The sequence below is a fragment of the Hevea brasiliensis genome, chromosome 9, assembly GCF_030052815.1.
Source record: "Hevea brasiliensis isolate MT/VB/25A 57/8 chromosome 9, ASM3005281v1, whole genome shotgun sequence".
Classification (NCBI taxonomy): domain Eukaryota; kingdom Viridiplantae; phylum Streptophyta; class Magnoliopsida; order Malpighiales; family Euphorbiaceae; genus Hevea; species Hevea brasiliensis.
The window spans coordinates 92085063-92217595 of NC_079501.1; the positions used below are offsets into that span (position 1 = coordinate 92085063).

At 35.0% G+C, this 132533-nt stretch overlaps 4 protein-coding genes, 2 non-coding genes and 3 pseudogenes across 8 annotated transcripts; 2 read left to right on the plus strand and 7 right to left on the minus strand.

Annotated features, from left to right (window-relative positions):
- Positions 1–10125: 10125 nt before the first annotated feature.
- Positions 10126–11603, minus strand: LOC131182971 (cytochrome P450 CYP749A22-like; annotated as a pseudogene).
- Positions 11604–33779: 22176 nt separating this feature from the next.
- LOC110637277 (cytochrome P450 CYP749A22-like) lies at positions 33780–36602 on the minus strand. Of its 2 annotated transcripts, XM_058153956.1 has the most exons (6): positions 36005–36593; positions 35734–35864; positions 35390–35613; positions 35046–35278; positions 34488–34869; positions 33780–34401 (listed from the first exon to the last, which is right to left on the minus strand). In XM_058153956.1, exons 3-6 carry the CDS (start codon positions 35609–35611, stop codon positions 33964–33966), a joined length of 1275 nt encoding a protein of 424 aa, XP_058009939.1. In that variant the 5' UTR covers positions 35612–35613; positions 35734–35864; positions 36005–36593; the 3' UTR covers positions 33780–33963. The 2 variants fall into 2 exon arrangements, with proteins under 2 accessions (XP_058009939.1, XP_021643009.2); XM_021787317.2 differs by having other exon boundaries at positions 35734–36602.
- Positions 36603–37013: 411 nt separating this feature from the next.
- On the minus strand, positions 37014–48340 carry LOC110637287 (uncharacterized; annotated as a pseudogene).
- Positions 48341–50247: 1907 nt separating this feature from the next.
- On the minus strand, positions 50248–52115 carry LOC110637471 (cytochrome P450 CYP749A22-like; annotated as a pseudogene).
- Positions 52116–56040: 3925 nt separating this feature from the next.
- LOC110658251 (universal stress protein PHOS32) lies at positions 56041–57567 on the minus strand. The gene is made up of 3 exons (XM_021815784.2): positions 57078–57567; positions 56898–56989; positions 56041–56493 (listed from the first exon to the last, which is right to left on the minus strand). The coding sequence occupies exons 1-3, from the start codon at positions 57394–57396 to the stop codon at positions 56206–56208; spliced, it is 699 nt and encodes a 232-aa protein (XP_021671476.2). The 5' UTR covers positions 57397–57567; the 3' UTR covers positions 56041–56205.
- A 10908-nt stretch (positions 57568–68475) lies between these two features.
- LOC131183743 (small nucleolar RNA R71) lies at positions 68476–68582 on the minus strand. Its single transcript, XR_009151768.1, has one exon. It is a non-coding gene; the product is annotated as a small nucleolar RNA R71 (small nucleolar RNA).
- Positions 68583–74669: 6087 nt separating this feature from the next.
- Positions 74670–75392, plus strand: LOC131182972 (vegetative cell wall protein gp1-like). The gene has a single exon (XM_058152530.1). The coding sequence runs from the start codon at positions 74670–74672 to the stop codon at positions 75390–75392; it is 723 nt and encodes a 240-aa protein (XP_058008513.1).
- Positions 75393–86984: 11592 nt separating this feature from the next.
- Positions 86985–92305, minus strand: LOC110648813 (agamous-like MADS-box protein AP1). Of its 2 annotated transcripts, none has more exons than XM_021803170.2 (8): positions 91875–92305; positions 89897–89972; positions 89219–89283; positions 89017–89116; positions 88870–88911; positions 88649–88690; positions 88146–88261; positions 86985–87280 (listed from the first exon to the last, which is right to left on the minus strand). In XM_021803170.2, exons 1-8 carry the CDS (start codon positions 92057–92059, stop codon positions 87181–87183), a joined length of 726 nt encoding a protein of 241 aa, XP_021658862.1. In that variant the 5' UTR covers positions 92060–92305; the 3' UTR covers positions 86985–87180. The 2 variants fall into 2 exon arrangements, with proteins under 2 accessions (XP_021658862.1, XP_021658863.1); XM_021803171.2 differs by lacking the exon at positions 91875–92305 and adding an exon at positions 91021–91864.
- A 12016-nt stretch (positions 92306–104321) lies between these two features.
- On the plus strand, positions 104322–104425 carry LOC131183695 (U6 spliceosomal RNA). Its single transcript, XR_009151732.1, has one exon. It is a non-coding gene; the product is annotated as a U6 spliceosomal RNA (small nuclear RNA).
- The last annotated feature ends 28108 nt before the right edge of the window (positions 104426–132533 follow it).

The window sequence follows — 132533 nt, forward strand, 5'->3', positions numbered from 1 at the left end:
TATTTATTAATAAAAAGAAATCGTAGTAATTTAATTGTTTCAAAATAAAATTTAAGAGAATTTTGATAATTTAATTAATAATTAATAGTAAAAAAGCGATTAATTTATGACAAAATAAAAACTAAGAAACTCAATTGATTCAAAAATTCAAAATAGATAGACTAAATTGTGGGTTTTGATAAATATTGAGGTCTAGTTTATAATTTACCCTTATATAATATTTCTATAGTCATAGTCATGATATAATTCAGACTCTAAAATAGACTTGTCTAATCTGAATTTAGAATTAGACCAAAATCTACCTTATTTCAATTAATCTTAAATTGGATTGTAACAATTCAGTTCAATTTTAAATCAGAGTTTTTTCTTTGAAAAAAAAATTAGTAGTCAAATTTAATCAAAATAAAATTAAAATGGAGACTGAAAGAAGCTCAGACTGGATCGCTGACGTCCCTAACTAATTTGATTATCAAATGTTAATGACAAAGACAATTGATAATAAGTCCATTTCTTCGAGTTTCCGGTCACTCAATTCTCCTGTTTACTTACTTTCTCATAATTTAGTGATTCATCAATTTATGAAGAGTATTAGTCCTGTTTCATGCAATAACTTCACAATGTACTGTCGCAAAACTTTAATGAGAAAACTATTTTATACGTTAATTAGATAGTCTAACTTAGGGGTGCATTCGAGCCGAGCCGAGCTCAAACCTGTCAAGCTTGAAGCTCGACTTGATTGAGTTTTGCTCGGCTCAATGGTTTGACATGCTCGAGCTCGGCCCGAGGCTCAAATCAAATCAAGGCTCGAACTCGAGCTCGAGCTTGACCCAAACCTGCTTATTTAACATGTTTTTAATAAATTCATTCTAATTAAAAAAAAAACTCAATTTTAATTTTAAACGATGCAGATCCATTATAAGTTCAAAACTAAATGAATACAAATAAAAATAAAATAAAATGAGTAACAATCTCCCAAACTAACAAATCCAACAATACAACAACATTTAAATATATCATAATATGTATGATATAGATCAAATGATCGATAGATAAATTTCCTTAGGCTTTTCTTCTCCTCTTTGCTGATTTGTAAATATTAAAAAATGAATAAACAAAAAGGAAAAATCAAGTTAGTGACTATTATTTAATAAGTAAAATTACCTTATTCTTCATTTTAACCCCATGAAGAACACGACACCAATCTCCACCACACAATAATATTTGTATTGTTTCAGGAGCTGAAGATGCATGATATGAATCAATCATTCTACCCCCTGCACTAAAAGTTGCCTTTGATGGTACCGTGGTGATAGAAACAGCTAAGATATTAGCAGCCAACCTAGATAAAACACGATACTTCAAATTTGCTTCCTTCCACCAATCCAATGCACTAAATTTTTGAGAGATTCTAGTGGCAATAACACACCCTTCCTCTAAATAAACATCCAAGTTTGATTTTTTAGGTTGAAAAGTATTTTCGCTTCTCATATATTATAATATCTGATCAGCTTCAACGTGAAATGTCAGCTCCTCATTCCTATGAACACCACTAGATATCGTTTCCCTAATTTGCTCATGATTAGAAGCATTATACTCATTCACATACTCATTGTAAATTTCATATAATGCTTCCTTGACTTTCATAACATTTTGTTGAGCTTCAAAATCAGGGAATATTTTGCTAAAAATAATTTCAACAGCTTTCATTTTCCATCTAGGATCCAACACAGAAGCTATGCCATCAACAAGTTACATTCACCCCAATATTTATCAAACCTCTCCTTCATTTTCCTAACCAAACCCTTAATAAAAGGGTCAACAGATTCAGACTCTTTATCTAACACCATCTTCACCCTATATACCTTAGTAAGAAACAAATTTGAAGTTGGATAATCTGAACCGGAGATGACATTTGTAACATCTCTAAAAACTTTCAACATATCACACACTTTTTCTATCTTTTCCCAATCTTCAAAGCTAGGGCAGCATGTAAAACTAAGATCCCTATCTGCAAGCCTAGGAAACACTTCTTTAAAGTTTAATGCACAAGCCAACATATCATAGGTTGAATTCCATCTGGTTTTGCAATCAAGTACCTATTTTTTTTATAAGGTATTTGCAATTATTGAACAATTTTAGCAAACATTTTAAGCCTAGCCTCACTTCCATTTATGTGGTCTAAACTATCATGAACATCATCAATTATGTCCTTCACCTCTTTAAGGCCATGTTGAACCATGATGTTCAATATATGACCACATCTTCCAACATGAAATAATTTTCCTTGGCAAACCAACCTGTTTGTCCTTGAGAAAGTGTCCTTTAAAATTCTAATGCATGAATCATTGGCACTTGCATTGTCCACAGAAATGGTGAAGATCTACAAAAACAACAACATGAAATTAAAGGACACTTTCTAAATAATAAACACAAATCAATACAAAAAAATTCAATCATCTCCAGTCTCCATAATTTAAATAAGAAGCTCGATAAGGCTTGACGAGCTTTTGAGCCGAACATTATGAGGCTCGAGCTCGACTCGGGGCCGAGCTGTTTCAAGCTCGCGAGCATACTCGGCTTATTTGCACCCCTAAGTCTGACAATGAAATTGCATATATAAAGATTAATTATTCTATCAAACAAATGATCAATCAAAGAAATCCATCCATGCACGTTTCATATAGTTGTTGGGTTCATTTGGCCATATTCAACTGATATATTCTAAGATGTTGATTTGTGAATGAGCTTAGGCGGAATTTGAAAATTTTTATTTTCCCCAATATATATATATATATATATATATAAGTAATTTTATACTTTAATTTAAATTATATTAAATAAATTATAAATTACTAAAAATCAATAAAAGTTTTAAAGTGACTAATTAATGAAAAAATAAAATTTATTGTACGTATTAAAACTTCTTTTAAATATTTGAAGAGACCAATAAAAAATTTAAGAGATCAATTAATAAAAAATCAAAATTTTTTATGCTCATTAAAAAATTTTATAAAATGTTTAGGGGCAATGCCTCCCTTACACGCCTCTGAGTGAGCTTATTCCTAAAACATTAGGAAAAATCTATGTGCATACTTGCCAAAAATCGATATCATGTTTGTTTCTTGCAAGTAATATATTATATTTGTTGTGGGTATGAGTAATTTTTATAATTTAATTATAAAATTATAATCCTATCATTTTGTCTAATTCGGTCTGTGACAATAATTAATTAATGAGTATAATATAAATAAAGGTAACTTGACATTTAAGAATAATTAAAATTAAAATTATAAAATTGAGTCGATTAAATAAGGTAATAATATAATTTACCTATAATAATTTAGATTTCTCACTTACATGTGATACCATTTACACCTTATATTTTGCTTCAGTTAAAATGTTTAATCTCTTCATCAAATTATTTTTTGTTAGTCAAAAGATTTAATGCCAGTCAAATTACTATTTAATTTTTTTATTTTAATGAAAATAATTAGTTGATTCCTATATTTTGACAAATACTATTATTTAGTCATTATATTTTAGTAAAACTAATTAGTTAGTCTCTGTATTTTGAAAAATACAATGTTTTGAAAAACATATCTTGAATAAAAATAGAAATTTTGCTTAAAAAAGACTAAATCTGAATTTGCATTTACAAAAAATTGTTCTTAAGTATTTTCATTTAATTTCTTGGGCAATATTTTTGTATTTTCTATATTGAAAAACAAATTTTCTTGACATCGCCTTGATTACTTAGAAATTTAGGAGAATTGATTAATCCTTTTATGTAGACAGTTTGTACCATTTTTTATCAAAAAATGAAAATAGAAAGAGAATGAGAAGAAGAAGGGTGTGGGTGCATAGGGAAGAAACACGAGTAGAGAGAAATAAGGGAGGGTAAGAAAAAAAATAAAGGACAAGAATCAAGACAGTTTGGGTATAAAAAAAAAAAAAGTAATTGAATGGACTAAAGAGTTAAAAAAGAAAACAAATTACGATAACTAACTAATGTGTTTTTCAAACATTATAACAAATATTAGAATTAGTAGTAAAAAATTTATAGCAACATTAATTTTGCTCCCTAAAAGGCTAACAAACAACAATATGAACAATTATTGTTAATAATACATAAAAAAATATGGTGGTAATTATTGTTATCATTAATATTTTCTTAATAATAATTGTCACTACCAATAACTTATTTTTTTTTATACCACCCACAATTTTATTATAAAATACCTACTATCACAATTTTATAGCAACAAGCAACAACTTATATATATATTGTTGCCATAAACTTATGGCAGCAAATTTAATATATTTGGTAGTAAAAATCATTATTGCTAAAATCTAATATTTTTAATAGTGAAATATATGGACCAACTAATTAATTTCATTAAAATAGAGGGACTAAATAGTAGTTTAACTGATAATAAAATCCATTGACCGATTGAAAAATTAATGAAGGAACTAAACAATTTAATGACCTAAAAATAGGAGACTAAATAGTGTATTTTTCAAAACATAGGAACTAAGTAGTTAGTTAGTTTCATTAAAATGTAAAAGATAAATAGTAATTTTTCAAAAACTTTTCTATCTTTTCATGCTTATGTACCTTTAAAACTAATCAGAGGTAGCCTGATTGATTTCCCTTTATCTCTTTAAAATATAGGAAGTAAGGTAATTTCAAATTTGACTTTATCTATCTACTTATTCTAAGATTATTCACTTTTATATTGAAAAAAAGAAGACAGACATCTAATTGGTTGTTGTCTGGCCCATTTTATCTTGATTGAATAAAAAGAAGTTTAGCTAGGGCTTTCATATATATAGGCACACACAGTGCTTAGTGCTTTCACAAGGTATTTATGATGCTTATTTAGTTATTTAAAAAATTAATAATATGAAACCTCAACCTCTATTAATAATTTAGACTTAATTGTTAAACTTTGAACAAAATATAGGACGGGAATTGTATTATGAACTTCAGGGATGAGAATGAAGTTGATCAATAACATCATAAAACACTAGTACATTCATTTCTAGCTTAATGGATCAACATTCATTAGCTATACTTAACAATCTTCTTTTGTGCTAAGCCATAAACATCAAGGGCATCAAGGACTTCTTACTGATAGGTATATGCTCTGTTATTTTTTGTGGCTTAAATTTTGAATATATTTTTTAATGGACTCAAATTGTGACCCGATCTGAAAGTTTGGCGCTGCGACTCGATTGGGATAAAAAGTGAGATCTATGGTGGTAGCAGAGGGCGTGGGCCGATAGGCTCGAGCCCAGAGCCCACCATTGATCTCTTTAGGGTTGCGGAGGCAACACCTCCGTGGTATGGACCACTATAAATATTGTAATATTCTACCCTCTGTAATAGAGTTGTAAGATATTTGAGAAACATACTGGGGTTAGGGTTTGAGAGTTCTGAGTAATTGTATCTTGCTCTTTTCATTATAATGGAACTTTTTTCTCTTGTCTTGCTTATGGACGTAGACTTTATGGTTGAATCATATTAAATTCTGTGTTATTCTTTCTCTCTTTTCTATACTGTGTGATTGTACGATTTATGTGTGTGCCTTAGATTTACATGCCTATCATAAAAAACTAGTATCAGAGTTTTATGCATAAAACCTAGGATTTACAAATGGCATTGTCTTCAATAAAGTATGAGACGGAGATGTTTGATGATGGATCGAGTTTCAGTCTATAGAAGATTAAAATCAAATCTTCTTTGATCCTACAAGGTCTATGGAAGGATAACTTTTCAGAACGTATGAAATAGGTGGAGAAGGTTGATTTGAAGGAGAGAGCCTTGAGTGCAATTTTCATGAGCGTAACTAATAATGTCCTATGCGAGATTGCAAGTGAAAACTCAATGTCTGTGGCATGGAAGAAATTGGAAGAGTTATACTCTACCAAATAACTGACCAACTACCTGTATTTGAAGAAAAAACTTTATAATCTGAGAATGAACGAAAGGTACGCCCATTAAAGAATATCTGAATGAATTTAATTCAATCATTATGGACCTAAAGAATATTGATATTGATATTGATATTGATAGTGAGGATTAGGCCCTTATTATGTTATGTTCTTTGCCACCCTCTTATGAGACTTTTGTTGATACTCTGTTGTATGGGAAAGACAGTATTTCACTAGACGATGTTAGTAATTCTCTAAAATGGAAGGAGTTGAAGAAGAATTTTCCAGATAATAGAGAAAGGTTTGACGGAGAAGGTTTGATGAGCAGGGAAAGAACACATTCAAGTGAGGGTTCTTCCAGCAGGAAGAAATCTAAAGCCAGATCTAAGTTAAGAATTAAAAAGGCCAACTATTTTGAGTGAAGGGAGCAAGGTAACTACAGGAGAGACTGTCCCAAGTTGAAAAATAAAAAGGAAAAACAACCAAAAAGTTCTGCGAATGTGGTTGACAATTTTATCAATTCTGATGGTGTTGACAATGCTGAGAAAATTTCATCTATGAGTTCAGATCATAAACAAAATTCCTAGATTCTTGATACTGGTGCTACTTATAACATGTGTCCACACAAAAACTGATTTATTTCTTACAAACAGATGAGTGGTAAGATGTTTCTGGGCAATGATCATGCATTATTTGTGGAAGGAATTAGTGACATCAGATTGAGGATGTTTGATGGTGTTGCCAAAACTATAAAGTACTGGCATATTCCAGGACTAAAGAGGAGCCTGATTTCTCTTAGGACACTTGACTCTCATGGATTCAGATACCATGCAGAGAATGGAGCTCTCAAAGTGTGCAAGGGCTCTATGGTACTCATGAAGAGCAGTTTAGTTTCAAGATTATATTTTCTTCAGAGCAGCACAGTTTCAGGAGACACTGCAGTAACATTCGGAAGTAATAATCAAATTCAGACTCAATTGTGGCATTTGTGTCTTGGTTATATGAGTCAAAGAGGATTATCTGTGTTGAGCAAGCGAGATTTGTTGAACGGGCAGAAAATAAAATTTATGGACTTTTGTGAACACTGTGTGTTTAGCAAATAGACCAAGGTGAAGTTTAATAAAAAGGTAGCGCGCAAGACTAGAGGAATAGTGGATTATGTCCATTCAGATATATGGGGTCCTAGCAGAATAGCTTCCAAGAGCGGTGCTAGATACTTCATGACTTTAATTGATGATTACTCTCAGATGGTGTGGATGTATTTTCTGAAAACAAAAGATGAGGCATTTTCAACCTTTGTAAAATGGAAGATGATGATTGAGAAGCAGATAAAAAGAAGGTCAAGCATCTTAAAACTGATAACAGGTTAGAATTTTACAATCGTGAGTTCGATGCATTCTGCAGCAATAAAGGTATAGTGAGACACCACACTTGTACAAGGACACCACAATAGAATGGTATTGTAGAACGCATGAACATAACGCATTGTGACAAAGCACGAACCATGCTCTCACATTCAGGATTAGGAAATGATTTCTAGGCTAAAGCAATTAATACAGCCTGTTTCTTAGTTAATAGATCTCCATCTACGGCTATTGAGTGCAAAACTCCTTTTGAGATCTAGTCCAGTTCACTTGCTAATTACACTCAGCTGAGAGTGTTTGGTTGCCTTGCGTATGCTCATGTGAGAGATGGTAAGCTTGAGACGAGGGTAAGAAAATGCATATTTCTAGGTATGCATATGGAGTGAAAGGCTACATGTTGTGGTGCAATGATCTAAAGTCTTCAGGATTAATTATTAGTGGGGATGTGACATTTAATGAGTCTGCTTCATTGGATGGTCGGAGAGAGAAGTCAATAGCAGAATCAGATTATGGTGTTAGAGAACAGGTGAAGCTTGATATTGATACTTCAGCAGTTCAGTCTAGTGATTCAGAGGATGAGGTTTAAGATCTTGATCAACAAGAGAATGCACCTGAGCAACAGCAACAGGAACCATATAGCATTACAACTGGTAGAGAGAGAAGATAGATTAGACCCTCACAGAGATATGTATATGCAGATCTAGTTGCATTTGACTTGTCAGTTGCTGAGACAGTTGATGTGCATGAACCCAGCAATTATAGAGAAGCTATTTCTTGTTTAGATGCAGATCAGTTGATTGATGCTATGGGTGAACAAATTGAATCTCTTCATAAGAATTAGACTTGGGAGCTTGTAACATTACCTAAGGGACAAAAAGTGATAGGTTACAAATGCATGTTCAAGAAAAAAGAAAGCACTCCAAGGGTTGAAGCACCTCGATATAAGGTACGATTGATAGCAAAAGGCTTTACTCAGAGGGACGGGATTGACTTTAATGAAGTTTTTTCTCCAGTTTTGAAGAACAGTTCTATCAGAGTCTTACTTGCTATGGTTACTCTTCATGATCTAGAGCTTGAAAAACTAGATGTGAAGATAACATTTTTGCATGATGAGTTAGAGGCGCAAATTTATGATTCAGCTTGAGGGATTTGTCATTCCAGGTATGGAAAATCATGTTTGCTCGATTAAGAAATCTTTATATAGTTTGAAATAGTCCCTTAGGCAATGGTACAAAAGATTTGATACATTCATAGTTCATAATAGCTTTATTCATAGTTCATATGACAGTTGTGTGTATCATAAGAAGCTTTCAGATGATTCCTTTGCCCATTTGCTGTTGTATATGGGTGACATGCTTATTGCTACTAAAAGCATGTCACAAATTAATATTCTGAAAAAGTAGTTGAGTGATGAGTTTGAGATGAAGGTTTTGGGTATTGCAAAGAAGATTTTGGGAATGCAAATTAATAGGCGTAGAAGTGTTGGGAAGCTTTTCTTATCTTAGCAAGCCTATATTGAGAAAGTGCGTAATCATTTCAATATGAATAATGCTAAGCCTGTGGCATTCCATTTGCTGCCCATTTCAAGTTATCTGCAGACATGTCACCAAAAACAGATGAGGAGATAGAGCATATGTCCAATGTTCCTTATTCTAGTGCTGTTAGTAGCATCATGTATTCTATGGTTTGCACCCAACCTGACATTTCACATGCAGTTAGTGTTGTGAGTAGATACATGGCATGTCCTGGGAAAGAGCATTGGCAGGTAGTAAAATGGATTCTAAGGTATTTGAAGGGAACTACAGATGTTGATCTGACATTTGACAAAGCCAAGATGAGTGATTCAGTTGTTAGCTATGTGGATTCAGATTTTGCAGGGAACTTAGACAAGACGAGATCTTTGACAGGCTATTTGTTTACTCTCTCTGGAAGTACTATCAGTTGAAAGGCAACACTGCAAGCTACAATTGCTTTGTCTATCACAGAGGCTAAATATATGGCTTTAGCAGAGGCAGTAAAGGAAGTCTTATGGTTACAGGGTTTGGTAGGTGATCTTGGATCGATACAGAATAAGTCAATAGTGTTTTGTGACAATCAGAGTGCAATAAATCTCACAAAGAATCAAATGTACTATGAGCAAACTAAGCACAATAATGTAAGATATTACTTCATTCGGGACATTATATCTCAAGGGACTATAGTTATGCAGAAAGTCTCTACACATGATAATCCAGTAGATATGATGACCAAGAGAGTCCCAGTCAGCAAGTTTAGGCATTGCCTAGACTTGGTTGGTATTTGTAATGCTCAATAGTGCCCTTGCGAGGGCACATGGCAAGACAAAGTGTTTGTGATTTTTTTTTTGTTGATGATGGAGGGAATTCAAGCCAAGGGGAAGAATTGTTATTTTTTGTGGCTTGAATTTTGGATATATTTTTTCATAAATTCGAATTATGATCTGATCTGAAAGTTTCGCGTGAGAGTTGATTGAAATAAAAAGTGAGATCTGTGGTGGTAACGGAGGACACGTGTTGATGTGCCTGGGCCTGAAGCCCACCACTGATCTCAGTATGAAACAGCATAATGTAATATTCTACCATATTCGGGAAACATACTGCAGTTAGAGTTTGAGAGTTCTGAGTGATTGTATCTTGCTCTTTTCATCATAGTAGAACTTTTTTCTCTTGTCTTGGCCGTAGACGTAGACTTTACGGTTGAACCACGTTAAATCAAATTCTGTGTTATTATTCTTCTTCTCTTTTCTATACTTTGTGACTGTGTGATTTTTGTGCTTGTGTCTTAGATTTGCGTGCCTTTCATAACATGCTCATCCAAGGTGTAATGGCTGAAGCGTGATTTGCAGTCCATGTTGAGGACACAGTGCGATGAGGGTAAGGGTGAGTGGACATATGTTGGTGAAGGGTTAAACTGATAACGCTGCAGAATCATTGGCAGTGCAATCTTTGTCTCTGTAATTGCAAAGTTAGAGTCCACACAACTTCTAGGTCCCAATCATATTGAAGATGGGCAGCGACATTGTTATTGGTAGCTTTAGCCACACCTTCTGCGAATCTGTCTGGTTTGAAAAGGTGAACATCTTCTCCCCATATTTGAGGATTGTGATGAATTGCAGGAACTGGGATTTCGATTACCATATATTCAGGAAAGATTAATTTCCCAATCTGACTTGCCTTTGGACTTGCCTTGTGACACTAACACCTGGGGGATATAGGCGCAGAGCTTCATTGATAATCATGTTCATCTACAGCAGAGAAAATTGGATCTTGAAATGAAAAAGTTGATAAATATTAATAAAAGAATTTGATTAGTGAGTAAGTTTTGCCAAATAATTCAAGGACTTCCTTTCTGGCTTTATCTTGCCAATCTGTGTGAATAGCTAGAAGAAAAAGAGTCCAGGTGATTGAACTCGCAGTTGTTTCATGTCCAGCAAAATAAAACGTCTTGCATTCATCAATCACGTCTTCAACTGATTCTCCTATCAGAATCATCATCATGATGTGCCTTCAAAGGTAATCCAAGAAAATCACTTCCAAAGCCATCTGATGACTGGCCCATAATTGCTGCTTCCACTCTTCTCTTCATCATATTTATGATGGAATTTCTTATCCCTTGTTCTAGTTTGTCTGATTCAACATCATCTGCTGTTTTCACAAGGTTGCTGCAACAACAGAAACAACTATTAACTTCGTATCTTTGTCTCTGTAAATGCAAAATTGAAGCCCACGCAACTTCTAGGTCCCAAACCAAATGGAAGATATTAAGGTTGTGGACAGCTCCTGAGATTTCAAACTAAACTAAAGAATTGTACTAAAATTAAAAAAGAACCGTTATTATAAGGACTAAACTTATATTTATTGTTTGGGTTTAATTTTAATTTTTCATTAAGAATTGAATCAAAATCATAACAAACTGAAATCGAACTAAAGAATCAATTTTGTATATATGTTCTTTTTATATATTTTATAATTTTAATAAAATTATATATAAATATATGTAATTAAGATTGTAATATATATATATATATATATATATATATATATATATATATATATATATATATATAACTTTATTTATCTTTAATTATAAGTGGAAGACATTAGTCATAATAAGAGCAAAAACAAACAGGAAGAGGAGATTGAAGATTTGTATTTGTCATCTGAGTCAAACTTGAATTCTGATTCCTGAAGACAGAGAAGTAGTGCTGCAACAATGCCATTAAGGGATGACTAAAACACAATCTGCGTTTTCAGGCTAATACAGTTCCATTAAAGCCTCCAAGGCCATCTGGAAATCTAGGGTTTAAATAAGCTGTTTGGGAATTTGGGAGATTTGGGAATTAGGGCTTTTTTTTTTTTCGCATATGGGACCCACCAATACAGGTCAGATTGAAAAAAAAAAATCTGGCTCCTTTCAATAAAATGCATAGATATCAAGTACCTAAATATACTTTTCCCTTTATGATGTGCCCATTCTAACCCTAAACAAGACTTTTCTAATCTAAATTTAGAACTAGACCAAAATTTACCTTATTTGAATTTATCTGAAATTGTATTGTAGAAATTTAGTACAATTTTAAATCAGGGTTTTTTTCTTTAAAAAAATAATAATTTAATTTAATCAAAATTTAATTTTCAATTACATTTCAATTTTTTCATTGTTATGGTTTTTTAAGAGGAAAAGCAAAGCGAGAGAAGTGGCATATTGGGCTAATTATCCCACTCGATTATTTAATTTTATAAGTATTTTTATAAAAATTTTTAAATTTTAATTTCTTTTATAAAATTTACTAAATTTTAATTTGATTTAATAAAAGTTATTATGATAAAAAATTAAAGATTTTCATATTAACATACTAAGCTGTTAATTATTTTATAAATAAAATTAAATTATAAAATGTCACGATCCAAAATTCTGAACCGTGACCGGCGCATAATTTAAGTATTCTTAAATCATGCAAGCCTTATCAGAGTATCTTGAATGAATATATTGTCACTTACTAATCCTAAAAACAAACAAAATCCAAATAAATAAAATGCTGAATAAACATCATAAATATCCCATACGTAAACTGCGGAGTCTCTACAGATTTCAATAAAAACTTAAACTGTTCAATAAACTAAATTAATTATTAGCCCGAGAAAATATGAATTCGGGCATACCATGAGAACAAATCAAAGTTGTCCTTCTCCAGAAAATGGACTGAATATTTGGATCAGCTGCAGAATTCTACTGATCTGAAACAGATAACAAACAGAGAAAACGTGGTTTGAGCTAGATACTCAGTGAATGATAATTATAGCACACAACGGAATAGGAACATGCAGACGCTTGATTAATTTCACAATAAATTTTCCATTCAATAAAATTATGCTCATGCTGTTAAAATCATTAATAAAATAATTTCATACAACATATATATAAAATAAATTCATTCAATAAAAATTTTATGGTATAGTGCACCAAGGTGATGATACCCCCCATCACCAAAGGTCAGATGGTAAGCGCGCTACCAGATATTAGATACCTTCCTCCTCCTTCGCATATATCAATGCATATGATACTAATGCAAACCATAAATTGCAATAATGCATGACTCGACAATGCAATCTATTACCGTGATAGTCCACACGGCGGAGCCAGATAATAGAAACAGATACTAGGCATAAGTACCAATTCAAAATAGAAAATCAATTTGTACAAATCAATCAAAATCAATAAAAATTTCAGATAGCAAATAATAACTGATAGTGCAATTTTAATAGTGTATTTCAATAGTTTCAGAGAGTCAATAAGATCAAATCAATCTCAAATCAATTCAGTAACACATCGGTAAATTTTACAGTCAAATATCGATCAATATAAATACATTAAAGGCCTGTTCCTGGAATCCTAAATGGTCTAATGCAGAGATAGTTGACAAAATTAATTATTTAATCAAAATCGAAATAAAATTCAATAATAAAATAAAACTCTAGAAAATCACATGTAAAACAATTGTTAAAATATTGATTTAAAATTTCATTTAATAACAAACTTAATGCTAAGAAATTTTAAAAAGGACTAAAACAGTGCCATGTACTATAATTAACACTCACCTGGAACCTCCAAGACAATAGTTATTTTCAATGGAAGAGAGACAATTTCAATTGACTGATTGAATATTCAAATCTCCTACATACCCAAAATATTAAAAAAAAATCAAATAATAATAAAATAAAATAAAATAACATATATATATATATATATACATATATATATGTATATGTATATATATATATACATGTATATATGTAAATATACATGTATATATATATATACATATACATATATATATATATATATACATATATATATATATATATATATATATATATATATATATATATATATACATATATATAATCTAAATTCAAAGTTATCGTTTCACAGTAATTATGATCAACCCAATTCAATACCAATGATCAAAGAAAAAAAAAATTTCTAGGGTAATTGTAACAAATCAATGAAAGAAAATAAAATCAAATTCACCCATTATTGAATAAAGAATGATAATTTTTACCTTAAAAACAGAATCGAATGTGATGAATAGAGAAGTAAAAATTTAGGGATTCTCTGTTGAGAGTATTTGATTGAAAAAGGAGGTGACAAATAGGTTTTGAGAGCAAAGTTTAGCAGAAGAGATGATTAGGGTATATATATTTCAAGAGTTCTATTAGGTATAGAATGGGATAAGAGTTATTATTGAACTGGGTTGTTCAGATTGCAGATATATATTTAATTTCAAAAATAATATATATATCTAAAAATAAATAAGCAGATCATCCAATAAAATATATATATATATATTTATAAATATATTAAATTATTGTTAGCTAGTTAAAATAAAATAATAATAAATAATAAATATATATGGGTTTCCACATACTTCCCCCCTTAAAAAAAATTCGGTTCCCAAATTTGAATAGACAAAATTCTAACTTGAAGGATCAAATAAGTGAGGATATTTGGCTCGCATTTCAGATTCTGCCTCCCATGTGGCCTCACTACTTGAGTGATTATGCCACAAGACTTTGATCAAAGCCACTTCCTTAGACTGGAGTTTCCTAATTTGTCGATCTAAAATCTTTACTAGTTGCTCCTCATATGACATATCATCCCTAAATTGCTTGGTTTGAGGTTGTAAAACATGAGATGGATCTGATACATACTTCCTAAGCATAGAAATATGGAAAACTGGATGTACATGTGCAAAACCAGGTGGAAGGGCTAAACTGTAAGCAACTACTCCAATTCTCTCCAAAATTTCAAATGGACCAACAAAACGAGGGCTAAGCTTCCCTTTCTTCCCAAACCTCATGATTCCTTTCATAGGGGAAACTCTCATAAATACATGATCAACAATCATAAATTCTACATATTTACGCTTAGGGTCAGCATAACTTCTCTGTCGACTTTGAGCAGTCAAAAGTCGATCACGAATTAGTCGAACCTTCTCTGAAGTTAATTGTATCAACTCTGGTCTAGTAAGCCTTCTTTCTCCAACTTCATCCCAACAAACCGGTGACCTACACTTTCGACCATATAATGCCTCATATGGAGCCATCTCTATACTTGCCTGATAACAGTTATTATAAGCAAACTCCACTAAAGGCAAATTATGATCCCAACAGCCACCAAAATCCATAACGCATGCACGAAGCATGTCCTCTAATGTCTGTATGGTCCTTTCTGACTGTCCATCCGTCTGAGGGTAAAAAGCAGTACTAAAGTCTACTCGTGTTCCTAAAGCTTCTTGGAATTTCTTCCAAAATTGAGAAGTAAACTGAGTACCACGATCCTAGAAAATGGAAATTGGAACTCCATGAAGACTAACAATCTTGTTTATATACAACTGTGCAAGTTTAGCAAAGTCATATGTAGTCTTCACAGGAAGGAAATGAGCAGATTTTGTCAATCTATCCACTATCACCCAGATTGCATTGTAACCACCTCGTGTACTAGGTAAACCCACAACAAAGTCCATGGCAATATGCTCCCACTTCCACTCAGGGATAGGCAATGGCTGAAGTAACCCAGATGGTCTTTGATGTTCTCGCTTTAACTCACGACAAGTCAAACATTTAGCAACAAAGTCTGCAATATCCCTCTTCATGCCACCTCACCAATAATGCTCCCTTAAATCACGGTACATCTTAGCTGAACCTGGGTGTACTGTGTAAGCAGAATGGTGTGCCTCCTCCATGATTTCTCTTCTCAACTCATCAACATTGGGGACACAAAGTCTAGTGCCATAACTAAGAACTCCATCATCATTCAACATGAACCCTTGAGCTTGGCCTTGATGAATACTATCTATAATCACACACAACTGAGAATCCCTCTTCTGAGCAGCCTTAATTCGATCAATCAAGATAGGCTTAACTCGAAAATGTGCTAAGAATGATCCAGCTATGATTTTAAACTCTACTCCTTGATCTAGCAACTCATGTAATTCACCAATCAAAGGCCTCATCTTGGTAGATATATGGGCTAAACTACCAGAAGACTTCCTGCTTAGAGCATCAGCCACCACATTAGCTTTTCCAGGGTGATACTGTATGGTGCAATCATAATCCTTCAGCAATTCTACCCATCTCCTTTGCCTAAGATTAAGATCACGTTGGTCAAAGATGTATTTGAGACTTTTGTGGTCAGTGAAGATTTCACATCACCATACAGATAGTGCCTCCAGATTTTCAAAGCAAAAATTACTGCTGCCATTTCCAAATCATGAGTTGAATAATTCTGCTCGTGCCTTTTCAACTAACGATAAGCATATGCAATAACCTGTCCATGCTGCATCAAAACACATCCTAAACCAATCCTAGAAGCATCACAATATACTACATAAGCCCCTGATCCAGATGGAAGGGCTAACACTGGTGCTGTAGTTAAACGAGTCTTAAGCTCCTGAAAACTTTTTTCACAAGCCTCAGACCACTGAAATTTCACATTCTTCTGTGTCAACTTAGTTAAAGGTGCTGCAATACGAGAAAAGTCTTGAACAAATCGTCTATAATACCCTGCTAAACCCAAGAAACTACGAATCTTTGACACAGTTGTGAGTCTAGGCCAATGAAGCACTGCCTCAACTTTCTTCTTATCAATGCACACCCCATCCTTAGATACTGTATGGCCTAGGAAAGCCACTCACATTTTGAGAACTTGGCATATAGCTTGTGTTCTCGTAAGGTCTGAAGGACAATTCTCAAATGCTGCTCATGCTCCTCCTTACTCTTTGAGTACACTAGAATGTCATCAATGAATACTATAACAAATTGATCTAAGAAAGGCTTGAAAACTCTATTCATGAGATCCATAAATGCAGCCGGAGCATTGGTAAGACCAAAAGACATTATAAGAAATTCATAGTGTCCATACCTAGTCCTAAAGGCCGTCTTGAGTATGTATTCTTTCTTGACCCTCAATTGATGATGTCGACACCATATTTTGGCCGATCCCCCGAAATCAATAAACTTTGAAACCGATCCCTAGCCCCAAGCCTCCACGTTATTCAATTCATTTCCGATCTCTCTTCATAGGGATCAAACCGACGCCAAGCCTCTTTTCCAGCTAATCACACTTCCGATCTCTCTTTACAAGAAATTAAACCAGTACCAAGTCTCAATCCTATCCGATCTCTTAAATCAATTACCAAGTTTTTTGCCAGTCAATCACATTTCTGATCTCTCTTGTCAAACGAAATTGAACCAACATTAGGCCTTCATGCCATCCGATCCCCCATTCATAAATATTGTAGATAGTTGTTCAATAAAGTTAAGATTTTAATCTGGCTTAATGGTGTTTCAGATCTTAAGTGTTCAGATCAGGTTTCCAATTTTAATAATCTTAAGTTTCGTTCAATGTTTGTTTTCGGTTTAGGTCTATCTCATGTTTACAAAGTTTTACCGATCACTCATATATAGGTTAATAATTGCTTTCAAGTTGTTCTAATATGTTCAGACAATCAGGCGCTCATGCAACTTAGATACTTTCCGATCTCATCCAGTCATTGAACTATAAAAAAGAACTTCATTTCATTTCAAATTAAAAATTTATACAAGTCATTCGGTTGGAGGATCACCCCCAGCCTGTTCTATATTTTGTTCACCTTCTCTCTTACCTTCAGCCTCCTCCTCGCTATCCTCTTCGTCTTGGGGACCCAGATCCACCATCCAGGAAAAGTCCTCCTCGGGATAACGCTTCTTGAGTTCGGCCAAAAGGTCCCCATGGGCGTTCACATAAGCACCGGCCTCCCTTGTCACTACCTCTTTTTCTTTTGCTTTGAGTTCGTCAGTGAGGAGAGTGACATCAGCGGCTCGGAGCGCCTGAACCTCTTCAAGAACATGAGCTTGCTCGGCCAGTTTATCCTCGTAGAATTTCATCCGCCCCTCAATTTCAGCTATATAGTTTTGGGCGGATGAAAGTTGGGATCAAAGGGAAGCTGCTTCATGACCCACCTTCTTGATCTCCTACCTCATACGGTGAGCCTTCTCCCGGACAATGTCGTTCACCAAACTCTCCACGCTCAGGCTCATAGTTCGGGTCAGGATGTCATCGAGACTGTTCGGGGACAGCCTATCCTTATCCTCCTAAAGGCATATGGAGGCCCCCAAGACCTTAGCCAAGCCCAGATTCTCTCGAGCTGTGCGGTTCTTCTCTAGTGAGTGGATTAGGACTTGAGTGCCTCGGGAAAGGGTCCTCACAGGAGGTTGGGAGGGACCCCCCTTCCGCACTCGAAGTAACGAGTGGAGGTAGCGGCGACTCTTCATGTCACGGAGGAGACCGAACCACTTCTACTTTAGGGATCGGTGGTCCCGAGGGTCGGGACGAGCCTCCCTGTGTCTCCCCAGGATCGTGCCTTGGTGTCTAAGAGGCCTCGGCATACTTCATCTCCCGCACCTTCCTGGAGACCTCCCTCTCCGCTTTCGGCTCTCCTTGGAAGCCTCGCTGCCCGCCATGCCTGCACGGAGAAAAAGTCAGTGAGTTCGCTAAGGCCCAAAGATCAGAGATATAGAAAGTACCGAGGCCGAGGTCAGAGAGCTGAAGCCCGCGTTCTTTGCTGGTAATCAGCTGCATTGTCCAATGATGCAGTTCGGCCGTCATCGCATCTAAACAGGAGAACTTCTGAGTGGCCGCCTGATCTTTCAACTCCATCACCATTATGCCTTCTTCTCTATTCAGGGTGATGCGCTTCGGAATTAACGGGCCTTGATGCAGCCAGCTACGCGGGAAACCCTCAAAACCGCTTGGAACCTTGCTCCTCAGAATGAAAAAGCGATTCTTTCAATTCTTCAAGGAGGAGGGCAGCTCGGTAAAAAGCCCGTAATGTGGCTTCGCCTGAAAGAACCAATACTCGTCGTCCTTTCGACGAGTTAGCCTGTGTAGCTCGGCGAACACCTTCGCCGTTGGTCTAAGCCCCTTAGCTCGGCAGAGGCCTCTGAAGGCTACTAGGATCCGCCATGAGTTTGGGTGAACTTGGGCTATGCATACTTGATGGAATTTCAGAACTTCCTTAAAGAAGTTGTTAAGAGGGAACCGCAGCCCAGCTTTTAATTGCTCTTCGTATACCTTAATCATGTCATTTTCTTCGAAGAAGTGATCAGCTCGGAGATCGCTATGACACCTGATAAGTTCGTATGAATCACCCCGAATGTTATACTCTTCGTTAAACGACTGCAGGTTGGTTTCTTGAAGGATTGATGGCAGCTCATCCACGGGAAGGTTTTCTCTCCCTGAAGAATGCGTTCGTCTTGAGGGTCCCACTTGACCATGGGCTGGAACGGAGGATGTAGGAGGTTCAGATTGCCTGCTCGGTCCGACCACCTTAACTTCATCTGACGACCACGAGACGTGAACGGAAGGGGGGCTCGCCGCTCTCTAACCCTCGGCGCCGCTCATTTTCAAAGAAAAGAGAAAATTTAAACTAAAAGAAATATCAAAACCCTTACCGGAGTGTGATCGATGTTAGAAGAACTTTAAAAAATGAGAGGATTTTGGAATCGCTCGTGAGAGGTTGAAAATGACATAAGGGAGCAACTGGCGGACCCATCCCCTATTTATACCCGTCTGAGCATTTCATGCTCACGGTGTCCCAAGCGGCGCATCGGTTAGCGGGATTCGCCAGCTTTTTCTGACACGTCTCATGAATATTTAGGAAATTCCATAATTAAATAAGGAGAGATCGGCTGGTTAAAAGACCGGCAGATTAAGGTGGTTGTTTGGAATTACAGATAGGCTAAGGGCTATTCAGTTAGGAATCGGATCGGATGAACAAATCAGAGATCGGAAAATAACCAATGTAACAATAATAGAATGATAATTGTCAAAATAAAATTTTATTTCCAAAAGGTCAGATTACATCATCTAGGCGATCTCAAGAGATCGGATTACATTAAAGGTCAGATGACATCATTTGGGTGATCTTTAGAGATCGGATTACATTAAAGGTTAGATTACATCATTTGGGCGATCTCTAGAGATCGGCAATACATCCTATCTAGTAAAGGCCTATGTCAAAGCCTAGTCTCATGGCTGAATCAAAAGATGTGTTTGATTAGGAGACCGGCCGCCGACATCGGATAGATGTACAGCTCAGATGGGGAGACTATGACTCTCATGAGAATAAGAGAGATCGTCATCAATGTTATCGCTCGGAACCGAGCCGCTGTCGGGACACCCAATGTGGTGAGAAGCCAAATGAACTTCGAAGGGCAGTCACCAAAGATCGGAGGGAAATTAGCAGTCTTCTCGCCCGAAATCGGTTCGCCGATTACATCGGTCGACCGATTCGAAGTCAACACAATCGATATTTTCAATTTGGGTTGGTAAATTAGTCCAGTTCTCTCACTGTCATCAGAGGTGGCCATAGTAATTTTCTGATCACCGGGATCGTAAATTTTCAGTTGATAAACAAGGTGAATAGCCGGAAAAAGATCAAAAGCAGCTATCATGGCCGGGATTGTTGCCGGAGCGGCTAAAACAGGAAAAGCAAGAAGGAAAGAGGAGAAAATCAAATGCGGAGGGGTTTCCTGTTGGAGGTATATATATAGAGAAGGTCTGAGCATTTATTGCTAGCAGAAAACGAAGCGAACGCCTCGGAAATCGAAGGAATAAATGCTTTGACTGAACTGGACCAGATGAAGGAGAAGACCGGAGTGGGAGAGATCAGAAGAGGGGGGCCCAACATGAAAGATCGGAAAAGGAGTGTGTTAGAAAGATCGGAAAGGAGGGGAGGTCGGAAAGCAAAGAGAATAAGACAACTTTCACTAACTGTCGTCATAATCAGAGCCGAGGTAGTTAAAGCATTGCAGACGAGATCTCCACCGCACGCCTCATTTGCAGAATCTCCCACATTACTGACAGGTGCCAGAGTATGTCATGACAGTCCTGTACATCCCAATCTCCACCATTGATCTTACTTGTAAGGACAAGTCCGGAGCCCTTGGATCAAAGAGGAAGACGATAAGACCGGCGCTTTTTATTCCCAGCCTTCGGATCGCCCTTCACAAGAAGATTCTGATCCATCAGATTAGAAAGGAGAAAGGACAAATATTCAGAAAAGGATCTCAGTCGTTCATTTTGATTCTCTTTAATTCCCAACCATCAGATCATGTCCTTTAAAATCCAAACCTTCCATTTCCCTTAAAGGAAATCATGACCCTTCATTAGGAACATCCGTTCCCTATAAATACTTGTATAGAAACTATTGAAGGGGAGGACGAAAAAAAGGGTGGTGATTATAGTGGAAAGGCTCTGAAAATTGATTCAGTTTTGCTACTCTGCTATTTTTAAGATAGAAAGACTTTAGAAACTAGTTTTCTAAAGTATTTTCTTTGAAGAAGTGTTGGACACTGGAACTTTTGATTTTCAGTTCGTTCATTGCTCTGCGATACCCTTTCTTAAGTTTCAGTTCTGTTTTCATCACCTTTATATCCACTTTTATTTTCTGAGCTCAATCTCATTCATTGTCATTCCAGCTCGATTACATGCCAATTAGGCATTCGTTATTTCAAGGCGAGCATTAGTCCCCAGACTATTAGCATGTAACTCTGCAACATTCGCAACTCCATAGTTAGTTCAATAGGTTCAACTCCCTGCAGGTGAGTGTCTGAACGGTTGCCCTATCCAGTGTTCATCTTTATTTTCTTTTTACGCTCGTGATTTTCGTTAAAGTTTATCTTATGTTAGAAGGTCCCACGTGGGTAGTTATTCTCTTGAGTTTATCTTTGATATATCAGTTCGTGTTATTTATTTGTTCTTGGTCTTTTATTATCTCCTAATGTAGGTGTTCTGGTTACGGGTAACGTATAGGTAGTTTGATAAAATGTTGGTAGCAGTATCTTAATATAAGAGTTTTTTTTTTTTTTTAAATAAACGTTCAGATAATAAATCAGAGAATTATGAAGTCGAACCAATAGACTAAGCTCAAGAAGATGACTGGGTAAGGTGGAGATTTGGAGTAAAATTGAATTTCAGACTAGCAAATGAAATAGAGCAAATGTTGCTTGTCGAAAGGTACTGGTAAGCAGATCACATAGGAGATCGGTAAAAAATCAGTCCGATATCCCTTATCTAGTCACAAGGTACCAACGAGTTAAAAGAAGCCTAATCCGGGTTCCCAGTGTCCTCGGATGCCAGAACCCTTAGCTTAAGGTCCTTGCGCGATACGATCGTAATTAAATTTCAAGAGGTCGGGGGAGATTTCTTACCTGATCCCCATCCAAACCAAATAGGAGATCGGAGGAGAGTTCTTATCCGATCTTCAATCAAGATTTTCAATAATCATTTAAAGAGATCGGAGGAGAGTTCTTATCCGATTCTCAATCCAAATTTTAAATATTAAAAGAGATCGGAGGAGAGTTCTTATCCGATTCTCAATCCAAATTTTAAATATTAAAAGGGATCGGAGGAGAGTTCTTTTCCGATTCTCAATCCAAATTTTAAATATTAAAAAGAGATCGGAGGAGAATTCTTATCCGATTCTCAATCCAAATTTTAAATATTAAAAAGAGATCGGAGGAGAGTTCTTATCCGATTCTCAAATCAAACCAAATAAATATACAGAGATCGGAGGAGAGTTCTTATCCAATTTTCAAATCAAATTTTACTAAATGTATAGAGAACGGAGGAGAGTTCTTATCCGATTCTCAAAATCAAATTTTAATAAGCACGCAAAGTAAATCCCATAAACGAAAACCGCAACACAACATCAATTCACTAAGGTCGTCTCATTTACTTATGTATCTGGGTAACCCGAACACTAGTGAAAAATTAAATATTCTCTTTTGTCAAAGGGATTAACATCTTCATTCTAGCCTAACCTTCCTAGCTATCGATTTTAATTTATAAAGGGCATAATGTTAAATCTGCTGACCCTCATAGAGGGACGAGGCGGGGTGCCTAATACCTTTCCCGCCCGTATACGGACCCCCAACCTAGAATCTCTGTTTTCGAAGTGGTTTTATGTTAGTTTGTTTTCATAAATGGTTTCCTTTAATTTCCCTCAAAATTAAAGTGGCGACTCCTCACTCTTTCCCATTTCGGTGAGTGTTCGTCCAGGCGACCGCAAAATACCTTGCGACAGATGATACCCAGATCGAAGATCAATCTTGGAAAAATACTTTGCACCTTGAAGTTTGTCAAATAGGTCATCTATGCGTGGAAGAGGATACTTATTACGCACATTTACCTTATTCAATTGCCTATAATCAATGCACATTCTCAAAGACCCATCCTTCTTCCGTACAAATAACACAGGAGCACCCCATGGAGAAACACTAGGGTGAATAAACCCCTTATCTAGTAGGTCCTGTAGTTGCTCCTTCAACTCCTTAAGTTCTGCGGGTGCCATACGATAAGGTGGCGTAGATAAGGGCTCAGTTCCAGGAACTAAGTCTATACCAAACTCTACCTCTCGCTCCGAGGTTAAACCTGATAAATCTTCTGGAAACACATCAGGAAACTCCTTAACCACTGCAACATTCTCCAAACTTGCACCTTCTACCTGAACATCTCTAACATAAGCTAGATACCCTTTACACCTCTTTCGCAATAATCGTCTAGCACTCACTACAGAGATAAGATTACTAGAGGCTATACTGCGATCTCCCTGAAATTGAAATTCTGCCTCCCCAGGAATTTTAAAGAGTACAACTTTATTATGACAATCCAATGAAACGTGATAAGTGGCTAACCAATCCATGCCTAAAATCACATCAAACTCAAACATATCCAAAGAAACAAGATCTGCAGCTAATTCCCTATCTCCAATGTGAACTATGCATCCCCTATACAGCATATCAGTGTCTATTGCATCCCTCATAGGTGTTGATACAGATAAAGGATACTCTAACAAAGTAGGTGGTGTACTAAATCTCATGGAAAAGTATGGAGAAACAAAGGAATTGTCACACCTTACCCCTCTGTAAGGCTTAGCATGATCCTGTAGAATACTTAATGAACTATCGAACTTCACCTACCGATAACTCATTAAGCACCCTACAAGGGATTTTAAAACAATTTCTTACTTTTGGTAAGTGGTGAGCATTTCTAATAAGTATTTAAAACATGTACTTAAGTGAAAAGCTAGTTGGAAATTTTGGCCCATTTTATTTTTTCGCAAATTTTATAAAAATTTTGACAGAGTTTCCTCTGTATTTTGAGAAAACCGTTCTTCAAATACCTGTAAAAAGCACTTCTAAAAATTTTTCTCAACCACAACTTCAATTTCACAATCAAACTCTATCAATTTCAACAATTCCACAATCATTTCATTTGAGACAAAACAATTTATATACATCCTTATAAAATTCACATCAAAAGAAATACAAACTAAATTTTATTACAAACTTCATACAAGTTTTTGTACAAGCTGCTCAAGACCCATTTACATGTCCATACCTTTATATGCAATACATACATCAAAATAAATATTTACAGGCAGGGTATAAATTATACCCGAAGACTTTAAGATGATGACTTCACACACCTCAGCAGCTCAGTCTGCTGCTCCTCTAGTCTCTATATCTGCGACAGCAATAAAAGCTATCGCTGAGTACTAGGACTCAGTGGTGCACAATATACTAAAATAATCTTTATGCAAAACTTAAAGCACATTCATTTAAAAATTTGGCTAAACATGAAAATTAAATACAATCATGCATTGTAAGATTTTACATGTAAACCAAGTTCAATTCAAAGTAACAAAACACATTTCATAAAACCCACAGTTAGATCACGCCATTCGAATCAAATAGAATCTCAATAGCCAGAGGCTAAAGAGAAATCACATGAATCTCAATAGCCAGAAGCTAAAGAGAAATCATATCACAAGGCTAGCTAGCTCAAATATATGGATATCCATTCACATCCTCTTCTACTGGCACACCTCAACACTTCTCCAGAGAAGGAATCAAAATTCAAAACTAATTACCCCCACTAGTCGTGCTAGTGAGGTGTTCAAATATGTGGTCATGACACTGTGGTTTCAAAACTTATCTTAACAATTTGCTAAACATTGTCTTTTCAAATATACAAAATAACTTTCAACAATTTAGATCAAATATCATAAGAATGCCATAATCCAATATTTCATATTATTCAAATCGATATGCAAAAGATGATTATAAAAGTATATGTTGTGCACAAACCTCAAACGAGTCGCCTGTTGGCCTTGACTCGACTCCTCAGGTTCTGTCGCGGTATTCTTTTTCACTGAAACACGAAATTTTCTAATGTTTCAATACTAAAACTTAAAATAAATCCAAAATAAACTTAACTTCACATTTACCTAGCTCTAACGTGTTAAATTCGACGTTCTCGAAATTTTTGTGTTTCGGGTTACTATTCACTGCACTATTTAAGTCAAATTATTGACTTTCTAAGGTTTAATGGGTATGGGAACTCCAACTTCACCCACATACCACATTTTGATCACCAAACTTGTTGGTTTGGTCATTTGTTTAAAACTTTGGTCATTTTGGCAAAATTGCCAATTTTTGGTTTTGGTTCTCCGAAGTTGCACTGTTTCATTGGTCGGTCTACTGTTGGAATTTGACAAAACTTCCTTCGTAGAAAATGTTCCTTACTGTCTTAAGTGTATTCTCATTTCTGGATCACCTCAATCGGAGTTTTGTAGCTCAAGTTATGGCCAAAATAAGTTTACTGTTCACGTGCACTGTTCATACTGCACTTTTGGGTTCTGGCAGATTTTGATCCAACTTTGGTCAATAATTTGATCAAGTTAAGTTCATAATTTGGTCTAAATTTCTTCATATGAAATGCTCTACTATGTCTTAAGTTTCCATCGGTTCAAGAATCGCCTAAATCCGAGTTTCCTACAGAGAGTTATAGCCATCCAAACATTACTGCTCAATTGAAAATCTGCAGAGTTGCAGGTTTGGTAATTTAACTTTGCTCAATAATTTGAATGGTTTAATGGCATAATTTGTGGGTGGTGTTCTTCATGAAAGTTTTAGATCTATGTCTCATCTAATTGCTGGTAAAATTTCAGGTCAATTTGACCTGTCTAACTCGAATTATGACCAAATGAACAGTTACTATTCATTTGGTCAGTTTAGTGCAGTGGCAGCCTGCTATCAATTCACTTTGGTCAATTGTTTCACCAAGTTTTGGTCAGTTTTTGGTCATGGTTCCTTAATGAAAATTGTGCTCTTTTATGTCTATTTTCATCTCCAATTGGTGGCATATCAATTGGACTTGTAATATTTGAGTTTTAGTCCTTCAAAGTGGGTTTGGTCATGCTGCTAGCAGCATGACCATTAACCTACGAATTTGGTTTAATTTCCTACCATTCCCACACAACTTATTTGGTCATAATTGACCATTATTTCCTGTCACAATAGGTTAAACATGCCATTTATTCATTTCTCCAATTTTTGGTTCATAAACCCTAGCATTGAAACCCTAATCTCACTAACTCTTGCATTTAACTACTTCTAATAATTTTAATGCTAATCATTTAACTAAGTAAAGCTTCTAAACTCACTCAATTGCATCATATTCATGCAAACCACACTCCTCTCAAGCTGCCCGAAATTTCAATTTAATTCTTTCCCCATATTTGTTTCATTTACATCAAGTTCTTAACTCACTTAATTACCTAAACATGCATTTGAATGGAAAAATAGTAAGTTAGCATACTAACCTCAACTAGTTTGCCAATTCTCCAATTTCTCTCCTTCTTTCTTCTTGTAATCTCCTTCTTAAGTTGCAATAACAAGTTCTAGGGAGGTTTTTAAGGGAGTTATTAAGGTTGAGTGGAGGAATAAAGCTTGAGTGCAAGCTTTAATGGAGGATGGGCAATGGTGAATTGAAGAAGAAAGTGGGGCGGCAAGGAAGATGGAAAATGAGGTTTTTAATTTTTTTTTCTTTTTGTTTTCTTTTATGTTTATCCCTTTTTGAAGACCAAAATTCTCTAATTAATAAAATAATTAAATTAAATCTTTATGACATCATACATGATGTCATCCCTTTGACTTTTCCAACCTCTTTCCTTTTCTCTTTTTTTTTCTATTTATTTTTATTTTCTATTAGTTCTTTAATTTAATTCTCGATTCTGAAAATTTTTATTTCTCCGATTTTATTGGACAGTTAGGTCAGGAGTCAGCTCTCGGGGTTAATTGACCAAATTGCCCCTCGCCGGTTCATCCCGGTTTGCAAATAATCCAATATTTTTTCCGGCTCCCTGACCTAATTATTTGACTAGCTTAACAGTTCTTTTTCATGATTTTCTCTTTTCCACTATGTTCATAAGGGTCCTAAGGACCACAGCGTCACTTTTTACGGTTCGAAATTTGAGTTTAAAACGACTTAGCGATGCGTTCGAGGAGGTCACTCATTGCTGTGACTCTCGGCTCGTTTAACTTCTTATGTTCTGTTTTTCTTATTTATAGTTAACTAATTAAACATTACTAATTATTTGTGTTTATGGCTTCTCAAGTTGTCTTAAATGTGAATCTAATCTCCTTAATTGTCCGGACCGACACCGGTCATCGGAACAGTGAAATCTACCAGGCTATGCAAACGGGGTGTTATAGGAATGACTGGAACCAGGATCAAACAGTACTCTAGCATCAAATTAGCAAATAGGAAGTGTACCTGTCACTACTGCATTAGATGCCTGAGCATCCTGCTGAGTCAAAGAAAAAACCCTAGCTTGACCTCTACCACTAGACGCCTGTCCCTGAGTTTGAGCAAATCCTCTACCACCAGAACCTCTACCACCCTGACTGTGACCACCAAAACCCTGACTTCTACCATATACTGTGAAATTGGTTGAGCCTGAGAGGGAGTAGAATGTGTTGCTTGACCATCACCCTGAGTTGTCTCACTAGTAGGACAGTCCTGTCTACGGTGTCCCAGCTATCCACAACCAAAGCATGCTCCAGTGACCCAATGACAAGTGCCCTTATGTGGCTTACTACAACATTGACAAGGAGTGGTAATAGGCTCAGTGCTAATCTGGTTATACCGAGCATTCCCTGCATGTGTCCTCTGCTCACGTCCCTGACCAACTCCAGATTGATGTGCCCTATTGCCAACTATAGATTGAGAACCCTGCTTATTATCCTGATAAGAACCCTGATGACTCTGTCCTCTGTTAAATTGATTACATTGACTATCTTTCTTAAACCGCTTGCGCTGCTCACGAGCCCAACATTCATCATCATACATCTCCATCTGTCTAGCCTGATCAACCACCTCCTCATATTTAGGTAGTCGTAAAGGAGCTACACGATCAATTAGCCTGTCTCATAAGCCCCTTTCAAACCTGCGGGCCTTCTTCTCCTCATTTGGAATCAAGTGTTTACCAAAGCGAGATAGTTTGGTAAACTTCATCTCATACTCTGTAACTGTCATTTTACCTTGCTTTAAGGTTTCAAACTCCAAAGCCTTAGCCTCTTGAACACTAGGAGGGAGGAATCGCTCTAAGAAGAGAGAGTGAAACTCAGGCTAGAGGATAGAACCTTCAGGTCGCCCATTCTTCTTAGAGATATACCACTCACGAGCAACTCCCTTAAGCTGATTTCCCGCCAACATCACCATCCTAGCACTACTACAACCCATAGTGTCATAACACCTCTCCATGTCATCTAGAAAATCTAAGGGATCAGCTAATGCATCCTCTCCAGTGAACTCCTTTGGTTTTAGCTTAAGAAAGTCTGTAGAGTCAAGGAATCGAGCCCTATCCTGAGCTGGTGCTGAAATAGAGCCAACTACTGGTTGTTGTGGTTGAGTTGTAAGGTACTCAGCTATAGTATTAACAGCACGATTCACTACATGCAATCCCGCTGCCAGATCTGCCACAGTAACTTGACCAGCTCTAGGTGCTTAAGCTGCAGTAGCTAATTGGAATGGTTGTGCCCCAGTCTTAGCTATAGGCGTCTGTTCAGATGTCTGATTAATAGTTTGAGGTGGCACCTCCCCTGTTGGATCAAGGTTTGCACCATTAAGACCCTTGACCCTAGTTCTCCTCTTACGTCTAACAGACCCAGGCACATATTCATTTTAATAAACAAGTATCAAATTTGAAAATGTGAGCCAAATTAAGACAGGTGAAAAGGATACGAAGGACGCAGACATCTAAAGCAATGATAAACTGAAAAGACGTTAAGGATCCTATGCTCCGCAAGTTTACTAGACCTTAACCGAGCTCTGATACCAACTTTATCACGACCCAAAATTCTGAACCGTGACCGGCGCATAATTTAAGTATTCTTAAATCATGCAAGCCTTATCAGAGTATCTTGAATGAATATATTGTCACTTACTAATCCCAAAAATAGACAAAATCCAAATAAACAAAATGCTGAATAAACATCATAAATATCCCATAGGTAAACTGCGGAGTCTCTACAGATTTCAATAAAAACTTAAACTGTTTAATAAACTAAACTAATTATTAGCCCGAGAAAATATGAATTCGGGCATACCATGAGAACAAATCAAAGTTGTCCCTCTCCAGAAAATGGACTGAATATTTGGATCAGTTGCAGAATTCTACTGATTTGAAACAGATAACAGACAGAGAAAACGTGGTTTGAGCTAGATGCTCAGTGAATGATAATTATAGCACACAACGGAATAGGAACAGGCAGACGCTTGATTAATTTCACAATAAATTTTCTATTCAATAAAATTATGCTCATGCTGTCAAAATCATTAATAAAATAATTTCATAAAACATATATATAAAATAAATTCATTCAATAAAAATTTTATGGTACAGTGCACCAGGGTGATGATACCCCACATCACCAAAGGTCAGATGGTAAGCACGCTATCAGATATTAGATACCTTCCTCCTCATTCACAGATATCAATGCATATGATACTAATGCAAACCATAAACTGCAATGATGCATGACTCGACAATACAACCTAATACCATGATAGTCCACACGGCGGGGCCAGATAATAGAAACAGATACTGGGCACAGGTACCAATTCAAAATAGAAAATCAATTTATACAAATCAACCAAAATCAATAAAAATTTCAGATAGCAAAGAATAACTGATAGTGCAATTTCAATAGTGTATTTCAATAGTGTATTTCAATAGTTTCAGAGAGTCAATAAGATCAAATCAATCTCAAATCAATTCAATAACACATCGGTAAATTTTACAGTCAAATATCGATCAATATAAATACATTAAAGGCCTGTTCCCGGAATCCTAATGGGTCTAATGCAGAGATTGTTGACAAAATTAATTATTTAATCAAAATCGAAATAAAATTCAATAATAAAATAAAACTCTAGAAAATCACATATAAAACAATTGTTAAAATATTGATTTAAAATTTCATTTAATAACAAACTTAATGCTAAGAAATTTTAAAAGGGACTAAAACGGTGCCATGTACTATAATTACCACTCACTTGGAATCTCCAAGACAATAGTTATTTTCAATGGAAGAGAGACAATTTCAATTGACTGATTGAATATTCAAATCTCCTACACACCCAAAATATTAAAAAAAATCAGATAATAATAAAATAAAATAAAATAAATATTATATATATATATATATATATATATATATATATATATAATCTAAATTCAAAGTTATCGTTTCACAGTAATTATGATCAACCCAATTCAATACCAATGATCAAAGAAAAAAAAAATTCTAGGGTAGTTATAACAAATCAATGAAAGAAAATAAAATCAAATTCACCCGTTATTGAATAAAGAATGAGAATTTTTACCTTGAAAACAGAATCGAATGTGATGAATAGAGAAGTAAAAATTTATGGATTCTTTGTTGAGAGTATTTGATAGAAAAAAGAGGTGACAAATAGGTTTTGAAAGCAAAATTTAGCAGAATAGATGATTAGGGTATATATATTTCAAGAGTTCTATTAGGTGTAGAATGGGATAAGAGTTATTATTAAACTGGGTTGTTCAGATTGCAGATATATATTTAATTTCAAAAATAATATATATATATATATATATATATATATATATATATATAAATAAATAAGCAGACCATCCAATAAAATATATATATATATATATTTATAAATATGTTAGCTAATTAAAATAAAATAATAATAAATAATAAATATATATGGGTTTCCACATAAAAATTTAATTCAATTTTAAATAAAGATTTTCTTTTCTTTAAAAAAATTAATAATTAAATTTAACCAAAATCGAATTAAATTAAAATTGAGACTCTGAGGACTCTGCACTTCCCCTAAACTGCAGAACAGAAGCGACCCAAATCGGATCATGGGCAACCCTAACTAATCTGATTATCAAATGTTAATGAGCAGGAAAATTAATAATGTTTATAGAAATGTGCCCACTTGTTTTCTCCTAATTTAGCAATTGACCAATTGATCAAGAGTATTAATTTTTAATAATATTTCATTGAGAAAACTATACTATATGTCAATTAATCAAGATAGTCTGACAATGAAATTGCATATAAAAAGATTAATTATTCCATAAAACAAATGATCAATGAAAGAAATCCATCCATGCACGTTTCATATAGCTATTGGGTTTCCTTTGGCCATATTTAGGCGATATATTCTGCATCCTAGCTAAAAGTCAACTTCATTTTTTCTTAGTAGGGTTTGAAAAAATAGGATTTAAAGCTGTATTTATCAGATGAGTTATATGTTTGTAGCCGCTTAATCAAGATAGGTCAGATAATATATATTAGTTTCTCAGCAAGTAATATATTCATAAATTTGTTGTAAGTATGAGGCTTTTTTATAATTTAAAAAAAGCCTATTGACAAAAAATTCTAAATTTAATCAGGTTTTTGATAATTTTATTAAATTTTTAATTTTGACAAAATAGATCAAAATTTCAAAATATACAAAATTTTTATCTAAATTTTTAGAAATTTTTAAAAATTTGTTATAATTTTATTATATATATTAACTTCATTTTTTTTTTCTGATCCGCCCTTACCAATACTATTAAATAGCTTTATTTTCATATACATGGTATATCAAAATTCTTACTTATTTTTGGATGATTTTAGTCAGGCACTCTCTCTCTCGTTACCATCGTCAAATTTCATCACTATGAATAATGGATGAATATAATAATATTAGATTTTCAGAGGCAACTATAAATAAATTAAAAAATGGAGTTCAAAATTTGATTAATGGAAATTAGATAAAATTTTAATAATTTTAAACAATTTGACTGATTCTATTAAAATTGAAATGATTAGATAAAATTATCAAAATGAAATAAGGTTTAATTTTTTTTAATAGAACTTAAAAAAAATTATAATAGTATCATTTTGTCTAATTATATGACAATAATTGATGTGATGATGACTATAACATAAATAAAAAGGCAACTTGACATTTAAGAATAAATAAATTTAAAATTATAAAATTGAGTATATTAAAATGAAAACTTGATAAAATAAGTAAATTTAGCATAAATTTGATTGTGTAAAACACGCGCTTTAAAATGATTATAAAAAATTATTTTATATTTTTTAATCTATCCCTTGAAGTTTGTCAAAAAAAAAAATAAAATATGCTCTCTATCTCCCAATATGCCTCCTTCCCCACTTTGCTTTTCTTTCTAAAAAACCATAAAAAAAAAATTGAAATTTAATTGAAAATTAAAATAAAAATATCATCAATTTATTTTTCTCTTCAATATCACCTCAAAATTAAAAATAAAAATCAATAGTTCCAACAATAAAAACATTTTAAAAAAATACCTTAAAATTATTTTTTTAAAAAATTTAAAAAATATATGATTTTGTTTATTACTTTTGTAAACTTTTAAGTACTAAATAATAATCTAATTAAAGATAATAATATACTTTATCTTTAATAATTTAGATTTTTCACTTAATTTCATATGTGTAGTACTGAATTTAAGTTAATTGAGTACTTTATCAAGTTCTTAGTTTAATTGGTTCAACTTTATAATTTTTAAATAATTAATGTGTTTTAGGTTCATAATCTACAAAAATTTTCCAATTCCTAATAACTAATTTTAAAGGATAAATTGGCTTTTACTTTATAAACTAAAGAAGATAAAGATTAAAAATAAATAAATAAGGAGAAGATGCTCAAGAAATCTTGTTTATATAGAACCATTATCTTCATTAATTAGTAAGCGTAAATTAGGGATACTGGCTCTGATAGATCATGAGGTTGGCTTTCTTTTTTTTTTTTTTTAAAAAAAAAAAAAAAGAACTAGTGCTTTTCACAAGGTATTTTATGATGCTTAATAATGTTATTGTGAGTTTCTTTTAATCAGTCTGATGATGATTTGGCCCTGTAATACAAGAAACAATGATGAAGTCAGAGACTTATTGACCGGCCATTCAATGCTTAAATTAGAGATTAATTGTGAGAGTGTTTGAGAGAATGAAAGCAAAGTTCAATAGTAATTTTTACATATTTGTGTGTTATTTTGATATTTATAAACTGAAGAATGGATTATTGTTGAAGCCAATTCTGAGAATCTCGAAATACTCAGCTACTATCCCGAGATTTTTACCTGTAATTCTACCACTTCTATTGACTCATTCTTTTGCCAACACTTGATCAATGATTGCTCAAACTTGTTGGGCGAGAATCCAAACCACCAATTACTCAGATTGTCTCATCGAAAGATATGCTCGATCGCTTCCATCAATCCGAGCCATATGATGCCCGAACCGGTAATTCCTAAGACTCTCTTGACGTTTTGATTGTGTTGACTTTCTAACCGAGCCTTTTAATCATTTGACTCTTTGACCATTGCCTAGACTCTCTAACCGAGCCTTTTAACCATTTAACTTGATTTTGTTCGGGTTATGTTATTTATTTATTTATTTACCAAATTAATATTATGAAATCTCAACATCTATTCATAATTTAGGCTTAATTGTTAAACTTTGAACAAAATATAAGATGGGAATTTAATAAGAACTTTATATAGGGATGTGAATGTAATTGATCAATAACATCATAAAACACTAGTACACAATTCATTTCTGGATTAATGGATCAATATTCATTAGGTATACTTAACAATCTTCTTCTGTGCTAAGCCATAAACATCAAGGGCATCCAGGACTTCTTATTGACAGGTATATGCTTATCCAAGGTGTAATGGCTGAAGCCTGATTTGCAGTCCATGTTGAGGACACAATGTGATAAGGGTAATGGGTGAGTGGACATAAGTTGGTGACAGGGTAAACTGATAACGCTGCAGAATCATTGACAGTGCAATCTTTGTCTCTGTAATTGCAAAGTTAGAGCCCACACAACTTCTAGGTCCCAACCCAAATGGAAGATAGGCAGTGACATTGTTGTTGGTGGCTTTAGCCAAACCTTCTGCAAATCTCTCTGGCTTGAAAAGATGAACATCTTCTCCCCATATTTGAGGATTGTGGTGAATCGCAAGAACTGGAATTTCGATTACCATATTTTCAGGAAGGATTAACTTCCCCAATCTGACTTGCCTTTGGACTTGCCTTGGGACATTAACAGCTGGAGGATATAGCCGCAGAGCTTCATTGATAATCATGTTCATCTACAGGAGAAAATTGGATCTTGAAATTAAAGGATTATAATAATTTATAAAAGAATTTGATTAGTAGGTATGTTTTGCATGCTCACGGTCTTCAATCTTGCAAGACCGTCTGGGGTTGGATTTTGCTGGCCAAATAATTCAAGGACTTCCTTTCTGGCTTTATCTTGCCAATCTATGTGAATAGCTAGAAGAAGAAGAGTCCAGGTGATTGAGCTCGAAGTTGTTTCATGTCCAGCAACATAAAAGGTCTTGCACTCATCAATCACGTCTTCAACTGATATTATCCGATCAGAATTATCATCATGATGTTCCTTCAACAGTAATCCAAGAAAATCACTCCCAAAGCCACCTGATGATTGGCCCATAATTGCTGCTTCCTCTCTTCTCTTCATCATATTTATGATGGAATCTCTTATCCCTTGTTCTAGTTTGTCCGATTCAACATCATCTGCTGTTTTCACAAGATTGCTGTAACAACAGAAAATGATGTATATACATTAAGAAGAAGAAATCCACTGGATGATGAGGTGGGAAAGAGTTATGCAAGGACAGAACTACCCTGTGATGCAGCTCATTCAATATTCTGTTGTACCAAGAAGAAAAAGTAATCCTCGTATAGATTACATAGAGAGAACACACTGTACCTAATTCCAGGAATTCTAATTTTATACTTGTTTCTGGATATGATGACAACCATCCGTATTAGCATATCAAAAATGTCCTGTCCTTCCATGTAGCTGCTTCCAAAAGCTGTCCTGGAAATTATTTCTGATGTTAAAACCTTGAATTCTTGGAATGCATCAATCTCCTTGCCATCATGATATTTCCATCTTTCAAGCATGATCTCTACGCTTGCAATCATCGCTGGAATCATTCCCTACAAAAGAAAAAAACCGTAACCCAGAAAAAAAAAATGAAAAAGAGAACTTTTTAACAAGAAAAAACAAAGGGTGTGTGTGTGCGTGTCTGTCTGTGTATGCATACGCACCTTCAAGCACTCTGCATGGAAAGCATGATTGGATAGTTTACGAAGGGTAAACCACTTCTCTCCCCTGGTTGTTACAATTCCATCTCCTAAGAGCTTCTTAAAATACTCTTCAGGTTCTGGTTTGGGAAAAGCTCCATCTTTATTGTTGAATATCTCTTTAACCAGGTTAGGTTCTGTGACCACCAAGTGAGCTTCAGGACCATGCCAACTGAGGTAATTCATACCTAAAATAGTTCAATTTGTACAAAAAAGAAAGTGGTTTCGATTCAGAGGGAGGGAGAAAGAGAGAGAGAGAGAGAGTAGTACTTCAAGCAAGTAATGGACTTTACAATGAATATTTTTACCATAGAGTTTCACCCATGAAAAAATATGTGGCAGCACGGTGGGGAATACATTCTGATGAGATAATTTCTTGGGATTACTCAAGATATTGGTTGCCCTGTGGATGATCTCTTTGGTGTTTCCATGGTAGAATCTGTAATCAGGGCCTTGTATTCCTTGAGATCTCATCATGGATTGAATACGAATTGGAGTCCACCATACTTTGCTAAAGAACTTGATAAGAAATGATAGCAAGAACAAACACACACCACAGTTTGATAGATAAAAGATTACCTCAAGCGTTCCCATTGCAACCACCATGGATTTATCAGCTTCAAAAGCTCACTGTTTATAAACTGCTAGTCCACATGATATGCGAAAGGGCTTAAGGCTGTAGCTGGCTTTGTCTGAGCGGAGGCAACTAAGATGACAACAAGATTATTCATATACATTGATGGAAACTTCAAAACCTTGTTGGACTTGAAGTTATAAAAACAATATTGTATTAGCCAAAACCTATGGGATATTTGGCCTTATTTGGGTGGTATTTTCTGGATGTTGGGTTGTGACCGAACTCTGCCCCTGCAACACTAAGAAAAATCTTGCTGCATCCTAGCCAAAAATCAATATCATGTATACTTTTTCCGTTTCTTGGTGTTAGAGTCCCATATGACAAAGTTATAAGAAGTTTAAAAAAAAAAAAATTATATATATATATATAGAGAGAAGTCTAATTAGTTTAAGCCATTTTGACGAAGGCAATCCTGAACTCAACAATTGAATCAGGCTAAATTTTTAATAGTCTCCGAATCAAAATTTCAATTGAGAGAGAAAAATCTAATTAGTTTAAGCCATTTTGATGAAGGCAACCCTGAACTCAACTATCGAATCATGCTAAATCTTTAATACTCTCTGAATTAAAATTTCATATGATATCATAGCAAATTATAATTCGGGACCTGTAAAAATGTGGTGGACAGTGCCATAATGAGCCATATCCAAGTTATACATTTCTTTAACAAAACTTACACGTATGAGATTGAGCATTGACTTACGGTATATATATATATATATATATATATATATATATATATATATATATAAATTTCTTGTTTTACACTAAAACGTATTAGGAATCTATATTGGGGATGATAAAGTAATTCACTTTACCAGACGTGATCTGCAGGTTGGTGAGTAGAAAGTTTAGTTCATCAGGGGCATAAGCTAAGAATGATGATCAAGACTATGTATATAAGTATAGTGATGCATGATCTGAGGTGCCATTATCAAAACAGGAAAACCATTGTGGACGATCGCAATGAGAAACTTGGGCACCGGAAAAACCATTAGACATTGACATTGTTAAAAATAGGCTGACATGATGCTCACAATTACAAGAATCCAACAAAATTGACATCTCCATTACAGAGATGAAAAGAGATGAAGTAGCTTCTGATAACCAACACTTCCAGACTTTGAACCCAAGGACAAAATAAACACTACATTAAAAGGATGAAAATCAATGAAGCGGCTTCTGATGCAAGTAAACAAAACTGTTAGGAGTTCGTAATCCACCGTGATCCATATCTTCTGTTTTATTGGTCTACTAGACAAGAAGAACTGGATTTACACAACCATCATTTTCTGGATTATTTGTTACTTGAGCATATTTCCCTGCACCAAAGAACAAAAGCCGCTCAATGAAAGCAAAGGAGAACAAGGACAAATAAAAAGAAAAAGAGTATGGGCAAACTTCTGCAACAAAGGTTGAATGGGAAAGGCTTACCCCATACAATTTTCCCAGCTGGTGTGACAAGACCTAATTCACTGACATTCACCTGAAATTCACAAGACAAAAGGTGTAATCCATATAATAGCAAATCAAAATCCTAACGTCTCTTAGCATGTCGAACAATATGCAAGCAAGGATTACCTCAATGATGGTTCCTTTGGTCATAACACCAAGAGATATATACATTGGACCCTTAGGATTTTTCTTCACTCCAATTATCTCCAGCTTAAAGGTGCATTTGAGTTCAGGGTGTGTCACATGGGCCTCTGTAAAACCCAATCCTGAAGGGTGGATAAATCGCTCATACTTGGGAGGTTTTCTTGTAAAACCTGGTCCCACAAATGTGACTTTGGTGACCATTCTCTTCCACTGCTTGGCTGCAAAATGAAGAGTGAAGCAATATTAAAACCAAAAATGGGGGCAGTTTGTGGCTTATCCTTCAAATAATTGTTATATGATGAAAAAATCTAAGAGTAACCTACATCAAAATGGAGAGAGAAGTCTAATTTTGTCCCAAAAGTACACAAAGAAAAGCCGCAATGAGGGGAAAAAAGTTTCAGCACGCACTCAATAAATTATAAAGATTCAAGAATTTAATAGCAATTCTCATCAAATGAGAAGAAAACAGTTAGTAAAATGCTTACTCTTCCGCTAGCCAGATCTAATCACTTTAAACATTTCATCTTCTGCAACAGGCCTCACCTAAAGAAGGAAGGACAATTAAAGTACAGTACCAGTAATTGTAAACCGAAGTATACAATGAATCATAAAATGTTGAAAGGATTAGAATAACACGCAATAAGAACTTTCCAAAGGATTAAACTCAAGGAAGTAAACAACAAAGATAGCTAAAAAAAACATAAAGTGAAGGCTGTCTTACCTTAGGTAGAGGGACTTCCCATTTCCCAGCCTTCTCTTTCCTCTTTTGCTTTATAGTGTTGCTCATGATCTGCAAAAAACACAATGTCATACATAGCACACATATACATGATAATATGACACATATATAGACTCATGAACAAACCATCAATAATTAACCTTAGGTCGTGTTGTGTTTTCATGATCCAGCAGATAGGCAGGAACAGCTCCTTCATGAACTTCATCATCCACCTTGCGCCTAGATGTTGACTCTTCATGCATGGCCAATCTATTGACATGATAGAAAAATATCCACAAGCAAAAGTGCAAAACTTTTAATTAACTGTTGACTCATTGAGCTGGCCATACAAAAAAACTAGCAATAATAACAAAGTAAACGAAGTATTAGTTGATGTAGCATAACTGCATATTCACATGCTAATAGCTGGAAAAATAATTTGCAAGCAAGTATAATTACTAGATTTCCTCAATCAGGACCCAGCCAAAAACAGGAGGAAAATGACTGAGCAGAGAGGATACATTTCACAAGTCTGCATACAGGTTTCAGCTATTGAAAGACTTGCCCATGATTCTCACAGAAACTTTAAAAGATCCTATCTAACAAAATATAGATGAAGACATGTATTTTACCCTCTAGATTGAACTATTACAAATTTACAATAAGGCCAGCAGATTATTGCATGGCTACAAGAGTGCTCACAATTTATTTTTGTTCTTTTAGTACCAAATGTATGCTAGACACTAAAGAATTATGAATTTTCCAAGAATAATAGCTAATTGGCAACCAAACCTACTCAACATTGTGTTACAATGAGAAATGACAAATCAGCATCATCCTTTCTCATTGATATTTTCTCCCATTCTACCTCATCATTAGCCAAACACTTTGCTAGCAGTTTTTAACACTGTGACACAACTAACAAGGTGGCTGTTATCAATTATTTTCAGAAAAAGTATCTGTCGCATTCAATATATACCAACTCCATTTGATATGCACAACTTAATTTGGTGAAAAATCTAGAACAACCATCATCCCTAAAATAACACTTGCATCATCCTGAGCTCAGATAGGGATTTTTACAGCCTTTATATATATATATAACCTCATTTAGAGCACCCTCCCAATCTCGCATGTAAAACCAGTCAAACATATGGATTCTAAATAAGGGACATTAACAGGTAAATATCCTTTAAAAATACACATGCAGCGAGGAGTAACAAATACAGTGATCAGTGATTATATATGTATATGACGTGATAGAAATGTACAGACGTTTTCTTCATATGGGCCTTCTCAGCATAGTTTTTCTTGGCAACCATCTTACCCTTGATACCCAATGCCTAAAGCCATCCAAAAAATAATTACAATCCAGTTCACTCATAAGTCCATCATAAAACAAATGAAAATTTAAAAGAAAAGAAGAGAAAGAAGCGGACTTTCTGGGCCCTCTCAGAGCGCTTGTGGACTTCACGAGCCTCCTTCTTGCGCTTGTGCTCAAAGTGGTTGAGGCGATAGCCATGCCTCTTCCTGTGTAGCTCTATGTAATCTCCTTGCGGCTACAATCAAATTATCATTTAAATCAGAACAATCATCATAAGGAATCAATCACCGATCAATCAAGCAAGAAACAAACAATAATTGGTAGAGAGAGAGAGAGACAAGTGCTAGGACAGAACCATGGCAACTTCACTTTTGAGTATTAGCTTTTACAAAGGGATTCTGCGCAGAAAGAAACCCTAACCAAGGGGTTTTTTTTATTTTTCGATATGGATTTTTAGTCCAACCCTAACAGCTCTATTTCTTTTGTTATCTTCCCATCTTCTCACTTAACAATATTCATTCACTCGTTTGTTCACATTTTTTTTTACTAAACATATTCATGTATGTTAATCTTTCTACTTCTAAATTTCTTTTCCTTACAGCATTCCTATAAATATATTTCACAACCAAATCCTTTACTTTCATCTACGGATCCAACACATCCATTAATTAAAAACAATCATTGATAACTGATTCAGTTCTACTAGATCAGTATAACACTTAAAGCTTAATATCACCTTACTAGTAATATCTTTAGCTGTTTAACCAGTACCAAGAACTGGAATCTAAATACTCAATTCAACAACTCCGAAGACCTTATTAGCCCAAAAATTAACTATCAACAAGCGTCTAAAAAATCTATTACCTATGCTCTGATACCATAAATGTCACACCTATTCCCTTTTTCCCTAGGAATGAATATAACTAAAATCTATTAGTGTTAAATTGAAAATTCCATGTATTTGATTATTGAAAATTCCATGTATTTGATTATTGAAAATTCTATAACCAAAGCTATTATTATAATACCTTCCACTATTTAAAATACATAAAATTTTGAATCTTCTAAGCAACTATAACACCGTGTTCTAAGAAATTAACAATCAAATTCAAACACTAAGCATTAAAAAATTAAATAAATAAAATAAAGGAAACAGAATTTACCTACTTTGGATCACATCCGAAGGCTGCCATGTACCTCCTATGGATGATTAGGTCCATGTAGCTCTTATAAAACTATAAACATATATATGCTAAACTTAATTTTAAATGTTCGCTTGATTCGATTAGCTATATAACTATTAAACTTTCACTCTTCATGTGTCATCTGAAAGTCTTTTAACATTCTACCAAAATTTTGGCAACACCTCGACCATAAGATGGCTACTTCCCAGTTAAAAATAAAATAGAATGCAACTTAATCTCAACATGCAATTCAAAAATAAAATTTCCTCTCCAGGCCTCCAAAACGTACATATATACATACAATCTAAAACTTCTATATCACATTAAAGAAATATAAAATTTATCCTATCACCAAACACTATAAAATCATTAAGCTTGAACTCAAAGTGAGTCATCAATAAAATAAAAATACAACATCACAGATATTTATACAAGGAAATTTCATCCACAAATTTTCACTCACTCATCAAGTGTAAGCAATTTGCTATACGTGATTAGGAGTTGAGATTTGTAGACTTTGAAAACAGATAAAGCCGAAATTCAAGAAGAATGATAACATAGAGAAATTTGTCAACTATTCACATAGATAGGGCTAAAATAGGGAATTAAAGGCAAATCTTCTATCACGTCTCTGAATGTTGAGAAATAGCCAAGTTTATCAGTAATGGCCACAGATGCATCATCAGAGCATAATTATAATCAATAAAAAAAATGTAGCAAAGAAACAAAGAAAAATATATTAAATTAATAGCATCAAAATTTATTAAATAACAAAGACACAGAAAGAAGGAATAACTCATATATTGACAGTTCACCTCATTCATCTATTTTGGAACTCCAAAAAGATCAACTGCCCACTCTAGTCCTTCAACCAGAAATTTTAACCAGCATTCAATTGCAAATTTGCTCTTCATTTACACATTCTTCAACTAAAGTTTTATGGTTTCATCATCTCTTCTTTGTTTATTCCTTTGCATGAAATTCTACTTTATAAATAAATTTCACTCAAGTACTCGCAAATTATCTCACATAAATTTCATACAAAAACCATAAAAAAATAAGAAAATTAGCATTTAATATTGGTTCCCGGCATAAAAATAAACAGAATTGCAAGCACAATTAATGGACAGACACAGAAACAAAGAAAAGCAGATTATGTGATGACATCTTATAGAACTAGGGAACCAAGTATGACTTTGATCAACATAACAATATAAAAATCTTACAATCACAGAAATTTAGTACTGTAATACCTAAAAACATATTAAAGTATACTCAAACAATAATCATGCTACAATCTGATCTCCCCTATCCTTGTTTTCTGCTCTAGAGTATTCCTATATATCATGGTGATATTCATTTGGTAAGAAAGCAAGGAAACTCTGCCCTCTTTCGGTTCCTAATTGTATAGGAATATAGCATGAATGATTTGAGGTAAATTAAGATTCACAATTTACATAATTACAGGCTATGCTAACTTTTGTACCTCATTTGAACATGGCACCACAATTCTCACATAATTTTTAATTTCGTACCATGTCATAGATTTGCATTCATGTCATTGTGCAAATATGCTAACTAAATGACTACTGCATCACGTGTGTGTGTGTGTGTGTGTGTGTGTGTGTGTGTGTGTGTGTTAAGCATGCCTTTATAATTCTTACTAGGGCTAGCTTAATGGAGACAATAGTTTAAGTAAAAAACCAAAACATCCTCAAGAAACAGGGAAAAAATAAAAGAAAAAAAAAATAAATAAAGAAGGAAGAAAATATTAGACTTCTTCCATGCTTTTCTAGAAAGAATCAGGAACCTCAGTGTTATTAGTATTACTAGCATAGAGAAGCTTCTTTAAACTGAAATCAATAATAAACTAATTCCAAGAAAGCCTGAGAGAGTCCAAATAATTAAAAGCAACACAATGTCGAGAAAAACTCAAATAAAGGCAGCTATGCATAAATACATATGCAACAAAGAAAAGATAAGTGATCAATCACGTAGATTTTATGGATGTTAGAAGAAAGAATACAAGTAATGAAGGAAAGGATTGTGTATTTGTCTGTGTCTCATTTACAGAGATATTAAATCTATTTATACATGAGAATATGAACTAATTTGGACAAGAATAATAATTGCTGTAATTATGCTACACAAATCTCCTATAATCATGCTAATTGCTGTAATTATGCTAACACCCCCCCTCAAACTCAAGGTGGTAGCACAGGTGCCAACTTGAGTTTGCTTAAGAGATCCTGAAAGCGAGCGGGAGGATGCGTTTTGGTGAATATATCAGCAGTTTGGCTGACAGAGGAGACAGGAATCAAACATATGGTGCCATGAGCAACATGATGACGTACAAAATGACAATCAATTTCGATGTGTTTGGTACGCTCATGAAATACATCATTATGAGAAATCTGTATGGCACTTCTATTATCGCAATGAAGCATTGTGGCAGAAGAATGAGTGACACCCAAATCAGTTAATAACCACCGTAACCAAAGTAATTCAGATGTAGCATCAGCAAGAGCACGATATTCAGATTCTGTGCTAGAACGTGCAACAACAGTTTGCTTTTTGCTACGCCAAGAGATAAGAGAATTACCCAAGAAGAAACAATAACCAGTTGTAGAGCGACGATCTGTCAGATCACCAGCCCAATCAGCATCAGAGTAGCCAGATAATACTAGGGAGGAGGTAGCGGAAAAGTGCAAACCATGAAAAAGAGTGCCTTTGATATAACGAAGGATTCGAAGTACTGCAGAGAAATGAGTTGAGCGAGGAGCAGACATAAACTGGCTGACCAGATGAACAGCATATGAAATATCAGGTCGAGTAACTGTGAGATAAACAAGACTCCCGACAAGCTGTCGATATAAAGTAGGATCATCAAGAGGAGTGCCATCAAGAGGTGTAAGTTTGCAATTGAGCTCCAATGGGGTTGATCTTTGTTTTGCTATCGATGATGCACCGAGAAAGTAAGTCGGATGCATACTTGGCTTGAGATAGATAATAGCCATCAGAATTTTGAGAAACTTCAAGACCCAAAAAATAGCTGAGAGAACCCAGGTCTTTCATTTCAAAATGTTGATTGAGATAATGTTGTAACTCTAAAATACCAGATGAATCATCTCCTGTTATTATCATATCATCAACATAAAGCAACAGAAGAACAATACCACTGTCAGTTCGGCGAGTGAATAATGCAGAATCATGTGGACAAGAGAGAAAACCAAGTTGAGCAAGAGTGAAACTAAATTTGGCAAACCAGGCCTTGGGAGCTTGTTTTAATCCGTATAAGGCTCGCCGAAGTTTGCAAACCTTATGAGGAGAATGATAACCAGGAGGAGGATGCATATAAACCTCTTCTGTTAAATCACCATGAAGAAAAGCATTTTTGACATCCATCTGGAAAAGTTTCCATTCTGACTGCAGCAATAGCTAAGAGACTGCGAATAGATGTTAATCGGGCCACTGGAGCAAAAGTTTCTTCATAGTCGATACCATACTCTTGAGTGTACCCTTTGGCTACTAAGCGAGCTTTGTAGCGTTCAATAGTTCCATCAGAACGGGTCTTGATTTTGTAAATCCATTTGCAACCAATAGGGGTCTTGTTTGGTGGAAGATCAACTAAATCCCAAGTATGAGTTTTCTCTAAAGCCTGAAGTTCGTCAGTCATAGCTTGCTGCCAAAGAGGGTCAGTACTTGCCTCACGATAAGAACGAGGCTCATGAAGGGTTGCAATAGTAGAGTAATGATGAAAATCGAAAGATAATGAGGAGTTTCTCTTACACGGGTAGAACGACGAAGAGTAGTGCTAGGAGGAGATGCAGCGCAGTCTTTGGATTAACAACTGGTGCCGATTCAACAGGGGCAGGTGTAGTTGGGCTAATATTGAGAACATCACAATCACCTGGATCAGGACTTGGAAACAGCTCTTTAGAGGAGTCAGTGAAAAATAGAGAGTCAGTATTGACAGAGTGATGAAATTTGGAAAGAGAAGAGAACATAGTATTTTCCCAAAAGGTAACATGACGAGAGATGCGTAACTTATTAGAAACAGGATCCCAACAACGATACCTTTTGTGTTCAATGTCATAACCAAGAAAACAACATAGACGAGCACGGAGTTCTAATTTGGTATGTTCATGAGGTTGTAAAAGAACAAAAGAAACACATCCAAAAGGTTTAAGGATGGAATAGTCAGGAGGTTGTCCAAACAACTTTTCAAAAGGAGATAAATTATGAAGAACCAAGGTAGGAAGACGATTAATAATATAAACAGCATGAAGAGCTGCTTCTCCCCAAAATTTTTCTGGAGATGAGGCAGAAAGAAGAAGAGTACGTACAGAATCAAGAATATGGCGATGCTTGCGTTCGGCTCGCCCATTCTGTTGAGAGGTGTGAGGATAAGAACGTTGAACAACGGTGCCTTGTTGACTAAGAAACTGAAGTAAAGAAGAATCCCGATATTCCATGGCATTGTCTGTTCGGAGAATTTTAATGTCACAAGAGAACTGAGTTTTAATTATTTTTGCAAATGTGATGTAAATTTGTGATAACTCAGATCGATGTTTCAAAAAATATATCCAAGTAAACCGATAATAATCATCAATAAATATTACAAAATAACGAAAACCATTTATTGAAGAAATAGGAGAAGGACCCCAAATGTCAGAATGAATTAAACCAAAAGGAGTGTCTGAAGTAGTATTATTATGAGAAAAAGATAATGCAGGTTGTTTTGCAAGCTGACAATTTAAACAATTAAATGACTCAAACTTAGTAGATCCTAATAATCCACGAGAAATTAAAGGTTGAATTTTACTAGTAGAAGCATGACCAAGACGAAGATGCCATTGGTGAATGGAGGAATTAGGGATTGTAGCTGCAGACACAAATCTCTGAGGAAGATGTAAAGATGTAAGCTCAAATAATCGACCCACTCTGCGACCCTCCCCAAGAATCCGTTCCGTTTGTGGATCCTGTACCTGGACACCATGGTGAGAAAAAATAACATTTAGTCCTTTTTCACACAACTGACCAACAGAAATAAGATTGAGTGTCAAATTATGGATATAATAGGTGTCAGGGAGATGAAGATTTGAGGTAGACACATGACCAGTATGTGTGATGTTCATTTTAGTATCATTTGCAGTATGGATTGGTGGTAAGGAAGATACAGGTTTTGCAGAAGACAAGAATTTAAGATTAGTGGTCATATGATTACAACATGCAGAGTCAAAAAGCCAATAAGAATTACCCGGAGTGGCAGACATGGCAGCAGAAGAATTAGAAGAGATAACCTGTTTGAATAGTGCCTCAAGATTACTCATGGTGATGGCAGTAGAGCCCTCAGTAGCAGCAACAGCAGTGACAGAGGAAGATCCAGGCTTTGAGACATTCTTGAATTTAGAATGCCCTCCTTTTGGTCTTGGAGGACGTGTGGGACAATGTTCAAGAATATGACCGTAACCATGACAATATCTGCATTCTATAGTAGGACAATATGCAAAAGCATGACCAATTTGATTACAATTCTTACAGAGTTGATTGCCAGATTTCTGATGTGAGGATCGAGTAGTTGCAAGAGCAGCTTCAAATTGAGGAGTTTTATCCAAACTGAGACGAGTCTCTTCAAAAATAATCTCTTGAATAGCAGTTTCCAATGATGGGAGTGGATTTCGATATAGCAGGGACACTCGAACGGCCTCATATTCTGATCGAAGAGCCATTAGAACTTGAATAAGATGAAGATGATCTTCACTGATTTTGGCCTGAGATATTTGATTCCAAATAGGTTGGACCTGGGCAAGAAAATCATTCCGCATTGACTCGCTTCTTATTTCAGATTATGAAGAGTAGTCCACAACGATAATAGTGGGCAAGTCCGGTGGTGCGATATCGATTAGCCAAAAATCCCGATTTCTTTTGCGAGTCATAATTAGCAAACTGGATGTGGATGGACGAGACAGAGGTATTGCGAAACCAGGTGATGATCTGATGATTTTTACTATCCCAATCCTCAAGACGGTCAGCAAATTTTGCATCAGTTTCATTGTTCTCTCTTGTCGGCGTAGTGATATCTCCGGTAACAATACGCCAAAGCTTGCGACCTATCAAAAAACTTTTCATTCCTTGAACCCAAAGATTATAGTTGGAACCAGTCAGAACTGTTGCAATAGGTTTTGAAATATCAGATTTCTCCATTGATAACAAGATGAGGAGAAAAAAAAATGGTATAATAATAGGTATGAAAGAATGAACCAGAACAGGTTGTAGAGAGAGCAGAGAGACCCCAAAAACTAAAAATAAAAGCTTTATGGCTCTGATACCATGTTAGAAGAAAGAATACAAGTAATGAAGGAAAGGATTGTGTATTTGTCTGTGTCTCATTTACAGAGATATTACATCTATTTATACATGAGAATATGAACTAATTTGGACAAGAATAATAATTGCTATAATTATGCTACACAAATCTCTTATAATCATGCTAATTGCTGTAATTATGCTACACAAATCTCCTATAATCATGCTAATTATTGTAATTATGCTACACAAATCTCCTATAATCATGCTAATTGCTGTAATTATGCTAACAATGGGAAAGAGAGATCCTGCTACCAATTACAACACAAAAATTCCACAGAGAGAGGAAAGTAATTTTTAATTTAATTAATTAATTTTTTTTCTTTTGTAATCACATCATGGCATAACAGTTCACTTAAGCGACTTGGAATTAGAAATGGCACAAAGTAACTCACAATGGCATTATTTTGAAGATCGGAGTTGAACACAGTTAAACATACATAAAATTTACATTGAGCTTAAGTTTTGGCCGTATAAGAATTTTGCAAAATTGATCATTAATCTCAAAATTCATTTAGGACGTCTAACAAACACTTTATCTACACCCATGTAACGTCTCTAAAGTCTGCACAATAAACTTGCATTGAGATGGTAATTAGATGCATAAACATTTTGAAATTTGTGAAGAGGAAAGCAGAAATTATCATTAATCTCTGCAATTTAACTGTAAGGATAAATCTCTCATGCTCATATCTATTGAACTATGCAAAAATTTACACTTCCCACAAAAAAAAAAAAGGAACAAATCCGAAACCCAGGAAAAGAAAACAATAATAAACTAAAAGAAGTGAATATGCTCAATGTTCAGTGCAAAGCAAGAGGTGTACAGGTGCAGGTAATCCTACCATCTGAGGTCGTACAAAGCAGTGGCTGATGGGATGGGGATGTACGGGTACAAAGGTGAAGAAACAGCTTGTGCCGGCATGGGGTGGACATCGCGGATTGCCTCTACCTTCTGGACAAGATCGAGAGACGGGAGAAGGAGGAACGGCTTGTATTTGGTCGGTGGGGAGAGGGGCAGGCGGCTGCAATTTTAGATTTGTGAAGGAGCGGTAAGTTTGCTCGTAAGCTCAAATGAAAACGAATTTAACAGAATTTTAAATTAAATATTTATTATAAGATTTATATATGATTAATATATTTATTAATTTAATTAATATGTATCTTAGTTAATATATATAGAATTGAGTTTTGGATTCCCACATCGAATCTTTGCAGTTAAAATTTGTTTAAGAGTCAACTCCATGCCACCTCAGGGGCAGAATTACTCACATTATAGAGGGAGCCATGGCTGCCAAAAATTTTCAAAATTGAAATTTTACTCATAGTTGTATATGTTTTTTTTTTTTAATTATTATTTGCCCCCTTAAAATATTTAAAACTAAAATTTTACTTATAAATTTTAGTATATTCTCTTAAAAAAATTATGGTTTGCCCCTCTAATATTTTTATCTTTATGTAAATTTTATTTATATTTTTACACTATTTAATTTGATTTTTCAATATTTTATATTTTCATTTTAATCCCTATAATTTGATTAAAATTTCAGGTAATTTCTTTTTAATATTTGTTTTTGACCCCACAAAATTACATTTTTAGTTTCGCCCCTGATCCAATAATGTCATGTATTTTGTTTCTTGGCAAGTAATATATTCACAAACTTCTTGTGGGTATGAGACATTTTTATAACTTAAAAAATTATAACATTATCATTTTGTCTAATTCTGTGGCTCTATTTGTTATAATGACTTTATCCCTTAAAATTGGTATTTAAAAATAATTAAATGTAAAATTATGAGTAAAATAATTCAATTTAGCTTATGTTCTATTTATGCACTTTAAAAATATTTAAAAATTATTTAATATTTTATAATTTATCTCTCAAAATTTGTCATAAACTATATATGGGTCTCAGTTGTACCATTTCTCTTTTGTCTCCTCCCATTCTTTCCTTCTCAAATATCACAATAACTTAAAACAAAAACTGAAATTCAATTGAAAATTAAAATAAAACATCTCTATCAATTCAATTTTTATTTTTACCTTTGTTAAAATTTTTTATGGAGGACTTTATACTAAATTTATATATTATTATATTTAATTTGATGGGTCTCATCTTCTTGTTAAAATGACCTAATCCTTTTTAATTTTATGATATCTATTTGTATAAACTCGTTTCTTTCTCTTTTATCCACCCATGTGTGACTCTCATTCCAACACTTCCCATCAATACAAGTTTATCAATTTTTTTGGATTAGGCTTGTCACTTGTAATACACCATGAGCTTTTCAGTCTAGCTATGCCTCCCTTCCAACTCTCTTCTTTTTTTTGGGGGGGCTTTTGAGTCCAGATAACTCTCTCCCAATGAACTCTCCAAAATTTTTTTTTGAACTTTTAAGCTATATATAAGCTCTCATACCATATTAAAATTTTTATGAGGGCTTTATATTTAATTTCTACAATTTTTATCATATTTAATTTGATGGTTCTTACCTTCTTGTTAAAATGGACTAAACTTTTTAAATTCTATGGATATCATCTTTATAAATCCATTTCTTTCTTTTTACCCACCATTTTGTTGTAAATAGTTTTTCTTCCACCCTTAATGCTTATATACTTTTTAGAGCTAATCTAATGAAATAGTGCTTTCTTCTTAAAATATAAGATGGGAATTGTAATATGACTAATATTTATGGGCAAATTAACTTTAGGAATGATAATTTAATTTATTAATAATATCATAAAATATGAAAAATTAACCAGTTCTTTCTGTGCATATATGCATCATCCTCAGAAACATGTTGGATTTATTATGAGAATTCATATTTTTATATATATATATATATATAAAACTATTTTTATATGCTCCTAAAATATTATATAATTTTTCATAAAGCACTAACGAACATGCTTTCAGACAATAAAACGCATATTCCATGCTAAATCAAAATCCACAAGCTCCAGGACAGCAAGCATCAACAATTCAGGTCTTACAATGGCTGAAGAATGATTGGAAGACCCTTTTGTGGGCAAGTTGCGAGCAGGATAACAGGTGAGTGAACATAAGTTGGTGACAAAGTAAACCTGTAACGTTGCAGGATCATTAAGAGTGCAATCTTGATTTCTGTCAGGGCGAAGTTCATGCCTACGCAATTTCTTGGTCCCAAACTAAATGGGCAAAATGCAAAAATGTTGTTCTTTGTCGCTTTAGCTACCCCTTCTGCAAATCTTTCTGGTTTGAAGAGATGAACATCTTCTCCCCATATCTCAGGGTCATGGTGCAATGCTAGAGTTGGAATCAGAATATCCATCTTGGATGGAGCAATTAGATTCCCCAATCTTGTTCCCTTGTGGATTTCCCTTACGAGTGCAATGATTGGAGTATATAATCTTTGACTTTCATTCACAATCATAGTCATCTGCAGAAATAAAAGAAGCTAAAAGATTAGATTGAATTGGAAATAACAAACATTTTTCAGAACTGTTCATTGGTAGCATCTACTTACGATCTTCAATCTTGATAAATAATCTGAAGTTGGATTTTCTTGGCCAAACAATTGTAGGATTTCATTCCTTGCTTTTTCTTGCCAATCTGTGTGAATTGCTAGAAGAAAAATAGTCCAAGTGAGTGAACTAGCAGTAGTCTAATGTCCAGCAACATAAAATGTCTTGCACTCATCGACTATGTCATCTATAGATATTTTCTTGGTCTTATCCGCTTCCTGGTTTGCCTTCAGGAGTACTCCAAAAGTAATCACTTCCATAGCTATCTGCTTCACCCTACTTTACTTCCTCTTCCCTCTTTCTTATCATCTTTAAGATGGAGTCTCTAACGTCTTGTTCAAGTTTATCAGATTCAATTTCATCTTTTGTTTTCACAATTTTTCTGCAGCAGATAAATTTAAATAATCAATATAACAATTAAGAAATAACCAAGTCTTGAGGAGATCAAGGAGAAAAGCACAAAGAACTTACTCTAGTCCTGGAATTCTGACTTTGTAAGCATTTATGGAGAGGAGGAGAACCAGCCTGGATAGCATTTCAAAGATATGCTGCCCTTCCAAGTGGCTACTTCCGAAGGCTGTCCTGGAAATTATTTCAGAAGTTAAAATCTTGAATTCTTTGTTAACCTCAATCTCCTTGCCTTCATGCTGTCTCCATCTTTCAAGCATCATTTCCACACTTGCAATCATTGCTGGAATCATACCCTATACATTTCAAATTGTTAGAATATAAGAAGCTCTGGAGGCTTGGACTTAAAAGAACAGCAAGAAAATTATTACTTTCAAGTTTTCTCCATGAAATGCATGATTGGCTAGTTTACGCTGCCGAAACCATTTTTCACCTCTGGCCCTTAAAAGTCCATCCCCAAAAATCTTTTTTGTAAAAGATTTAAACTCTGGTTTTGGGTATTCATCTTTGTTGTTTAATATCTCTTTAACCAATTGAAGTTCAGTGATTATCAGCTGAGGCTGAGGACCAATCCAATTGACATAGTTCTTCCCTGTAACCAAATGGTAGAAGAAAGAATCGATTAGATCAGTAGTTCTAATAACTGGAAAGCTTTAAAAATGAACATATCACAATTACCATGTAGCTTCATCCACAAATAAATGTGAGGCTGAAACCTGGGGAACATTTCATGTTATAATTCCATGGAGCTGCTGGCAGATTCCTTTCTCATTCTGATCATATCATCTGAGTTTCCATAGTAAAATCTGTACGAAGGGCCAGCTATTCCCTTTGAACTCAGTGCAGATTGTATGCGAATTGGATTCCACCACAGTTCATAGAAGAACTTAGTGAGTAATAATGTGATGAAGCACACAAAGAGATAACTCAAAACCAGAATAATCATAGTTCCTGATGTTATGGAAAACCCTGTTTTACCAACTATATATAGACTTGAGATTGATCAGAAATTCCTAAGTAGGGACGGAATCTGTGGGTTGCATTTGAAGACAGAGACTAGTAGGCAATGGACCCGTCAATGAGGCAATGATACCTTTTCCTTTGGGATAAATTACATAAACAGTACATCAACTTAGAGGCGTATAACAGTAAGTACTAAACTTCATTTTAACACAAAACCCTTAACCCCATGATGCTTAGTAGTAAGTTTTAAGTTAATTTTGCTGATATAGCACTTGTCAGATTAAAAATTATACTCTATTAATTTGTCACTTTTCAGGAAAAAAATTTTAATTATGATCTCAATCAGTTCGCAGTCCGACCATTCAAATTATACAGATTGACACTTCAGTAACTCAAAACTTATTGATCCGAAATTATCAAATCATGAAAATATAAATTTTCAATTTGATAAATAGTCACACAGCATAAATAGCCTAAAAACAATGGAGCTTTATATTACTCAAATTAATAATTAAGAATTTGTGTTATAAATTAAAGTTTAGTTACCTTATTGTTACGTACTCTTAAGTTAAAGTACCGTCTATATAATTTACCATTCTTCTTGCATTAAAGCTTTGACAAATTCTTTCAATACATTTAAGACTAGGTAAATTATACCAAAACCATTGTGTATGGCCACTTGAAGAATGATAAAAGGATAAGAACAAAAACAACGGAAAGATACATCAGATCAATTGGTTGGCCTGATGCCACAAACTAGAAGTTGCATATATATATAAATTTTTTGGGATAAATTTTAACAACTGTCCATGGACTTATATGATTATAACACTACAGTCTTTTAACTTTAAAATTTAACATAAATCTCCTAAACTTTCAAATTTTATATAGTAAAATCCCTCTGACTTTCAATTATTAATTTTTCAGTTAGAAACTGATGTGAACAGCTCTCACATGGTATTTTGTCAATATTTCTCTTTCCTCTCTTATGCAAAGTGTAAAATTATTCTCTCTACACATGAAAATTTATTTTGTCTATAGACAGAAGAATGATTCAATTTACACATGACTTGAGAGAGAAAAGAGAAATACTGACTAAGCTGTCTGTTAAAACCGTTCAGGTCAACGTCTAACTGAAAAACCGGTAATAAGAGATTAGAGGGATTTTTCTAAATATAATGTGAAAGTTGATGAGGTTTTATGTTACATTTTTAAGTTAAGGGACTAAAATGTTATAATTAGATAAGTTCGGGGACTGTTATTAAAATTTATCCAAATTTTTTGCTTATTTGTCCTTACAACTTGTCATTTTTCATCTTTAAAGAGTCCTTACTCCTTACTATTAGCCTGATTTTGGAACTTTGTTGCTCGAAATTATGAATGCAAAATGGAAAGTGAAAATGAAGTTAAAGAACTTGTCAAAGATGAACGGAACCCAAGTCATCCCAATAAGAAAGTGTTAAGAATACCAAGGGATTACTTTTAGAGTATTAAATTATAGTGTTTTTCATATTTATTTATGCTATTTCTTTTATTAATTAAAGGAAATGGACTCATATTTATGTGAATAAAAAATAATTATCTGATGAAATTAATATATGTGCGATATATTCATCAAAATCATTGATTATAATGAAATTCAAAAGCGAAACCTCCTGGAGGAGACGAGAGCATCATCCCTCAAAAAATTGAACTTCTTTTTGTCTCTTTATATTTTTGGCCCCTCCAATTCTATTTTGATAAAATATTACCTTAGAAATTTTTAAATTTTCTATCTTACATAAGCTTTTTTTAAGGGAAAAAAAATCTCATAATATTTATATTTCTAATAATTAATTATTAATAACCATATATCTCATCAAATCTCATAATAATTATCTGAATTATCATTTAATAGCTTACATTAAAAATAAGTTTTCTAGCTTTAAGCTGAGTCTTCATGTCAAACCATATATACAAAAAAGAAAAAAAAAACTTTAATTTTTTCAATTTTAATTGTAATTTGTATAAAATTGTTATGAGGGAAATTTTAAATAGCCCCAAAATAAACCTCTTAGCTCCACTACTGATGAGATCCACATAAAATCTACTACAATTAATTGTTAGAACAAAATTATTATATATACGTCAATTTTAATAACTTTTTTTTTAAATTGTGCTGAATAGAACTTATTTTATTGTTTTAGTTTAGTTCGATTCTTCATTAAAAATCAAATGAGAAATAAACCAATATATATATTTAAAAATTATATAATTAAATATATATTATATGGTACAATATGTATTAATAATGAACTTTAAAACTTAAGGATCTGTTTGGCAATATTAATTGTTCTAATAACTGTTAATTGTTTTAATAGTTTTCAACTGTTTTATAAACTATTAGATATTAATTATTAATGATTAGCTGTTAGATATATATTATATGGTACAATATGTATTAATAATGATCTTTAAAACTTAAGGACTTGTTTGACAACATTAGTTGTATTAGTAACTATTAATTATTTTAATAATTGTTAGTTATTTTATTAGTTATTAGATATTAATTGTTAATGATTAGCTATTAAAATAAAAGTATTCGGTAAAAATAGATGTTAGATTAGCTGTTGAATGTAAAATAGTGATAAATAATCTTATTAACTCTAGTTAAAATGCTCTCTCAACCTCTAAAAGTTAGGAGGGATAGCTTTTCATGAAATATTTCCTCAACTTCTAAATACTAGTATAAATACTATATCACCGAACAGTATTAATAAGAGAGATAGTGTTATGATTAGAATCAAAACTGTTGCCAAACAAGTCCTAAATAGTAATTAATGTAAGACTCAAATTAAAACTAGACCGAACTGAAGTATTAATAATTGAATTAAATCAAATTTAAAATATAAAAAAAAAAACACTTGTCAAAAATTCAATTCCATTCTAATTTCTAAACAAATTTCAAAAATCGAAATCTAAATTGCACAATTGATGATGCATTAGTGTGTGTTCTCTCTTTCTTCGACTGACTCTGATCTTAGAAACATGACGTGAAAGAAATCTCAAATTTATTTTAAAACATCATATAGAGAAATAAATTACCAACAGTTAATTGAACTACTGATTCTAATTCTGCGGCAGGGGATGCCTGTGTACTTTGCAGTGGGTTTAGAAATCAATAGTTTGAACTACAGTTGAAATATGAGCCAAATGGGGTTCAGGGCTTCTGAGTTTTTCTCTTTCTAATGAGGATTATGGGTTAATACGACATTGATGGGGTGCATAAACGACTTAAATTGGCATTGAAAAGACGTATGTTATGTAATGGACAGCTTTGCACTCAAATTCATGTAAGAAAATGGACAAGTAGCAGGAAGCGATGTTGTCTGTAGGGCCTAAATTATTACAGGGCTATGGAATGGAGCTCTAGCCTTTTTACTACAGAATGCATTCGATTTAGGCCTGAAAGGACTATACTGGAGTAGCTCTGCTCAAGTAGGTCACTAGTGGGGGCCTCTCTCTGGCATGGAAATGGTTCACTGTTTCAGCAGTAAGCCTATGGCTTACCTTCGTTTATAATCTTATATTGGTTAAAGCTTAGGGTACAAGATTATTTGGGCAAATGTATGTAAATATGTCACTACAATAAGTTAGATATCAGTAACGAGACTCTAAAATTGAATGAATTTCCCTTATCACCTGAATCAATCACTTAATTACTATTAAATCAACATTACCAGCAATAATCTTATTAGGGTCTCATCAAAAGTTTCAATATGTGCATAAATAAAGGTTGCAGAAACATGTGGCTAGTTGAGCTACTGTAGCATACGCAAGAGACACAAAAGGGGTCAAAGGGGTCCCATTGATCCCTCCCTTAGCCACAATACCGAATGCTCTAAATAATGACACTCAATACTTTATCATTCACAACCCAATTCCCTTTTCATTTCTCACTACACTTTATCATTTACAAAAGCAATCATGGGACATCCAAACCTGGAAAATTAAAGAAAAAAATATATATAAATAAAGAAAAAGAGAGGGAATAATTAAGACATCAAATTAATTAATAAATAATTAATGGGTGTTTAAGCTAAGAGCCAGAAATCTTTGTGACGCTTGGTGGTGATCAAATAACCTCCATGTTTCTTGCTTTTCCTCCTTACTGCAATGGCCATGCAATTAGCATTTTGGATGCAGTATTCAACCACACCACCTGCTGTGACTCTATTGCTTGCCCACATCATGATCAATCTCCATGTCATTGATCTCTTCTTCTGCCCTAGAACCAGAAGCGCCACCCCTTGCTTTTTTGCCTCGTCCACTATTAGTGGACCTTTCTCCTTTCCCTCCACCACTGCAATCTCAGTTTGTATCTGCATACAAGGCAGTTAAACGCCTCTCAAATTGAACATAATAAAGCATTAATAATAAGAAAATGAACGGGTGGAAATTCACCCCAAAAACTAACTCAAGGAGGGAGAATCCCCCAATCGCTCAAGTCTTTATATTTAGTTCCTCATGTCCAAGAACGAACGAACATAAAATTTGCAAGGCTGAACATCTATGAATAGCTGTAAAGAAAAATAGGTAGGGTCGAGAAAAGTGTTGCACAAGGAATACATTACTCACTTAACTAACATTCCTTACTTAACTAACCGATTTGGGATACTTAACCATTAATTCCCCTTCTTTTTAATTATTAAGAAGCTTGAAGTTATGAAAAAAATTAAAAGCTTCTCTGAAGATCAACAAGTAACTTAAACTAATCACTACCCACCTCAGGTCTCTTCAATTGGCACATATTCTTCAAGGAGTTTACAAGTTCATAAGCCCTTGAAGCTCTTCCCTTGATGGATTCTTCGCTTGTGCCTGCTCATTTTTCATTTGATAATAGTCACAACTAATAGTATATATATAGATAGAACATGAAAACTAAAACATATATGAAAACACCAACCTTGTTTATTGGATGGCTTGGCTACATGAAGAAGAATGAGAAGATCCTGGCTTTGAACAGTGTGAGAAAGTGCCCATTGCAGAGCTCCCTTGGCTTCAAAGCTTGAATCAACCACTATCATGATTTTCCTACCAATCAAGGGTTTTACTGCTCCTTCACTGGACTTCTCTTCTCCAGCAGGATTCTCACTAGTTGTCTTCTGATCATTTTTTGAAATATTCACATTAGGCTTGGATTGTATAGGTGGTGAACGGACTCTAACAGGAGCCCTAATCCTGTTCAGGCAGAAACTTGGCAACCTTGTGCCAACCTTCCCCATCTCTCTTGAGATGGGTGTTAAGGAGATCACACCAGTTATTATATCAGAGAAGAACAACAAGAAGAAGAAGAACAGAAGGTAATAATCATTAGGCAAATTGCCTTCTCCTGAACCAAATTTCTAGATGTTCTCTATGGACCACTTTTATCCATGCTTTAATTTGCCCTTTTAATTTCTCTTTTTTTCCCCCTTCCCTTTATCTTTTTTTTAATCATGTTAGTTTTCTTTTATTTTTTTCCCCTTTATTTTACCACTGTGGGGCCATTCACGAATGTGCTTGTCATGAAGTTGTAGGGCCATCACCCTTAAACCAGATATTTTTATGTTATATTAATGAAATCATTTAATTTTTTTAGTTGGAAGCTTGAGAGAGGATTGAATCTGAGTCTGTCATGTAAGTAAAATTCTTATGATCGAAATCAGGTTAAGCAATGGAATATATAATCTTATTATGTGTTTTTTACTTTTTTTTTTTTTGTTTTTTTTTCCCCTTATGTTAGGCACCAATCATATCATTTATTAAATATTCTCTTATAATTTATTTATAGGCATAAAAAAAAATAAAGTCTATTTGCTTTTTGACAATTTAATCCAAACATTTAAATTTTGACCAAAATAATTAAATTTCTAAAAGTTATTAAAATTTTATTCAATTTTTGTCAATCGAATTTTAAACTTTATTTTTTGACTTGTTTATAAGTATCATTGAAAATCCAATATGACCATAATTATAATTCTTCCATAATTTCATTTTAATAACCATTAAATATCAAATAGTGATGAAATTTAATGACAGTGAGGAAAAAGAATGCTTAACTAAAACCATTTAATTTAATGAAATGACTAAAAATTTTGATGCACATGGTTATGAAAATGGGGTTTGGAAATAGTAAACAATACTTGGCGATGCATCTTTACATAGCAAACAGCTAAGACAGGAGTTCTTTGACATGCGATGTTGCTCTTTAAAGAGAACAGATATCGAAAGGCATTATCAGCGCATGGCTCAACGCTATTATTTATTAGTAATGTTAGATCAATTAGAAACTAAAAGTAGGAGAATATGTCAAAAAAATTGAAAAAAATTATAATAAATTTTTGAAATTTTAAAAAATTTGAATAAAATTTTTATGTTATTTAAAATTTCAGTCGATTTTACTAAAATAAAAAATGTTGAAAAATTTTTTTAAAAATTACAATAAATTTTCAAAATTTTAAAAAATTTGAATAAAATTTTTATGTTATTTAAAATTTCAGTCGATTTTAATAAAATAAAAAAATAAAATTACCAATACTTGATAAGATTTTTTTTTTCAATAGGCCTTTTTAATATGATCAAAAATTACTGTTTATCTTCCAAGCAAGCAACAAATTCTTATTATTATTAAATATATATATATATATATATATATATATATATATATATATATATATATATATATATATATAAATTACTTTATATATTCTGATAAAAAAAAATTACATTCATTACATCTACATATTTGATTAAACTCCTACCACTTGCATGAAGATCAAAGCTTATGATACTTTTTATATTACTGATAAACAAAAAGTGGATATATAATTTTCTACATTGAAATTTACACACGAATGAGCCAAATTTTTAGGTAATTATTTCATTTATTGCAAAGCAAAATATTTCTTTCATCTGCCACTAAGAAAAACAAATAAAAGAAAAAAGAATTAAAAGGGCCAATGCATATGCATTATTGATGTTTCATGTTATGAATACCTGCATTCAAGCCAATGAGGGTCTAGTGATAAAAAATAGTTGAGATTAAGATCCTGAAATAAAGAGATTTCAAATTCAATTCTTATTAATGTTGGATTGATTATATTTTTATATTATTTAATTATCTGTTTATATATATTTTAATTACCTTGTCTTTTACATGGTTTTGACAATATATGTAACGCCCTCACCGTAGGTAGTCCGTATATTCTACTGTTGTTCGGACAGTCAGAATGTCTGAAACTACACTTAAATTATAGTGAAGAGACCTAAATTAATGAAATAAATGTAAAGAAAAATTTAATAAATATAAGAAATAATTTTGGGACCCAATTTTAAGGTTTATTTAGGTAAAAATGGCATTAAAGGTGTTAAAGAAAATTTAGAGAAAATCAAATAAAATTTAGAGAATTTGTTAATTGATACAAAAATAATAAAAATAACCCGATATGCACCTTGAATGGCATTTTGGTCATTTCAACCCCCAGATGTGAATTTTGACCTAAATGTAAAATTAAAAATTGAGAGAATAAAATAATTAACATAAATTAAAAATTTATGAAATGAATTAGAAAATGAGAAAAGAAAAGAAAAGAAAAAAAAGGCTTATGAAATTAAAAAAAAAAATTAAGTATATATATATATATATATATATATATATATATATATATAAATACCCACAAAAGACAAAATGTGACACCCCTTACCGGTCTACTGTATAGCTGAGCAAGAAGTGCCATATTCGGTGCCGGAGCATCTTATCTTATCTTGTCATGTCTATTGTAAATTTTAATGTCATTTAAATTAGGTAATTTATGTGTAGAACTTTTTTTTTTATATCTTATTTATGTGGAGACCCGGACAGAGCGTTCCCTGTTTTATTAGTATTTGGCGGGTTTTCACTAATCACCTGTTAACATGTCCATATTCATTTCACACATTTCCCTATCATATTCTCTTTTATCATATCATTTACAACTATTTATGAGATCTCAAAATGAAATATCATCTATTGCATTCATATGGAAATTCATAGATAATAAATTAAAAGTTTTCATTTCAATCTCAAGTTTAATTATAAGTCCAAAATGAAATACATCATGACTAGATATAATGAACTAAAATACTAGTCTATACATGGGCCCTACCAAAATACAAAAGACTGATGAAGTGACTCTGGGCGGTGGCAGATCTGGTCGGAACTCTATCCGAACACTACTGTGGCGGCTGCTGATCTTCAGTACCTACGCGATGAAAAATCAACGCGCTAAGCATAACGCTTAGTGGTGCATAATTTATAACAACAATAATTAAAGAATTGAATTAATATCTGTAAATCGTGATTTCTGGGTCTTTTACGTTTTTATTGCTCTTTGGAAACAATTAACATTATTGGGATCTTTTATGATTACTTATTATATTTTAAGTCTTAATTAATTTTTATCAGTGCCCAAGAAACCTATAACAAATTATAAAAGCAGGATGCACGGGTGTATACTGGTTAGACAGCCATATGTCTATTCAGTATACGTCTGTCAGGCATGAGACCAGTTGTCAGGCTTGTAAAGCCAGAAATAAAGTAGGCACAATGGCCAGTAAGTAGGCATATAGCCTGTAGAATAATCATACCAGACATATATTGTCAGTTCATAATTTTCTCGGTAGACAGTACTGCTATCTGTAGTCCCTAATTGGTATACCAATTTATCCAAACTAAATAAATAAGTCTAGGTATACTATGGGCAATTAAACATTTTTAATTATTTTAGCACTATTCATTGTTACTATTTTTTATTGCTGTTCAGTGGTACCATTAATTTCATATTAATAGGACATTAGTCCCAATTTATATATTCATATCATTTTTAATATTTAATTAGCCTTATGAGTATTTTAATCACCATGTATAGCATTTTTCCCATGAACCTTTCTTTAGGTTCATTTTGATGTGTTATTTTTATCTAGGAATTTGACTAGGTTAGGATGTCTATTTGGTCACACTTCCTTCATAACAAATGCTCCTCTATGTTTAAACTTGAATTTCAATTTTTTAATCACTGAATTTGGGGTTATAGAACTCAAATTATGGTCAAAATACCATAACTGGTCCCTTGCCTTTAAGCTGTCCAGAATTTACAATTCCTAGTCAATAAACTTTGACCAGTTATTTGATCATTTTATGATCATTTTTAGACTTAGGTTCCTTCACAAGATATGTTCCTATAGTCTTAGGGACTCTCAGGTACAATGTCATAATTTTTCAAGCTTAGTATAGTGAGTTATAGTCAATGTATTGACCTGGACTCTTAATCCTATAAAGGCAATAGTTAAACTTCAGGACAGTATGTTTGACCCTCTTTTTAAGATTTTTACACTTAGAATTTGACAAAGGTGTCTAAATCAATGTTGTAGCTCTAAGTATCATATTTCCAGATCATATAGGCATATCTCAAATGGAATTTCCTAGTGGGAGTTATGGCCAAATGAACACATGGGTATCAAATGGCATTCTAGGTTCAACTTAACATTTTCCAGATTTCAATTTCTAATTTTGGCTAATATTTTCCCTAGGATGCAATGGTTTCTAGAGCTTGGTCAAAACATAAAAATTGTTGTGCTATGTCTTATAAAACTTTTGGCACTAGTTTCACTCAATTTGCAGCTTTGGAGACCAAGTTATAGCATTTTTGCCAAAACTGGTCAAACATAGCAAAGGAACAGTGTTTTGGACAATTTCTGGATTGGCAGTTTTAGTAACCCAGCTTGTGCTAACAATTTGTCTTGGTTAAAGGCAAAACTGGATTAAGTGGTCCCTATGAAAAGTGTAGCCCTATGTCTAAGCTTTCTATTGATGTAAATTTTAGGTCATTTGGACCGGTATAGAGAGAGTTATGACCAAATGAACGTGTACTATTCATTTGGTCATTTTCTGGGTTTCAGTGTTTGGTCATCCGGGTTTGGGCAGAGAATTAGTCATGATTTTGGCAAAATTTGAGCATGGTGTCTACATGAAAAATGGGCTATTTTGAGTCTATTTTCACCTCCAATTAGCCTCATACCAATTGGAGTCACACATTTTCAGTTATGGTTCAAAAAGTGGACTGGACTCATTGAGTCCCAACCTGCAGAAGATTAAACACTCTCAATCTCAATTTCCTCCAACTCCCTTACTTCACTTTGACATTCATAGCACTTCTATATATCATCAACACATCTCAACAATCCCAATTGCAAGGTATAATACAAAAGTGCCAAAGTTAGGTCAAACCCTAACTCACAAATTTCAATCTCATGAAATTTAAATGCAAATCAATTCCAAAATATAATACCTTGTTAGTTCACTTCCCTAACCTAATTTAAACCAACAAAAACCATCAATTTCATGTTTTCCCTAGGGCTACAGAAAAATCAAAGATTCTTCCCTCAAGGTTTACTTTTTAATTTCATGAAATTTATCCTTAGCTAAACATGCCTTTCATGTTTAATGAAGAAGGAAAGATGGATTAGAGCACTAACCTTACTTGAGCTTCCCAAATCTCAACTTTCTTACTTCTTATGGATATCTATGGCTTCCCTATGGAGTGGGGAGTATTTTTTGTGAAGGGTGCTAAAGGTTTTGATTGGTAAATGGAGGAAGATTCAAGCTTGAAGCTTGGAAAAAAAATGGAGGAAGAGGGAACAATGGTGAGCGGCACACAAGGAAGAGAGAAGAAGAAGAAGAAGTGAGTTGGTGGCTTTTGTCATCTTATGAGTATTTATATATTTTCTATAATTATTGTACTTTATTGTTTTTAAATTTCATAAGTTTATTTCCTTTCTTTTCTTTTCTTTCCTTTTCTTTTCTTTTCTTTTCTTTTCTTCTTCTTTCTCTTCTCATTTTCCAAATTCAAATTCATAAATTTAATTTATGTTAATTATTTTATTTCCTAATTTTAATTTGATATTTAAGTCAAAATTCACCTTTAGGGGTGAAATGACCAAAATACCCTTCATGGTGCTCATCGGGTTATTTTTATTATTTTATACCAATTAATAAATTCTCTAAATTTTATTTTATTTCTCAAAATTTTTTCTATATTTTTTTAATATTTATTTCATTAATTTATGCCTCCTCACTATAATTTAAGTATAGTTCCAAACATCCTGACTGTCCGAACAGACATTAGTCGTCGGAACATTAAAATGTACGGACTACCTATGGTGAGGGAGTTACACAAAACCCCATCAACCATCTTCTCCTTCCTCTTCTCTCTCTCTCCTTGCCGTCTCCCTTGGTCTCTCCCCATCCCCCACCATTGTTATCAAGCTTAAAGCTTGATTTCCTCTTCATTTACCCATCAAAACCCATAGCTCTCTTCACAAATAATCCTCCCCACTCTATAAGGAAGCTTTAGATACCCATTTGAAGAAGAGAAATTGAAGTTTGTAAGTTGGGTCACAAGGTAAGTGCAAAAATACCACTCTCTCTCTTCTTTAAATCTTGTAAGAATGATGAGAAGAGTGAGTATTCCATGAAAATGAAAACAAATAAAAAAGAATTGAAGAACCCTAATTTCGACAGCCATGAATCTTGTGAGGTTTGATATTTTTAAATGATGAAAAATGATTCCTTGAGGATGTTTGAATAGTTGATATGATAAGAAGTGTAAAAGAGTTGAGTTTGTGTAAATTGGGTGATTGGAATTAGAGTTTATATATATGATGTGGGGACTTTATGTAAATGCTTGAAATTAACTTGGTTGAGTTGAGATTGTTGTTTATAGAAGTGCTATGCATGCCAATTGAAGTAAGGAAGATGGAGAAAATTGAAATTGGGAGTGTTTGTTTTCTGCAAGTTTTGGGACTCAATGAGTCCAGCATGAGTTTTGAACCATAACTGAAAATATGTGACTCCAATTGGTATGAGGCTAATTGGAGGTGAAACTAGACCCAAAATAACCCATTTTCCATGAAGAAACCATACACAAATTCTGTTCAAAACTTAACCTAAATGCTGCCTAAATTCGAATTACCTTGCACCAAACCCAGAAAATGACTACATGTTCATTTGGTCATAACTCCCTCTAAATTGGTCCAAATGACCTGAATTTGATACCATTGGAAAGCTTAGATATAGGGCTACAATTTTTGTGAGGACTACTAAACTCAGAAATGCCAAAAACTAAACTAAATTGCTGGTCCAAATTGGGTCACAAAAATGCCTAGAATTAGGTTATCTAGAAATTGCTGTACCTAACCTCACCCGATCAGTTTTGGCAAAATGACTATAACTTGGTCTACAAGAACTCAAATGTAATAAAATCAGTGGTAAAATGTCTATAAGATATAGACCTACAAAATTAGTGTTTTGACCAAAACCCGAAAAATAAGAGAACTAGGTCAAACAGTTAGAATAAGTCACTATATCAAAACCTGCAATCTGACCAAACTTCACTTGACCCCAGAACAGTCTTTTAGTTATAACTCCCACTAGAAAAATCCAATTGAGATGAGCCATACCTTTCCAGAAACATGAGAAACAGGGCTACAACTTTGTTTTAGGAACCTTCCTCAAATTATGAATTTAAGAATCTCAAAAAGTGACCTGCATTCACTGTCCTTAGATGAGCCCCTATTGGCACAGGGTATATGAACCCAGGTCAGTTAATTGGCCATAAATAATTCCACAAAACTTAAAAAATTGTGATACAAATTTCTCAATGATCATAAGACATAGGGCAATAATTTTTATGAAGATCACCATGCCTAAAAGTGACTGCAATCTATTCCATTAATTAGGTAAAGTTTAAGTCTAAAAGCTGCTTAGTTAAGGAACCAGAATCTGGGAATGAATTAGTTATGGTTATCCGACCATAACTTGAGTTCTAAAAATCAAATTGACATGATTAAAAAGGGAAAATAAAGATAAGACATAGAGGAACAACTTCCATGAAGGAAGTGTGGCCAAACAGTGGCTACAAACTGATTATATGGATAGGTAAAAGTAAGACACAAAAACTGAACTTAAAGAAAGGTTCTTGAATTAAATTATTTTTAGTAAGGACTTATCCCTAATAAGTCACTACATGCTAAATTACATGAAATAGGTATGTGGGACCTACTTTTCCACTATAAGGTCACATGAAATTAGTTGATACATAAATGTAAATTTACCTAAATGGTTTGCTAAATACATAAGTCATAGGAAAATACACTTGGAAACTATGTTTCCATCATATATGAAATAACAATACTATAAATATGTATGGTACATGATATAAAATATTGAGAGTGATAAATACATAAGTTATACGAATAAGTGCATGGGACCTATGTTCCCATTATAATGACATAAAAATGGTATAAAGCACAGGTAGTACATGAAGTGAAATAACAATATGTTATGAACCCTTAATAGTACATAGCATGAAATAATAAAACTATAAGTGCTTAATAGTACTAAATTGCCCAAAGTATACCTAGGCTTATATTTATATAGTTGGATCGATTGGTATGCCAATTAGGGACCACAGATAGCAGTACTACTTACAGAGCAAATCATGAACTGACAATATATGTCTGATATGATTGTTTTACAGGCTATATGCCTACCCATTGGCCATTATACTTAACCTTATTTCTGGCTTTATAAGCTTGATAGCAGGCCTCGTGCCTGACAGCTGTATACATGGTAGATATATGGCTGTCTAACCTGTACACTCTCGTGTATCCAGCATTATAATTTGTTATAGGTTACTTGGGCACAAATATATAGATATGACATGAAATACACTAAGATGACATAAAATACACTGATATGATTCCAAAGACTCTAATATGAGTTTAAAAAGCTAGAAAATGAAATTAATACCCAGAAAAGATACTGATAATTAATTTATTTCCAAAGTACAGAAAAGTTATAAATGACTCAGACTGTATAAGAAATGAACAGAAAAGATACTGTTAAATTTAACTGTTCCCAAAGTGTAGGAAATTTCTAAATGTCTTAGAATGGATGACAAATTCACTAATATGAGTTTAAGGAGACTGAAAATGAAATATATGCATAGATAAGTGTTACACTCACTTCATATAGGCATTTTAGGGTAGTTTTGCATCCATTTTGCCCTTATATTTTAGTATATTTTATGTTTTTAGCTTTATTTTAGTTTATTTGTTAACTTTAGATACTTTATATTTGATTTTCGTAATTTTTGTTGTTTTGATAGGATTTTGTGGCAAAATCGAAGATCAATGAGTGCAATAGGAAATAATTTGAAGAGATTTGAAGTTCTTTAAGCATGGAGGAAAGTTGAAGAAATCAAGCCTTGAAAGAGCAAACTAGCCGAAATTTGCTTGAGACTTTGCTTAAGGTCATGCTTAGGGTAAAGCGGCAGTACTTAAGGAGCAGCCCAAGTCAAGCACCAGCAGAAGAGTTCATTCTACTCTAAGTCTGCCGAGATTTGCTGAAGGTCTGCTTAACCTTAAGCAGACAGTGTGACCAGAAGCTGAAATTTGCTAAGAAGCTGCTTAGGGTTAAGCCGAACCCTAAGCAGACTGCCCAGAACGTGAAAAATGCTGCTGACTTGGATAATTTTACGCCTCATTTCCTATTCACTCCTTAGCTGTTATTTACTTTTAGGGCAGCTTTTTAGGACCATATAAATTCATCATTTCCTTATTTTTGCCACAAGAGGAAGGGAGGAAAAACAAAAAGGAAGAAAATTTAATAGAAAGAGAGAGAGAAGACGCCATTTTCTTTTGGGGAGGAGCTACTGCACCAGTTTTGGAGCTCCAGAAACCAGAGACTTTGGTTCTTCCACCTGGGTTTTTCTATTTCAGTCCTCTTATCATGTTTTCCTTTACTTTTCCATCAATATTTCTTGTAAATACCATCATGAGTGAGTAATTTCTTTAGATTTCAGAGTTGGGAAATATGTCTTAGATTAATTTGTGGATTTGGATTGGGTATTTCCTTATTTTATATGAATATGAGTTTTGATTCCTTCCTTGTGTGCTTGATTTACTTGCCTAATGTTGGTACCCATTGGGTATTGTGTTAATCTTTGATTGAAGGACCGAAAGGTGAAAGTCATTGATGGGTAATCATGGATTGGAACTTAAAATCACCTAGATTTAGAAATAAACTAGGACTTTAAGAGGAATTAATTATTGGTTACAAAACTTAATGGGTTTTAAAGTAATCAAATACATACGAAAGTAGGTTTGGTTATTTTAGAATACACTTTGATTTGCTTGAAAAAGATATCAAAGGGATTTAGAATCAATTTCCTTCAAACTCTATTTTTCCCTAAAAATTGGAATGCCCAAGACAAATCCCAATTAATTTATGCATAAACCCCCAACTCGGAATCAATTTTTACCATAATTAGACTTTCGTTTAAATTACCCATTGTTAATTTTAGTTTAATTGCGAACTAGAATTAGAATTTATTTGTTTGCTCTTTACCCATTTCAATTAGATTAATCAATTTACCTTGCTCATTTACATTTAACATTTATTCATTAATCATTAGCCCAAATAATCGCTTCATTCATAGTTTAGTAATCAAACAGCAAATCCTCGTGGGAACGATACTTGATTCATCACTTTATTACTTGAGACGACTCGTATACTTGCGGATAAGCCACATCAAGTTTTTGGCGCCGTTGCCGGGGATTTGATTTTTGTTTGATATTGAACAATTGTTTGTTTGGTTAATTTGGGCATTTTATTTTATTTCTTTTTACCATTTTACTTTGAGAATTTGTTTATTTTTGTTTTTCAGGTGCTTTATTTTATGAGAAGGACAAAAAGTGAAGAAATCAATTTATTCTTTGACACAGAAATAGAAAAGACAAAGAAAAGCTTTAAGAGCGAATCTAAGAGTAGAAAAGCTGAAATTAAGGCTCAACAACAACTAGAAAGAGCACAAGAGCAAGAGGAATTACAAGAAGAAATGGCTAACAACAACAACAATAACAACCACTCTGTGAAAGATCATGCCTATCCTAACATTGGAGATTTCATGCCAAGTATCACAAGGCCAAGAGTAGAAGCTAATAATTTTGAATCAAGCTCTGACTCACAAATGGTACAACAAGCACAATTTGGAGGAAATCCAAGTGAAAGTCCACATGTGCATCTAGCACACTTTCTTGAGATCAGTGATATGTTGAAGATAAATGGAGTTTCTGATGATGCAATTCGACTCAGATTATTTCCTTTTTCTCTGAAGGACCGAGCTAGAGAGTGGTTACATTCTTTGCCATTGGGTTCTATCACAACATGGGATGAACTTTCTCAAGCATTTTTAGCTCAATATTTTCCACCAAGCAAGACAGCTAAGCTAAGAAACGAGCTGACTTCTTTCAAACCTAGAGATGATGAGAGCTTGTATGAAGCATGGGAGAGGTACAAGGATTTGCAAAGGAGATGTCCACATCATGGGATTCCTAAGTGGATGCTTGTTCAACACTTTTACAATGGAGTTTCACCAGCTATTAGAAGTACGATTGATGCATCTTCTGGAGGTGACCTTATGGAGAAATCTGAAGATGAAGCTTTTTCCGCTCTTGATAAAATTGCTTATAACAACTACCAATGGAGTTGTGAGAGGAATGAGATCAAGAAACCAGCTGGTATGTTTGAGCTTGATGCCATGAATATGATTAATGCTAAATTTGATGCTTTAACAAGGAAGATGGACAAGCTAAGTATGAAAGTAGATTCTTCAGCTGGAGGTTCTAGTAATACAGTAGAAGTTGGAGCTGCAAATGTCAATTGTGCAGCAGATTTTTCTGCACTTAATCAAGATTTTTCAAGTGAGCAAGTGGATTATGTGGGGAACTACAATCAAAGACCAGGTGGTAACTCATTTTCTGCAACTTATGATCCAGCATGGAGAAACCACCCCAATTTCTCTTGGGGAGGTAGACAAGGGCAAAATCGAATTTTCAAGAACCTTACGGATATCAACAAAATCAGAATTTTCAGCAGAATAGAGGCCCCCCTCCTGGAATTTCTAAACCTCAAAATGCACCTGCTCCACCTCTACCACAACAAGCACAACTAGACAAGACAGCTAGATTGGAATCTATGATTGAAACTCTACTTGTGAGCCATCAAAGTCAACAAGAAATGATTTCTCAATTAGCATCTAAAGTAGATCAAATGGCAACACACAACAAGATGTTAGAGAATCAGATAGCTCAACAAGCTAGCTCTTCAAGTAACAAAGCATTTGGGAAGCTTCCTAGCCAACCAGAAAATTCAAGGGAGCATTGCAAGGCTATTACATTGAGAAGTGGAAAAATATTGAAGGATGGAGATAAAAAGATTGAAGAGAAAGTTGAAGAAAAGAAAAGCAGAGAAGGAGATGAACAAACTGAAGCTGAAGTTAGAATTGAAGCTGAGAAAGAAAATTCAGTGGAAGAAAAAGGAAGTAAGGAGGGGGAGAGCAAAGAAGAAGAGCCCAAATACGTTGCACCTAAAGCCTACATGCCACCTTTACCATTCCCACAAAGGTTTCAGAAAGCAAAATTGGATAAACAATTTGGGAAGTTTTTGGAGGTATTGAAGTCTTTGCATGTGACTATTCCTTTCACTGATGCCTTAGCACAAATACCTTCATATGCCAAATTTTTGAAGGAGATTTTATCTAACAAGAAGAAATTGGAGGAATTTGAGAATGTAGCTCTCACGGAAGAAAGCAGTGCTATTTTGCAAAATAAGCTTCCACCCAAACTGAAGGATCCTGGAAGTTTCTCCATACCATGTCACATTGGGGATATTAGTATAGATAAGGCTTTGTGTGATCTTGGAGCCAGTGTTAGTCTGATGCCATTGTCTATCTATGAGAAAGTGAAGATTGGAGAAATGAAGCCTACTACCATATCACTCTGATTATGAGATAGGTCTATTAAATTTCCAATTGGAATAATTGAGAATGTTCCTCTAAAAGTTGGGAAATTTTTCATACCAGTGGATTTTGTGGTATTGGAGATGGAGGAGGATGTACACATTCCTATTATTCTTGGTAGACCTTTCCTTGCTACTGCTGGAGCTGTGATTGATGTAAAAAATGGGAGACTTACATTGGAAGTTGGGGAAGAGAAAGTTGAATTTAATTTGTTTCAAGCAATGAAAAAGAAAGATGATTCAAACTCATGCTTGAGAGTTGATGTGATAGATGAAGAGGTTAGAGAAGTGCTTAAAAAGCAACATCCTAAAGATCCCTTAGAAGCTTGTTTGGTTCATAACATCAAAAAAGGGGATGAGATTGAAGAAGCTGCAGAATATGCTACAATTTTGGAAGGAAATCCACCTTTGCCTATGGCTGATATTGAAAAGATTGGGAACTTGAAGCAAGATACAACTTCATCATCAAAGCTTGAGAAAAGTGAAGCACCTAAGGTAGAGTTGAAACCTCTTCCAACAAATCTCAGGTATGCTTTTCTAGGTCAAAATTCTACATATCCTGTGATTGTTAGTGCTAAATTGACTGATTGTGAGGTTGAAAAATTATTGAGAGTTCTTAGGAAGCATAGAAGGATAATTGGTTATACCATTGATGATATTAAAGGAATACATCCTTCTGTGTGCATGCATAGAATTTTGTTGGAAAATGACCATAAAGCCTCTCGAGAATCACAAAGGAGATTGAATCCAAATATGAAAGAGGTTGTGAAAAAGGAGATCTTGAAATTGCTTGATGCAGGTATTATTTACCCTGTTTCTGACAGCAATTGGGTAAGTCCAGTCCATGTTGTACCTAAGAAAGGGGGCATCACAGTAGTGAAAAATGAAAATGATGAACTAATACCTACAAGAACTGTAACTGGATGGAGAATGTGTATAGACTATAGGAAATTGAATAAGGCAACTAGAAAGGACCATTTTCCATTACCATTTATAGATCAAATGCTTGAGAGACTAGCTCATCATTCTTATTTTTGCTATTTGGATGGCTATTCAGGGTTCTTTCAGATCCCTATTCACCCAGATGATCAGGATAAAACTACCTTCACATGTCCTTATGGTACCTTTGCATACCGAAGGATGCCATTTGGACTATGTAATGCCCCTGCTACATTTCAACGATGTATGATGTCCATATTTTCTGACATGATTGAGGGTATTATGGAAGTGTTCATGGATGATTTTTCTGTGTATGGTAAATCTTTTGATGAATGCTTATCTAACTTGTCTAAGGTTTTGCAGAGATGTGAAGAGTTCAATTTAGTTTTGAATTGGGAAAAGTGCCATTTTATGGTACAAGAAGGAATTGTTTTGGGACATCTTGTGTCAAACAGGGGTATTGAGGTGGATAAATCAAAGGTAGAAATTATTGAGAAAATGCCACCCCCAACATCTGTGAAGGGAGTGAGGAGTTTCTTGGGGCATGCTGGATTTTATAGGAGATTCATCAAGGATTTCTCTAAGATTTCTAAACCTCTTACCAATTTATTGAGTAAAGAAGTGGAATTTAATTTTGATACTAATTGTATGAATGCTTTTTGCAGGATAAAGGAAGCTTTGATATCTGCTCCTATTATGCAGCCACCCGATTGGTCATTACCTTTTGAGTTAATGTGCGATGCTAGTGATTATGCCATTGGGGCTGTTTTGGGACAAAGGAAAGATAAGAAGGTGTATGCAATATACTATGCAAGTAGGACCTTAGATGATGCTCAAATAAATTACTCTACTACAGAAAAAGAGTTTTTGGCAGTAGTATTTGCAGTAGACAAATTCAGGTCCTATCTTGTGGGGTCAAAGGTAATAGTATACACGGATCATGCAGCTATCAAGTATCTCCTTCAGAAAAAAGAGGCTAAACCTAGATTGATAAGGTGGGTGTTACTCCTTTAAGAGTTTGACTTGGAAATTAAAGATAAGAAAGGAGTAGAAAATGTGATAGCGGATCATCTATCTAGATTGAGGCAAGAACAAGGAGACAATTTGGGAAAAGAGCCCCCAATAGATGATTATTTTCCTGATGAGCAACTGTTAGTAATCATGAATGCACAAGTCCCTTGGTATGCAGATTTTGTGAACTATCTAGTGTGTGGAATCCTTCCACCTGATCTAACATGGCAGCAAAAGAAGAAATTTCTTTTTGATGTGAAGGATTATGATTGGGAGGAGCCATTTTTGTTCAAGAGATGTGGAGATGGGCTGATTAGAAGATGTTTAGCTGATGAGGAGATAGGGGATGTTATCAAAGATTGCCATTCTTCACTTTATGGGGGTCATATGAGTGTGACAAAGACTGCAGAAAAAGTTCTTCAAGCAGGGTTGCAGGGTTCTTTTGGCCACACATGTTTAAGGATGTGAGGAAGTTTGTAAATGCATGTGATAGGTGTCAAAGGATGGGTAATATCTCAAAGAGAGATGAAATGCCCCTCCAAAATATATTGGAAGTGGAATTATTTGATGTGTGGGGCATTGATTTCATGGGACCTTTTCCATCATCCTTGGGACACAAATACATTTTAGTTGGAGTAGATTATGTGAGCAAATGGGTTGAAGCTATACCATCTCCAACTAATGATGTTAGAGTTGTGATTAAATTCCTTAAAAAATTCATTTTTACAAGATTTGGAACTCCACGTGCCATTATAAGTGATGGAGGTTCTCATTTTTGCAACCATCAATTTGAAAGATTATTGCAAAAATATGGAGTGAAGCATAAGATTGCAACACCCTACCATCCACAAACTAGTGGTCAAGTGGAGATCTCCAATAGAGAGCTAAAAAGAATTCTTGAAAAAAACAGTGAATAGTTCAGGGAAAGATTGGTCACTAAAGTTAGATGATGCTCTTTGGGCCTATAGAACAGCTTTTAAAACTCCTATTGGCACCACCCCATTTAGATTGGTTTATGGGAAAGCTTGTCATCTACCTTTGGAGTTGGAGCATAGAGCATATTGGGCTATAAGGACACTGAATTTTGACTTAAAAACTGCAGGAGAAAAAAGAATGCTGCAACTAAATGAACTTGAGGAACTTAGACTGGATGCTTATGAAAATGCCAAGCTTTACAAAGAAAGAACTAAGAGATGGCATGATAAGCATATTAGGAGGAAAGAATTTCAGGAAGGTGATGTTGTTCTTCTATACAACTCTAGGTTAAGGTTATTTCCAGGAAAATTAAAGTCAAGATGGTCAGGACCCTACACTGTTATAAAAGTATACCCCTATGGAGCTGTTGAGATAGGTAATGAAACCTCAGGGACTTTCAAAGTTAATGGGCAGAGATTAAAGCATTATATTGTTGGAGAACCCACACAAAGGGTCGTAGAGGTTTCATGGCTTAGTTCTCCAATCAGGGATGCTTAGAATTGGAGTGGAAGGTCAAGCTTAAGACCCTAAACAAGCGCTTCTTGGGAGGCAACCCAAGCGTATCCTTTTATAGTTCATTAATTTTCCATTTCATTTCATTTTCAGTTTTCACCCTCATTAATCTCAAAAGTGACATTTGTTTATCTTTTGTAGGCCATTCATGAAGATTGGGCAAGTTTACACTTGTGGCAAAAACAAAGAATTGAAGGGAAGCAAGTATAAGCAACATTTTGCACTTTATCCAGTGCCTGTGAACAGTAACACCTTTAAACTTGTGCTAAATTGTTGATGTTGCAATATACTTGATAGCACATGTTTGATTTTGTGTTTTGTGTAAATTCTGTGGAATGCAACTTGAATGAGGATCAATTTTGATATTTAGGACTGATGTGAGCTTTATTGAAGTGCAAAAATAATGTTTGTTGAGTTTCACCTTTTAGTGTATATATAATTTTGTAGTCTGATAGGAATTTACATGTTTTTGTTTAAATTGCTGCTAGTTTTTGTAATCTGCAGATTTTTATTACTGTTCATGCTCTTTGTTCATCTTTGCTAAAAAGGTCAATTTCTATGTCTTTTCTGCAATTCTTGAATGTTTGGAACTTGTCTCAAATGCTGCTGAAAATATGCTTTTGGTATAAGATCAGAAAGGAGATCATTTCATTAAGTGTGCAAAAGGTAGTCACAATTAGTGCCTTAATTGAAAAAATGCTTGCATGAGCTAAATGAAAATATATTGTGTTTGATGAGTGCTAAGAGATGATGAACTTAAATCCCTCAATTTTATGGTGTTTGTGTGTATTTGGTAATTGCTGAGGGTCATGATAGAATTCCATAGCTTGTGGACTGTTTTTGGCAAGCAAAACCACAATTTTTCCCAAAACCTGCCGAAACTTGCTGATGACATTGCTTGTCAAGCAGAGTCTTAAGCAAATTCTGCTGAACCTTATGCTTAACCCCAAGCATGGCCCATCTTACAACAAGTCTGCCCCACAATTTAAAATAGCCCAAGATGTCCGCCAATTTTCCAAAAGCCTCCCCCACACTCCCGATAAACCTCGTCGACTCCTTTCCCACGCCATTTTTTCCGGCAATCTTTACAGGAAGCCGAAAGGTTTCTTTCCTTTCATTAAAATGGTAAGAACTAAAATGTGGTCTTCCCACAAACCCAAACTCAGCAAATTTCGACCTAAAATGGGTACTCCATCCTCATTGCCCACAAACCCTAACCCCAGCCCCAGTCCGCCGCTCCCTCAGTCACCGCCACCACAAACGCCGCCATTACCTCAATCGCCACCACCTCAGTCACCGCCACCACCCCCAAGCCAGATACCACCTCTCATTCCGCCGACTCCCCTCTCGCCGCAAACCGAACCGCAAAATGAAACACCAATTCTCGACACCCATTCCCCAGAACCAGTGCCTGAGCCTGCGCCTACTCAAACGAAAACCAAAGGTAAAACTAAAAGGGCTGCAGGTAGACCCAAGGAAACCCCTGTCGGAAAACGAAAACGAGTACCCTCTGTTCCTTTCGACCTAAATTCTCCACCTCAGCCGTCCTCTGAACCAGTCAGCAAAAGGACCAGGTCTTCCTCGCAAACCCCAACACCAGTGGTCCAAACACCAGTACCTCAGTCTCCCTTACACTCTCCAGCACCTGCATCATCTGCAGATAATATCGAGGAGGTAATTTCTCCATTACCTTGGGCTTTTAGGGATATGGCTATGAAAAAGGCCTATGAGAAATTAGTTTGTAAAACAATTTTGGCAAACAAGTATATGGATGAGCAAATTTTGAAAGAATTAGGCATTTATGACTCTGTATTTGCCTACTTGAATGCTGTTAGCTGGACTGATTTTGCTAAAATTAGGGAACCAGTGTACAAGGATTTAACCCTGGAATTTTTAGTTCCTTAAGGTGAGTTTCAAACCAACGATTCTGAACATAAAGATATGATATATTTTCGATGTGCTGGAATCGATAGGGAGTTAGACATGGCTGCTATGAATGCAATTTTTGGTTTTCAGGATTCGGGGTATAAAAACATTGAGTGGCGACAAGCTGTTTATGACCTGTTCAGTGCGGAAGGATATTGCACCTTTTGGGGTTATTATAGGCAGAGGGACTGCAAAAGCCTCTAGGATAGTTGACCATGTATTGAAATACCTCCATAGGTTCATTTCTTACACTATTTTAGGAAGGGGACACAGTAACAGTATTGTGGGTGCTGGTGACTTGTTTCTCTTGTGGTGCATGAAGGAGAGAAAACAAGTAAGCATAACCCATTTCATAGCTACTCATTGGCACCAAATTGTCACAAAGCATACTAAAGGTAGTATAGTTTTTGGGGGGTATATAACTGCTATAGCAAACTCATTTAGCTTTGATGCTAGTCTATATAAATTGCTGCCAGTTTCTGGGGAATCATATATAGAAAGACAATGTTCTTGCATATGGATGTTTGTGAGAAAATAGGCCATACCTATACTCTGTTACAGCAGCATCCTGATACCACTGGTACTACAGACCCCACTACCTTTACACCAGCAGAACCACAACCAACCACTACCCCACAGTTTTCAGCAGACATTTTATCCCTCTTAAGATCCTTGGAATCCAGAATAACAAGTTTCACTGTCCAACCATCTGTTCCCTCACCTGACAACACAGAAATTCTTGCTACCTTGAAGAACTTAGAAATCAAAATTGAAACCATGGGTCAGCAGCAGGTTAACCAAAAGAAGAAGCTAGAAAAGAAACTTAAAAAGAGATTTTTATCTCTTAAAAAGAAACAGAAGCAACATCAACTTCAAATGTTGGAGCTTTACAACAAACTGGCCCAATCCTACAACAACTTATATCATTGGGGCCAAGCCATGTTTCAAGAAATGAAAGACCTCACAGAAAATTTGGAAGCCTTACGAAGCTTGGATCACAATGAACCTCTTGCGAGAACACAGGCGGACCACGATGCGACAACAAAGCCTTGATAGCGAGCTTGATCGATGCTTGGCGGTTTAATTTACATTTTAAGTTTATTTTGTAATCTGTTTATTTTAGTTTTCGAACTTTGGTACTAGTTGTAATACTTTGGTAATTAGTTTTTATGATTATACTTGCACTTCTTTCCTTTAGTTTACTTTATTTTATTTTATTTTCTGCTATGGACATAGATACTCTGTGAATGTTTTTTTTGGTTTAATTTTTGATTTAACTATTAGATTTTATTTCTTTACACTTTTTCATTTTCTTGCACATTATTTTTGCACTTTATCTTTTCTTCAATCCTAATTTTGCTGACATTGATGAGTTGCACAAATTTTCTTTGAGCCACACCTGTTCCACATCAGTTGCAGGTAACAGCTTCCCTTACACCATTTAAGCTTATGGTATGTTACCAATGCTTATGCTTTCGCTTTACCCTATGCAGCAGGTTAAGCAATATCTTAAGCAGTGTAAATCCATACATTTGGGATACTTTTTCACATTTTTTCTCTCTAAAGCTTCATTGTTAATATCATTTTGAGCTAATTTTGAAATACTTGAGCTTATATTGATTTAATCCCCAATTGTATATATTTCATTAATTGATTAGTTCACACAATTTTGCCCATCTTTGCATTCATTTTAAACATTGAGGACAATGTTTCATTTGAGTTTGGGGGTGAGGGCAAAATTTTTGCAAAATTTTTAAAATTTTCATTCATTCATTTATTGCATTTCATTCATCCATATATAGATAATCCATACACTTATACATATACCACACACATGTCTATACCCATATACATACATTTGCATATAGTTTTCATATAGATTACACTTAGTTTTAATTTGATTTATGCATTCATTTTAGGATCATGCATATCATAAAAATAAATTTTTACCTTGTCCTTAGAGGATTGAGAATTGCTTTGAAGAGCAATTGAGCTTACTTTTAGAAGGGTTTGATGGATTGAAAGTTCTAGATAGGTGCAAAGTTATTAGATTCTTGCTTTAGTTTATATCTTCTTAGCCAAGGGCCACCCAATCAATTGCATTGACTTTGAGTGCTTAGAGAAAACTCTAGGGTGAGAAGTAGCTAATTGATGTCTCACCAATCCTAGAACAATCTTTCTAAACCTTTCAAGGCGAAATCATAGCATACACTTGAAAAAGAAATGATCTAGGCATTCTTTGAATTTTAAACCCATATTTTAGCCTTAGCCAACCTCACTTCAAAATTTCCTTTGAAACCAATTTGAGCCTACATTTATCCCTCTTATTTCTTTGGAACCCACATTAATACCTAGCCATAAACCCAAACACTTACCTACCCTCCATGAGAATAATTCTTAAAGAGATAGATTCCAAAATAATAATAATAATAATAATAATAATAATAATAATAATAATAATAATAATAATAATAATATATAACAATTAGTTGGGAGAAGTAATTAAAATAAAAAAAAAAGCTAGCAAATTCAATTATGGTATGTAAAGTAATTCACCACCCAAGTACACAAAGAAATGAGTTTGGGGGTGAATTGAAAGGGACAATTATAATTCAAGTCAATGATATTTATGTAGTCCCTCTAAAAGCTTCAAAATTATATGCTAGCATTAGTGAAAAGTTGTAAAGTTCCTTCTCCCAATTGATTTAAAAAAAATAAATAAATAAAATAAAATAAAAAATATTTTGTGTATCTTGATCTTTTAATAATTTGATTATTCTCATATTTTGTTACCTTTATCCTTTCTTGTTAACCACATTATCACCCCCTTAGCCACATTACAACCCTTGAAAGTCCTTTTGATCTTTTGATAGTGTTTTGCTACATTAGTGGAGATTGGAATAGGAAAATTGCCTATGGGATTGTGATATCATTAATCCATTCATTTACTTCCATCATTATTTGAGATACTTTAGCTTATGGATTACCCTATAGTCTATTTAGGCACGATTATTCTTGTGATTGATTGGTTTGGGCTTGATGATATGGATAATTGACCCAAGGCTAAGCGGTGATAACTTTGGTAAGGATTAAATTCTTTGCATCTTGAAAGTGGGTATATGGTTTGTTGGTGGCTAAAGGTAAGCTTGAGAGTTTGGATAAGTAATTTTCATGAATTTAAGGTAAGGTACCCCAAATTGTATTAATTGTTTTTAATTTGCTTGAGGACAAGCAAAGGTTTGAGTTTGGGGGAATTTGTTACACTCACTTCATATAGGCATTTTAGGGTAGTTTTGCATCCATTTTGCCCTTATATTTTAGTATATTTTATGTTTTTAGCTTTATTTTAGTTTATTTGTTAACTTTAGATACTTTATATTTGATTTTCGTAATTTTTGTTGTTTTGATAGGATTTTGTGGCAAAATCGAAGATCAATGAGTGCAATAGGAAATAATTTGAAGAGATTTGAAGTTCTTTAAGCATGGAGGAAAGTTGAAGAAATCAAGCCTTGAAAGAGCAAACTAGCCGAAATTTGCTTGAGACTTTGCTTAAGGTCATGCTTAGGGTAAAGCGGCAGTACTTAAGGAGCAGCACAAGTCAAGCACCAGCAGAAGAGTTCATTCTACTCTAAGTCTGCCGAGATTTGCTGAAGGTCTGCTTAACCTTAAGCAGACAGTGTGACCAGAAGCTGAAATTTGCTAAGAAGCTGCTTAGGGTTAAGCCGAACCCTAAGCAGACTGCCCAGAACGTGAAAAATGCTGCTGACTTGGATAATTTTACGCCTCATTTCCTATTCACTCCTTAGCTGTTATTTACTTTTAGGGCAGCTTTTTAGGACCATATAAATTCATCATTTCCTTATTTTTGCCACAAGAGGAAGGGAGGAAAAACAAAAAGGAAAGAAAATTTAATAGAAAGAGAGAGAGAAGACGCCATTTTCTTTTGGGGAGGAGCTACTGCACCAGTTTTGGAGCTCCAGAAACCAGAGACTTTGGTTCTTCCACCTGGGTTTTTCTATTTCAGTCCTCTTATCATGTTTTCCTTTACTTTTCCATCAATATTTCTTGTAAATACCATCATGAGTGAGTAATTTCTTTAGATTTCAGAGTTGGGAAATATGTCTTAGATTAATTTGTGGATTTGGATTGGGTATTTCCTTATTTTATATGAATATGAGTTTTGATTCCTTCCTTGTGTGCTTGATTTACTTGCCTAATGTTGGTACCCATTGGGTATTGTGTTAATCTTTGATTGAAGGACCAAAAGGTGAAAGTCATTGATGGGTAATCATGGATTGGAACTTAAAATCACCTAGATTTAGAAATAAACTAGGACTTTAAGAGGAATTAATTATTGGTTACAAAACTTAATGGGTTTTAAAGTAATCAAATACATACGAAAGTAGGTTTGGTTATTTTAGAATACACTTTGATTTGCTTGAAAAAGATATCAAAGGGATTTAGAATCAATTTCCTTCAAACTCTATTTTTCCCTAAAAATTGGAATGCCCAAGACAAATCCCAATTAATTTATGCATAAACCCCCAACTCTGGAATCAATTTTTACCATAATTAGACTTTCGTTTAAATTACCCATTGTTAATTTTAGTTTAATTGCGAACTAGAATTAGAATTTATTTGTTTGCTCTTTACCCATTTCAATTAGATTAATCAATTTACCTTGCTCATTTACATTTAACATTTATTCATTAATCATTAGCCCAAATAATCGCTTCATTCATAGTTTAGTAATCAAACAGCAAATCCTCGTGGGAACGATACTTGATTCATCACTTTATTACTTGAGACGACCCGTATACTTGCGGATAAGCCACATCAATAAGATCCTGATAAATATATTGATTCCAAAGTGTTATAAAATATGCCATTGACCTAGAATTATGGAATTACACATATTATCGTCATTTTAAATTATTTGGTTATTCTGCTTTAAGATTATGCACCACTAAGCAAATTGCTTAGCGCATTGGATTTTTCATCGCGTAGGTACTGGAGATCAACAGCCGCCACAGCAGTGTTCTGACCGCAGTTGACCAGATCTGCATACAGTCCAGAGTCACCTCACCAGTCTTTTGTATTTTGGTAGGGCCCATGTATAGACTAGTATTTTGGTTCATTGTGTATAATCATGATGTAATTAATAGTTTCTGATGTAAATACAAATTGTAATTACATATTTTGGATTGTAAATAAAGTTATGAATTTCTGCATATGAATTTCTAGATGAATGAATGAACTTGAAATTGTATGAGCAGAAATGACATAATATGACATGTAGAGATATGAAATTGTTGTTAACAGGTAACTAGTGGAACCCGCCAGAAGCCAATTAAACAGAAGAGGCTCTGCCCGGGTATCCACAGAAATAAATTGTTATAAAAAAAAAATTCTACACATGGATTACTACTTTTAAATGATATTAAAAATTTACAATGAACATGATAAGACAATATAGGGTGCTCCGGCACTGAATGTGGCACTCCTCGCTCGACTACACTGTAGACGAGTAAGGGGTGTCACAATGTATTTTGTACTTTATCATTAAAAAAAAAAAAAAGGCATTCAGGTAAATATAAAGCCACTTGAGGAGTTAAAAAATTATAGCTTCCATTTAGAGATTTTATGTAGTTGGACAATTTGTATCAACATGGTCGTGGGGCTTTACATGGCTAGATTATGCAACCTTTTGGACAATAAAATTTTGGGTAAATGGATGTCAACATAGCCGTGGCGTTTGACACGGCCAGGCCATGTGACCATCTGACAACATTAGTCCAAGCACACGACCCAACACAGCCATGGGATTTTGCATGCTCAGGCCGTGTGACATGGTAGGTCGAAGATCATTCTTGATTGCATGGCCATGTTATGTGTCTTTCTTACATCACATGGCGAGGCCGTGTAGTATATTGTCTCCACTTGCTCTAATGCCTCCATCCCACCGTTTCATACCCATGCACCCCAAAGTACCTTTTGACGGAAACCAACTGTAATTTTCCATCATGAGGCCCTTTTCTGGGCCTATTAAGAGTATAACATATGTCCAAATATGAGCCACTCTAACTCAATGCTGGGTTTGGCATTTTAATTATGTATTCTTAGAACTCATTATACCATCATAGGGAGTTTTTATGGCAACTTTATTTTCTACAAAGTAAATCTTACTGTTGGAATATTGCTTGTGGAAGTAAGTCCTACATCAGTAGTGTACAAGAAAATTAAAGAGCATACAAGTGTTAACACACTAAACCAATGCCATTTTGGTGATGGAGAGTCCAAACTAAACAAAGGCCATTTTGTCTGTATGCCCCAAACAAGGGCATACAAGTGTAGGCAAACAAAACCTTAGTAATGGAGAGCCTAAATTCGAGCCCACTTCAACTTGTAGCCCTGCCAGTTTGATTATTTATTTTGATTATTTATACTCTTAGGCCTATAATTCTCAACATGGTATCAAAATGGTGAGGCCCAATAACCATAGATCTTGAACCTAAAAGCATGGTGGGCCTTAACAAACCGGACTCTAGTGGACTAATGGGTTAACCTTAAACCTTGAAGGCAAAGCACAGAGGACCCAGACCCAAGTCAGATGGGTCACCCCATACAATAGCAAGTGACAAATAGGCTTATGAGTCCTTATGAGCTTGAGTTGAACCTAATTACACTTGAGGAAGAGTGTTGGAACATTGCTTGTAGAAATAAGTCCCACATTAATAGTGTACAAGAAAATCAAATGGCATCTAAGTGTTGGCAAAACAAATCAAAATGCTTATAGCTTCATACTCTTGCGCTAATAATTCTTAACACTTACTTTGTTGACATCTATCACTAGATGAATTGCTAAAGCAAAAAACAAAAATGAAATATTATGAAGTATAAATGAAGTGAGTTAAAATTAAAGTGATCCATGGAAGAAACCCTCATCATTAAACTAATAAAATTGTCAAAAAGAAAGAGAGAAATAATATTAGAGAAATTTCAACCCTAGTCCTTCTTTAGGATTAGGTACTCCATTAGGTAAGATAATGGTAATAATTCTTGCAAGGATTATATTACCAATATCGATGCATCTTAGCCAATGATCAATATAAGATTGGAATTTAACTAGGGATAATTAAGTTCTTCATTTCAAGTGATTTAATACTAAACGTTGTCTCACACTATTCATATAGAGTTCATTCATGATTCCGTAAAGAAAAAAAAAAATCCACAATCAACCCATAACTCTCTTTGATGTTACTTTTATAAAGAGTCAACTTGCTGATGATGCCATGAATTTTGTTAAGTAAATACTGATTTGATGTGGCTGAGTACTTTTTCAAAATAGAAAAAAGTTATGCATTATTTTGTACAGTAAAGAATCACCAACCTTTACCAACTTTGCAAATATTAGATAGATGGTTAAGAGGTCCTTTCAACCCCTTTATTAATTTTGTACGTTTGCATGTAAAGAATATCTTTTTGTGCTGTCAATGTTTCATTGGTTAGGGCTTAATATTTATAAAAAAAAAAATAAATTCCATTATAGATGGAGTTGGTTGTGGTCCTTGTCTCCCTTCTTATTTCTTCCTCATCTATTTGTGCTTTGTGCCCTAATTAATTACTATAGCTAGAACAATGTTTCTCTTGGATTCCAAATCCTAGGCTTGTGTAAGACTTTGCAATGTTTCATTTATAGCTGCTACTCATTAATTTGCTATATATTTTTTAGATATGATTGATTAACGAGAAATTTTTACTTAAATTCAGTTCATCATAAATTTAAGATACAAATAAATGAGATTTATATATTTAATTGATAAATCTTACCATATATATCTTGTGTTTTGAACTTATAATAGATCAAATTTAAACAAGAAAAATACTTTTGGATTCGTTTAATTTAGATTGAAATTCAATACTTTAGACAAAACACTTTGTTTGGTTCATAATGAGAATATAATAGATGGGCATGGTGAATTCTTATTTTATGGAATAATAGAACAAAAATTTCATGATACGAATTTCTGATTAAAATTTCAAATTGTAATTGGTAAGACCAAATCAATATTATCGTGATTACAAAAAGTGTAATTCACAAATAAAATAAAATAAATAATAAAATAATAATATTTACATAATTCTCATTACAGAGTTATTAACTCTATGGTCATTCACAATTAAGAGATATCACACATACTACTCTAGTAATTAAATATATTAGTTTATCCCTATTATTCGCTTTTATATGTAACTAAATTATTAATTTAACTTCATAAATATGATTTCTCTATGGACCGTAATAGACAAGAATTCCTTTCTTTTGAGCTCTAAATGCCTTTTGTCCACACATGAGTCAATGCTAAATAATCTCTCTTACAATATTTTTATTTATAATATTAATCTCTCGATTCTAATTTCAATTGAAAATCTACTTAAATAAAAATAACACAAAAATGGAAAATCAGAAACTAGATAGAAAATAATTCTCAATTCGATTGAAAAATATTTCTTCCAATTAAATTCTAAAAATTACACTAGAATTTTGAGCCGCATCCTATAGAAAGATATTTTCTAAATTTTTAAAATTATATATATATATAATTCAAGAATATAAAATAAATGGGTTCAAATTTTTTCTAATACATTATATTTAGAAGCTTCTTGAGCTTGGAAACATTATATTCAGCAACTATGGTTTCCATTTGAGCTGATAACACACAATAGTGAGAAAAGAGTTTACTTCTTTCTTTCTTTCTTTCTTTCTTTTTTTTTTTTTTTTCCCTTCTTTTGAGTGTGTTTTAATCACAATTAATTTTTTTTTTTTAGGTAATGGACAAAGAGGAATTTTCATTCATTTTTTTTTTAAATTCTTGGCTCTTAAAAGAGTACTTGTAAATTTAATTTTACTAGATAAATATAAGAATTTTTGCTTTATGAAAGAGAGTAAAAAGAAATATTTATCACAAGAAATTAATTTTTAATTTCAGAAAAATTAATTTTTTATTTTAAATAAATTATTTGGTTTTCTAAAAAATATGTTTTTCTTTATTTTTACATATAAAACAAATAAAAAAAAGCTTAATATTTACATATAAAATTAAAGTAACTTGATTGGGCTTGTTCTTTTGGGTGAGGCTTTGCTCACTATTTCGGAGGACTAAGAGAGGTGGAACACTGAGTAATAAAGCCCCTGGGCTTCTTGAGGTTCAGATCTTTAATTGAATTATATTAAAAACATATCCAATTCCATTTTAAAATAATATAAAATATTATACTTATATCTTATAAACAAAACTATTATCTGTCAATAATTATTAAAATTATTTAATAAATTAATTTAATTAAAATAAAATTTTAATTATTCATTATATTACATATTAATTATATGGTATATAGCTTAATTTAAAATAAACTAATATTAATAATACAATCAATTGGCTTTCCATAAAAAAAAAAATTAACAATACAATATTTATAATATAAGCATTATAGCACATTGAATAAATATAATTTGATAATAGAAAATATTTAATAATAAAATATTTTTAAGTTATAAAAAATTTAAATGCAAATCAAATTTAATTTTTTTTACTTATAAATCAGATTTATACATTTAATAAAATAACAACTCTAAATAAATATTGTGAAAAAGAAAATAAATATTATTTTTTAATTATTTTTTAGATAAAATAATAATAATAATAATAATAATTACAATATTGTAATAAATAAATAAAAATGTCAATAAAAATCTTGTATATTCTATTCCATTTTGCAACCTGATAATTAATTCTTCGATTTTAATATGTTGTAGATGCTCATTTCTTTTAATTTTAGAAGTAATTTTTTCTATAAAAAATATGAACATTACATTTTTTTTTTAAAGTTTGTTATACTATTTTAGTTTTATCAATAATCACAATATAAATTATAATATTACCAATAATTTTATCAATTACAATACACGTTAATTATTTATGATTATAATGCTAGTAAATAGGAAATAATTTTTAATTTATTAATTGTTGCATTTTAATAATTGTTAAATAAAATATGTTAATTTCCATATAAAAATTAAGAAAATAATATTGATACTAGCATTTGAAAATCATACAAAATATTTTTTCATTAGTTTTGTATATTTTACATGTATATTTTTTTAAACCAATAAATGAATAAAATTGTCATCAAGTTATAAATCAATAAAATTAAAAATATATTATAATTTTTTTTAAAAAAAATTGTGTAATATTCAGTTTTTTTTATTATTATTATTAATTCAGAGAATGCATGTAACATGTGTTAAGAAATAAAATGAGCAGAGGTTGACGCAAAATTAACTATGGAGGGGCCATATTACCAAAAGAAAACTATATATAGGGAGGGGGTCCGAATTTTCCCCCTTTGAGGCGGTAGGAGAACCATCCCCGAGGAAGTAAGACGGGACGACTTTTCTTGCAAGTATTTTTTTATTTTAATTTATTATAAATTTATTTTATTTTTATTAAACATTAATAATATTGCCATTGATATGTTTTTGAACCTTTAAAATTTAATTTGTTGTTATTAAACATTTGAATGTTTGTTTTATTAAATTAAAGGAGTTAGAGACAAAGAGATGTATTAATAACGTATTGTTATTTGTAATTAGTGATACAAAGGAATTAATAAATAAAATAATCTATTTAAAAAAATATTATTTCAGGTAATTCTATTTGATTATGAAAAGAATAAGGTTCTATTTCATCACAAAATATAATTTATATATTAAAAATTTTAAGAAAATATTTTTTATAGAAATATTTTTTATTATTTGATTGTAATATTAAATTAATAATATGCATTTATGTTATACATTATAAACATTTTTATATTTTAATAAGATTATTAAAATCTATAAAATGTGTAGGTTATTTTCTTTGAAATAAATTTAATTTTTCTTTGATCAGAAAAATATTTTTTATTAATATATTTCCTAGATACGTATGAAAGCAGGAAAAGAATTAGTATAGATTATTAAAACAATTTAATTTGTCTATAGATATAGCTACAGAGTAAATAATATAGTTTGTAAAATATATTGAGACAATTTTTTTATCTCTATAAGTTACTAATTAATACAAGTAAATTTATTTATTTTTAAAAGTTAAATTGACATTAAATATGTATTTATTTCTATATTTATTACTAATTACATTTAACAAATGTTTATTAATTAGTCTTTAAAAAGATAAAGAGAAAAAATAAAATTTAAGACAAAATTTCAAGACCATAACTCTTCCCTAAAAACGCTTGCCTCTCAAGTGTACACCCGCTACCCTTGGATAGCTAGCTCTACCATGTTCGTATTAATTAGTTTTACCTAGGAGATCGTGTCCTCCATGGCTAGCGAAGCTAAGGTCTGAACTCTGGATCATACCCGAAAGGTTCAGCTCAGTGCCTAGATATGCATATCGAAGTTTCAACAGCAGAGATGATGGAGTTACAGTTTCTTGAAAAAAAAAAAAAAAAAAAAATATATATATATATATATAAACATTAATGGCGTATATTCATTTATCATGCATATCAAGATAGAAGATTTGTTACATTAGATATATGCAAAAGCGTCCAAGATGATCAAGTCTTAGTCACATCAATTTTTCTGATATTTTTTGTTAATTATCTTAGCCAATGTTTCCAAGTCTATATTAAAAAGCCAAAAACTTTATGGCCTGCAAGTACCCATTAGAGCATTATGTATCTTTCCCTTTTGTCACCATTTTCATGTGGTGAAGCATCCAAGGTGGCAAGAGTATATTGGCTCCAGGGTAAGGTCAAGCTCGTTCCTCCTCCCTTCTGGTGCTTCTTCCTGGTAAGTGCCACTGCAAATATATAACCATATTGCCTGTTAATGGCTGTACGTGTTCCACTGAAATACTACTCTGCATATCGTCTTTTTTATCTTCAGTTGAATTTCAGTGGACAACTCTTAAGTGACGCAATGAATAAATCTCAAAAAAGAGGTACATTTGTAATCCAGTGGGGACAAGACAGAGAAATATGATGGGACATGACTAAATTACACCTTTATTATAAAGCAATTATGAAAGGGACAGTGGAACTACACCGGGCCACTTCCATTTTTTGGTGGGAATCAATTCAGTTCGAAAAGGTTTTAGTTCATACTGATTTTGATTTAAAATAGTTTCGGTCCATCTCATAGTTTGACTTAGTTCTAATATAAAAAATAAAATAAAATAAATAAAGGGATTCAATACAACTTTTTTTTAAAACAAAAAATGTGAATAAAGTAAGTTTCAAGCCGATTCTAATTCAGGTTTAAGGAGAGAAATTAGAACTAGCTCCCTATACCTCAGTTTCGGATCAATTCTTGAACCAGAACTATAACTTAGTCTGATCCCAAATTTCATGTAAATTGATCTCAATCCGATTCACAATTCGAATCAATCCATAGCTCGATCTAAGTGAAGCAGTTGCCCCATTGCCCTCACATTAAATTTGAGGTTGATCAGTAGTATATCTTATATCTGTTTTTCTCTCCAAGTAGATGTGATTTTCTTTTTTTTTTAAAGAACGAGTAAATATTTAAACTTTCAATTGACTGCATTAAAATATATAAATAATATAAGTAATAATTTATAATTTATAAATTTTTCTTATTTAATCTCAATTTATCATGGACTTATAAGCAAGTTAAATTCTATAGAGTGCAAGAAAGAAAATTACCCAATGTTTGGACATGGGAGCGGTGGCTGAGGCAGAAGGAAGGGTGACATATTAGTTCCATGGTTATGCTGCTCCCAGAGTGCCTGCTGTGCCACTGCCTTCTCATTCTCCTTAATCTATTTCCAAATTAGAAAAGTGGGGGTTTACTACTCACCAGTAAATTATCATAGGCTCATCCAATACTTAATATAAATTAGTTACCATCAGCGCTATCAGTATCGGCTAACAAAAACTATTGGTTATCAGCCATTTGCTAATCCTTATAACACTATATATAATTTACAAAATGGATGTAACTAAAAATTCAAGATTGGGTTAATTTCTTCCTACCCTTCCAATGTAGGATTCTAAGCACTGTGGAGTTACATTGCATATATATTATATCTTTATATACAGATACCTGAAAGTGATCTACATATATGTATACTTAGATCTTTCATGATACATTGGAAAGAAATTGGATAAAATTAAAATGACTTTGAATAATGAAGGTAGATCATCACCTGCTTTGCTAGCATGCTATTTTGCTCTTGTATTGCCTTCTCCTGTATAAATCACACAATAAAGCAAAATGATTACATAGAAGTATATAATATGGGACAAAACTAACAGCACAGAGAACAAAGAAGCAGCCAAATTCCTCAACTCAAGATGTATATTGCCAAAGCAATTTGACTAATTTTTAAGCTGCCATAGCCTAATTAATTATACAGGAACAAACTACCTTTTTCTGAAGCTCAGAGATGGACTCGTACATTAGTTGGTTCTGCAAATAAAGAGTAAACAAGTTAGCTAAAGCAAGTGGATTACACTGGACAGTCTTGACAGTCTTGAATCTAAGCATGCATGTATATACATAAAGCATATATACTTTTCTAGTCCGAATGTGCTTGAGAGCAGTTTCAAGCTGCTGCTCCAAGTTTTGCAGCTCTTTCAGGCTCAACGAGTCTATATCTTCTCCCATGTAATGCCTGCAGGTGAGGTGTTTGAGAAATCAAGAAGCCATAGAATTTAAGAAAATCTATAAACGTGGACACTCAACAGCATGCAATAATTAGATTAGTTATTAGTACCTAAGGTTTCTCTGTAAAAGCTCAACCTTTGCCTTGAGTCTGTTGTACTCCAGGGTCCAATTCTCCTGCATATTCAAACTCAATGTTGAGAATGACTAATTTAATTATAGTTCAACATTATCAATTAATAGTCACACATAATCAAGAAAATTTCTGTATCGATAGCGACAAGGGTAGAGAGAAAATTCGATTGGTATACCTATACGTAACCTTCGTTTTCGTATATATAAAACTATTCTAATCTGTCGCTGGTTCTATTTTGGCAAAGGTGTTCTAAAAATCAAAGCTGCTCTGCCGCTTGATTGTGTTCTTTATTTCTTCTTGTGCTGTCTTGTTTTGTAATTTGTTGTGTGCGTTTGGAGGTTGTTGTTGGCTTTTGTTGCTGCTCTTTTTGCTTTTTGCTTGGTTCTGGGTTTTGAGGTGGCTGCTCCTTATGGTTAGTGATTGGAGCCTCCTCTACCCTCTATTTCTTCTTTAAATAAAATTGCTCTTTAGTTACCAAAAAAATATACTTTTCTTTGAACCACTTTAACTTAAAAGTTTAATTTTACAGGCGACAGTTAAGAATAATTTTATCTCTTTAACAGGTTAAGCTTATAGGTGAGACCCAAAAATAATTTTATATCGCTAACATGCATGCTTAATTATATTCCTAATGACAATATACATAGGACTTACCTGTGAATTAAGGTCAGCTGTGAGCTGCCTCTCAGCATAAGAATACCTTTCATATCGTTCAAGGATCTTCTCCATGCTGTTGCAAAAGGAAATGAATGATGATAAGCATTTGTCCAGGAGCATCCTTAATTATATTAATTTTCAGGTAAGAATTGCATAGGGAAACTTAAAGATTGATCAAGAAATAGAGGTGAATGTGGTCAATCAGAAAGTGACTAGTGGAATAGTGTTTCAAACATTCCCAAGAGAAACATGCGATTGAAAATTTCATCATCAATGAAGATTTATGATAATTGCAAATCATCCCTATCTAGAAGCAGAAAATATTGATTTAATGGCCACAGTAGAGAGCAAAACAAGATTCATGAAGTAATTAAAAAATAGAATAAGCATTATCTAAAAGATCAAGCTTGAAGCCAGCTGGGCTTGGGCTCGGTGACTGAAATCACTCAATATAAAAGCTAAAACTTGCAGGCAATTAAGGGCTAAGAAATTGATATCATTATCTCGAAAAACAACATTATTTTTAGCATTATAAATAAAGGTGATGTCATGACAAATCATACAGTAGGCAAAAGACAAGCAAGAAGAGTTCCCAATAAGATGACTGGAGAAATATTCTCTAGCTTTTGGATTGTTCATCCACCAAAGGGAAGTATGCATAACTCACTACTAGGATAATTCATGCCATTGAATTGAGCTTAAGAGATTTAAAAAATAAATAATAAAAAAAAAAAAAGCTTGATAATCACCTCGAGGATGGCCTACACATAATAATGAGAGTATAAACATGGGAGATTGCTTATTAATTCACATAAATTTGAATTTAAAATATACTCCACTACTCAAAACACATCAGCACCTACTTAAGACTTGTGATCCACAGTGCATGCCTCATTCATTGATTTACACCTGTTCTTATATATATATATATATATATATATATATATATATATATATATATATATATATAATTTCTTTCTCCTTTCCGTCAAATTGGTTTCTCTCTCTCTTAAAAAAGAAAAGTTAATTACAAAAAAAAATTATATATTTTCGGAATAGTGTATGAAAATTTCTTAAAAAATTACAAATTACAAACAGTTGTTATAACAGGCACAACTCACGGATAGAGGACTAGCTGCTTCGCCAGAGAACTGGTGGATCGGAGTTCCCTTATTGACAGTAGGGTTTGCAGTTAGATTAGGCTTTACTTTTAAGAGGTTCCTCATATGAAGCAGACAATAATACAACTGTAGTTAAGTACCCATCGAATCTTCTGAAACACATGTCCAGATGGTTGGCATAAATCAAACTTCAAGTTCCCATATATTTTCATCTAGAAATCGCCTTTGCTTTTGCAGAGATTTAAGAGAGAGAGAGAGAGAGCGAGAGAGAGAGATATGAATTTTTGAATGTTTTTAATTTATTTTATATATTGTTAATTTAGCAAGATCAATATATGTATTGCACCATGAGCATAGGTTAAAAATTATGGCGTAGTGCTTGGACAAGGTAACATTATAGAAAAGAAAGAAAGAACTTCACTGCAAATAACATTTCCGATCAATGGAGTACAAAACAAGGGATCAAATAAAGTACGTAACTTATCTGATAATTAATAGCTGTGCATGAAATTAGACAAGAGCAAATCTATTCTCGACAAATGTCAAGTGCGTCTGTGACTGATTTTCTTGGAGAAAGAAAAGGGGGGGAAAAATAAAGAACAAAATAGAATATAAGTTGAAGATGGTCATTTTTGTACAAGATACGTGTCATCCATGTAGATTAGTGTCCCTGGATAAAGAATTTTCTGAGAAAAGAGTATCCAAATAAGTCAAGAAATTAAATTAAAACCATGTTGATGAAACACAAAGAAAACAATATCGATACAGAAAACCATCAGATCTTACAAAACAAAAGAAAAACCTAAAAACCACATAGCAAGCCTGAGATATATATTATGTATAATTAATAGTACCAAGAATCAGTAGAGTATTCGAAGAGCTTCCCTTTGTAGGAGAAGACAATCAAAGCGACCTCAGCATCACATAAGACTGAGATCTCATGAGCTTTCTTCAACAACCCAGTTCTTCTTTTGGAAAATGTTACCTGGCGGTTGATCTTGTTCTCTATCCTCTTCAACTGAACCCTACCTCGCCCCATTGATGATAAAAATCTTGTTCTCTCTCTTCTTTTTTTTTCTTTCCTCAAAATAACCCAACAACCAAAACTCAAGAAGAAACCAAAAAAGAATTACCAAACCACAACCCAGAAGAGAGAGAGAGAGAAAAATAAATGGGGGATTTTTATTATTTTTTTTTTTCTTCTTGTTGCTACATGAGAATGGTTCCCAAGAAAGCATGCACATATATAGAATGGGAAGCAGAGGAAGAGGTAGAAGGTGAGTACTGGTTTATATGGAAAATGGCCCTATGGCAGGTTTAGCCAATACCAGAGTGGTTTTTTGAGAATTTGCTGTCGAGTTCTCATTGGTTGGAGGTTGTACTATCTAGTCCTTGTTGTCTGATATGTGAAACTACATAATTGTTTTAATTTATTACTTTCCCTCTCTCTTTGTTTATTGAATTTCTCTTCTACTTTTTTGTTCTATTGGTCAAGGCCACCAAAGCTATTTGCAGGTGTGTCAGATCCTCTGCGCAGTGTGGAAATTGGAAGCTCTCGTATGGCGAATCGTGTCGTCTCCCAACAAATAACACACAAAGTTTCTTTTTTTTTTTTCCTTTTGACGGCGGAGATTTTTGTTTCTATAAGGAAACTTTTACATTGTTTAACTTCAATTGTGATTTGTTTAACTGAAAAAACCGTTAATTGGGAGTATGATTGAGAATATCTTCCTAAGTGTGGACACGTTTCGGTTTGGCCCTATAATCGGATCATAACGGTTATGTTTAGATTTGAGATTGGAATCATCAAGAGTTTTTTTGGCTCGAATCGAATTAGAACTATTTTAAGAGAAAATTTTTTATCTAAATTTCATTTGTCAAAAGTTTAAAATATAAATATATAAAACTTATATATTTAATTAATGACTTTATAATATATTTTTTTAATTTATAATAAATTAAGTCTAGATAAAATAAAAATTATTTTTAAAAGAGGATTAGTCAGGGTTCCTTCCTTTGGAATGGGACGAAAATCAATGGTACATTCCAATTTGAATCATCTTTTAAAAATGAAAAATTTGAAAAAGAAAATTTAACCATTAAATTGACTTCTTTTTATTTTTTTAATTTTATTTTAATTTATTATTATATAATATGAATTTATTTATTAAAAAACAAAAATATAAGTTAAAAATATAAATTTAAATATAATTTTAATAATATTTTTTTACTAAAATTATAATATTTAAATATATAAATACATAGAAATAAATTTTTTAATAAAACTAATAAAATGTTATTGTGCGGGGCAGGTTACAAGATTTGGGGTGAGGAAAATGTCTCCATCTTCATCCCACACAATACCAGGATTGAAACATAATTGAATAAAATTGATTAAGATTAAAGCAAATTGAATTGGGTTCAAGAATTTTTGTCATCCCTATAAAAACTATATGTGTGCAATCAACTGATTCAATTTCCAATTAAACTAATTAAATAATCAAATCCTTCCAATTTACGGGCACAGTAACTATCCTTTTACAATTTACATGTCCAACTAAACATACAATATACATAGGGAAATTCTACAGCTACTCCTGCTACTCATTCTCCAAAAAAACTATTTTATTCCTGTACTCCTGCACCTGGGGCTAGGTAAAAGGGTTAAGCTTACACAAGCTCAGTGAATAAACTAATTTACTTTAAATTTATTATTCATTTCATACATAAGTAGTACAACATTCAAATGAGTTTTCACATAATAAATATTTCATGTAGGATAGACTTGTCACCAGTGACTTCCTAAATCCAATATGCTCAGCTCATATAGAGGCTTTTTATATCCAATGTGCTCGACTCATACAAAGGCTCCTCAGGACTTTAGCTTAAAACATGACTTGTGTCATGCACCAGGGGCATCATAAAGATCTCCCATTGGATATTATGGATCCATAACATACATAACATAATGTAGTCATAACATAGGGAGAGTCAGTGGGTCATCCATTATCCATCAAATACACCAACAACAATTATGTAATTATCCAATATATTCATGTTTTGGATACATACATCCTAAATAAATATGATATGATACATGAAGATGATCATAAATTAAATTTAAATAGTTTCTATTTTATTAAGGTTAGAGTTGCTCATATCTTGTAACCTAACAGCCTCTTATCTCAAACGGTAGCTATCCTTAGATCCTTAACCTTCTGAGTCCCTTAAACTTGATCCTATAAAATCAAACCCTAAAAAGTTATACAAAGTTCTAAAACTCTATACACTTATTAAACATATTATTCTAGGCCTTTAAGAAGCATGAAACCATGTTTTGGAATCTTAAAAAAGAATGGAGAAAAAGTCAGGCAAAAACTACTTTGGCTACCAAAGTCTTAGGCTTCGGATGACCTTTTAGTTCAGTGCTGACTATAGCTATCGAAGTCTTAGACTTCGACTGTCAAACCTAGAAATTTTTCAGATTTTCTAAAAAATTGCATGCTTTGACTGTTGAAACTATGATTTTTGCCAGCTGAATCTGGAAATTTCTAGAATTTTCAAGCTGAAAACCTATAGATTCAAACTCCCAAAAGCCCCAAACTCATTCCAAAATTCCAAAACATAAACCAAATACATATACACATCTCTAAGGCCTAAAACAACTTGAAAGCATGCTTAATTCTCACATACATTAACTAAAAACTCAAATATTAGGTTTTCCCCCAAATCCAACATAACATATACAAGGATTCCCTCAATCCATTAAGAGGAACTAGCCATTTAAGGCCCATAACATTTAAGCATACTTAAACTAACACTGAAAACATGCAATTTTAACATAAATCATAAAATCCTAACCCTAACATGCATAAACTTTTCAAATCTCATCTTAAACACAACTTCACATGAAATTAAAGTTATAAAACCTAATTCCTCATCAAACTACTTAGATCTACCTATTAGATCAAAAATAAAAGAATGTTACCTCTTTCTTAGAGCTTAGAGGTGAGAGGACTAAAGACTCAAAACTTGAATTTGCACTCCCAAAAATGGAAGAATCCACCTTCAAACTTTGAAAAAAAATAAAGAAATCTCCTCCAAATCCTCCTTGTATGTTTCACCAGGTTGAGAGAGTGGGAAAAAGAGAAAAACCTAAGTGTTTTGGCAGAAACATGAGTTTTGAGCCCTTTTATCCCCTTGTCAGTCGAGGGACTTTTGGCTGTCGGAAGCCTAGCTTTCGGCTGCCAGAGTCCGCTCTTCCAAAAAGAGTTTTTGGACAATAAAAGGGACTTCGGTTGCCAAAATTTCTTCTGCCCAAAGGAACACTTGAAAACTTTTGTAAAACAAAACCTTTTTAAAGCTTTTTCCTTTTTAAATACATTTTGAACATATCACACACACACACACACATATGCACTTACACTTCTATCACCACTCCCTTATTGGTGGGATCTTCGACTTTGCTAGAAATTTCCATCTACAATAGAAATTTGACTTCGGGAAATAGTGGGTGTTACACTTTCGGTCATTCAATCAAAGATTAAAAACTAGATCCAATGGGATCCAACATTAGATGAGTCATAAAGCACACAAAGAAAAGAATTAAAACTCATATTTATATAAATTAGGATAAAACTCAATCAAAATCCACAAATAAATTCAAAACATTGTAACCCAACTCTGAAATCTTAGAAAAATTACTTTCTCATGGTAAAATTTATAAGAGAAAATAATAAAACTAACAAAGAAAACATAAAAATAGACTAAGAATATAAAAACCCAGGTGAAGGAGATCCAAAAATATGAAAAGCTATAGCTTGACGTCACTTGGCAGCAGCTCTCTAACAGAAATAGCATCCTCCCTTCTCGTTCTTATTATTATTTTTTTCTTTTCTTCCATTATTCCTTCTTCCTTTTTTCTTCTTAGGACAAAAACCAGAAAAATATCTTTTTATATGGTCTCTAAAGTTGTCCTAAAGTAGGCCAAAAAGGGATAAGGACAACTGACTGCACAAGAGGTGAGGTGTAAAAATTATCCAGGTCAGTTTGTTTTTTCACGCTTCTAGGGTATCCTTTATCAGATTTGCGCACCCTAAGCAACATCTCAAGTAAGGTTCCAGGTGTTGCACTGCTTAGCGGCACAGAGTAAGTAGGTTCTTCAGCGAATCTTGTCATGTTTTATGTTACATTTAATTTCTGTTGTGCTTGACTTGCGACATATCCCATGTCAGATCTCAAGTACCCCGACATGCTATAAGTAGGATCTAGTGTACCCTAAGCAACTTTTTAAGCAAATTTTGGCAGGCTTGGATTTCAAAACTTGATTTCTTTCAACTTTTTTCATTTTTTAAGATTTCGAACCTCCTTAAATCATCTTCTAATGCATTATTGACCTTCAATTCACCACAAAACCTATTATAAACATCAAAATTCCAAAAATCAAATATAAAGTAACTAAAATTAGCAATTTAACTAAAATAAAAGTTACAAACATAAAAAGTACTTAATTATAAAGGTACAATGAATGAAAAAAATACCCTAAAATACCTATATGAAATGAGTGTAACATTTACAAGTCTATTTGGGTTGGCTCTTTTAGGCCATTTGTTGCAGGCTGCAGCCGCACAATTTTCACTAACATGTATAATTACTTTCATATAATCAATGCCATAAAACTTCAAAGTTAAATAAAAAAAAAAGTCTATTAGATGAAAAAGTTTAAACGATTACACATTTATAATTACAGCTAAAATTTTTAATTTTTATACAATAAAATTGAACCGTTTCATATATAGATGTAATTTTAGCCAAATAATTAAAATGAATCTTAAAAGCTTAACAGTAAATTATAATATAATTCTTAAAGTTTTATTTTATTAATAAAATAATCTCTTAATTTAAATTTTATATTTGAAAAGTAAATAAATTTTATATTTATCATAAATATAGTATAATAAATTAATTTAAGTATCCATAAGGTTAATTTTTTATTTTAATTTTTCAATAAAAATAACTAAATTTCTATAAAAAATATCAGGCACATCCTTTCAAAGTAGGAAACGAAAATCTTAGTTGGTTGGATTTCTAGTAGGTGATTGAATTCTTAAGTCTTATTGATCATCCTTAAGCACATCCTTTATTGATATTACAATAAATTATAATTGAGCAACTCCTTGCCCATCACATCTCATGTGAGGTTCAATCATTTACTTAGCCACTAATGCTCAAAAATCTCTGGCACATCCATTATTGATTTATCTTGCATTAGTTAAGTTGATCCCATTGAGCCAGTAAACATGCAAATAATTTTAATATCCTCAGGCACATCCATTATTGGGCACCAACTATTTACATATTTATAACATCTTATGCTTAACAATTATTCTTAAGAAAATCTCTTAAATTAAATGCATCACATGCAAATATTTAAAATTTCTTAAAATAATTGCCTTAATGGAGGGCCATAATATAATTACTTTAATTATACCATTTCTAACTTAATCATTTGTTTGGAAGATTTTGTGGTCGATTTAATTACTATTATGTTCTCACTTTGCACATTATCCAATTAGCATGCATATACCATATAGTTGCATACATTCACATACATCTCATGCATAAATGGATAAACAAATAATATGGTATGATCATGGACTTTCTAAGGGATTCAATTCTGATCATTTTACAAGAGTTGCTGAAGGAGTACATAATCAACACTTGATCATGATTTCCTCCCACTGGTCCCACCAATGATCTTGACCTCCTTGATCTTCTTGTAATCCAATTACATTGTAATTCTTGACATACCAAGGTGAGTTTACAAGAATATAGACTTTAAAGTCCTTTAATAAATGAAATTACAACCCAAATTACTACAACATTTATAATACATGCCACTAAATTAAAATTAATTGTTTTACAACACAAAGAAAAATAAAAGAAATAAATCCAATCACATTGGTCTTTTATTGTCCATGATCATCCATCATGCATATTAAAATTTAACAATTAAATAAAATTTACATACTAAAAATTAAATTGAATATCACATATTCAACCAAAAAATTCAGATTTGAATCTCATTCAAATAAATTTAAATTTAGAAACCCTTTCCAAATTTAATACCTTGAAAACACTTTTCAAAAATTAATTGTGTGATTAAAATTCATAATTAAACAATTTAATTAGGTATGGGCCTAATTATGGGCCTTAAGATATACAACAATTGCATAAAGAAGTCCAAAATCAAAATGCACTCTTGGGGTATGCATCTCAACCATGCCACCACCTTTGATTACCTAAACAACTTTGAATCAATCTAAAATTTGATCCAATCACACAATTAAACCTCATATACAATCTTAATGGCAAATATAGTGGCTCTGATACCAATTGAAGGAGTGGAAGTGTGATTATTGAGCATTAGAACCTTGAATTTTAAAAATTATTTCTAAGGTTACATGCACCATACCAAGTTTCTTATGAACCTAATCAATTTCCAATGCCCAATTGCATACCAAAACATATTTTAGCATGCATTAAAATTTTGCCATTAAAAATTATGAATTAACATTTAATACAATCAAACCCTAACTAAAAGAGGGATTTTTAGATACTAACCTCTTTATGCACAATTGATGCAATCTTAGGATATTTTTAGGACCCCAAACGTTGTCCCTTTAGCTTGTCCACCACAAGCACACACCAAAGTAGCAATAGCAGCCCCTAGATTTACTTCTCAAGCCTTGTCAACCAATTATGAGATGGGGTTTATACTTTGTGAAGATTGTATGAATGTATTGGGTGTTAGAAACACTTTCTAATAATTTAATTCAAGAGGAAATCTAAGTTTTTCCCTTTGAATCAATTGAGAAATTGAAGAGGAGAGGGAGACTTCTTGTTGCCATCACACTTGAGAGACAAGAGAGAGTGTGGCTGATTTTTCTTTATAACCTCTCTTTATACTTAGGTCAAACCCTAATTCACTTGCCACATGTCATCACAAGATCCCATCTTATTATTATTTGATTTAATCCTATGAAGCCATGTGTCAAGCTCCATTTAAATCATGACATGTGGCCTTCTATCATAGGAAGACAAGTGGCAAGATCATATCGTGCTATGTGTCACCATCTCATGGTGCCACATGTCACCATGTGAAAAGACCAATTTGCCCTTACTCTTTAATTTGAGTTCTCATCCCAAAATTATAATTTCTCCTCTTTAAATCAATTTATATCAACTATAAATTAATTAATTAATCTCCATTAACTAATTTATCATAATTAAATTCATATTTAATCAAAGTAAATATAAATTTAATTTATACTATACATCCAATAACCTAGATTTGGTTTCAAGTCATGCTAGGGACTTTGCAATCTTATTGCAAACCAAACCTCTTTAATTAATTAATTAAACTCTTTAATTAATCAATTAAATCACATTTTAAATGGTGATTAGCTTGTGTAGATGTGTGACTTACTAGGCTCATTACTTATTGGCAATGAGAAATGATATTAACTCTTAATATCATTAGAACTCTTTCTTATCGTAAATGATTTCTCTAAATCATTTCAGGCATCTCATAGACCATGGTTGACACCTAGTATAGTATGCCATGGCCGCCCAATCAGTAATAAGGAATACCTTAAATGAACCTTTAATCATATGTTACCATGCACTAGAATCTCTCCATTACAAAATTCCAATTTGAGCTGGAGTCATGGTTAATGTCAAACCCTATTTGCTATGAACATTATATTCTCTTTTAATTCCAGTTCTTGATTAATTAGATTTTCTTGTCAGAAACTCTTTTCTGACTAAATCTGTCTGTCTTGGCCAGGAACTTGAAACATTAAGAACAATTAAATGAACATAGGATTTTATCCCTATTTACTTAGGGTAATTGATTCCATCTTGATCAACACCTATCTCCATATATAACTAGTAGGAGCCAACACATGCCCATATACCCATACACAGTACAAGTATGAAAGCAGTATCAAACTCAAACCACCTATATACAAGATAACTGTGTTATCTCAGGTCTAAAGATTATATGCACTGATATGATATATGACAATGCATTGACAAGAGTAAACTCCATATGCTTGTCATAAGCATCACTGGTTCAGCCTACTTATCATTTATAAGTGTTTATCATGTTTGTTATATGGCATGAGACTCACCACTCTATCTTATTTATATCTCATATAAATACTTTGGGAACAAACATGATTACAATCTTTCTAGATAAGTCATATCCTTTGTGAAGTATTCTCGATTGTGAACCAATTTATGATACTTTGTGCTAGAAATACTATCACTTATATTCTTCACAACCTAAGAATAGAATTTCTAACCAAATATAAATGGACCTTTTCTATTACACATAAATATATTATGTAAACGAAAAAGTAAAATTGCCTTTTATTAAAAAAATATGTACTAGATATATACAAAATAATATACTCTAGGACATACTACTAACACTTTATATCTCCAGGTGCTTTTGCAATTTGATGGGTACTAGCTTATGATTGATGTTGGGATATTTTTTATATTTGTTATTGTAGAGATGGCTTCTAGTGCTTCTCCCTCTGATTCACAGGTACCTACTAGTTCACAGGTACCTGCTAATTCCCAAATACCTACCAATTCATAGGTACTTATTAATTCATAGATGCTCCTAATACTACCATAAGTATCACCCATTAGTAGTGGCATCCCTAGACTGAGTACTACTGCTATGGTACCTGGACTCCAATACTGGTACTACACCTCTCCTACTGTAAGTACCTTGAAAACTGGTTCTTTTGGTTTTTGGATGTATACTCCTCTTGCTTAACTCATTTTCCTAAGTTGCAGGAGGTAATAATGAAACTACACATGCTGGATATAACTTGGTCTATTGTATATTATGTGTTTCCCCTGTAGGTCGTGTTGTAAATTGGCTAAATATTGAAAAACCAATTTTGTAGATACTTATATTATAAAGGAGACTCTGTCTAAATTTTCACTAACCATGTACTTTTATTGACCTGTAGGTGCTTCTAAACCTGCCTCTACAGGTACCTCTATTAGTACCTCTGCAGGTACTTATTTCTCAAATACTTCTAGTGGTGGTCAGTCTTTATCCGCTCTTGTTAAGGTTCTTAAAGTACTTACAGCCTCCTAAGACCATTGTATACTTGAAGAATTAATTTCCTTAGGTGCTTTCATAAGTGCCTAACTTCATTTCTTAGTTTTTATCTTTGTAGAAACTGCACATAAAGCATGAAAGTGTAGGTCTTCTAGCACTTCCTCATCAAGCACAGTATCAAATATTTGGGAGTTGTAGCCTTTTTCCAAAATTTATTAACTCTAACCTTCCTCTAAGAATTTTTCTGCATGATGTAATTATTGTATTATGACGTAATAAATTTAGCATACTTGTAAATACTTGAGAACTTGTTGAATCATAAATCGTGTTTCAACTTTCTATTTATGAATAATAGTGGCAGTAGGCCTACATTCTTTACATCAACCTTTCATTCAATTACATGTGAATGCTAGCATTATGTTTGTCTTTTTTTTTTTTTTTTTTTTTTTGGTGCTGCTTAAAAAAATTTAGTTTTTTCTTTAGTTCTTCTTGTAGTGTTTTGTTTTCCCCTCATGTAACATATGATGTCTAGATACTTTGATATCTTATCTTCAAGGGATTCATCATCATCACTTTGTTTCTCTTCCTTTAAGGACCCATGGTTGGAAGATATGGTAGAGCCCCCTGAGTCCTTTGGTGCATCTTCTCTGTAAGGAGCTGAATTGAACTCATGCCCACATTATAATGTTGGACATGAATACATACAGGTACCTTGATGCTCTTGGGAAGGTACCATATGATGAGTAGAAGTGCGAATGAACCTTAGTTCCTTTGACTCCTCCTGCCTAAACCTGTAACTTCCTATGTTCTCTGATAACTCCCCTAAGATCTATGTTGGTTGTGTTGACAAAGGCTCCTAGAAAAAAAAGATTCTCATATAGTAGCATATCTTCCTTCTTCTTCGGGAATTTAAAAACTCCTTTGTTGACACGGTCTTGTATCATGCTCCTGAAAGCCTAACAATTATTAGTACTATGGTCCTAGGAATCATGATACTTACGGTAATATCTCCCTTTCATCTCTTCTTTAGTTGGGAGCTTGTGGTCTGCAAGAAAAGTGAAGAATTTCTCCTTCAATTGGAAATCAAAGATCTCTTCTATTTTATTTAGTCAAAGGTATATACGAGAGTCATGTTTGAAGATGATTGGGAATTAGTTTCCTTACTAGGAACCATTTAATTTGGGGTACCTAAGGCAAGAAAAACATATGAATCAATAGTGACCATGTCAGCTTCAGCTAATTCATCATTGTTTACATCTTGGAAGTATATCCCTAAGGCGGTTCTCTTTCCGTTTTACTCCTCCATGAGTAGCTCTTCATACTCAGCCACTTTGGTAGCAAGTTCATGAAATTCTCTGAATTCCATCCCCTAGAACTTCTTCCCCAGCTTGCATCATTTTGACATATTTTGCTTTAAGTAAGAAAAACTTGCATCTATTTCTCATCTTCTTAAACCTAGTGATGAAAGTATCTACTGATTCTCCACTTCTTTATGTCATCCTTGATAGTTCTGCTACACACACATCAGGTTTGGCTTTGAAGAACTAGATGTGGAACAACCTCTTCATCTTCTACTATGAATTAATAGAGTTCCTTAGTAGGATAGGGTACTAAGTGAAAGTAGGACCAATGAGAGAATTAGGAAAAGTCTTAGCTTGAAACTAGTAAAGTTGTTATAATTTTTCAATTCATCCCATTAAAGAGTGAATCTCGTTATATGATCCAAGGTAGACTACCAATCTTCAGCTAAAAATACAGTAAAGTACGGAATACGGTAACCCCTTATATATAGATTCTTCCTGTCAATGGCATCTAGGTAACATTTTTGAAAATCTAGGCAATCAATCTGTCTCAGACTAGGCTCATAAAGCTCATGAACAACATCCTTTACTGCTTCCATAGTCACCTGAGGAGTTGTTGGTGTCACAGGTACCTAATCCATAAGTGCTAATACCTGAGGCATTAATACAATTGGTTGAGGTACCTGCATCATAGTTAAGTTAATTCCTTTGTAATTATAGCCTTCTGAGCCAAAGGTCACCTAGAGCATCCACACCTGCTAGGGCACTAGTACCACTTGAGAACCTGCAATTACCTATGCATCGTAAACACCATGGTGAGTTACCAGGTTAGTGTTATTAAGAATTTGGGTATGAGTAACAGTCCTACTCCTTAAGCAGCTAGTTCACACTAATGCTCTAGACTAGTTAGCCACCTATTCCTCTCTCCTGTGTGGTGGTTGGTACCATTTTTTCATTTTGAGCATGGCTTCCACTAGTTCCACCATGTGGAGTTCTTAGTTGAGGTTGGCCTTCGAGCACCCTAAGGCTCCTAGATTCTAAATGAGATTCTTTGGGCCTAGTAAACTAGCCATCAGATAATGTAGGCATTAGAAAATTTAACTTTTTAGCTAAAAGTATAATTGCATCAATAATTTTATTCAAAGTTTGATCATTTTTATCCAACTGCTCATTTATGTCTTTTTTCAAGACCTTAGCAATGGATGGTGCATTGGTTTCTTCAATAATAATAACAAGAATTAACTCTTCTTACCTTTTTTTTTTTTTTAATCAGCAACTAAGATATGTGTAATCTCTATTTGAAATTTTTTGTTAAGAACATTGAAAATTGGAGTTAAAATGAGATCATTGGTCCTATTGGGCATGCTAAAAATTGTTTGTTGTAAAAACAATTTGACTAAAAAATAGCTTGAAATTCACGGCGTGCTAGATACTGAGTCAATCAACTAGGATGCTGTAACGATCGGGCTCCAATCACTAGAGGAATTGTCCACTTTGGCCATAAGCCTCACGGTTTTGTCCCATAGATGGAATGGAGAACTGCTCAGGAGGTCACCCATCCTAGGATTTCTCTCAAGCGAGCACGCTTAACCCTAGAGTTCTCCATTCCACCTATGGGACAAAACCATGAGGCTTATGGCCAAAGCGGACAATTCCTCTAGTGGTTGAAGCCCAATCATTACAATTGGTATCAGAGCCACTCACGTGTCCTCTTGGGCGATGGTGGGGCAAACCTCAGCGAGGACGCTGAGTCTCGAAAGGGGGGGGGGGAGAAAGGTCCCTTAGGCAAATCCCACATCGGCAAAGCACAGAGATAGTCTTGGGCTCAAAAAATAATGATATATAAAATGGGGGAACTAATCGGGGACATCCAATAAAATTGGATCGATACAGAGAAGATTAGCATGGTCCCTGTGCAAGGATGACACGCATAAATCGAGAAATGGTCCAAATTTTAAAAAAGGTCCCTTAGGTAAATCCCACATCGGCAAAGCACGGAGATGGTCTTTGGCTCAAAAAGTAATGATATATAAAATGGGGGAACTAATCACTAGAGTTGCCTTTTAGTGGAATGGCCTGGAGAGTTGGAAGAACTCCAGAGTTAAGCATGCTCGCTTGAGAGAAATCCTAGGATGGATGACCTCCTGGGAAGTTCTCCATTCTACCTATGGTACAAAACCTTGAGGCTTATGGCCAAAGCAGACAATTCCTCTAGTGGTTGAAGCTCGATCATTACAATTGGTATCAGAGCCACTCGTGTGTCCTCTTGGGCGATGGTGGGGCAAACCTCAGTGAGGACGTTGAGTCCCGAAAGGGGGGGGAGAAAGGTCTCTTAGGCAAATCCCACATCGGCAAAGCACGGAGATGGTCTTGGGCTCAAAAAGTAATGATATATAAAATAGGGGAACTAATCACTAGAGGCGCCTTTTGGTGGAATAGCCTAGAGAGTTGGAAGAACTTTAGGGTTAAGCGTGCTCGCTTGAGAGAAATCCTAGGATGGGTGACCTCTTGGGAAGTTCTCCATTCCACCTATGGGACAAAATCGTGAGGCTTATAGCCAAAGCGGACAATTCCTCTAGTGGTTGGAGCCCGATCGTTACAGATGCGCTCCTAACTTCTAGATCAAATGATTGTAAGAATCGACTACATTAAATATAGCTTTGCCTTTAATTGTAAAGTAATTGAAGAAATAAGAGGTTGTCTCACTATAATTGGAATTGAAATTATATTCCTTGATTGAAAGTATATACAATGGCTGGCAATTGAAATTACAATAGAAATTGAAATGGACAATGCTTGGAAATTGAAAATGATTGTTGGAGTGTTGGATTGATTGGATTGTTGGAGTCATTGGATTGTTATAGCTTGATTGAGTTGATTGATTGATTGATTAGTTGATTGGCTAGGTTGTTGGGTTGATGCGAGCCTCTTTCACATTGCTGCTCATCTCACATTTATAGTTCTCCTTGTAGATACTTGAAAGAGTCTGGAAGATTACGTTTTGCAGTTGATAGGAGTTACCTGCCACTATTTGGTAACTTCCCTTAGCTTCCCGTAAACTGCTCACCAACTATTACCCATATCTACTAACTTCCTCTTGATATTTATCTTTAACATTTATCTACTAATTTATCTCAGGCCTCTCACTAATTAAACTAATGAAATAAAATTAATTAATTAATTAAATTAATTTTACAAAAATTTAATTTAATTAATTTTGGGCCTGAAAATAATTAATAAATAAAATTAATTATTTTACTGCAAACACCTAGATAATGGCATTCAACTCCTGAATGGATTATTTAGAGATAAAATAGTGCAAGGTGTGGACATTGATATGGATGTTGAGGAGCAACCACAGTCAGGGGACATAGATATTTCACTAGAGAATTCTATGATAAAAAAATCAGGTTCGGTCCCTGTGATTGAGATCTCAGATGATCTTCAGAAGCAGTTGGTGAAAAGTTGGAGAAACTCTGTAGTGTATGTCTTTGGGGCAGAAAGATTGGCTACAAAGCATTATACTTTAGAATCCAATTGTTGTTGGAACATAACAAGATGAAGATGTTGGATTTGGACAATGGACTCTCAAAGTGGATATTTGAGGAATGGATGTTGACTTTATGAGTCAAACCACTATAAATTGATGAATTTGAATCATTTAACCCTTACCCTTTCCATTTCCAACTCTTCATGTTAAAGTAAATGTTGTTCGTCTACTATGAAACATAGTTGCTTAATAAATATTTAACGTTGATATGTTCAGGGGAAAAGTCATAAAATTTTTCTTGAGGGGCCAATATAATGGAGCTGCACGCTCTTAAATGTAGTAAACTTATGCACTAAACTTTATAAAAATATAATTTTTAAAATATATAAATATTTTTAATAATTTTCAATAATTTTTCATTAAAATTAATAAAAAAGTAAAATTAGGTCCATTTTATATTTTAATTTACTATATATAAAAAGAATTCAGTAACTATGGAATTTATTTTTCTAAAAAAAACTATAAATTTTTTTATAAAATTTGATTTTAATGTTTTAAATTATGTATAAAAGTTTGAGATATACATAAAAGTATTTCATGTTTAAATTCTATTAGGTAGCATAAATGAGAAGAAAAATGCTCTTAATTTTTAATCATCATTATATATATACATATATATGCACACTTGCGTGTGCACACACACTTAAAATTGACTAATTAAACAATTAACTCCACTAATTAGTAGGACTTTTAACTCTATCACTCTATTAATGTTAAATATAAAATTAATTTCAAAAATCAATTATACTTATTATTTATATATTTATATTTTGAAGAGATCAATGTTATGTATCTAAAAAATACTATAATGAAGTTCAGTTCAACTAAAAAAAAATTGAAGTATGCTAGTGTTATAAAAATTTATTAAATATATAATAAAAATAAAATATTTAAGTATTTATCCATATCCATATCATAATAAAATAATAAAAATTATTTAGAGGCCAATAAATAAAGTAAAAGAAATTGTTTAAGAATAATATATAAACATTAGAAATCTTAAAAAGGACTGGGAAGGGTTAGAAAGCCATTGGATATGTTTAGTTTATGCTTGGAATAACTTGATTACTCAACCTTTGAGCTATGTGTGTCTACACTTTTTTTTTAACTTGTTTTTTGACTTAAATTAGAATATTTTTTAATGGTTGCCATTGAACATATTGATTTGAGTGTTGTGATCATTTGATGCACATAAAGAGCATAACTGAGATTTTTTTTTTTATAAAACTTAAAATAAGACGAAAAAAAAATTGAAAATAGTCTAATTTACCCTTATAAAATTGAAAATATTTAAACAATAAAAAAAATTGTATAAACATCCATTAATTAGATGTTATTTGAATATGAGATCTTTCACTCAAGATATAAAGAGTTTAAGTTCTGTGAAAAATACTCAATCTAAGCCAAACACCTAAATTTATGTATAATAAAATGTAAATATCAATAGTAATTAAGTCTTATCTTTTATTTATTATTTTAATATGAAATCTTTTAACCTTGAGAGAATATACTTACTAACTTGTTGTACTTTAAAAACAAAAATCACCCTATTTAAACTCAAAGCTGATTAATAGTTATATTATTTAAATCTGTTTCAAATTTAGTTAAAATTTATTTTTAATTACTCGAATTTATCACAAACTTTATTATTATTATTATCCAAATAATACCTGAATTTGTTTAATTTTATATTTTTTAATTAATAATTTACATAAACATATTTTTAATTAATAGCTAATATTTAAAAATTTAATAATTTTATAAAATATTTAAATTCTATTTATTTTAAAAATATGCATATATATAATAAATATTATTATAAAAAACATATATTTATATTTAATTAATTATTTATATAAATGGATTCAAATAATGAGTATTCAACATGCTAAATTCAAAACCATCACGGATATTATTTCTCAAACCTAAATAAATCTCAAACCTAAATAAATCTCAAACCTAATTATATACTATCTAAACTGTCTTATTAAAAGTTGATTGAATCGAATACCAATAAATACCTAACTCATTGCCATCCCTATTCCATAATCTGACTAAATCACCAATTCCAAACAAGCATAACATAATATATCATAAATTGCGGAAGCCAACTCAATTTAGTGACCACATAGAGCTAAAAATTAGGGTTGAGTTAGACAGTCAATTGCATACCATTTGAAGGCTAACATATCCTGAAGGGTTTGCGATATTTAGACATATATAACCACACACGGAATCTTTAGTTTGCGGTGGGGGAAGATTTACGCACAAGATAAACCCTAATAATAATAATTCTTTCCACATTTTCATCATTGCATGTGCATCATCCAATCTACTTTCTCCACTATCATCCAAAATTTTAGTAAGATTCTATTCATATAATTTTATAATAATTCAAAAAATTTCTTAAGTAATAAAAAAAATTATATATATATATATATGTACGGAATAAACTTATAAACAGATAAAAATATTATTCATTATTTATAATATTTACAAAAATATTACTAAAATAATATAATGATAACTCTATGAATTTGTCGTAAATAATATGATTTAGCGACAATAAATCTATCGCGAATCCATACTAATTCATAACCATTAACTTTGGTATTTTCTAAGTGTGACACCCCTCACCGATCTATGGTACAGCTGAGCGAGGAGTGTCACATTCGGTATCGGAGCACCCTATCTTGTTTTATCATATCTATTGTAAACTTTTGATGTCATTTAAAACATATATTCTATGTGTGAAATATATATATATCTTATTTCTGTGGAGACCCGGACAAAGCCTCCCTTGTTTTATTAGCATCTAGCGGCTTCCACTAATCACCTGTTAATATATTCATATTCATTTCATATATTTTCATATCATATTCTCTTGTATCATACCATTTACAATTATTTATGAGATCTCAAAATGAAGTATCATCTATTGCATTTATATAAAAATTTATAGATAATAAATTACAAGTTTTCATTTCAATCTAAAATTTAATTACAAGTCCAAAATGAAATACATTGTAACTAGTAATTATATTATGATTAAACATAATGAACCAAAATACTAGTCTATACATGGGCCCTACCAAGATACAAAAGACTGGTGAGGTGACTCTAGACAGTGGCAGCTCTAGTCAGAGCTCTGTTAGTGCACTACTAGTGCCACATACTTGGGATCGATCTCCGATTACGTGATGGAAAATCAACGCGCTAAGCATAACGCTTAGTGGTGCATAATTTATAATAACATTAATTTAACAATTGAAATAATAATTACAACTCGTAATTTCGGGGTCTTTTACATTTTTATTGCTCTTTGGAAACAATTAATATTATCGGGATCTTTTATGATTACTTGTTATATTTTAAATCTTAATTAATTTTTATCAGTACCTAAGAAACTTATAATAAATTATAAAAGCTGGATGCACGGGTGTATACTGGTTAGACAGCCATATGTCTATCCAGTATACATCAGTCAAGCACGAGGCCAGTTGTCAGGCACGAAACCCATTGTCAGGCTTGTAAAGCCAGAAATAAAGTAGGCACCATGGCTAGTAAGTAGGCATACAGCTTGTAGAAAAATCATATCAGACATATATTGTCAGTTTATGATTTTCTCGATAGGCAGTACTGCTATCTGTAGTCTCTAATTAGTATACCAATTTATCCAAACTAAATAAATAAATCTAGGTATACTATGGGCAACTAAATATTTTTAATTATTTTAGTACTATTCACTGTTACTATTTTCTGGTATTGTTCAGTGGTACCATTAATTTCATATTAATAGGACATTAGTCCCAATTTACATATTCATATCATTTTTAATATTTAATTAGCCTTATGAGTATTTTAATTACCATGTATAGCATTTTTAATATGAACCTTTCTTTAGGTTCATTTTGATATATTATCTTTATCTAAGAATTTGGCTAGGTTAGAATGTCTATTTGGTCACATTTCCTTCATAACAATTGCTCCTCTATGTTTAAACTTGAATTTCAGTTTTTGAATAACTCAATTTGGGGTTATAGAGCTCATGTTATGGTCAAAATACCATAACTGGTCCCTTTACCTCTAAGCTGTCCAGAATTTACAATTCCTGGTCAATAAACTTTAACCAGTCATTTGATTATTTTATGGTCATTTTTAGACTTAGGTTCCTTCATAAGATATGTTCCTCTATGTCTTAGGGACTCCCAGGTACAATTTTATAAATTTTCAAGTTTAGTACAGTGAGTTATGGTTAATGTATTGACCTAGACTCTCAATCCTATAAAGGCAATAATCAAACTTCAGGGCAGTATGTTTGACCCTCTTTTTAGGGTCTTTACACTTAGAATTTGACAAAGGTGTCTAAATCAATGTTGTAGCCCTAAGTATCATGTTTCCAGATCATATTAGCACATCTCAAATGGAATTTCCTAGTGGGAGTTATGGCCAAATGAACATACGGGTATCAAATGGCATTCTGGGTTCAACTTAACATTTTCCATATTTCAATTTTTAACTTTGTCTAATATTTTCCCTAGGATGCAATGGTTTCTAGAGCTTGGTCAAAACATAAAAATTGTTGTGCTATGTCTTCTAAAACTTTTAGCACTAGTTTCACTCAATTTGCAACTTTGGAGTCCAAGTTATGACATTTTTACCAAAACTGGTCAAGTATACCAAAGGAACAGTATTTTGAACAATTTCTGGGTTGGCAATTTTAGTGACCCAACTTGTGCTAACAATTTGAGTTGGTTAAAGGCAAAATTGGGTCAAGTGGTCTTCATGAAAAGTGTAGCCCTATGTCTAATCTTTCCATTGATGTAAATTTTAGGCCATTTGGACCAGTATAAAGAGAGTTATGACCAAATGAACATGTACTATTCATTTGGTCATTTTATGAGTTTCAGTGTTTGGCCATCCAGGTTTGGGCAGAGAATTGATCATCATTTTGACAAAATTTGGGCATGGTGTCTTCATGAAAAATGGGCTATTTTGAGTCTAATTTCACCTTCAATTGGCCTCATACCAATTGGAGTCACACATTTTCAGTTATGGGTCAATAAACCCACTAGACTCATTGAGTCCAAACTTGCAGAAAATTGAACACTCCCAATATCTCAATTCCTCCAACTTCCTTACTTCAATTTGCATGCAATACACTTCTATAAGCAACAATCTCAACTCAATAGGTCAATTTCAAGCATTTACACCAAGTCCTCAAGCATTTACACAAACCCTAATTTTCAAAGTTTCAAATTTACACAAACACTACACAATCAAACACCCAAATATTTCAACTCATCACACATTCTCATGGAACCATTTTTCATCACTTAAAAGCAACAAACTTTAAGTTCCATGGCTGCCAAAAATTCAAGAGTTCTTTCCTCAAGATTTTCTTTTTATTTCATGCATATTTTCACTTGATTTAGCATGATATTCATGCTTAAAGAAGAGATTAAAAGTTTAAAGCACTAACCTTTTTGGGTGTCTTGCAAAACTTTAATTTTCTTATTTCTTTTTAGTATCTATAGCTTCCTTAGGGTGTGGGAAGTATTTTTTTGTGAAGTGGGCTATGGGTTTTGGTGTGTGGAAGCTTGGGAAATCAAGCTTGAAAGCTTGACAATAATGGAGGAAATGGGGAGGAGGTGTGCAGGCTCCAAAGGGTGGAGGTGGAAGATGGAAGTGGGTGGGAGCTTGCCTTGTAGTGTGTATTTATATTTTTATTTTTATTTTTTTGAATTTTTCCTAAGCTTTTTCTTTTCTTTTCTTCTTCTTTTCTTTTCTTTTTCTTCCTAATTAAATTCATAAGGTTTTAATTTATTTTAATTATTTTAATTCTCTCAAATTTTAATTTGAAATGTAGGTCAAAATTCACCTCTGGGAGTGAAATGATCAAAATGCCCTTAGTAGTGCATATTGGGTTATTTTTATTATTTTTGTACTAATTTATAAATTCTTTAAATTTTAATTTATTTTTCTCTACATTTTTTCCTATATTTTCTTAACATTTATTTCTTCAATTTATGCCTCCTCACTATAGTCTAGGTGTAGTTCCAGACATTTTAACTGTCTGAACAGATATTAGTCGTCGGAAAAGTAAAATGTACAGACTACCTATGGTGAGGGCATTACAATTCTTCCCCTCTAATAAAAATTTTGTCCTCGAAATTTCCTAATGTGAAGAGCTAAGGGAATTATTGCCTCATCATTTCCTCGCTCTCCCATGTCACTTCTTCCATGTTGTGGTGTCTCCACAAGACTTTCACTAGTAGGATCCTCTTGTTTCTGAGTTCTTTCACTTCCCGTGCCAAGATTCTGACTTCTTCATATGTCAAATCAGGTTGCACAATTATCTCCTCTGCTGAAATGACATGTGAAGGATCTGATCTGTATCTCCTGAGCATCGACACATGGAATACATTGTGAATCTTGTCCAGCTCAGGTGGTAAAGCTAGCCTGTAGGCTACTAGAGCCACACGCTCAATGACATCATATGGACCAATAAATCTAGGGCTCAACTTACCCTTCTTACCAAATCTCAGCACTTTCTTCCAAGGAGATACCTTGAGAAATACCTTATCACCAACCTCATACTCTATATCCTTTCTCCTCAGGTCGGCACATGACTTCTGTCTGTCTGAGGCGACTTTCAAATTGCCTCTGATGAGTTTCACTTTTTTCTCAGTCTGTCTCACCAAGTCTGGACCCATTACTTTCTCTTCACCCATTTCTGTCTAGCATAAGGGAGTCCTGCATCTCCTCCCATACAATGCTTCATATGAAGCCATTTTTATGCTGGCTTGGTAGCTCTTATTGTATGCAAACTCTACCAAAGGAAGATACTTCTCCTAACTTCCTTCAAAATCAATGATGCAGCTCCTTAACATATCCTCCAATACCTATCATGTGATTCATGTTATTTTTTAGTAGTCTTTTAACATCTATAATAATTTACTAGGTTCTAAGGGTTACTGAATCACCCGTTCTGACTGTCCATTCATCTGTGGATGGAAAGCCGTACTGAAGTGTAGTTGAGTGCCTAAGACTCCTATAGCCTCTTCCAAAACCTCGAAGTAAATCTTGGGTCTCGGTTAGATATGATCGATGTTGGCACTCCATGTAGCCAGACTATCTCATCTATGTAAATTTCTGCTAATCTCTCTAATGAGTAGTCGATTCTAACTGGTAGGAAATGAGCTGACTTGGTCAATCTATCCACAATCACCCATATAATATCATGCTTCCTCTGTGTCAATGGTAGACCAGTCACAAAATCCATGGTGACGTAGTCCCATTTCCATTCTGGTATGGATATAGGTTGCAACAACCCTAATGGAACCTGATGCTCAGCCTTAACCTGCTGGCATGTCAAACATCTAGTCACAAAATCACCAATCTCTTTCTTCATTCCAGGCCACCAATAATGTGTTTTCAAGTCTTGGTACATCTTGGGTGCATAGCATGGAAGCTACTGTGCCCCTCTTTCAAGATATTCTTCTTTAGTTCCTCATCTCTTAGTACACATATTCTGCCTTTATAGTACAGACACCCATCTCCTTTCAACTCATAGTCAGTCTCCTTCCCCTCTTGAATTCTGCCCATAACAGTTAGCAACTTTTCATCCCTTAACTGTGCTTCTTATATTGGCTGTAACAAACTTGGCTTTACACACAACTCAGCTAAAAGTACCCCATCCTGTGCTAAAGACAACCGAGCATTTAATGCTCTCAAAGCCATCATGGACTTCCTGCTTAGGGCGTCAGCCACTATATTTGCCTTCCAAGGATGGTAGTCGATCACAAAGTCATAGTCTTTAAGGAATTCAATCCATCTCCTCTGTCTCATATTGAGTTCCTTCTGAGTTGGCAAGTACTTTAGACTCTTGTGATCAGTTTAGATGTAACACTTCTCACCATATAGATAATGCCTCCATATCTTCAATGCAAATATTATTGCCGCCAATTCCAGATCATGAGTTTGGTAGTTCTTTTCATGTGGCCTTAGTTATCTGGAAGCATAGGCAACTACTTTCCCTTCCTGCATCAGAACACACCCAAGCCCATTGTGAGAGGCATCACTGTAGATCACATAGTCTTTCTCTGACTCTGGCTGTGTCAACACTGGAGCTTCTGTAAGCATAGCCTTCAGCTTCTCAAAGCTGGTTTGACATTTATCATTCCAGTCAAACTTTGCATTCTTATGCAGTAACTTAGTCAGTGGGGCTGCTATAAGGGAAAATCCCTTCACAAATCTCCTGTAGTATCCAGCTAACCCCAAAAAGCTTCTGCCTTTTGTTACATATCTGGGAGGCTTCCATTCAACTATCGCTTCAATCTTTCTTGGATCTACCCTGATTCCATCTACTGACACAATGTGTTCAAGGAAGGATATCGCATCTAACCAGAAGTCACACTTGGACAACTTGGCATACAACTGCTTTTTCCCACAGTGTCTATAGTACTACTCTTAGGTGTTCATCATGCTCTTCCTGGTTCTTAGAATACACCAAGATATCATCTATAAAGACCATAACAAACTGATCCAAGTAGGGATGAAAGATACGGTTCATTAGGTCCATGAAAGCTGCTAGTGCATTTGTCAGCCCAAATGGCATCACTAGGAACTCATAGTGTCCATACCAGGTCCTAAAAGGAGTTTTAGGAACATCTGTCTCCTTCACTCTCAACTGGTGATAGCCGGATCTGAGATCTATCTTGGAGAATACTCCAGCTCCCCTCAACTGATCAAACAGGTCATCTACCTAGGTAAAAAGTATTTATTTTTCACAGTCACCTTATTCAGCTGCCGGTAGTCTATACATAGCCGAAGGGTACCATCCTTCTTCTTCACAAATAGCACTGGTGCTCCTCAGGGTGACACACTAGGGCGTATGAAGCCCTTGTCTAGTAGCTCCTATAACTGAACTTTCAACTCTCTCAATTCAGTAGGTGTCATCTTATATGGAGCAATGGACATCGGTGCAGTACTCAGCATAACTTCTATGGCAAACTCCACTTCTCTATCAGGTGGCAAACCTGGTAACTCTTCCGGAAACACATTCGGAAAATCACATACAGTGGGCATCTCTTGCATGCTTGGGCTAGTCTTCCTGGTGTCAACCACATGTGCTAAGAAAGCCTCACAACCCTTTTTTATCAATCTCCTGGCTGCTGTGGCTGATATGATGGTAGAAAGACAACCCGTTCCTTCACCCATAACTGTAATCTCATCCCCATCTACTATCTGTAGTGACATCCTCTTTAGCCGACAATCTACCATCGCCTGATGACGTGATCACCAGTCCATACCCAATATCACATCGAACTCATGGAATGGTAGCTCAATCAAGTGAGCTGAAAACTCATACCCTTGTATTTTCAGAGGACAACCCTTGTTGACCTTTTTCACCATGACACTATGGCCTAAAGGGTTTGTGACTTGCATGTCCTCCTCTAGCTCCTCTACTTGTACCCCTCTATCAATTGGTGGTGTGATACACACATATGAATGTGTGGAACCCGGATCAATCAATGCATATACTAACAGATCATAAAAAGAAAATGTACCTCTAATGACATCAGCTGGTTCTGGCTCATTTTGAGCTCTCATAGCATAAGCACGTGGTGCTACCCTAGTCTCCTGCCTCTGCACTGTCTCTGCAGTAGGCCTCTGTGATGTGCCAGTTGTATCAGGCCACGCAAGTCTCCTACACCTCTATGCTGCTGGGGCAGACCTCTCCATCTGAGGTGAAGCAATGGGAGCACTAGTGTTCCTTTATGGACAATCCTTCAAGAAGTGATCCATAGACCCGCATCTGAAACATCCACCCGTCAACAATCTACACTCTCCTCTTTGGGGTTTACCACAATGTACACAAGCTGGTGGTGGGGCTGATCCCCGTGTAGCTGCACCAGGTGAACTACCCACTGATGCACCAGACTGTCCTCCTCCTCTCCTTAGAGCAAACTGAGACTTCTGTATCTTGCCTCGACCCTGAGTTTGACCCTGAGACTCCTTGGGCCTCTTACTACCCGTGTCTGCTGAACCGGACTGACCAGATCCAAAACCCTTCTTGCGTTGCCTATCCTTTCTGGACTGCTCTTCATTTTTTACTCTCTCCACATCAAGGGCTGATGCCACCAACAGAGAGAAATCTATGAAGTGATGAGATGTCACTATCAACCTGATGTTGTCATTCAGTCCGTCCTTAAACCTTCTGCATTTATCGATTTCTGTAGGCATCAACTCCAATGCATATCCACTGAGTCTCACGAATTCTCGCTCATATTCGGAGACTGTCAGCTGCCTCTATCTCAGTGCCAGGAATTCTCTCCTTCTGGCCTCCAAGTACACATGACTGATGTATTTCTTTCTGAATTCAGCCAGAAAGAACTCCCAGGTGATCTGTGCAGGCTGTACCACTCTAGATACTGTCACCCACCATCTATATGCATCCTCCTGTAGCAGTGACAGAGCACACTCCAACTGTTACTCTGGGGTGTAGTGCAACTGTGGCAATACCCTCTCTGTCCTCTCTAGCCAATACTCTGCTGCGGCTAGATCATCATCCCTCTTACCTCTGAAGTCAATTGCCCCATACTTCTGTAGTCTCTCTAGTGGAGATCTGTGTACAGGTTGTGGCTGTGGGGGCGGTGGTGGCTGTACAGGTGGTGGTGGTGGAGGTGGCTGTGGCTGTGGAGGTGGAGGTGGAGGTGGCTGTGGCTGAGGAATGGCTTCGGTGACCTGACGGAGCAGCTGTGTCATCTATTCATAGAAGGCCTGCTATGCCCTACTCATAGTACCTCGAGATGACTCTGCTCTACTACCACTTCTCCCCCGACTAGGAGCAGGTGCTGGTGCGTGACTCTCTACTTCCTCCTTTATCGGTCTTGGAGGTCCGTGCTCTGAAGGATCAAATGCCATCGATACTATGAAACAGACAAAGAATAGATCTGCATTAGTGTCACCTTGACTCTATTTAAAAGCCCATGCATGTGATGCACTCTATCTATTTCTAACTATTTAGGTCTAGGACCGCCTAAACCTCTACTCTAATACCACTAAATGTGACACCTTACCCGTCTATAGTACAGCCGAGCAAGGAGTGCCACATTCGGTGCCGGAGCACCCTATCTTGTTTTATCATATCTATTGTAAACTTTTAATGTCATTTAAAACATGTATTCTATGTGTAGAATTTTTTTTTTATATATATATATCTTATTTCTGTGGAGACCCGGACAGAGCCTCCCCTGTTTTATTAGCATCTGGCGGGTTCCACTAATCACTTATTAACATGTCCATATTCATTTCACATTTTCATATCATATTCTCTTGTATCATACCATTTACAATTATTTATGAGATCTCAAAATGAAGTATCATCTATTGCATTCATATAGAAATTCATAGATAATAAATTACAAGTTTTCATTTCAATCTCAAGTTTAATTACAAGTCCAAAATGAAATACATCGTAACTAGTAATTACATTATGATTAAACATAATGAACCAAAATACTAGTCTATACATGGGCCCTACCAAGATACAAAAGACTGGTGAGGTGACTCTGGACAGTGGCAGATTTGGTCAGAGCTCTATCAGTGCACTACTGGTGCTACTGCTGTAGTTTCTGGGATTGATCTCCAGTACCTACGTGATGAAAAACCAATGCTCTAAGCATAATGCTTAGTGGTGCATAATTTATAATAACAATAATTTAACAATTGAAATAATAATTACAATTCGTAATTTCTGGGTCTTTTACATTTTTATTGCTCTTTGAAAACAATTAACATTATCAGGATCTTTTATGATTACTTATTATATTTTAAGTCTGAATTAATTTTTATCAGTGCCTAAGAAACCTATAACAAATTATAAAAGCTAGATGCACAAGTGTATACTGGTTAGACAGCCATATATTTGTCCAGTATACGTCTGTCAGGCACGAGACTCACTGTCAAGCTTGTAAAGCCAGAAATAAAGTAGGTACCATGGCCAGTAAGTGGGCATACAGCCTGTAGAAAAATTATATCAGACATATATTGTCAGTTCATGATTTTCTTGGTAGGCTGTATTGCTATCTGTAGTCCCTAATTGGTATACCAATTTATCCAAATTAAATAAATAAGTCTAGGTATACTATGAGCAACTAAACATTTTTAATTATTTTAGCACTATTTACTGTTACTATTTTCTAGTTGTCGACACCATATTTTGGCCGATCCCCAGAATCAACAAACTTCGAAACCGATCCCTAGCACTAAGTCTCTCCTCGCCATCTAACCACGGTTCCGATCTCTCTTCACAGAAAATTGGATCAATGCTAAGTCCTCATATCAGTCAAAGCCTTACCGGTCTCTCAAATCATTCACCGATCTCTCAAGCCCATTGTCAAATATCCTGACCAGTTAACTACATTCCCGATCTCTCTTGTCAGACGAAATTGAACTAACACTAAGAACCTTGCTGCTAGTATTTATGGTCGACCTCTCTTTCAAAAGTTTAGGAATAATCAAGCTAAGGTTCTAATCCGGTTTAATGAAGATCCCGATCTTAGATGTTCAAGCCAAAATTTTCAATTAAGTTCCGTTTAGCAATCTCATGCATGTTGTATTTTCCGATCTCTCACACTTAGGACAATAATAGTTTTCAGTTATTTCATTATACTCAGACAATTAAGTGTTTAGAAATTTTTCGATCACAACCATTCATCGAACAAAAAGGCATTCTATTTCATTTCATTGCAAAATTTGTACAAGTTATCCCCCAGCCTGATCTACATTTCGCTCCTCCTCTCCCTCCTCTTCACTATCCTCACCCTCGCCCCCGGGAGCCAGGTCGGCCATCCAAGAGAAGTCCTCTTCTGGGTAACGCTTCTGGAGTTCGGCCAAGAGGTCCTTGTGAGCATTCACATAGACACCGGCTATTCTCGTCACCATTTCTTCGTCTTTTGCCTTAAGCTCTTCGATAAGTTGAGCGACCTGAGAAGCTTCGTTGGCCCAAAGCGCCTGGACTTCCCCGAGAGCACGATCCTTTTCAGCCAGAACATGATTCAGTTCGGCCAGCCTGTCTTCATAGAACTTCGCCCGCCCCTCAACTTGAGATATGTGATCCTGAGCGGATGCGAGTTGGGATCGGAGGGAAGCCACTTCCTGATTCTTCTTCTCGACCTCCTTACCCAGGCGATGAGCCTTTTCCCGGACTATGGTCTGGTTCACCAGACACTCCACGTTCAGGCTCATGGATCGAGTTAAGATACCGTCAAGGCTGTCCGGGGATAGCCTGTCCCGATCCTCTCGAAGGCAAATGGAAGATCCCAAGACTTTGGCAAAATCGGGGTTCTCCCGAACAGTTCGGTTATTCTCCAGACAAGCGATCAGCGTTTGAGCGCCGCGAGAGGGGGGCCTCGCAGAAGAGCGGGAAGGGCCCCTTTCTGTGCTTGGAGCAACTGGAGGAGGTGGAGGAGGCTCTGCCTGTTGAGGAGGAGATCGGACAGCTTCAGTGATCGGCGGCCCCGAAGGTCGGGGCGGGTCCCCTTGTACCTCCCTAGGTTCATGACCGGGTGTTCGAAGTATTTCCGAACGCTTCATCTCCTTTATTTTCCGGGAGATCTCTCTTTCTTTCTTCCGCTTCCTGGAACCCTCACCACCCGCCATACCTGCACAAAGAAGAGGTCAATGAGATCGCTAAGGTCCTGAGATCTGAGAAGTAGAAAATACCAGTGCCAAGGTCAGAGAGCGGAAGTTCGCGATCATGGCCGGTAAGCAGCTGTATGGTCCAATGGTGCAGCTCGGCAGTCACCGCATCTAAACAGGAATACTTTTGAGTGGCAGCCTGATTCTTCAGATCCATCACTATTAAGCTTTCCTCCTGGTTCTGGGTAATGCGCTTTGGAAGCAAGGGTCCCTGGTGCCACCAGCTACGAGGGAAGTCCTCAAAGCAGGTCGGATTTTTGCTCCTCAGGATAAAGAAGCGGTTTTTCCAATTTTTAAGGGAGGAGGGCAGATCGGTGAAGAGCCCGCAATGAGGCTTCGCCTGAAAGAACCAGTGCTCGTCGTCCTTTCGGCGAGTTAGCCTGTGCAGTTCGGCAAACACCTTAGCCGTAGGTCTGATTCCCTTAGCTCAGCATAGGCCTCGGAAGGCTACTAAGATCCGCCATGAGTTAGGGTGAACTTGAGCAATGCACACTCGGTGAAGTTTTAGGACCTCCTTGAAGAAGTCATCCAGAGGGAACCGAAGACCGGCCTTTAACTGTTCCTCGTACACCATAACCATGTCATTCTCTTCAAAGAAGTGATCGGTTCGGTGATCGCCGTGACACCGGATAAATTCGTACGAATCAGGACGAATATTGTACTCCTGGCTAAACGATTGCAGATCGGATTCTTGCAAGATCGATGGCAGCTCGTCCATAGGGAGATTCTCCCTCCCTGAAGAAGGTGCGTGCCTTGATGGTCCGATCCGCCCCCGAGCTGGAACGGAGACCGTAGGAGGTTCTTGTTGAACGCTTGGCCTGACTACCTCTTCTTCATCGGACGACCACGAGAATTGAATGGAAGGAGGGCTCATCGCTCTCTGACCTTCGGCACCGCTCATTTTCAAAGAAAATAAAGAATTTAAACAAAAAAGAAGATCAAAGCCCTTACCGGAGTCTGATCGGCGTCGGAAGAACTTGAGAAAACGAGAGAACTTTGAAGTTGTGAGCAAGAGACTGAAATGACATACAGGAGCAAATGGCTAACCCCCCACCCCTATTTATACTCGTCCGAGCATTTAATGCTCACGGGGTTCCAGGCAGTGCATCGATTAACGGGACTCACCAGCTGTTCTGACACGTTTCTCGAACATTCCGAATTACATAAAGAGATCGGTTAACTGGAGATCGGCATAGTAAGTTGAATATTTTGAATAAAGGATCAGTTAAGAGTCGTTTCGTTAGGAACCAGATCGGACAAATATATCAGAGATCGGAAAATAATCAATAAGATGATAATTGACAAAATAAAATTTTTATTTCCAAAAGATCGGATTACATCATTTGGGCGATCTCTAGGGATCGGATTACGATAAAGGTCTAACTACATCATTTGGGCGATCTCTAGAGACCGGTGGAACATACTATCTAAAAGGCCTATGTCAAAGCCTAGTCTCGTGGCTGAATCAAAAGATGTGTTGCACCAGGAGACCGGCTGTTGACATCGGATAGATGTACAGCTCAGATGGGGTGACTATGACTCTCATGAAGATGAGAGACATCGTCATCGATGTTACCGCTCGAAACCGACCCGCTGTCGGAACACCCAATGTGGAGGAAAGACGCTGTCGGAACACCTAATATGGTGAGAAGCCGAATAAACTCAGTTGAGCGACTCGAGACCGGCACGATCAAGGTCCGCAATCCAGATCGGTCAATTGATCCAGTTCTCTCACCATCATCAGACAAGGTTATTCGATTACCGGGATCGTAAATTTTCAGTCGGTGAGTAAAAAAGTCCATCGGAAAGAGATCAAAAGCCACAGCCGCAGCCGGAATTACTGCCGGAACAGTTAAAACAAGAAAGAAAAAGCAAGAAAGGAAAATCGAATGAAAGGGGTTCCTTCTGTCAGGGGTATATATAGGGGAAAACGGGCATTTATTGCTGAGCAGAAAACGAAGCGGACGCTTCGGGAATCGAAAGGAATTAATGCTTTGACCGGACCAAGGCTGATTAAGGGATCGGAATAATAGAGATCGGAGGATGGGAGATCAGCATGAGAGATCGGAATAAGAGCGTGTCAAGAAGAGGGATCGGAAGACAAAAGGAATAAGACAAATCCCAAATAACCGTTGTCAGAATCAGAGCCGAGGTAGTTAAAGCGTGGCAGACGAGATCTCCATCGCACGCCTAAGAATCGCCCGCAATGCTGACAGGCGCCAGGGTATGTCATGACAGTCCTGTACATCCCAATCTCCACCGTTGATCTCACTTGTAAGGACAGACCCGGAACCCTTGGATCAAGAGAGAAGACGACAAGACCAGCGTCTTTCGCTCTTAACCCTCAGATCGTTCCGGACAAGAGGATTTAAGACCGTTAGATTGAACGAAGAAAAGGACAAATATTCTGGAGAATAATCTCAGCCATTCATTTTGATTCTCTTTAATTCCTGAACATCCGATCATGTCCTTCGAAATCTTGACCCTCCATCGCCCTCAAAATAAATCCTGACCCTTCATGGGGAGCACCCGATCCCTATAAATACCTGTAAGAAAAACTGTTCAAGGGACGGAAGGACGGGTAAAAAAGAGAGGTAGTTATTATAGCGGAGGAACTCTGAAACTTCATTCAGTTTGTTACTCTGCTACTTGGAAGTGTTGATTAAAAAGACTTTGGAAACTAGTTTTCTGAAGTGTTTTCTTGAAAAGGATTCTGAATACTGGAACTCTACATTTTCAGTTTGTTCATTATCTGGTCACACTCTCACTTTCAGCCCTTTATCATCTCTGTTTTCATTCCCATTGTCCAAGCTCAACTTCATTCCACTCGGTTTTTATCTTAATCTGATCACATTTTAGCTAAGCACCCTTCAGTTCACGACGAACATCAGCCCTCAGGCTAATCAATCCGCTGCCTTATCATTATTTGTCACCCCGTAGTTATTTCAATAGATTTGGCTCCTCACAGGTAAGAGCTCATATTGCTGTTTTATTAACTGTTTACGTTTACTTTTTGCACTTTCTTTGTTCTTACGTATGCGATTTTCTCCGAGTTCATTTTGTGCAAAAGAATCCCAAAGAACGTTACTCTCGAATTATCTCTTTAGTGATCAGTCCATCATTTTATTAATCTTCGTCATTTTTGAATGCAAGTTTTCTAGCTCCTAGTAGCGTGTAAGTGGTTGGGTAAAACGTAGGTAACTTCAACTTAAGGGTCTCTTTTAAAAGAGAGAACCTGAATAACACGTCAGGAAAATAGCCAAACTATTAGGCTGACGTAAACGGCAATTCGGCAAGATACCATAAAGTGGAATACAACCAAAGTAAACGAAATAGAATAGATCGGATATTAATAGGTATTGGTAAAATGACTACATGGAAGGTCGGTAAATCAAGTCTAGTATTCCCCGTTTAGTCACAAGGTATCAACAAGCCTTATCCCCAGCATCTTTGAATGCCAGAATCCTTAGCTTTAGGCTCTTATGACATGTAGCTGAAATTAAAATTCGAGAGATCGGAAAAGTCCCTTTCAGGCTCCTGTTAATCTAAAAGAGATCGGAGGAGAGTTCTTATCCGGTCTCAACTCAAAACTTTAATAACTATTTAATAGAGATCGGAGGAGAGTTCTTATCCGGTCTCAACTCAAAATTTTAATAACTATTTAATAGAGATCGGAGGAGGGTTCTTATCCGGTCTCAATTCAAAATTTTAATAAATATTTAATAGGGATCGGAGGAGAGTTCTTATCCGATTCTCAGCTCAAAATTTTAATAAGTACCTAAAAGAGATCGGAGGAGGGTTCTTATCCGATCTCCAATCAGAATTTTAATAAATAACTTAAAAAGAGATCGGAGGAGAGTTCTTATCCGATTCTCACACCAAATCTTAACCTGTACGCAAGATAATCCCAAAACCAAAAATGATTCGTGACGTCAACTCACTAAGGTTGTCTTATTTACTTATGTATCTGGGTAATCCGAATTTAGTGAAAGATCAAATATTCCTTTTGTCAAAAGGATTAACATTTCCGTTCAAGTCTCTTAACTAATTTATGAAGAACATGAAATTAAATCTACTTACCCTTATTAAGGGACGAGGTGGGGTGCCTAACACCTTCCCCACCCGTTTATGGACCCCGAACCTAGAATCTCTGTCTTGAAGTGGTTTCATTTTTAATTTATCTTCTCAAATAGTTTTCTTTAGTTTCCCTCAAAACTAAGGTGGCGACTCCTCACTCTTTCCCACTTCGGTGAGTGATCGTCCAGGTGATCGCAAAATCCCTTGCGACCGCTTGGCGACTTCGCTGGGGACAGATGACTTAACCCCGGTCTAGAGGTCCAAAAGTAGATTTAATTTTTCGATCAAATTATAGTTAGGTGGGCTCACTCAATAATATTTTAATTATTGATTATTCCTACTAACTGTTTTGTTTGTCTTGCTTGTTTTACTTTCTACAGCGCTCTTCATTTAAAAGGAAAAAAAAAAAGAAGAATAAAATCCCCCTGAATTGGGAAGAGGTAAAGGTGTCCCTTCACACACCGAACACTCACGATGTCCTCACACACTTCGGTCCTATACCCGGGCTTTCTTACCCTTTTAGGAAAATAGGAGGGGGTCATGTAGCGGTACCCGTGGGTTTTACCCCGTTAGTATCCGTGAAGGCTTCTGCTCAAATTGAAACTCGTTCTATCTACTGTGGTACTCGTGGAATTTTCCCGATAATATCATGGGGGTAAAATGGGGCTCTACTGTTTACAGTAGGGGCAATTTGGGAACCTGTGGCTTTTAGAAAATTAGATCCTGAGCTAAACTATCACGATAGTTGAAAGTCGTAGTAAGCTACCTTATAAGATAGAACTATCCAAATAGGTAGCGCTCATCCGGTATCAGGAGTCTCCCTATTATAGGACAAAAGGGGCATACTTACTCTTACTCTGCTCTGCTTTAATTTCCTTTTGTTCGTTTTTGTGAGGGTAATCTTGAATTCTACTGAAACACCTACACATTTTCCTACTTTGATAAATGTATATGTGTCACCCTGTCAACAGTATAATTCAAAATTACCCAAATTTGTCTAGCTAATGAGTTTTTCCGCAGGCATCACCAAACCAAGAGTCTGTGAAAAGGATAGGCATCATTTCTATCATGGCATCCTCGAGTCAGTCGGCAGAAGAGGTTCGGAATGCTAAACTTTGGTCCAAATCAGCTCATAGTCCAGTACCCTCGCAAAATGATGTTTCCAAGGCACATGCTAGCTTACTACCTTCATTAGATCTGAATAAAATTGAAGTCAGAATGAACAGCCTCGAGGGTCTGTCTAATGGATGGAGGTCGCTTCCCGATCAGGTCAAGGCACGATTTGAAAAGAAGTACGGGAGGATTGCAACCTTAATGCGAGTCAAGGTCCAAATCCCGGCATTAAAGGCCATGTTGTCGGTTTGGAACCCTAAGTACGGGGCATTCTCTTTCAATGATATTGATACAGTTCCCACTATGGAAGAATATCAGGCATTATTAGGGATTCCTTATTCAACACAGAATCGGATCTACCTACACATTGAGCATAGACAGACCTGGAAACGACTAACACATTTGTTGGGTATTTCTTCGGAGGAGGCAAAGTCAAAAGAAACTATCAAAGGAAACACACATGGTTGGTATTGGACATATCTCCAGAAGTGGTTAGATCAGTACCTCCAAGAGAAACAGTGGGATCAAGCTTCAGTGACACTCGCCTTGGGAATCTATGGTCTGATTTTGTTCCCGGGACCATTGGGAATCGTAACTTGCAGCGCGGTGGAAGTATTCTGGACGGTAGAAAGGCAGGAGATCAATCCGATACCGGCAATTCTTGCGAAAACCTTGTTAACCTTAACCTACTGCAGACAACAGGGGAAAGGGTCCATTAAGTGTTGTTCTCAGTTGCTATACCTCTGGATTATCAGTCACATGTGTCCTGTGGAGACAAAGGGATTAACTTGGTACCTTGACCAGCCTCCCATCGAGAAGATGACCCGGTTAGTAATCACCAAGAATGAGCGGTGGTGGGAACGGATTTTGAGTTTCAATAGCCATGATTACTGTTGGAGGAAGCTGTGGACGTCAGGCCAACCCGTTTTGATCGGTACGGGAGGTAATCAGTCGGTATCCCTAATCGGAGTAACCGGATATACAAGTTACACCCCGGAGTTGGTAATGAGGTAGTTTGGCTCGACACAGACCAGAATCGACAGTGAAGAATACCACCAAGGTCACTTCTACCATAAGCTCAAGGAAGAGGAAGGATTGAAACTGGCTCGCAAGTCTTGGGAAAACATTACTCTGATGGAGAGATCGCCTAAAGGCCCAAGTGCCTCGGGCGATTATCTTAAATGGAGAACTGACAGGGACCGAGAACACTCAACTACAGAATTCGAGGACAGCAACCCTCACCAAAACGTCCTATTAGAAGAAACTGATAATCGTCTGCTTGACTCACTACAAAAGGCAAACACCGAGAACTCACAACTGCAAGAACAAATAAAACAGTTGGAGGACCAATAGCAGAAACTTAAAAGAAAAGTGAGAAGGCTCAAGGAAGAGACAAGGGCCGAAAGGATGGGGTTCGAAGAGCAAGAAGTACACTAGAAAGAGGAAAGAGACTCTCTTCAAGCTGAGGTCAAAGAAGTAAAAGTGCAGAATAGTAAGCTTCAGGAAAAGATGAAATACCAAGAGGTGCTCGTTGAAGAGTATAAACAGGAAAACAAAAAGAAGAAGCTCGAATTAAAAGAACAGGCACTATTCATCAACGATATCTTGAAAGAGTGTGCTAAGGAAAGGAAAGAGAAAGAAAAACAAGCTGCTCTCTATCAAGGACTGAAAGAGAATGTTGACCAGCTGGAAAGAACGATAGCACAGGAAAAACAAGAACTATTACCTGAATCCGAATATGCTCTCAAAGCATTCGACTCTGCCAAGCAAGAAGAAAGGTTATATGAGTATCTCAGAAGATGTCATCTTATTATAAAGAACCTTCCAGAGCCTAGGCCAATGTAGAGGATATGATGTACAAATTATTCAGTTAATGAAATGATTTTTGGACCATTGTTTAGCAAATTTGTGAATGAATAATATGACTCCCGTAGGAACTCCCTCGCTAGGGTTATGTGAAAAATTGAGTGCGCTATATGGACTGGTATCATAAATGCGCATTCGATCCAGTCATTCACAGTCAGACTATCGAGCGATGCCATAATAAAATTGATGCGATCATCCTTTTACAGATTTCAACCTGGCTCTCAAATGCCACTGTATCCTTCGTCCAGACCAGGACTTTTAGTTTCTTTGCAAAATTCAAAGTTCATTTAAAATTTTCTTTTTTACTCCTCGTAGGAAAAACAACATTGCTTCGAACAAGGCAAGTCTGACCAAGCACGCGATTCAACCCCAGCGAGTGTACTTAACAAGATCTCGAACAAGAAAACTAATGGAAGACCAGGAACAAGTACAGAACCTACAGGGCAAGTGTGCGAACTAAAAGACCGAGTTTGAACTTATGAAACTGATGAGGGAGATGTCCCAAAATAAGCCAGCTTCAGACCTTAACCTACCATTACCTCCCCCACCTCCTACAACGGTTGATTCTCACTACGCTTCAACCTCTTTCACTTTCTAGCCACCAGTCCAGGATCCGACGGTCACTGTCAATCCGCTTCCACTAAATAATGAACCTCCTTTCTCTTATTACCCAACCATCCTGAATGCCGAACCATCCCTTTCGGTCCCGAACCCTCCAATTCATTCTCGCCTCATTTCCATGGGGAGTACCTCACACAATAGGAGGAAAGTAAGATGAGAGAAAATGAGAAGTCATCCGCTGGAAGAGAGATTGAGAGCTATAGAGGGCCTGAATATGTATGGCTCAGTTGACGTGGCATCACTAAGATTAGTACCGGATGTGGTGGTGCTGCCCAAATTCAAGGTCCCCGATTTTGACAAGTATACTGGGAATTCGGACCCTCGAATTCATTTGGCCACCTATATTGCCAAGATGTCCTTTATGACAGATGATGACAGACTGTTAATCCACTTCTTTCACGAGAGCCTCTCTGGAGCGACCACGAGGTGGTGCGTTGATTAGATGTATGCATCGCGCTCTGAAGGATTTAGCTGAGGCCTTTTTGAAGCAGTACAAATTTAATTGCGATGTGGCCCCCACAAGGAGGGATCTTCAAAACCTGGTACAGAGAGACAGGGAAAGCTTCAAGGAGTATGCCCAGAGGTGGAGAGAAAAGGCGGCAGAAGTACACCCTCCGGTGACTGACAATGAGCTGTGCTTTCTGTTCATTGAGACTTTGAAAGCCCCTTATTTCAATTTGATGATTGGGAACACTTCCAATAGCTTCTCTGACATCATTCAGGCCGGTGAAAGAATAGAGGCCAATTTAAGAATGGGACGGTTGCAGGAGTTAGCTGAGAACCCCGCGAAGAAGACTGCCAGCTTTGGCAAGAAGAAGGAGGGTGATGTGCATTCCGTCACCCGTCAAAATGATTATTCCCCATTCCCTCAAAACAATTATCGGCCATATCCTCCCCCTCATGGCCAAACAGTCGCAAACATTTCGCCTCCTTTTCCTAACCATCCACACCCACGCCCCCAATATCCCCCGCCTACAAATTACCAACCAAGACCACCTCCTCCTCCTGCTCAACCAAGACCACCACAAAACAACCCAAGACCCCCAAGAAACCCTGATCCACCTCTTCCCCTCCCACTTATTGAAATATACCGATACCTTGTCGGTATAAATCAGATTGTACCGGTTCCCCTAGACCCAATCCAGCCACCATACCCTAGTTGGTATGATGCCACTGCCCGTTGTGAATACCATGGAGGGGCACAAGGGCATTCTACTGATAACTGCGGGGCACTCAGAGGAAGGGTGCACGCTTTGATTCGAAACGGATGGTTGAAGATTGAGGGAAATGGATCCCTCCTTAATATTGCCTCAAACCCATTGCCCAACCATAATACGGGTAATGGCGTAAATATGATAGAACCTGGCAGAGAAGGGTCGATACCGGAGGTAGACGAGCTCATCCCTCACTTCGAGTGGATTTTTGCCGTGGCAGTAAGAGAAGGCTATCTTCGCCCCCAGATATCAGCGTCGATAAGGGATACAGGATGTCCTTACCATGGAGGGGCATCGGATCATGAGCTGCAGGATTGTGAGGAATTCAAGCACGAGGTTCAGAACTTGTTATCCCTCAAGGTTCTAAGATGCCTGACAACGTCAAAGACAGAAGGGGGAGTGAACACTACCAGATATAGCCAAAATGCTCCCACCCCTAAACCCAGAATCACTTTCTCACCCCCGATAGCCTCACCACCAGTAACGGTTATCCGAGCCCCATCTCAGCTCCCTGTTACCAACACCCACGCCATACCTTGGAACTACAATTTCCAAGTCTTCACCCAAGAAGCATCAAGCAGTACACCGGCTCCTATCCTTGCTTCACCCCCGGCACCTCCTAAGCCATGTTTCACTCCTCATGCACACTTTCAGATGACTTATGCTGGACCTGCCACCAGTGCTACTCCCCAAACCAGTCCTCAGCCCGTTATCGCAACAAAGCCCTCTCCACCTGAGCAAGAAATCGAGTTTATAACTCGAAGTGGGAGGTGTTACGGGAACGAAGAAAGAGAAAAGAGAAAAGGGAAAGTAAAAATGGGAGAGTCATCAAGAAATACAGAAGAGGAGGTTGAGAAAGCAGGGGAAGTAGACCCTGCTGAACATAAAGAAGAGGAAGAACTGCTGCTCCAAATAATGAAACAGAGTGAGTATGATGTAGTGGAGCAGTTAAGGAAGACACCTGCCAGAATTTCACTGTTATCACTGATCCTGAGCTCGGAAGTTCACCGACAAGCCTTGCAGAGAATCCTGGATCAGGCCTTTGTTAGCCCCGACATCACACCGGGGCAGTTTGAAAAGATAGTGGGACAAATCCAGGCATCTAGTTTCGTTACTTTCTCGGAGGACGAGATAGACCCTGCAGGTTTAAGGCACACTAAGGCTCTACATGTAACAGTGAAGTGTAAGGGCTGTACAGTGGCCAAGGTCCTCATCGATAACGGATCAGCCCTCAATGTACTGCCTAGCGCTACCTTAGCCAGGCTGCCGGTCGACCAATCGTATATACGTCAGAGTGCTATGGTGGTAAGAGCCTTTGACGGTACCAGGAGAGAGGTGCTGGGAGACATTGACTTGCCAATCCAAGTCGGCGCATGTACTTTCAACGTCACGTTTCAGGTGATGAACATTGAGCCGGCCTACACTATGTTGTTGGGGAGGCCATGGATCCATTCGGCAAATGCTGTTCCTTCAACTTTGCACCAGAAAATAAAATACATTAAGGACGGCAAAATCGTCACTGTAAGGGGTGAAGAAGCCATATTGGTCACCAAGCCGCAATCACTTCCTTATGTGGAAGCGGCCGAGGAGTCGTTGGAGAGTTCTTTCTAGGCCCTTGAGTTATAAGATACCGGGAAGGAGGGGGCTATGGCTATGGTGGCCAAAGTAATGTCAAGAAATGGGTATCAAGAAGGCAAAGGCTTGGGCACCGCACTGCAAGGAATCGTAGAACCCATACCGGCTATTCAGAAGGTAGGCCGTTGCGGATTGGGTTATGAGGAAGATGCCCTCATGGATGGGCGATTCTGGATGAGGAAAATGCTCCGGGATCAAAGGTTCGATCGGAAAATGGGAAAGACGAAGGTAGTCCCGAGAATCACGGAGATCTTCACTAAACCGGTCATTCAAAATCCGGAAAATGAAGAAGAATCACCTGATGACCCATCCATCGATGTCATTCACCTGGGTTCCTTCTACGAAGCCCTGGTCTCACCAAAGGATCGAGGGGCAAGAATCGACAAGCTCGACGGGAGGACATCCCTGTACTCAATTTCGAGTAAAGTACCTTTGGTTATCTACACTTGATCATTTTGTCCATGGTGACAAGTGTAATACTGTAAATGGACCTTTTTCTTATGGCATAAACGTTAATGAATTAATAGCGCATTTTAAAATCCAATTCTCTCTTTCTTTCCTTTTGAATTTCATCCTTATAATATATTCTATTTTCATTCATTCAGGACCATTCATCAATTAACACATAATAATCCAATAGACTCAGAAATTCCTCTGGTTAATTTTGAAATCCCCATAACTGCCATTACTTCAAGTAATTCTGAGGAAGACCTTCCAGAAGAAAGCAATGAAAAGGATGAACCCTCCCTAGTGCCTTGTGGAGACAAAACGCACACCATAAATCTAGGCACAGAAGAAGTAAAAAGGGAACTTAAGGTAGTGGAGAGTGAAGAATTGGGAGATATGATCAGTCTGCTTAAAGAATTCCTCGATGTATTTTCCTGGAGCTATGATGATATGGTGGGTTTGGATCCCCAGATAGTGACGCACAAAATTCCCTTAATTCCAGGAACGATTCCGGTGAAGCAGAAACTAAGGAGAATGAATCCCGACACACTGCTCAAGGTTCGGGATGAAGTCAAGAAACAGTATGACGCTGGGTTCCTGGAAGTGGTCAAATATCCCTAATGGGTAGCTAACGTCGTCCCAGTGATGAAGAAGGATGGGAGAGTCAGGGTGTGCGTTGACTACAGGGATCTTAATAAAGCAAGCTTGAAAGACGATTTCCCTCTCCCTCACATTGATGTGTTAGTTGACAATGCTGCGGGATTGAGCAGGTGTTCGTGTATTGATGGGGCATCAGGGTACAATCAGATCCCGATGGACGAGGAAGACAAGGATAAAACTGCTTTCATCACTCAATGGGGAGTATTCTGCTATCGAGTCATGCCTTTCGGGTTGAAGAATGCTGGTGCTACTTAATAATACAAGAATGGTCACATTATTCCACGATATGATGCATAAAGAAGTGGAAGTGTATGTGGATGATATGATCATTAAATCCAGGGGAGAAGAAAGCCACGTACAGGTAATGAGAAAAGTATTCGAAAGGCTCAGGAAATACCAGCTGAAACTGAACCCTGCCAAATGCATATTCGGAGCGAGATCAGGAAAGTTGTTGGGATTCATAGTAAGCGGGAAAGGGATAGAAGTAGATCCAGATAAAGTTCGAGCTATTCAAGAAATGCCCTCCCCAAGAACAGAAAGGAAGGTGCGCAGTTTTCTGGGAAAGTTGAACTACATTTCGAGATTTATTTCTAATCTCACTGCCAAAGCTGAGCCTATTTTTAGACTACTCCGGAAGAACAACTCTACCCAATGGGATTCAGTTTGCCAAGAGGCTTTTGAGAAAATCAAGCAGTACTTGTCCAACCCACCAGTATTGGTTCCACCTGTGGCGGGCAGGCCTCTGATCCTGTATATGGCAGTCCAGCAGAACTCGATGGGATGTGTTTTATGACAACATGATGATACCGGCCGAAAGGAGAGGGCTATTTATTACCTGAGCAAGAAGTTCAATGATTGTGAGTCAAGGTACTCTTTCTTAGAAAAGACTTGCTGCGCGTTAGCCTGGACAGCAAACCGCCTCAAGCACTACATGTTGAATCACAAGACATGGCTCATTTCCAAGATGGATCCTATCAAGTACGTATTCGAAAGCCCATTCGTGCCGGGTAGGATAGCTAAGTGGCAGGTTATACTCTCCCAATATGACATAGTCTATATGACCCGGAAAGCGGTGAAAGGTAGCGTGATCGCTGACCTCCTGGCAGAAAATCCTATCCAGGATTATGAAGCTCTGGATTTTGAGTTCCCTGATGAGCATATTAATGAAGTAGACT

What these genes read in the sequence shown, in the direction of transcription:
- LOC110637277 (XM_021787317.2), bottom strand. Translation starts at nt 36,031, where the DNA reads ATGGTGGTTGCAATGGGAACGCTTGAGGTAATCTTTTATCTATCAAAC. An exon ending in TTCATGGGTGAAACTCTATG is followed by an intron (nt 35,614 to 35,733) that starts GTAAAAATATTC and finishes GAACTATTTTAG; the next exon opens with GTATGAATTACCTCAGTTGG. An exon ending in GTCTTGCAAGATTGAAGACC is followed by an intron (nt 34,402 to 34,487) that starts GTGAGCATGCAA and finishes TTTCTCCTGTAG; the next exon opens with ATGAACATGATTATCAATGA.
- LOC110658251 (XM_021815784.2), bottom strand. Translation starts at nt 57,396, where the DNA reads ATGGGGAAGGTTGGCACAAGGTTGCCAAGTTTCTGCCTGAACAGGATT. An exon ending in CAAGCCATCCAATAAACAAG is followed by an intron (nt 56,990 to 57,077) that starts GTTGGTGTTTTC and finishes AAAAATGAGCAG; the next exon opens with GCACAAGCGAAGAATCCATC. An exon ending in GCCAATTGAAGAGACCTGAG is followed by an intron (nt 56,494 to 56,897) that starts GTGGGTAGTGAT and finishes CCTTGTATGCAG; the next exon opens with ATACAAACTGAGATTGCAGT.
- LOC131182972 (XM_058152530.1), top strand. Translation starts at nt 74,670, where the DNA reads ATGGGTACTCCATCCTCATTGCCCACAAACCCTAACCCCAGCCCCAGT.
- LOC110648813 (XM_021803170.2), bottom strand. Translation starts at nt 92,059, where the DNA reads ATGGGGCGAGGTAGGGTTCAGTTGAAGAGGATAGAGAACAAGATCAAC. An exon ending in GAATACTCTACTGATTCTTG is followed by an intron (nt 89,973 to 91,874) that starts GTACTATTAATT and finishes CTTTTGCAACAG; the next exon opens with CATGGAGAAGATCCTTGAAC. An exon ending in CAGCTGACCTTAATTCACAG is followed by an intron (nt 89,284 to 89,896) that starts GTAAGTCCTATG and finishes TTGAATATGCAG; the next exon opens with GAGAATTGGACCCTGGAGTA.